The sequence below is a fragment of the Ahaetulla prasina genome, chromosome 4 (genome assembly GCF_028640845.1).
Source record: "Ahaetulla prasina isolate Xishuangbanna chromosome 4, ASM2864084v1, whole genome shotgun sequence".
Classification (NCBI taxonomy): Eukaryota; Metazoa; Chordata; class Lepidosauria; order Squamata; family Colubridae; genus Ahaetulla; species Ahaetulla prasina.
Window position 1 is genome coordinate 89885420 of NC_080542.1, and position 122329 is coordinate 90007748.

General features: G+C 41.1%; 1 protein-coding gene across 2 annotated transcripts; it reads left to right on the forward strand.

The window, feature by feature from the left end:
• Positions 1–20207: 20207 nt before the first annotated feature.
• Positions 20208–68607, forward strand: GASK1A (golgi associated kinase 1A). 2 transcript variants are annotated; one of them, XM_058180077.1, is made up of 6 exons: positions 20208–20857; positions 22024–22114; positions 42406–43857; positions 60565–60687; positions 61999–62102; positions 64977–68607. In XM_058180077.1, exons 1-6 carry the CDS (start codon positions 20793–20795, stop codon positions 65185–65187), a joined length of 2046 nt encoding a protein of 681 aa, XP_058036060.1. In that variant the 5' UTR covers positions 20208–20792; the 3' UTR covers positions 65188–68607. The 2 variants fall into 2 exon arrangements, with proteins under 2 accessions (XP_058036060.1, XP_058036061.1); XM_058180078.1 differs by lacking the exons at positions 20208–20857; positions 61999–62102 and having other exon boundaries at positions 21880–22114.
• Positions 68608–122329: the final 53722 nt, after the last annotated feature.

A 122329-nucleotide genomic window follows, 5' to 3' on the forward strand; every position in this document is an offset into this window, starting at 1 on the left:
AGCTCGGGCAGGGCTGCTGCCATGCCGCAAGGAGCCAGGTACGTGACAAACAAGCCCATCTGACATCTATGACCCCACCTCAAAAAGAGGGATTCACACCCGGCAATCTGAGGTACAGTGGTCTCCCTCGGCTCTAGACTCTCTCTAATCACAACCGCCACCCCTCCACCCCTACCCTGGGCCCTCAGCTGATGGAATGCTCAGAAACCCGGCGGGCACATTTGCACCAGGGGCACGCCCCCTTCTGCACCCAACCAGGTCTCTGTAACGCCCATAAAGTCCGCGGCACCCCCCTGGATAAGATCATAGATTAGGGGTGCCTTATTGGCCACGGACCGTGCGTTGCACAACATCAGCCAAAGGCCCGGGCTCTGAGGGTCTTGACCATCCGGGGAACGGGAAAAGTCTGAGGGCTCGGGGCGCGCGATCGCCTGCAAGCATCGAGCGCGCACCCCCTTAACACGATCCGAGCCCCCACTTCCGCCATATCTGCCCCTCCCCCATACCGTGCAAATAGAACCACCCTCAACCAGTGGAACACAAACTCCCCCCGTGACCCTCGGAAGTTATCTTGCGTAACTTCTCTTCTTATGTTCTTATAAAAACCTAGGTCAAAATTTGTTTTGTAAAATCAAAATCTATGAATAGTGCAAACATTCAAAGTATTATTTGGCATCGTATCTACTGCTTATGCAAGTTCTGGTTTCAGTGGCTTGTTATTATGGTATCTGTATTGAAATGAAGCCAATATTAGAGGTAGCTGACAAGAAAGGACATTTCATAATGGGATAGGAATGCCCTTCCTGGCATCCCCACATGAAATATAACACTCTAGTGATGATTCAAATCAAATATTCTTTTTTTTTTTTATTCAAAAAATTTTACAGAAAATTTCCCCCCCCTCACTTCACAACCCCCCTCTCCCCCGACTTCCCGGAACGAGCACATGGTAAACAAACATATGCTAAAAAAATTTTGTCCCAACTTAATTATACCCCTACAATCATCAGTTCCTAACTTCCCCCGAAAACAATCAAAAATAATACATCATAATCATTCAAAGGCAGTCTGATAACTCTTCATCTGATATCTACTTTGAATATAGTCAATCCATTTTTTCCATTCATTTAAGTATCTTTCTTGCGTATTGTCTTTCAAAAAGGCTGATATCTTTGCCATCTCAGCCAAATTGGCAACTTTCAATATCCATTCTTCCATTGTAGGTACTTCTTTTTTCTTCCAGTACTGTCCTATTAGTAATCTTGCTGCTGTTATTAGATTTAAAATAAATTTAGTCTCAATTACTGTACAGTCCGTAATAATTCCCAACAGAAAAAATTAAAAGGAACTTTATCTTCTTTTTCAAAACATTTTGTAAAATCCACCAAATTTTTATCCAAAAGGCCTTTATATCCTTACAAGTCCACCAAATATGAAAATATGTAGCATCATCACAATTACATCTCCAACATTTTGCTTGCATATCTGGCGGCATCCCGATTCAGTCAGCTGCAGCCGCAGCTGACTGTTGGAGGCGAGTTATTGGCTCCAAAGGATAGGGTGCGCAACTTAGGTGTCCTCCTGGATGAATGGCTGTCGTTTGAAGATCATTTGGCTGACGTCTCAGGAGGCCTTCCACCAGGTTCGCCTGGTTCGGCAGTTGCGCCCCTTCCTTGATCGGGATGCCTTGTGCACAGTCACTCATGCGCTCGTTACCTCTCGCTTGGATTATTGTAATGCTCTCTACATGGGGCTCCCCTTGAGGTGCACTCGGAGGCTTCAGTTAGTCCAGAATGCAGCTGCGCAGGTGATAGAGGGAGCTATGCGTAGCTCCCATGTAACACCGCTCCTGCGCAGACTGCACTGGCTACCTGTGGCCTTTTGGGTGCACTTTAAGGTTTTGGTTACGACCTTTAAAGCGCTCCATGGCTTAGGGCCTGGGTACTTACGGGACCGCCTGCTGTTACCACATGCCTCCCACCGAATCGTACGCTCTCACAGAGAGGGACTTCTCCGAGTGCCGTCCGCCAAGCAATGTCGGCTGGCGGCTCCCAGGGGAAGGTCCTTCTCTGTGGGGGCTCCCACACTCTGGAACGAGCTTCCCCCGGGTCTACGCCAAATACCTGACCTTCGGACCTTCCGTCGCGAACTGAAGACGTATCTTTTCATTCGCGTGGGGCTGGCTTGAATTTTATCAATTTTAAATTTTCTATTAATAAATTTAAATGGGGTTTTAGTTTATTACATATTTTAACTTTTTAGGCTAATTATAAAATAAGTTTTTTAATTCGTATTTTAAATTGTATATTGTATTACCTGTTTTTATTTTTGCCTGTACACCGCCCTGAGTCCTTCGGGAGAAGGGCGGTATAAAAATCAAATAAATAAATAAATAAATAAATAAATAAATAAATAAATAAATAAATAATAATAATAATAATAATAATAATAATAATAATAATAATAATATCTGGATACATACACGATAATTTCTTAGGATCTAAATGCCATCTATAAAACATTTTATAAAAATTTTCCCTCAAATTCTGTGCTTGCGTAAATTTAACATTTATAACCCAAATTTTTTCCCAAGTTTCCAATAATATTGGTTCCTGAAAATTTTGTGCCCACTTTATCATACAGTCCTTTACCAAGTCCCTTTCAGAATCTATTTCAAGTAACACATTATACAATCTCTCTATATGCTCCTGAGACTGATTTCTAATTTGCTTTACCAAATTTCCCTCGTTCTGCTCTATACCAATTTTCTGATCTTCCTTCCATCTAGCACGTAGTTGCTCATATTGAAACCAAGTATAATTTTTCCCTTCTTCTTTTAGTACGTGCAAAGATTTTAATTGCAAATTACCTCTTTCAGTATACAAAAGATCTTTATATGTAATCATTTCCTGATTTTGTTCTATATTTATATTCTCTATTGTATGTCTAGGACTTGCCCACATAGGAACCTTATAATTTAATTTATAAGAGTATTTTTTCCAAACACGCAGAAGAGCAGTTCTTAACACATGATTTTTAAAGGCCTTATCCAGTTTTTTGTCATAAATTAAATATGCATGCCATCCATATAGCAAGTCATAACCTTCTATATTCAAAATTCTTTCCTCCGTTAAATTAAACCAATCACTTATTGCAGAGAGAGCAGCTGCTTCATAGTATAATTTAAAATTGGGCATTTTTAAACCTCCCCTTTCCTGAGAATCTTGAATTATTTTCATTTTAACCCTCGCTTTTTTACCTTCCCATATAAATTTGTTAATTCCCATCTGCCATTCCTCAAGATTCTTATCTTTCTTAATTATTGGTATCATCTGAAAGAGGAATAAAAATCTAGGTAAAACATTCATTTTAATGGAGACGACTTCCGGTATCCAGCGGCAACGGACGTCTGGAAGGTTTCTCCTGCCTCCAGCGCCCGAATCCGGCCGCCGCCGAGGCCCTCAGGGGCCAGGTGTTCCGAAAAGGACACCTGTCAGACGGACGGCTCGCCAGGGTCTCCCAGCCGATATACAGGACTGTGGGGACCGATGCTGGCGCGTCCTAGGCTTGGCGGGGTTCGAGGCCACAGGCCGCGGCCATTATTTTGGTCGTCGCCTGGGCGCTGTGCCCGTGATACCGGGCATTGGATTTATAACTGCAGCAGCCTGGTGGTGAACAGGGCACGGAGAAGAATTGAGGAGGAGAAGGAAGGGAATATCGGTGGCGTGGTGGAGTGCTCCGGTGCGGGGGTTTTCTCTCCCTGCGGTTGGAAGGAGCACGAGTTATTCTGGAGAGGAGAACTTAAAATAAGAAGATTACCGGTTTTGTGGAGCTCTGGAGAAGAGGTCATGGAGAAATTTAGGAGGGAAGGTTTGAGGCCCCCCCTCCTTCTGGGGAACAGTGGTGGCGTCCAGCTTCCGCCTTCACTATGAGAATTTTGATGACATCACTTCCCTTCGGCTTCCTGGTTGACTAACTGTACTCTGGACTCGTTGCTCCTGTGAGTGCCCCCTGGTGGATCCGGAGGAAATTACAAGGATACTGTGCTTGCCTGAGGATTTTGAATACTTTTTTTCAAATGGCAAAGGTCAGAGACCAACTGCTGGAGAGATGGAGAGAATTCTGGAAAAGTTATCCAATATGGACAAGAAATTGGATGATTTGCAAAGAGGCCAAACGGAAATAAGAGCAGAAATTGTGATTATCCAAAAGGATTTAAAGGATACTCAACAAGTCTCAGCAGAAAACAAGCAGAAAGTGGAAGGTCTGGAGGGTGATATGCGGGCAGTGCAGAAAAGAGAGGAGACGACAGGCAATGCTGTGCTTGGACTACAGATGGATAAAATGTCTTATTTCCTTAGGTTTCAAAATTTGGAAGAAGTGGACCAAGAAGATTTGAGAGATGTTGTGACTAAATTGTTGGGAGAATTTCTTGGGAGAGGTGTTGATTTCATGAATTGGGATGTGGATCGAGTTTATAGAGTTAATTAGCAATATACCTTACGCATGCAGTTCCCAGAGAGGTTCATGTCAAATTTGTGAGAAGAGGCGAGAGATGAAATTCTTAGAAAACATAGGAGTGGGGCACTGATTTACAGGGGCAGGAGATAGCCATTCTGAGGCAGATTCCCAGACAGGTACGTGAAAAAGAAAGAAATATTATTTTTGTCAAGCAAATTGTACCAGAAGGAGTGGGCTTCAGATCGCTGATGCCAGACGGATTGATGATTTTCCGGGAGGGCATTACGAAAAAAATCAGTACAATTGTGGAGGCTACGGCCTATGTGGAGGAACACAAAGCCTTCCTGGAATCAGATGATCCAGGAATTGAAGAAGGGGAGGTTATAGATCATGGGGCTGAAGCGGCTGCCGCTGTTGCGGCCCTGGAGTTGGGTCAGGCTGAACCCAGAGTTCTGAGATCCAAAACTAGGAAGTGATAAAGATATTTGGGATTCTGTTGGTTTTCCTTATTCTCTTTTGTACGATATTCTGATTATTCTTGACTCTTCTTTATTACGTATTTAAAATTTGCAAACTTAGCTACTTCGTGTCACCTGCTTGCCTTATGGCTGTTGTATGTGTTAAAAAATTTGAGTAAAATTCTTATTTTAGATAAGAAAAATGAAAATTTACCATACCTGATATGTATTTGTATAAACCTTTTTTGACTAATAAAAACTTTTTGAATAACAAAAAAAACATTCATTTTAATAGCAGCTATTCTCCCCAGCAAAGATAATTGCAATTTTTTCCAAACAATCAACTCCTTCTGAACTTTTTGCCATAAAACCTCATAGTTATTCTTATACAATTTCACATTTGACGATGTAATATAGACCCCTAAGTATTTAACCTTCTTTACAATTTCAAATCCTGTTATTTCCTCTAGTTTTTCTTTCTGTTGTCTGGCCATATTTTTTATTATCACTTTTGTCTTTTTCTGATTTACCTTAAACCCTGAAACCTTCCCATATCGATCAATTATTTCCAACAAAGATATACTAGAATTTATAGGGTTTGTTAAAGTAATCACCAGGTCATCTGCAAAAGCTCTCACCTTATATTCATGTTGTCTAACTTTAATTCCCTCTATCTCCTTTACTTCTCGTATTTTATCCAATAATGGTTCTAGAGTTAGAATAAACAATAATGGTGATAAAGGACATCCCTGTCTTGTTCCTTTCGCAATCTTAAAAGGTTCTGTTAAGCTACCATTAATTATAATCTGTGCTGTTTGCTCTCCATAAATTGCCCTAATTATTCTTGTAAAACCATCTCCAAATTGCATCTTTTCTATTAATTTAAATAAAAAATCCCAATGCAATCGATCAAAAGCTTTCTCTGCATCGAGAAAAATAAATGCTGCTGGAATAAAATTTTTCTTTTCTAAATACTCCAATAAATTAACAATTTGCCTAACATTATTCCTCATCTGTCTCCCTTTGATAAATCCAGATTGATCATTTGAATTCTTAGCAGAATCAACATTCATCTATTAGCTATTATTTTAACAAAAATCTTATAATCATTATTTAAAAGTGAGATTGGCCTATAATTCCCAGGTTTAGAACAATCCTGTTCCTCTTTTGGTATCAATGAAATAAAAGAGGTTCTCCATGAGGGGGAAATTCCCCCTCCTAATTGTATCTGATTAAATAATTCCTTAAGTGGACCTAACATCTCATCCTGTAAATTCCTATAATAACTAACTGTAAGCCCATCCGTACCAGGAGTTTTCCCCATTTTTAATTGTTTAATTACCAGAATAATTTCTTCAGAAGTTATAGGCTGGTTCAGTTCATCCTTTTGTTCTAAAGTTAAATTTTTAACCTTATATTCCTTCAAATAATTATCAATATCCCTGTTCAATATATTATCTTTAAGATATAAATTTGTATAATATTCTAAAAAAGCTTTTTTAATTTTATCTTGTTGATATCTCTCTTTGCCTTTATATTCTATTTTTTCTATAGTACGTTGTTTTTGTCTTTTCCTTAAGGTGTATGCTAACCACCTACCAGGTCTATTTGTATTACAAAAAGTATTATGTTTGGCATATTGTATATTTGTTGCCACCTGATCCGCCATTATCATATTAAATTGATTCTGTAATAACTTTATTGCATCTTTAAGTTTTTGATCATGCGGGTTATGTATTAATAATTGTTGTTTCTTATAAATTTCCTCTTCTAATTGCTGCCAACCTGCCTTCCATTGAGGACCTGTATACTGCACGAATCAAGAAGAGGGCCGTGAAAATATTTACAGACCCCTCGCATCCTGGACATAAACTGTTTCAACTCCTACCCTCAAAACGACGCTATAGAGCACTGCACACCAGAACAACTAGACACAAGGACAGTTTTTCCCCGAAGGCCATCACTCTGCTAAACAAATAATTCCATCAACACTGTCAAACTATTTATTGAATCTGCACTACTATTAATCTTCTCATAGTTCCCATCACCAATCTCTTTCCATTTATGACTGTATGACTATAACTTGTTGCTGGCAATCCTTATGATTTATATTGATATACTGACCATCAATTGTGTTGTAAATGTTGTACCTTGATGAACGTATCTTTTCTTTTATGTACACTGAGAGCATCTGCACCAAGACAAATTCCTTGTGTGTCCAATCACACTTGGCCAATAAAAATTCTATTCTATTCTATTCTATTCTATTCTATTCTATTCTATTCTATTCTATTCTATTCTATTCTAGATACCTACGCTGTCTTTGTTGCTTATTTCTCTGTCTATTATTAATATATATTAATACACCTCTCATAAAAGCTTTACTGGCATCCCAAACCATTTCTATCGATGTTTCATTATTCAAATTATAATCAAAAAATTCTTTCATCTGCTTTTTACATTGATTTACATTATCCTGATATCTAAACAAATTTTCATTTAATCTCCAAGTTCTTCTATTCAAATCCCTATTCATCTTTGACAGGTAGTATTACTCAAATATGGCTCATGCTCTTTACAATTTTAAATGTCCCCATTACTTCCTTGAACATAAATTTTGCTTTGGCATAGAATACAATTTTAATTATATTTAATTATATATGCTTCAGTCTATCCCATGCTGCCTAGGCTGTAGCTTTCATTATGTCCTCATGGGCAATTCCTGAAGAATTATGCTCATCTACTGATAAGCCAAAGCCAAACTTGTATTCATCAGGCTTTTGTATAAATCTATTTTTATTTTTTTCCTTGTTCAATCTGGATTGATTATAGAAAAACATGTACAGCTGATATTGTATAAGACAACAACAACCATTCATCAAATAATATCTGGCCTTTTTTTTCTGTGTAAGATTTCTATCCTGCCTTTTTTATATATTTACTCAAGACAAGAATTATCCTGCATCTTATATTCTGCACAATAACACCTTGTGAGTTTGATTGAGAGAGAGTTTTACTAGCCCAAAGTCTCTCATTAACTCTCATGCCCAGGGGAGAATTAGATCTCACAATCTCCTGGAATTTCTAGGCCAGACCTTAATCACTACATCAAATTGGCTCTCATTTGTCTAGAAAACTTTACATTCTATATTATTATGAAGTTATTCTCCACTTGAATAGAATTGGAGTAATACTTTGATAGACAGATGATGAATGAATTTTATGACAAGTTGCAATAATTGTAATACAAGAATGTTCACAAAGTTTTCCTAAACAGAATGCAGTTTTCCCAACCTGGAAGGGCAACATAATTTTTATTTCTTTACAAATTAAATGAAATAAGTAATTTATAGACTACCTGACTTGTACAGTTACCAGATATCTGAATAGGCAAAGGAAGATACAGACAATTGAAAAGGAGAAAGGTTGGGGAGCAGATGAGGCACACTATTTAACTTTCTTGGCATCTGCAATCCAAATTACAGTGAAAAACTGCAAAAAAGAGAGGGGGGAAGGGGGGAGAGGGAGAGAGAATGAATCATACTTAGCCCTAAATCTTCAGCAGGTTCAGCAGATTCTGACCAGTTCTGGAGAACTGGTAGTAAAAATTCTGACTAGCCCTGACCGCATCTATTCTCTGCCTCCCAAATCCCAGCTGATCGGGAGAAAATGGGGATTTTGCAGTAACCTTCCCCTGAATTGGGGAAGGAATGGAGATTTTACAGTATCTTTCCCCTGCCACGCCTACCAAGCCACGCCCACCAAGTCACACCCACAGAACAGGTAGTAAAAAATGTTGAAACCCACCACTGCCCTAAATGTATATAAAATTACTTTTTTAGTAGTCTGGATCTGGTTTTTCACTCAGAGGAATGTGCTAGAGCCAGCTAGCTTAACTGATTAGTGTAAGATGTTGTCAATTTCAGGCAGAGGGATACTTGAGATCAGAGAAGGTGCTTGTAATGGGGGGGGAAAGCTGTTCAGGAATACTTTGTTATATATTCAAAAAGCTAGCAATATTGATTTTAATTCTGTCTGGTAGACAGAGGACATGTAGACATTTGACTTCCAATGCTTGACTCTCAACAGTTTTTGGTGGCTTACAATTAGTCAGAAAAAAAAGTTAAAAGTTGAATTAATGTTTCTCCTATTAATGGGATGTATGACACTACAGAAATGAGAATTATATTATTTATAGTTCAGAACAGAAATAGAATACACAAGGCTGGATCTGTTTTCTCCAAACTGAACAGTGGGACAATTTGCCTCCAGAACTTGTGGGTATTCCAATCCCCGAGGTTTTTAAGAAGAGACTTTTCTGAAATAACACACAAAATCATCTATAGCAATATCCTTCCTATAAAAGACTACTTCAGCTTCAATCGCAATATTACAAGAGCAAAAAATAGATTCAAGCTAAATGTCAACCGCTTCAAACTTGATTGCAGAAAATATGACTTCTGTAACAGAGTTGTTAATGCTTGGAACTCATTACCTGACTCCATAGTCTCTACTCAAAATCCCAAAATCTTCAACCAAAAACTGTCTACTATTGACCTCACCCCATTCCTAAAAGGACTATAAGGGGCGTACATAAGAACACAATAGTGCCTACCGTTCCTGTCCTATTGTTTCCTTCATTATATTAATATTATTGATGCATATTTTTACTTATATATTTTCTTCAATACATGTTGTTTTCTCTATGACAATTGTCTGTGTATACTGTTATGACAAAATTTAAAAAAAATGGTATAGGGTTTCCTGCTCGAGCAAGGGGTTGGACTAGAAGACATACCCCAAGGTACTTTCTAACTCTGTTATTCTGAGCTAAGAACCTAGCCATTTTAATGGCCCGAAAATTCTGACTAGAGAACTACCTGTGCCTTCAAGAGACCAAAACGAATGAATGGATCCCTTTAATTAAGATCCTGATTTAAGACATTTTCAGTCATCTTGTTGCAGTGGCTATGTGGCTTTATGCATGCATAAGCGGAGCGTTCAGGGGGGATCTAAAAGGCACGATGGCAGGGAGGAGAGTAATATTGCAAGCGCCTCCTCTTTTGCCCATGCCAGCGAGGGTGGAGCTTTTATTGTGAAAAGGACATCGACAATGAATAAACCTCCCCCTTACCCCTCCCCTGGAGGACTTGAGAACTAAGTTGGGCTGGCTGCTTTAGCCCGATGTCGCCAGACCTGTTTCTGGCTGCCATTAACGCGCGTCTAAGATCAGTCCGGGAGAAGCAAACGTTTCTCACTGCCGCCGTGCTGCGCCGTCTTAAACGCTTTAGCAACTGGTCCGCAGATATCTGGAGGGGAGGGAAATTTGGCCTCTTTTTGGATGGGTGGATGAGTGACAGGAAGCGTAAACTATTCGAGTTCTCTGGCGGGACGTTATATTGGCGAGAGTGCGTGTGGTTGCAGTACTTCAAAGATAAACGTAGAAACACCAACTACTTGAATGTCTGGTGTTCTGAGCGATCAAATTGCTATTGGAAAAGAGATCGAGTGGAGTGGTGATGAATGCAAGCGAAAAGGAAGGAGATTAAAGCCCTGTCCCGGAGTTTTACATAGGATATAAAACAGGACGTGGCAAAAAGGAATAGGCACTCCTGAACATGGTAAGCCATTGCCTTATTTTTATCAATATACTCCCAAAGATACTTCGTATCTTTGTTGCGAAGTAAGTCCGAGGGAGGTCAATGGAGAAAACTTAATTGTGCAGTGGATTACTGCCTACTTAAATGTATCCAGGTATTTAAGAATAATCTATCAGAAAATCTTTGCAGAGGAGAGGATGCATTGATTCCTTCTTACTGTCTATTTCTCTTGGCATTTCCTCTGATTACAGCCACAAACATCCCATCTATTTTTTGCATTTCAGAGATGCTACTTAGAAGCATGCTATACTTTTAAGTTTGTTAGGTTAGTTTTAAGAATGGGCCTGAAATAGCACAAAAGTTTTGCATCAGACCAGAACAAACCACCATTCTAGAGACTCTTCCAAACCATTTCAAGTGATCTACCATTTGGCGGAATTGATATCCAGAATAGTTTGGATGTTTTGAGATTTGGATGAAAGATAATCTGAACGGTATGAGTCAGGCTATGCCTAGCCTCATCACATCCATTAACCATGGTTTGTTAAATGTTGCAAGGACTGATTTAAGAACTAACATTTAGTACAGTATGTTGTCACTATGATTGGGTTTACACAACACACTGCTGTTGTACTGTTGGAAGAAAAATCCATCTGGTTCAGTTCCAAGCTGGGAAAGACACTGGAAACATGGAGGCTGATTGGAAAGATGGTTTATTGATGAGACGGAACCACCAACCACATGTGATTCTGGGCAGCTGACAAAATGGAGTTGAGAATGGGTGAGTTCTTTTGGACTTTGAGAATGGGAGAGTTCTTTTGGGCTTTTTATTTGAGCTTCCTGTTCCTGTGCAAGAACATGTCCTTTAATATTCTATTGGTTGTTGTCAGATTCCTATGGTATCATGTAGTGGTTATGTAGTGTTCATAGGCAAAAAAGGAAATGCAAATCCTAGGTGATTATCTGAGTTAATTTTGTCAAGCTTTTGTTTTTTGCCTATTTGAGTTTCACTCTTGACCCAGTCTTTCTGAATGGATTACTAAATCTGCATTTCTAACAGCTGGGCTCCTCAGTTTCTGCTTGGTGGCAGGGACACTGGTGCTGGTTTCTGCCTCCCTTAAGATTCTTTCCCCATTTTTTCTTTAGGGGAAATAGTTTATCCTGCCTTTTTAATATTTCCCAAAATATTTTATTCTTCTGGGGTGGGGTGAGGTGGGGTGAGGTGGGAGGCTTCCCAAAGTACATAGACTGTAACAAGTCACGTTATAATTTAATGCACCATCTTAAACCAGAATTGTTGATGAGCAGAGACATAACCGAGCAAAATTTGATACAGTTGCTTCTTTGTATTTTAAGAAAAGAGTAGATACATGGAGACTGAGGGTTTTGGGAGGATCATACATTTCTAATAAGACTGGGAGAAAGTTGAGTCTTGGACCTTGAAGAGCTGCTTATAATTGAACTATACCATTCTGTTCATCAACCATAAGAAGTTACAATGGTGCTGAACAGAGGGACCTATGACTGGTTCCCAAAGTTATGGCCATCATGGTGCCCTTATGGTCATATTTATTATTTATTTATTTATTTATAATTTAATTTCTATACCGCCTTTCTCCCGAAGGACTCAGGGCGGTTTACAGCCATATTAAAAACACCAAATGCAAATAACAATTCTAAAAACGAATTAAAACCAAATATTTAATGGCAGATCAACTAAAACGGTCAAAGACCGACATAAAACCCATTTAAAATTACACTTAAAATTATACTTAGGCTAGTCCCGCATGATGAAATAATAAAGTCTTCAGTTCACGTTTGAAGGTCCGGAGGTCGGGGAGTTGGTGTAACCCCGGAGGCAGCTCATTCCAAAGGGTCGGTGCTGCCACAGAGAAGGCCCTCCCCCTGGGGGCCGCCAACCGACATTGTTTGGTCGATGGCACGCTGAGGAGGCCCACTCTGTGTGAGCGCACAGGTCGTTGGGAGGCTATCGGTGGCAGAAGGCGATCTCGTAAATAACCCAGTCCTAAGCCATGGAGCGCTTTAAAGGTGGTAACCAACACCTTAAATTGCACCCGGAAGGCTACTGGTAGCCAGTGCAGCTTGCGCAGGAGAGGTGTTATATGGGAGCAATGCAGTGCTCCCTCTATCACCCGCGCAGCCGCATTCTGGACTAGCCGCATTCTGGACTAGCTTGATTTAGAACTGGTTACCAAGCTCCCTACAATCATATGATTTTTCCCCTTTGCACATACACACACATACAAATAGAACAGAACAGGACAGAATAGATAGAGGGTGATAGCGGGTGATAGCGGGTGATAGAGGGAGCTACTCGTGGCTCCCATATAACACCTCTCCTGCGCAAGCTGCACTGGTTGCCGGTGGCCTTCCGGGTGCAATTCAAGGTGTTGGTTACCACCTTTAAAGCGCTCCATGGCATAGGACCGGGCTATTTACAGGACTGCCTGCTGCCACTGATAGCCTCCCACCGACCTGTGCGTTCACACAGGGAGGGTCTCCTCAGGGTGCCGTCAGCCAAACAATGTCGGCTGGCGACCCCCAGGGGGAGAGCCTTCTCTGTGGGAGCACTTACCCTCTGGAATGAGCTTCCTCTGGGATTACGATTACTTCCCGACCTCCCGACCTTTCGCCATGAACTCAAGACTTTTCTGTTTCACCGCGCAGGGCTGGCCTAATACACTACGGTTTTTAATTGGGTTTTTATCATTTCTTATTATAGTTTTAAATGGGGTTGGCCAAATTGAATAAGATTTTTAAGATTTTTTAATTCTATTTATAAAATTGTTTTATGTTGGCTGTAAACCGCCCTGAGTCCTTCGGGAGAAGGTCGGTATAAAAATCAAATCAAATCAAATCAAATCAAATCAATCAATCAATCAATCAATAATAGAATAGAATCTGGAAGGGACCTTGGAGGTCTTCTAGGCCAGCCCCCTGCTCAAGTAGGAAAACCTATACTATTTCAGATAAGTAGCCACCTAATCTCTTCTTAAAACTTCCAATGCTGCAGCACCACGATTTCTGAAGGCAAGCTATTCCGCTGGTTAATTATCCTCATTGTTAGGAAGTTTCTCCTTAATTACAGGTTGCTTCTCTCTTTGGTTAGTTTCCAACCATTGTTTTTTGTCCTACCCTCTGGTGCTTTATAGAATAATTTGACCCCCTCTTCTTTGTAATAGCCCCTCAAATACTGCTATTATGTCACCCCTAATTCTTTTCTTTAGACTAGTCAAACTGAAATCCTGCAGCCATTCTTCATATGTTTTAGCCTCCAGGCCTTTGATCATTTTAGTTTTTTGTAACATAACATAACATCAGAGTTGGAAGGGACCTTGGAGGCCTTCTAGTCCAACCCCCTGCCCAGGCAGGAAACCCTACACCATCTCAGTCAGATGGTTATCCAACATTTTCTTAAAAATTTCCAGTGTTGGAGCATTCACAACTTCTGAAGGCAAGTCGTTCCACTTATTAATTGTTCTAACTGTCAGGAAATTTCTCCTTAGTTCTAAGTTGCTTCTTTCTTTGATCAGTTTCCACCCATTGCTTCTTGTTCTACCCTCAGGTGCTTTGGAGAACAGCCCGACTCCCTCTTCTTTGTGGCAGCCCCTGAGATATTGGAACACAGCTATCATGTCTCCCCTAGTCCTTCTTTTTGTTAAACTAGACGTGCCCAGTTCCTGCAACCGTTCTTCATATGTTTTATCCTCCAGTCCCCTAATCATCTTTGTTGCTCTTCTCTGCACTCTTTCTAGAGTCTCAATATCTTTTTTACATCGTGGCGACCAAAACTGGATGCAATATTCCAAGTGTGGCCTTACCAAGGCATTATAAAGTGGCACTAGCACTTCACGTGATCTTGATTCTATCCTCTGTTTATGCAGCCCAGAACTGTGTTGGCTTTTTTAACAGCTGCTGCACACTGCTGGCTCATATCTAGATGGTTATCCACTAGGACTCCAAGATCCCTCTCACAGGTACTACTATTGAGCAAGGTACCACATATACGGTACTGGTGCATTTTGTTTTTGGCCTAAATGTAGAACCTTACTTTTTCACTGTTGAATTTCATTTTGTTAGATAGCCCAATGTTCAAGTCTGTCAAGATCTTTCTGTAACTTGAGCCTATCTTCTGGAGTGTTGGCTATTCCTGCCAGCTTGGTGTCATCTGCAAATTTGATGAGTTCCCCATCTATCCCCTCGTCCAAGTCATTGATGAAGATGTTGAAGAGTACTGGGCCTAAAACAGAGCCTTGGGGTACTCCACTGCATACTTCCCTCCATGTGGATGTAGTTCCGTTGAGGACTACACGTTGAGTGCGGTTGGTCAGCCAGTTACGAATCCATCTGGTGGTGGTGCTGTCTAACCCAGATTTTTCTACTTTATCTAGTAGTAGGTTATGGTCTACTTTATCAAATGCTTTACTGAAGTCCAAGTAAATTATATCGACAGCATTCCTCTGGTCTACTAATTTTGTCATTTTGTCAAAGAATGCGATAAGATTAGTCTGGCATGATCTGTTTTTGACAAACCCTGTTTTTGATCTGTTTTGGCTTTTGGTTATTACTTTGTTTGCTTCTAGGTGTTCGGTGATTCGCTGCTTGATTATCTTTTCCAGAATCTTCCCCAGTATTGAGGTCAGACTGATAGGTCTGTAGTTTCCTGGATCTGTTTTTTTTCCCTTTTTTGAAGATGGGAACTACATCAGCTCTTTTCCAGTCCTCTGGCAGCTCCCCTGTGCTCCAGGATCTTTGAAAGATATAGTTCAGTGGTTCTGAGATCACGTCTGCCAGTTCCTTCAGAACCTTGGGGTGTAATCCATCCGGTCCTGGTGATTTGAACTCGTCTAGGGTAGACAGGTGTTCACTTACCATTTTCTTCCCTATTTTAACTTGTGTTTCTAATCTGTTTTTTGTAGTGCTGTTTTTGATAGGTTGGATTGTTTTTTCCTTTTGTGTAAAGACAGATGCAAAAAATGAGTTAAGTAGATCTGCTTTCTCCCTGTTGCTTGTCATCTTCTTGCCACTTTCTCCCAGCAATGGGCCAATTGTTTCCTTGACTTTTTTCTTGTTTTTAACATGTTGGAAGAAGCTTTTTGTTATTTTTACTTTTGTCGCTAGCCTTTGTTCATTGTGAGCCTTAGCTTTCCTCACTTCATCTTTACAGGCTCGGGCTGTTGCTGATATTCTGCCTTAGTTATTTGCCCCTCTTTCCACTTTTTATATTTGTCCTTTTTGTCTTTCAATTTGTCAGATAGTTCTTTATGCATCCATGCTGGTTTCTTTTGAGATCTACTATTTTTCTTCTTCATTGGTATTGTGTTAGACTGTGCTTTTATAATCTCACTTTTCAAAATTTCCCAAGCTTCTTGAGTTGTTTTCCCCCTGAGGATTCTCATCCATTGAATCCTTCTCAAGCTCTCTCTAAGTTTATTGAAATTAGCTCTCTTAAAGTCCAAGACTCTAGTTTGACTTTGTTCTACTACTTGTATTTGCTTAATGTCAAATTCCAATATTGCGTGGTCACTTGCCCCCAAGGTTCCTGTAGCTTCAACACCTTCTATCATTTCATCTCTGTTAGTGAGAATTACTAGAGAATTACTGTACTCATCTCTGTTAGTGAGAATTACTAGAGAATTACTGTACTTTTTCTAAGGTCTCAACATCTTTTTTGTAATATGGTGATCAAAATTGGTTGCAATATTCCAGGTATAGTTTTACTACCCTCATTCAAATGCACCTTGCATCTCCCCTTCTCTCCTTTATTCATTTATTCTCTCTCCCTCCCTCCTTCCCTTTCTCTCTCACACTTTATTCTCCACCCCTTCACTCACATGCATCACAGTATTTCCCCCAACTTGCGTGCAGCTTGCACCCAGTCTCCCAGAGTCTCCCCCATCCACCTGCAGCATCTTCATACTCTTTATCTGGTACTCCCTCTGCTTCCCTTTAATGACCTGTGCATCAGTAGGAGCCGCAGTGGTGCAGTGGTTAGAATGCAGTACTGCAGGCTACTTCTATAATTGCCAACTGCCTGCAGTTTGGCAGATCCAATCTCACCAGGCTCAAGGTTGACTCAGCCTTCCATCCTTTTGAGATCAGTAAAATGAGGACCCAGATTGTTGAGGGGCAATATGCTGACTGTAAAACTGCTTAGAGACTAGAAGGCTGTAAAGCACTGTGAAGCAGTATATAAGTCTAAGTGGTATTGCTATCTTGGAATTACAATAGCAACAAAGAAATTACCTAGTTCTCCATAGTGTGGCGATGGGAGGTGCCAGGCTGAGTTATTCTAGGCTCTAGCTCTATGGACTGATTTGAAACTTCTGAGGTTCCGCCTCCCTATTCCTCAGTTTTTTTCAACTCAGTCTCAGCTTATGGATGCATTTTTCTTAGCTCCAGAGTTTAAGAGCTGAGCTTGGAATATTCCCTGGATACCTTTATTTTATTTTAATTTTTCCTTTCTCCTATTTTTGTTTGTTATCTATGATACCTGATTTCCTTGCAGCTGGAGAGGGCTCTCCATGGCTATGGATTAGAGCTGGGTGGTCCATTTTGGTGCCTCCCACCCTCTCCAACCCCCACAGGTACTGGGACTGGTGTTTGGTGGGTGCTGCCTTGAGGGGCCTTGCTCCGGACATTGCAGCTGGCCTCTGTGGTGTTGAGGAACCTGGATTTAAGCCATGGGAGCTGCGCCAGCCTCTTAGAGCCTTGGCGCAGTTTTTCCCTGCTCCGTGGAACTAGCGCCAGTCAGCTGTAGAGTGGGCTTGCTCATTAGCTGCTGGCAGATTTTTGGAGGTTTATCGGCCATGCCAGCCTCTTGCAGCCTGGGCGGGGGCTGTTTTTCTGGGCCGATTTTGCTGGTGTTGAGGAGCAGATCTGTGGCAGAGCCGCTGGACCACTCTAGCCTTCTATAGCCTGGTGCGGTCCCCAAAGAGTTGGATTTCCTCTCACAGCCTGGTTTCCTGTGCTTTTCATTTGCGGCCTCAAGTCCAGGCAACTTTGCTCCTCCGGCATTGATCTATGGCCACAGGGCTGGTGGGGCTCTCTGTGGCAGCAGATGGGAGCCCTGGACATTTACCAGCCAATTTCTTTAAGCCTGTGGGTTCGCTTTGCAGGCTTAACTAGTATGGCTGGCAGGCCTGATTCTGAGGGCAATTAGGCTTCCATTGGTCAAAGTCAGCCATTTTGAGTTCCTGACACCTATTTTATCATCGTTTTCCAGTCGTTGTAGTCAGGCCAATATTGCCTTCCTTGCCTCAGTCACTTCCTTTCTGTATTTTTTTTCCCTTTCTTTCCTGGACCTGCCTTCCTTATACCTTTGGGCTTAGTAAGGGGTTGAACATGGAGGACACTGGCAGGCACGGATCCTTGTCAGCTGAGGGTTCGTGGTCACCTCAGCCTGACAAGGTTGGCAAAGCACCAACCAGGCCCAGAACAGCAAGCATAACAGCAGCTGCCAAGATTAGGGCCAAGGCCAGGGCTTGTAGAGGATCCTCTAAGGCAGAGGAAAGGACTCCCCAAGTGAGACAGAAGGCCCTGGACAAAGAATTTGCTAAAGCCTCAGCTGGGGCCTTTACTCAGAGCTCACATACTACGAACACAGCTGAACGCCAGAGGGTATCCCCATCTCCTGATTTGTCGGGGCAGCAGATTCAGTTGATTTCCCTTTCCGGCACTACCCAGCCCTGGTCTCCTGAGGCCTTGGGAGATCTGCAGGCTTGGCCTGGACCCTTGGGGTGATGCACAAGACTCCCAAAGTTATGTTTACCCCCATGCAGTGGGGACCCGCCAAGGGGAGTTGGGAGAACTAGAGGTGCCTCAATTTACGTGAAACTGGTTTGACCAGGCAATACAGACGGCCTTTGCTGGGGGCATGTGCCAACAGCAACAATTGGCATGCTTTCTCTTTCCACAGGCCCCAGGACTAGACACTTGGGGGCAACCAGCTGAGGGTTTTGGCTACCAGGACCCTAGTTCCCCAGACCCCTCCGAACTGAGTTTTGATTCTTAGTTGGAGGGTTTTCAGGTTGAGGGGGATTTCTCCAAGTTTGAACAAGATTCGTTGCCCAAGCCACCCTTTAAGGGTTTCTTGCTATCCTGAAATCACTGCTAGCCAAGGCATGGACTACTGCCTGTTTGAGACAGGACCCTAAAACGCCTGAGCCTACCATTGTTAGCGGAGAACAGGATTATTTCCTTTTCATGGAACGGGCAGTGGAGGCAGATACTATCCCTATTCCAGGGATGTTTCTGGAAATAATCCGTAGGCTTCCCTGACCTAATCCGTAGGCTTCCCTGACCTCAGCTTCTTGAGCCACTGGGAAGGAGAGCCTCCTTTTCGGGGTAGATACGGACCTGCTTAACTTAACTGAGGTTCCAAAGGTAGATTCACTGGTGGCTGCTTTAATTTCTTCCTCCATCCTACTGCTGGATGTGGAGGATGCCTTGAAGGTGGAGGAACTGAGGGAGGAGACTGCTCTTGGCTGGGCTCACCTGGCGGATTCTTGGGCTATCAGGGCGTCGACTGAAGCATCCTTCTTTATGAGGGCTTCCATCCATGGCTAAGGCAGCTGCAATCCCACTTAGCCCCTGAGGATGTTAGAGCTCATCAGGACTTCTCCAAGATTCTGGCAGCAGTGGAATACACCGCTGATGCCACCTTGGCTTCTGCCAAGTTCCCAGCATGGGCCATGGCATTGGCTGTAACCGCTTGACATATGATTTGGCTACATCACTGGCGCAGGGACGCTAAGAACAAGTGGAAGTTTGCCTCTGCCCCATTTGAGGGGGGAAACTTATTCGGCCCATGGCTGGACCCTTTACTGGTGAAGACCAGGAACAAGAGGAAGGTGCTTCCTTCACAAGGCAGATGGGCCAATTTTTGCCCGGCAACATACTATAGGCAGCCCTCCTTTTGGCAGGGGGGAGCTGAGGCAAGCTGCCCCTGACAGCAGTCGCCCTTCCAGCCCCAATCAGGGTACCAGGCAGATTGACTTACCTTTGGGGATAGGGGTAAGCAACCATAGTCTGGGAGGCCCTTCAGGGGCAACGGTGACGGGGGTGCTCACTGCATCTAGTGACAGCTGGCCTCAGGCACCTATTGGGGGCAGGTTGGGCCTCTTTGCAGACCACGGGGACAAGATAATCACCGAAGTCTGGGTCAGGGAGACGATAAGCTTCTGACGTGAGCTCAAGACTTTTTTATTCCACCGAGCAGGGTTGGCCTAAGATACTATTGTTTTAAGTGGGGTTTGATCATGTTTTTTTGAATAATTTTTAATAGGTACTAGCCAAATTGAATTAGATTTTTATATTGTCTTTTAATTCTGTTTATAAATATTGTTTTTATGTTGGCTGTAAACCACCCTGAGTCCTCCGGGAGAAGGGCGGTATAGAAATTTAATAAATACTAATACTAATAATACTAATAAGAGCAGGGCTTTCCCTTGAATTTCTTTCCACTCCTCTGAGGCTTTTCCTTTGCTGTCCAATTTCAGGAGACCGGTCAAACGGGGATTCATGGAAGCGGTTATTCAGCATTTGCTGGATATTCGGGCCATTCAGCTGGTTCTGCCAGGACAGCGGGGGCGAGGGTTCTACTCAATTTTGTTCATTATCCCAAAGGCCTTGGGGGGTGGGGGGTGGAGGACAATTCTAAATTTAAAGGGACTCAACAACTCATTGTGTACAGGAGGTTCAAAATGCACTCCCTATATTCCATCTTAGCGGAGATCAGGAAGGGGGATTTTTTGGCCTCTATAGATCTCACAGAGGCTTATCTCCATGTCCCTATTCCTCCAGACCATCAACAGTACCTGAGGTTTTGCTTGCCAGCTGCCACTTTCAATATATGGCCTTACTGTTCAGCCTGGCTTTTGTTTCCCAAATGTCTGGCGGCATACCTCAGGATGATCCCTATCAGGATCCAATGTTACCTGAACAATCTGTTCATCAGGCATCATCCCAGTGGCTAGTGGAACAGGATCTGGCCACGACAATCGATGCCCTGAGGGACCATGGATTTTCTGTGAATTTGAGAAATGCCACCTAGTGCCTTCTACAATGTTTGTTCCCCTGGGGGCCCTAATAGACACATGGGCGGGTCAAGTATTTCTATCACAGGAGCATCAGGAGAGAATCTGAGACCTGATTTACCTCATCCGGCCGGAGAAGAGGGTGTCGGTGGCTCGATTGTCTCAACTTCTCAGGAAAATGATCTGCCTGGCCATAGTACCATGGGTGAGGTTCCATGCCCAACCACTCCAGTGGTTCTTACTCCCATTTCAGAGGGCGGGCACCAGCTCCTCGGTTCAGGTGAGGGTGTCACTGTGAGTGCTCCTCTTTCTGTCTTGGTGGGTCTCGGGTGCCATCCGGAGGGGTTGTTTTTTCAGGGAGCCTTGCCGGGTGACTGTGACATCAGATGCTAACCTCTGGCTTGGGAGGCCATTGTGGGTCTCAGGTAGCCCAGGGATGGTGGACTCAGCTGGAGCTCAACCAGCAGATCAACTGGTTGGAGCTGCGGGATGCCTGTCTGACCCTTCAGACATTTCTGCCACAGATGAGGGGACGCCATGTTCTCCTCCTCACAGACAATACAACAATGAAGACCCATATCAACAGGCAAGGGGGGACTCGGTCACGATCTCTTATGCTGGAGGCAGAGGCCCTTTGCCAATGGCAGAGACTCATCATTTGTCCCTGACAGTAGACCACATAGCTGGGATGGCCAACGTCCAAGCTGACTGCCTGAGTCAAGCCACCATGGATCCATCCCAGCCTATTTGCAGACCTCACCGACTGGTTTGGCTGACTAGTGGTCGATCTCTTTGCACCTCCAACAAACATTCAACTTCAGTTCACATTCAACTTCTCCGGTTCCTGTCCCGGTTCCCGGCCCCAGGAGCGGAGGGGGTGGATGCTCTGGGAACTCCGTGGCCCAGGGGACTCTTATATGCATTCACTCCCCTACCCCTAATCCCAGCTGTCATCGGGAGGGTGTTGTTGGAGAAGGCAGAGGTACTGTTAGCGGCGCCTATTGGCCCAGGACCAATACTGTTAGTGGTGCCTATTGGCCTAGAGGTACTATTATTGGCTACCGTCAATCTGGTAGGCCTGTCTGTCATCAGACCCTGGAGGATTCCCTCAGACAGTCCCCCTCAGTATGGGGCCCATGCAACATCCCAACCCCCAGCAGCTCCAATTGGCCGTTGAGCGGTTGAGCGGAGGCTCCTAAGATGGGAGAAGCTTTCTACCAGGATCATCCAGATGATTCAGGCAGCAGACAGTTCCCACCTGTAGTGCTGGCAGGACTTTGATATATTCCAGCCTGGCACCTCCCATCACCACATTATGGAGAAGGGATATTGGTCCTACCGTAATACGTCCTTTCTCATAGTGTGGGATGGGAGGTACCAGCCCCACACTGTTCCTGTCTGGTCTGATTCCCAAAGAGCGGGAAGTTTCTTGTTTCTGTCTTTCAGATGGATTTTCATTCACTTCGTCTTCATTGTCAAAACTGAAGAACGTCACCTCTCACCTCCCATCCCACACTATGAGAAAGGACATATCAAGGTAGGACCAATGTCCCATTGCTGTCACACGACATTGCACTTTATGTCAACATTGCTTATTGTCCACAATCCTGGTTCCAATTGCCATCGTAACTCAAATATTAACTATTATCCTCCACATATCTTCACACAACAGTATGTCTCAGCCTTAGCAACTTTAAGATGTGTGTACTGGCTGGGGTATTCTAGGAGCCAAAATCCATACAACTTGAATTTGCTGAGTTTGAGAAAAACTAACTTATAACAAACAGCACCTGCAGCAAATCACAATTATACTAAAATATATCATGTAAACTGTTACAATCATGTACATGCTGTGTGCATCGGATTTTGTATCCCAAAACCTGATGCACACATGAAATTTTTATGTAGCCTTTGCACAATGGCACATCACAGAATAAGTCACTTACATCTTTCCTTTCCACTCTCTGGTGTACTAATGCCTATATCTCCCATAAGCTAGCATTACTGTTGACCAAGAATGCTGCATAGGCCAAAGTATCTTGAGGCTATGATATTGAATTATTTGATGTAATAAGGCAATCATAGTTGTAAAAAAACAAAAAAGTAAAGGCAAGATATAATAACAAATGCAATTTTCAGTCATTCTTTCACAGTGGTGCACAGTTTTTGCATACCAGATACACAGTGTAAACATAACTACTGCAAATATTCCAATGATTGATTAGTTTGAGAAGCATAAGAAAATGAATAGAACACCATTAAGGAACATTGAGGGCTTTCAATACGACATTGTTCATTTTTTCTATTCCAGTGATGGCTAGCCTTTTTTTCCTCAGGTGCTGAAAGCGCACGTGTGCGCTGTCGCATGCATGTGCATGCCCCCACCTATAATGCAATGGCCCTCCTGCGCGCCCTGCATTTGCACACGTGACTCCCTGTGCTCCCCTCACCGCCTTGTGCATGCACACACAACCCCACCTTTTGGCCCCACATCCCAAAACAGTACTGGGGGGGGAAGCCTTGTGTCCCAAAACAGCGCTGGGAGGAAGAAATATCCTTTCGTCCCAAAATAGCACTGGGAGAGGGAAAAATCCTCACCTCCCAAAACAGTGCTGGGAGGGGAAAAAACCCTCACATCCCAAAACACCACTGGGAGTGCGGGGGGGAATCTCGGGAGATCTGGGAAGGTACAGGCAGCAGAAAGTGAGGAGAAAGTTAGGCAACCCCCGTGCATGCACGTGCAATCCCCGTCCCACGCATTCATGCACAACCCCGTGCATGCACACGCGTCTCCTGAATGCAGGACAGAGACCCGAAAATTAGCTGGCTGGTAGTGGAGCTGAGCTGGGCGACGGCTCACGTGCCCACAGAGAGGGCTCCATGTGCCACCTGTAGTACGCGTGCCATAGGTTCGTCATCACAGGTCTATTCTGTCTATTGCCAAACTACTGGATTGTTTCTCACAATATTCTGCATGTTCTTCAGTATTTGAGCATTATTTTAATTTCTACAAAAGGTAAACAATAGTACAGTTTTTTATTGCCATTCAAATGTGCTGTGAGTACCATATTTCTTCGTTAATATGAATTTTGCCCATCTTGACTAGGAATTCTGTTGTAATAGCAATAGATTTATATACTGCTTTACAGTGCTTTACAGCCCTCTCTAAGGAATTTACAGAGTCAGCATATTGCTCCCAACAATCCAGGTCCTCATTTTACCCACCTCGGAATGAGGGATGGCTGAGTCAACCTTGAACCTAATGCGATTTGAACTGCCAAATTGCAGTCAGCTGGCAGTCAGGAGAAGTAGCCTACAGTACTGCAGTCTAACTATTGTGCCACCATAATCCCAGCATATTTGAGAGATACCAAGATGAAGGAATGATATTGCTTATTAAAAAGAAATTGAGCTACAATAGGTATGATTGTATGCTTCTACCATTTCTTCAACATACTTGCTGATAGTAATTCAAGATGTTTTCCAGAATCCTTACTAAAATATAGACAGGTAAAGCAAATATTTTCTTTCTCACTTTTTGGTCAGGGTCCTGCACCATTTTGCAGTAAGTTTTTTTAAAAACAAGTTTTATTAAAAAAAATTCCTTTCATCATACATATTTTAGGAACAGAGTGTTGACCAGGTCAAATCTTATATATCTTATACATAATCAAAATCATCATTATAATATATCTTAATCTTCCCATTTTTCCAATATTTATCTTTTTTCTGTAGCTTTTATCACAAATTTATCATTTTTCCCCATTTCTTCTTATTTTTAATTTCTGCCATATTATTTTCTTTCCATCATTTTTTATCATTTTTAATTTTATATTTAAATTACATCACTTTACGCCTTATGCTTCTTCTTAATTATAATTACTCAAGTTGTTTACATTCTTTCGTTATTTCCGGAAGTGTCTCTCTAATTCCTACTACCCAAACATTAACAATAAAATATTTATCTTAATTTACATTGTTATCCAAATTAATGATATTTTTAGATTACTTATTTTCACCTTTCCATCTGCTGTGGTTTATCACAAACATGTTCTAATCCTTCTTCTTTGCAAAAATAGTCACTTTCATAATTTCAATGTTATTCTCTTTACAATTAACATTTTAAATATTTGTTTTAATTTACATCGATATCAAAATTAATAATATTGTCAAATTGCTGATTTTCACATTTCTATCTATATTTTGCAGTAAGTTTTGTTTAATGTCTGCAGACATTCCTGGCAAAGATACTTAATAATCCATCTGATGCTGGATGCTAGCTAGACAGTAGGTTGAAAACAGTTTAGCAACTGATAATGCAGGGGAATTGTGAGAAGGGAGGAACGCTGAGCCAGTTTTTCTTTGAAAGAATTTTAGCCTTTCATCAAATCTGCAAAGTTGCACTTTTCAATACTAATGTAAACATGGAGTGTGCATATTAAGTTGAACCATAATGTTTCTGGTACTTCAAAGTGGTACTAATCCAGAACTGACAACCATTCAATTAATATTTCATAGTTGCTCAAGAATGGGTTATAGTACTAAAAATGGAACTAGGTATCCAATTTAGCCCACTGGATTATTTGGCATTTTCATTCTTTGTACTCCCACAGTACATGTGAGTAAAGTGTTTTGATGGGTTTTGTCTGCTTTTATTGTAGTTACTGAACCAACAGAAAATGTCATGGCTGGAAGAGGGGTATTACTGACTACCAAAGAGCATTTGTCTATATCTGTAGGATAGGGTTTTTCTTAATTTCTGTTGCTATAAACTATAGGTTAGTCTTTTGGATTGTTGCAGACTTGCAAGCTGGAGAACGTGTGATGTGCAATCATGTGAATAGCCATTAAAGAATTGGCTATTCACAAAATGGCTGCCATGTTGTATATGGGCAATCATTAACCAATCATTTACCCAAACACTAATCTCCCATTCCAAGCATGATCTTTACTAAGTAAGTAAAAATTTTGTGGGGACCAGAGGCAACTACTGGAGATTTTGATATACATTTATCTGGAACATCTTGTTGCTTCTTACAAAAATGGGTGCTAAAGTTAAGTAGGAAATATATCTTCCTTTATTTTTCCCTTTTCCTTCTTTCCTCTTTTATTTCTGCTTCAGCAGCAAAAAATTATGCTCTTCTTGCCTTAGGTTGTTGGCTACATTTTCAAATCACAACACTAAACCTACTTCTATTTTAAATCAATGTGTAAAAAAACCCCCAAAAGAGTGAAAGTTACAGTAGCCGAGATCCCAAGTTTGCACACTTACTCATCTGGCAGGATCTTGGTGGAAGCTTCCAGAAAGGACCCCTGTGCTGATTGGCAAAAATGCTACCTATTTTTAACCTCTTGGAGTATAATGGCAATAACAACAGAAATGTTGATGTGTAGAGCAAGCCTTACTAGGAACTTTGCCAGAGAAGACCACAGAGAAAACTAGCATGTTTATTTATTCTTGAGATTGTGGTCAGTATATACAGCAGCATTCTTTCAATCTACTGGCCTCCAGATGTTTTGAACCACAACTCCCTTAGCCACAAGACATTTAGAGGACTATAAAAGATGTTGCCTGAAACATCTGGAGACCATCTGTTTGAAGAAGATTGATCTATAGAAGGCTTTTAGAAGAACAAAGGGCTCTACTTTCATATCTGATATTGTCAGATATGTATACTTTATTCTCTTGTCTGCTCTTTTCCCTGTGGGAGTGGCAGAAGCAGGGTGTCAGATCCCTGATGTGATACTGCCATTCATATGGAGAAAGCGGGGAACATAAACTGGTGATGAAATCCAAAATTTTTCCCTACTGGTTCTGTGGGATTGGCCAGGTGATCATATGCCTGGGTGGGTATGGCTTGGTGGTCATGTGACTGGGTGGGCAGGTGTGGCTAACTCAATGTCACTCCCACCCAGTCACATGAACCTCCCCAGCCACACCTGCCCAGGTTTGTGACTCCTGGTGTTTTCTGTGGGAAATGGGTCATGTGAATGGGTGGGCCTGGCCAACTTGATTGGTCTCACCTTAGGAAATTTCTCCTTAGTCCAACTCACAATAAAATAGTACAATAAAATAGCATTGTTCCAATATTTAGAATAGAATAGAATAGAATAACAGAATTGGAAAGGACCTTGGAGGTCTTCTAGTCCAGGGGTGTCCAAACTACGGCCCGCAGGCCAACTGCAGCCCGCGGGTCAGTTTTTATTGGCCCGCAGCAAATTTTGAAAGTATAACTGAATATGGCCCTTTTCGGCCGCCTCCCGGTGCTTGCCCAGTGGTTCGCTGCGAGGCTCGCAGCTCCTCCCCATGGGCGGGGAATAATGAAGGGAGGGGGCGGAGGAGGCGGCGAGCGGGAAAGAAGCTGCTGGCCGTGCCCGACCCCAGCAGTTCTACCCTCGCCTTCCTCGGGCTGCCTGGTGAGGCTCCTCGCGCCTCCCCATGTCGGACACGCGTGGCGGCAGTGACAGCCATCAAGAAACAGGTGAGGAGGCGGCGAGCGGGAAAGAGGCTGCTGGCCGTGCCCGACCCCAGCAGTTCTACCCTCGCCTTCCTTGGGCCGCCTGGCGAGGCTCCTCGCACCTCCACCCCTTGGGCAGGGAATAACGAAGGGAGGGGGCGGAGGAGGCGGCGGTGAGCGAGAAAAAGGCTGCTGGCCGTGCCCGACCCCAGCAGTTCTACCCTCGCCTTCCTCGGGCCGCCTGGCGAGGCTCCTCGCGCCTCCACCCCTTGGGCAGGGAATAACAAAGGGAGTTTCAAGTTCATACGAAATACAAAACAAAGTTAAGATCAGGGTGTCCAAACCTGGTCTCTTTAGACTTGTGGACTTCAATTCCCAGAGTTCCTCAGCCAGCTTTGCTGGCTGAGGACTCTGGGAGTTGAAGTCCACAAGTCTTAAAGAGACCAAGTTTGACACCCTAACAAGATGAATGAATATGAAACATTTTCCCCCCTTAAATGAAGATGATATCCACATATTGTAAACTGCACACTTCCCTGCGCTATCTGAAATCAAGTCTGCTTTTCCAAAGGCAGACCTTTCTGCTAAAAAGGAGAAATATGTTTCTGTAATTACATCTCTTGTGACAGAATTCAACCAGCGTTTTCAAGATTTTTCTGTCATTGAAAAACAAATCAAGCTGTTCTCGACCCCCTTCCTGGTGGATGCAGAAGTGGAGGAGAGTCTGCAGTTAGAACTGATTGAAATGCAATGTGATGATTCTCTGAAGAGTCAACATCAGCTTCTCTCCCTCCCTGACCTCTATCAGAGTTTGGATCATCCAAGTTTCCTCTGATGAGACGCCATGCAAAAAGAATGATGAGCCTGTTCGGCTCAACATACATATGTGAACAAACATTTTCTCTGTTAAATCAGAACAAAAGCAGACTGAGATCCAGAATGACTGATAGCCATCTCTGTGAAGTCCTTCGTGTCTCAACCACCAAACTTTCGTATACTTAAGCCTAAACTGTGCATAGGGACTACCCAGACGGCTGAAAAAAGTGATTTCTGACAGGTTCTCACACTTTTGACCAGTCCTCACACTTATGACCGGTCATCATTTATGCCTGTTGCAGCATTTTGTGCATAAGGACTACTCAGAGGGCTGAAAAAGTTATTTTTGACCTGTCCTCACACTTTTGACTGGTCCTCACACCTACAACTATCTTTACATTTTGCACCCTATCTTGTAACCGTGGTGAAGAGAAGCAGTTGTGAAATGAGTGATATGGTTGTTAAAAATGCTGCAATGGGCATAAATGTGAGGATGGTCATAAGTGTGAGGACTGGTCAAAAATTAATTTTTTTAGCCCTCTGAGTAGTTTCTATGCCCATAGCCACATCCACTCAGTCACATGAGCAGTTAGCCACGCCCACCAGTCACATGACCACCAAGCCACACCCCAAAATAAGCCACGCCCACAGAACTGGTACGAAAAATTAGACCCCCGTTCAATGCTGTGGCCCGGGCCTTTGCTTATTTTTCTGTATTTGGCCCTCACCAAAAAAACTTTGGACACCCCTGTTCTAGTCCAACCCCCTGCTTACACAGGAAACCTTACACCACTTCAGACAAATGATTATCCAATCTCTTCTTAAAAACTTCCAGTACTGGAGCATTTACAGCTTCTGGAGGCAACAACTGATTGATTGTTCTGTCAGGAAATTTGAGGGGCTCCTACAAAAATGGGGGAGTCAATTTATTTTCCAAAGCACCAAAAGGCACAACAAGAAACAATGGATGGAAACTAACTACAGAGAGAAGCAACCGAGCACTAAGGAGAAATTTCCTAAGGGTGAGACCAATCAACCAATGGAATAACTTGCCTTCAGAATTGTGGGTGTTCCATCACTAGAGGCTTTCAGAAAGAGTGAGGGAAGTACACCTCAAAAGGACAGTGCCAGGAACCACTAAAACAATGCAGAAAACTTAAAACAGCCATTCCCCTTTAAAAAAAAAGTAAACCCCAAAGCAAAAACAGCAGCTGAGAGACAAACTAAGAGCAGCTGTTCAGGCTAATTGAAAGCCTGGGCATGCTGCCAAAAGCCATTAACCCTTCCAACTCTATTCTTTTTTTTAAATACTTTATTGAACTTTTATTACATTAAAAACATAAAAAAAATATCACTTAACAGCTATTTGTGGTGTTTTTCTTATAACAATACTCCGTGCATTATTTACAAAAATTAAATTGTGTGTATTTACATTCTTGTTTTATCTTTTGCATATATTTAACAATTAACTATTTTTAATCTGTCTCCATTCTATCCATTTATACCGCTGTTCCCATACATTATAAAATACCAATGCCTCTTTATCTTTTAAACTCAGCGTTAATTTGGCCATTTCTGCACAGTTCTTGACCTTTCGTATAACAAGTTTCTCTGTAGCTATACATGGCTGTTCCATCATTGAGCGAAAGCCATCCTGGCAGCAGTTAATATGTGTAGTACTAGGTATTTTATGCTCTTCACATATTTTTTTTAAGCTCCCCAATAGAAAGAGTTCTGGTTCTAAATCTATTTGTTCATTAGTAATTTCCTGTAGCCAATCTTTAATTTTAAGCCAATATTTACGGGACTCGAGACAGGACCACCACATATGGTAATATGTTCCCTCTTTCTTTTTACATTTCCAACATGTGGGGCTCATTTTAGGGTACATTTTCACTAATCTCGAGGGGGGTAGGTGCCACCTATATGTTGCTGATTTTGTTAGTTTACGGTTTCTGTTCCATATGTTCTCCCAGTCTGATAGATTTATATTATGTCCAATATTTTGACCCCATGCAATCATGCATTCTTTCACTACTTCTTCCTCCAATTCTACTTCCAGCAGATATTTATAAATTTGGGTAATATTTTTTTTGTCTGGCCCCAGTAGAATTTTAACTAATTGTTGTGGTTTGAGATATATTCCATAATCTTTTATATCTTGTTTGTATTGGTTTTGTATTGAAGATAAGCCCACCAGTCGACTCGTAGTCTTTATTGTTGTTGTATTGTTTTTAATTTTCCATGAATATCTAATAGGTCTTTGTATTTTAACATTTTATTCAAATCTAAATTATTTGGGTGAATCGTCGCTTCCATTGTGGATAGCCAAATTGGGATTTTTATATAATGTTTCTTTTTAATTTTAATCCAATTATTTATTAGCAAATCTCTAATCAGGTGTCTATGGAAGTGTTGTTGTTTCATGGGTCTTGTTTCCCACAGAAAGGCATGCCATCCTCTCTGTAAGTCATGACCTTCTATGGCTAATATTCTTTTATTCTTTAGATTGATCCAATCTTTTAACCAGACCAGTATTGCTGCACTATAATATAATTCCCAATTTGACAATCCAAAACCTCCTCTGCTCTTCATATCTTGTAGAAGTTTCATTTTTATTCTGGGTTTTCTCTCCTGCCACATAAATTTTGTTATTATTTTATTAAGATCATTAAAGAAGATCTTATCTAATTTAACTGGAATAGTCCGGAACAGGTATAGGAATCTTGGTAATATAGACATTTTTACAGCTGCTAGTCTTCCTAATAGTGACAGCTGCATCTTCATCCATAATTCTAAATCTTTTTTTGTTTCTTGTAATAATTTGTTGTAGTTATTCTCCTTTATTGCTTTGCAATCCACTGTCAACCATATCCCTAAATATTTGATTTTTCTTGTTTGGAGTCCAAGTTGTTTGGAGTCCAAGTGCTAATCCCCCTTTGGGATTAGCAAAATTAATGCTTCCCTTCACGTATCCAGCATTTTAGCTGATGTTACTACCTCGTTAAATAGATCAACCATTATTGGTCCTACTTGTTCTTATAGAATTCTGATGGAAAGCCATCTTGGCCCGGTGTTTTATTATTTTTCTGGGATCTAATTGTTTGGTTTAATTCCATCATAGTTATGTCTTTAGTCAGCATTTCTTTCAGTTTGTCTTTTATTTCTCGGGTTCTTTTTTCTCTTAGATAGTCCCTAATCTGATCCTCATTTATTCTTTCTTTCTTATAGAGATCTTCAAAATATTTATATGTAATCTCTTTTTTCCCCCTTTTCTATTGTATGTTGGTTTTCTCCATTTTCATCTTGTAATTGGTAAATGGTTCTTTTCTCTCTCTCTTTTTTGAGTTTATAAGTTAGCCATCTTCCTGATTTATTTGCTTGTTCTAAGTATACTTGTTTGGTTGCTTTCAAGTTCTGACCAGTTCTTCCTGCTCGACTAAATTGAGTTTATGTTTATGGAGAATTAATTGTTCTTATAGTTGGGAGTTTTGTGGATTATTCTTTAAGTTTTTGATTGTTTGAAATATATTATTTTGTTGGGCATATTTTTCTTTGTTCTTTTTTGCAACAAAGGATATTATAACTGCCCGTATCACAGCTTTCATAGTTTCCCATAGATTTTAGGCTGTTGTATATTGATTATTATTTTCTTTAAAATAAAAATTTAGTTCTTCCTTAATTTTCTTAATCAATTACTCATCTTTCAGTAATTGAGTATTTAGCATCCATCTTCTCCTTGGTTCCCCCCCCCCCTTTCCAACTAATTCTGAGCAGGTTATGGTCTGCCCACAAATTCGGTAAGATTTCTGCTTCTATCACTTCTGCTAGTTCTCCACTCATCCAGGCCATGTCAATGCGTGACCATGAGTTATGGGGGTTCTAATAGAAGGTGAATTGTCTCTTTTCTGGGTTTAGTGTTCTCCATATATCTATTAAGTTTAATTCCTTAGTCATTTCTACAAATACTTTGGGTAGTTCTCTTTTCCCCCCACTTTCTTATTATCCCCCATTGTAGTTTTTTGATAGTCTGTTATCACATTATAATCTCCTGCTTTTAATCTTGCACATAAAATCCCTTAACCTTAAAAAATTTTAATTACTTGAAATAAACGGCAAAAAGTAAAAATAAGATTTTGATTTTGCAAACAGACTAAGTGTCCAGATAAAATTAGAATATTGAAATTTTTACAATAAGATTTCTCAGTTAATTATGAAGTACAAACAGTTTCTTGTGGGGAATAGATCCTTGTAGAAATGACTCTGGAGACTGTTGATGATGATTGATGAATATTCTGAATATTCCGATTTATTGAACATTACACAAAGTTTATATAGCATTTATTAGTTCAGCTAACATATGTGTTACTTCATTATTGGCTAATGAATCTCCAAGGCACAACAATTGGTTAGTTATTACATCATTGGCTTTCAAGCGAATATGCATGTATGAAAGGAAGATAAAAGCAACAAATGTTCAGTTTATACTTTGTTTCAGATCCTATTTTGGTTTTTATAAGAGACAACATATTTTTAAAATTTCATGTTTTCAAAAACTGGACATTAGAAGGGACTAAAAGTTTTAGAAAGAAGAAGGATATACAGGCCTGCAAAATGGTTATGACAATAAAAAGGGAGACTTTTCAATCAGAAAAGATTAGTCAACAATATCAACAATGACTGTAATGACGTCTGCTTCTGTTAATAGGCTATATACAAAAGATGTTATTAAAGAAATGTCAGATGTAAACAAATTTTATCTGTCAAGATAGAGATGGTATTGTTGTCCCCAATTCGGCTCTGAGCCTGGTGCCAAGGCCAATGAATGATGTCAGACATGAGGTGCAGATTTTGATTGCTTTTTATTGGGGTACCCCAAGGAAAAGGGCCCTGGCCAAAATGCCAAGAGAGCCAAGAACAAAACATTAAGAAAGCTTTATACATTTTATACATCTAATAAACATTTTAGTGATAATTGTACAATTTGTTCTATTGTCTAGCTGTCCCTATTCCTAAGGCTTGGCTAATGAATGCCCCAGGAGTTATCTAATACACATTTTATTTGCGGCAGGCCATTTCTATTCCTAACATTTAGTTGAGGTCTGCAAATTGCCTCTTTGTTACTTTTATCAGCTTTCTAACTACCCAGAATAGTTACAAGCTTTACACATGCATATCTGACACAAGATAGTCCTTTATGGATTTATCTATACAGATAAAATGGCATATGAGATGAAGAGATAAATGTTTGTAAATTTAGAGAAGGCTACTAAATTTATTTATATTTGTGCTGAAGATTGGAATTTTTCTTTCTTCTGTTTTTATTTTTCCTTCCTTTTTGCTTGCATTTTTTACTCCTCTCTATTTTGTTAAAATTTAGTTTATATTAGATTTTATTATAATAAAAATTGTTAAGATCCATTTATCCATCCATCGATTCATCCAACCATTATGTGGTTATCAGCTAGATACAGCTGGTTGCCAAAGTATTGGCATACAATTAATAGTCCTGATGCATGCATAACATATTTTCATTCTTTTTTCAGAAAGGCTGAAGATTTTCCCAGACTTTTTCTGCATTTGCTTTTCTCTAGGCCTAGGCAAGGCCATGGGCCAATATTTTAGAAAACGCTTGAGCAATTTCTTTGCATTAAGAAGCAAATGGTGTTAATCTGAAAATCTCTCTTTTCAAATCTCAAACATAAAGATGAAAAAATCATTTTTTCGTCTTTATGTTTGAGAAAATAAATTATATTCAAAACATTTAGCATCAAGAAGCATCATTTGCATAAGACTGCTTTTTTAATGTAATATATATTGGCTTCCAGGATTAAAGCTTTGAAAAGATAAGTAGATACTGTGTCAGGGTTTTCCTGACAGTTTTTCCATGAATCACCTTGAAAGTAAATTCCTTGAGATTGGAGATTTTTGATGTGTAGATGAAGATCAGAGAGAGAGAGAAACACAGCCTTTTTCTCTCGGGATGAATCTGTAAAAAGGGTAGTTATGGAATATATTTTCCCTATGTTTAAAAATTAGATTCTGACTTCCTGTCTTGCTTATCAAGTGAACACATTTCTTTTAAAGACCATTGGAATATTCAAGCAAGGGATTTTTTTTGAATAACTTTAAGACTCAGGTTGCAGCATTAGTTAAATATACATTGAATATTACACACTCGTCATAAGTATATTGCATTGTATCATATCCTCCATTTCAAGAGTTATCTACATGTGTATCTGCCTGTATGCATGGAAGATGTTTCCAAAAACCAAAATGCTAAGGCACTTTTTGTTGCCCAAATAAAACCATGGAAAAGATCGTAATGAAAGGTCATATTCATTTGAAAGCATTTATAGAAAAGGCATGTTTACTTTGGAATTGCTCGTATAATTTTTAAAGGCTCAAATGGCTTCACCTCTAAAGAGACCAGCAGAAGAACAGACAAGGAAATTAAAGGCAGATTTTTGGCATGGTTCCTTTCATAACTTATATTGATTCTGTTTTCCACAAGGCAAGACTATGTTTGGAGCAGGAGTGCTGGATAGAATGAATTACAATAATAAAGTGGGGGGGGGACCTGGAGGAGAAAAAGGTGCAGATGGAGAAATGAAGACCCTGAAATTTATAGCTGAGAGAGGTAGAATTATTAGATACAGAGTGGGACATTTATATTGAATAAACTGAAAGGCAGCAGAAAAAAAGAGAGCTGTCAATTCTAAGTGCAAGCTTTACTGAAATTTCATCTACTTTATGGGTATGAACTATGAGAATGAATTTCAATAAGGTTGGAGTCAGCGCATTCTGCTTTCGCTAAGAAGCTTTAATTTTAATGCCAATTTCCAAAGACATTTGAAAAGGGTGTTTTCAGCTGCTTATTGTGGAATGCTCATTCAGTTATTAGAAATGCTTGGTTTCTCTAAGATTATTGAACATTTGGTCCTACTTGCAGCTATCATAGAAATATAGCTAAGTCCTAACAACCTTGTAACTAAAAATATCACCATCAATTGAGACTGCTAATTATTGCCAGTCCCTAGACTCAGTATATGGTGGCAGACTTACAGTGTTGGCAAACTAGATTTACAAATTCCTGTCTTCTTTAGCTTTCCATCATTTGATTCTCATCTGATTATAGAAATGAGATACCATTAAATTATCTCAATACAGCTAGGTATCATCCATCCAGCATTAATAATCAGCTTATTGAGGAACAGACTTAGTGACTTTTAGGACTGTCAAAGTTAGTTCTTCCTCTGATGATTCTGGGAAATTTTAACATCCCAAATAAATCTTCCTTTTTTAGAAATGTTACTATCTTTTGATTTATAACAGCTAGAAACTCCATCTATCCAAACAACATTCTTTATTTAATTGGACGAGGTATGCAGAACTCTTTTTTTGCCTGCCAATAGGTATATGAGTTTCATCTGCTCATTTTGGCTGTCTCACAGTTTTTCTAGCCTGCTTAATTCAGCAGTCGCAATCGTAAGGATATTTTCTAATGCATTCCACAGGATATATCTGTGCAATAGTCATGTGACTGAATTGCTGATCAATAATAGTTTGCAGAACTTGTCTTTGTGACTGGATCGACAGGATATATCTGTGCAATAGTCAGGTGACTGAATTGCTGAGGAAAGAAAAGAACAAGAGCTGAATATTGGAGTGATATCTTTTAAGAAAACTGAAACTGATAAATTTCTTTGTTAATATTATTCTTTGAGATAATCTTTTTCTTTTCATAGTATTTCCCAAAGGTATAGCTAAGCCAAATTTATAAGATGTTGTTTATTTGTAGGAATTGCTCCTACATCACACTACCAGCATAAATGTTAACAAATAAATGAAAATCAAATTATCTGTATGTTTGATTAAAGCTAATGAGTACATTTCAGAAAGCTGAAGAATTCTGTTTAATCTCGTCTATAAAATCAAAATAAAACACCAAGTAGTTTGGTGGAGCCTCCACCTTAATAAATTGTACATGGATTTGCAGTTACACTAATAAACTTTATAGAGTTTAGAAGGAGATGTCAAATGTGTGTATTTTTATGATAAAGATTTTAATAACTACATTGTCTTCTTTTAATATATTGTAAAATTTATTGAGGAATCTCTTATTGTCAAAGCTATCAATTTGCCTAGGCAGGGACAGCCACAAGGGAGGTTAGTTAAGATGATGGCCATAATGCATATAATCATTTATATGCATTGATCATGTAACACGTAAAAAAGGCCAGTTCATTTGTGTGGTTTCGGCTTTCATCTTGACCTTTTCACCCCTGCTTATTGGGCATATGGCCTAAATTCCATCATTATAAAAGTTTTCCCCAGCCAAGTTCCTCAGGGTATATTGGCTTCCAGTACATTACTTTTGCAGGTTGAGAAATGTAATCCTGACATAATTGTGGATGCTAGCTGGAGAAGCTAGCATGCTGGCTGAGGAGTTTTGAGAGCTGAAGTCCCCATGTCTTGGGTTTGCCAAGTTTGAAAAACACTGCACTAGACCATTGTACAAGAATGCAGAGTTGTTGCTGGATGTGTGTATGTTTTTAAAAACCACACAGCTGAGATTTAATAAGTAGAATCCACGGCAATCAGGTAATTCTTGTCATAAAAGGATTTATTTGTGGAAATCTTAACCTCTTTATAATAGTCCTTTTTGAAATCCAGTATATATCAACCACTCCAATAAAAGCATTGTGTATCTGCAAGGTGCTTTCACAATCTGTTGCAAGGCACTCGGCATGAGATTGCTTTTAAAGAAGTCTTAACTCAGCTCTGAAAATTAACTCTTAACTACATTTACATACTGTTGTTTTTAATCATTTAGTCAGGTCCGGCTCTTGGTGACTTTATAGGCAATTGCTCTCTATGCTATCCTGTTAAGCACAGCTTCTTTCAATTGTATGTTCAACTTTGCATCAGATTTGATGTTATCAAGCCATAAACCTGTATTCCACTCTTTTTTCTTGCCCACCATATTTTCTTGTACTACTTTCAATATTTAAATTCTAAGTATCTCAAAGGAAGACCCAGAATAGAAATTACCTTCTTTCTAAGCTTAGGATAGCCATTTGAATATAATTGTTAAGATGTACCTTTAGAAGTGCCTTTGAACTGTTCTCTCTGAAGAACATGCTCCTCGAGGTGAGAAACAGAGAAAGCTGGACTTTTGGAGGAGAAACTTGCAACCATTCATTCACAGACTGTTCGGGTTATGATTGTTGAAAAATCGATTTATGATTGATTTCTGAAGTTACAATCATTGCAGTACCCCCTCTCCGCACATGATCAAAATTTAGGTACTTGGCAGCATGGCTGCAGGGCAGTGAAAATGGCTAGGCTGGGGTAGTGTGGAACAGGAGTGAAATGCTATTTGTTTGGGCTGGTTTGCCCAAAACGGTAGTAAAAATGCTACTGGTTCACGTGAACCTGTAGTAAAAAAATGCTTTAAAAAAGTAATAATCAGCTGTGCCGCATGATGGTTGGAACGCCTTTTTTACTTTTTAAAGCATTTTTTTACTACCTATTGCCCGAACTAATATTTTTGTGTAAAGTGTGATAGTTAGTTTTTGAGCTCTCTGTGACTCTATGAGATTCCTGCTTGTTGCAGGGGACATTTTGTGTGAAGTCCAGCTGCTTTTGCATTGTATGTGAGTCAGTTGTGTAGCTTTTGTGTTATTTTTGTGTAAAGTTTTCCCGATCACATGACCACCAAGCTACGCCCACCCAGTCACATGACCACCAAGCTATGCCCACCCAGTCACATGACCACCAAGCCATGCCCACACAACTGGCTGGGAAAATTTCTGAATTTCACCACTGGTTTGGAGGGACTGCTGGAATGGCCTACAGCAAGTGATGTGATCCAGTGTATGGGAGTAGCCAGTACACAAGGGAATATGTGATAATAATAATAACAACAACAGATTTGGAAGGCCTTCTAGTCCAACCCCCTGCCCAGGCAGGAAACCCTACATCATCTCAGACAGGTGGTAATCCAACATTTTCTTAAAAATTTCCAGTGTTGGAGCATTCACAACTTCTGCAGGCAAGTCGTTCCACTTACCTAGTGGACAACCATTTAGATATGAGCCAGCAGTGTGCAGCAGCTGCTAAAAAAGCCAACATAGTTCTGGGCTGCATAAACAGAGGGATAGAATCAAGATCATGTGAAGTGTTAGTGCCACTTTATAATGCCTTGGTAAGGCCACACTTGGAATACTGCATTCAGTTTTGGTCGCTGCGATGTAAAAAAGATGCTGAGACTCTAGAAAGAGTGCAGAGAATAGCAACACAGATGATTAGGGGACTGGAAGCTAGAACATATGAAGAACGGTTGCAGGAACTGAATATGCCTAGTTTAATGAAAAGAAGGACTAGGGGAGACATGATAGCAGTGTTCCAATATCTCAGGGGTTGCCACAAAGAAGAGGGAGTCGGGCTGTTCTCCAAAGCACCTGAGGGTAGAACAAGAAGCAATGGGTGGAAACTGGTCAAGGAAAGAAGCAACTTAGAACTAAGGAGAAATTTCCTGACAATTAGAACAATTAATAATTGTTTCCTGTGAGAAGAGAATTGAAAAAATACAATTTACTTGGACTTCAGTAAGGCATTTGATAAAGTACACCAGTATAAAAACGAGGATTGGACAGCATCAGCACCAAATGGATTCATATTGGCTGACCAACTGCACTCAATCTGTAGTCCTCAATGGAACTGCATCAACATGGAAAATATGCAATGGGGTATCCCAAGGCTCTGTTATAGGCCCAACACTCTTCAACATCTTCTTCAATGATGAAGGGATAGATGGGAAACTCAAATTTTCAGATGACACCAAGCTGGCAGGTATAGCCAGCACTCCAAAAGATAGGCTTAAAATACAGAAGAATCTTGACAGATTTGAACATTGGGCACTGTCTAAAAAAATGAAATTCAGTGGTAAAAAAAAGTAAGGTTCTACATTTAGGCAAGAAAAACCAAATGCAAAGGTATAGCATAATTGGTACCTGGCTCAGTAATAGTAACTGTGAAAAAGATCTTGGGGTCCTAGTGAACAATCACTTAAATATGAGCCAGCAGTTTGCTGCAGCTGTCAAAAAAGCCAACACAGTTCTAGGCTGCATTAATGGAGGGATAGAATCAAGATCACGTGAAGTGTTAATATTGCTTTATAATGCCTTGGTAAGGTCACACTTGGAATATTGCATCCAGTTTGGTCATCATGATGTGAAAAAGATAGTGAAACTCTAGAAAGAGTACAGAGAAGAGCAATAAATATGTGATTAGGGACTGGAGGCTAAGACATATAAAGAACAATTGCTGGTGTTGGATATGTCTAGTATAACGAAAAGAAGAACTAGGGGTGACATGAGCCGCGGTGTGGCTCAGGCTGTAAGATAGCCTGTTATTAAACACAGCTGCCTGCAATTACTGCAGGTTCTAGTCCCACGAGGCCCAAGGTTGACTCAGCCTTCCATCCTTTATAAGGTAGGTAAAATGAGGACCCAGATTGTTGGGGGGGCAATAAGTTGACTTTGTATATAAATATACAAATAGAATGAGACTATTGCCTTACACAATGTAAGCCGCCCTGAGTCTTCGGAGAAGGGCGGGATATAAATGTAAAAAAAACACACACACAAAAAAAACACATGATAGTGTTGCAATATCTTAGGGGCTGCCAGAAAGAAGAGGGAGCTATTCTCCAAAGCACCTGAAGGCAGGACAAGAAGCATGGATGGAAACTAATCAAAGAGAGAAGCAACCTACAAGTAAGGAGAACTTTCCTGACAGCTAGAACAATTAATCAGTGGAACAACTTGCCTCCATTGAATGCTCCAATACTAGAAGTTTTAAAGAAGAGATTGGACAACCATTTGTCTGAAATGGTATAGGGTTTCCTGACTGAGCAGGGAGTTGGACTCCAAGGCCCCTTCCAAGTCTATATTCTAGAACAGAATTCTAGCATATCAGTCTAGTCTAGTCCAGACCAGTCCAGTCCAATCCAGTCTTACCTATACTAAAATCAAAGTTCTATGCCTGATTTCTAAGTAATCATGAAAAACGTATTTTCCATTTTGCAGTTTTTCTATTTGCTTAAGTGTTATTCAAGTGTTGATTAGTCAGTTATCCAAATATGATCATAGAATTTATAAACATTTCTATCTTTTTGTATTCTTCATCATATAGACATCCTAGGCTGTACTTATATATTATAGCCCTGTGATGGCAAACCTATGACATGCGTGCCACAGCTGGCATGCAAAGCCCTTTCTGCGAATGTGCGATCCGTCTCCTAGCTCGGCTCCACCGCATATGCGTGCATCTCTCACCAGCCATCTAATTTTTGGGGTGATGGGGCACATGCGGGAGATGCATGCACATGTGTGGGGTGTGTGGCACGGCCTCCCCACAGCTTGTTTTTGGGCGCAGGGGGCCCTACTAGGCCCAAAACAGGGGTCAGAAGGGTTGGCATGCATGCATGGGGGGTTGCGTGCACATGCACGGGAGGAGCAGGGGAGGTCATGCACACAAACGTAGGGGGCCCTGCATTGCATTATAAGTACCGGCATGCATGTGTGCTGTTGCCTGTGCACATGCACGCTTTTGGCACACGATGAGAAAAAAGTTCTGAAACAGTCATCACTGTTATAGCCCCTTTCTTCAACATGTGTCTCTTTATGAAGTCTGTGGAACCTCTAAAGGGTTAGATGAAAAAAAGCAAACTACGGTAAATGTGAATTCCACAAGACAAAAGTACTGTTCTTGGGGGGGGGGGAGGAATCTGGCCCCGGTGGAATTTCTGGATAGAATCACCCTGCCTCTGGAATTGCTGGGATGTAGTTTAGAGTTCTTCTAGATTTTCAGATGCCACATAAGAGAACTTGAGAAGGAGAAGTTTACTCCATCTTGGGCTGGTGTGCAAGTGGTGGTAGTCCTTGCATCGATTCCTGTATGCATCACCTCAAGGTAATACAATTGGAAAATTGTCTACTGGAGAAGTCTGTAGAGATTCTCAGTCATCCAGGTCATGATTGCCCCAAAGGTGCTTTTTCGGGAGGCAACTGGACTTTCTTGGTTTTTCTTTGAAGATGTTTTGCTTCTCATCTAAGAAGCGTCTTCAGCTCTGACAGGATAATGGGGAGTGGAAGGATTTAAAGTCCTTGCAGACAGCTGGTCATTTGCATCCTTTTAGAGGGTCATTGAAGGACTTGGAGGTTTATCTGTGTCTGTGACTCTCTAAAAGGATGCAAATGACCAGCTGTCTCCAAGGAGAATAAATCCTTCCACGTTAGCCCCTTAGCTGCTTTAGGAACTTTTTTCTACCAATACTCATCCCTTTTTGTTTCAGTCGCTGGGATGGGTACCTCAGCTGTCTTGGCTTTGATGGTCGGGGAGGGCTGCACTCTGGCTCCGATTGGGCTGCTGGGTCCTGGAAGTCCCTGGGTGAAGGCAAGTTCTGGCTCTTTCTGGGTCACCTAAAGCAGGCTCTCTTAGGATAGTCCACCCTTTGCCATGGTGGCCTGAATTTCTCTTCACGCACCGCAGGTGTTGGAGAGCAGCTGGAGAACCCGGGGCTCAGGAGTCCCAGTCATTTTGATTAGTTTTGAGAGAGTTGGCTTGCTGTCAGAGTTCTGACCGATGCCCTAATGAAATCATGAGCCTCATGCTGGGCTTCAAAGAAATCCAGTTATTTATTAGAAGCTTCATGTCGGCAGAGACCAAATAAAGCCAACTCTGACCTCACTTAATTTACATCGTGGCTCTGACTCTGTTTCCCCCCTCCCTCCAAGGTGTGTCATCAGTCACATTCTCCAAGGAAGCGATTTGCAGCTTGTAGAGATCACTTCCCTCCAGCCACTGTGGGTTTCCATGGAAACAACCTCAGCTTATCAGTTGGAATTGCTTTATTTTGACTGAGATACCAGCTCCTTAATGTAGCTGCAAAGTTTGTTTTCCCATCCCCCTGCCCAGGGGTGAAATCCAGCAGGTTCTGACAGGTTCTGGAGAACCGGTAGCAGAAATTTTGAGCAAATTCGGAGAACTGGTAGCTGAAATTTTGAGTACTTTGGAGAACCAGCAAATACCACCTTTGGCTGCCTCAGATTGGGGTGGGAATGGGGATTTTGCAGTATCCTTCCCCTGCCATGCCCACCAAGCCATGCCCACCAAGACACACTCACAGAACCAGTAGTAAAAAAAATGGATTTCACCACTGCCCTCACCCATGGCAACTGGAGAGCAGGCCAGGGATGCTTTGCGAGTTGACATTGTCTTTCTTATGTTTTATGGGCTGTGAACTGCATGGCATCCTGTGATGGAGCAATAGATAAATCTTTGCAATAAATACATTAATCAATGACAGCTGAATGTTGACATAGAACTGTGCGAAATGGCAAAGGCATTGCAGTTTTCTTCTCTGCCCACACTTTTTAAAAATTACATGTCATTGGATATTTCTGTGGGTTTGGTTTTACTCATGAGGAAAGCTTTGCATATTTATTTTCTCTGGAAAATAAGATCTCCCTTTCTTATTCCACAGGCCCATAGAATTTGGTGCAGAATAAGGCTGAAGAGATCTCTGGCTGGTTACTGCTTCTTGCTTGCATTATCTATGATCGCTTTTACAAGCTTCTGTCCTATATCCCTGAACAAGTACAAAGACCTGAATTTCCAGTACTTGCCTAGAGAGATGCTTCATGTGAAACCTGACATTTCTAAGCATCTGCAGACAAATGGCACTATCCCTCATGTACAACAGCAACAGCATTTCAGCCTAGGCAAATGGACTCATGCACAGGGAAGACAACCCCTTTCAAATTCCAGTCCAGTTTGCAAACAGAAAAGCTTGCTGCATAGGCAGGGTGAATTAAGTCATAAAGGTTTTAACAAAAGAAAAAAATTCCCTGCCCAAATTAAAAACCATAACATTGCAGCAGAAAACGACGTTGACCTTGGCAGAAGACTCCAACATGAAGAGTATCCTTACAGGTCTAATGGGGAAAAAAGCAGCTTTGATTGGACTTTGACTCTAAAGGATGTTGGAAGAGACCTGAGTTTACCACTGCACCCAAGCAAGAAGAAGGTGAATTGGAAAGGACAAAGGCAGTTAGCCCCCTTTCTACTTCCTTTACGAGATGGAAAGCCTGGAGCCTTTTTATTTCTTAAGGATACTCCTCTAAGCCAGCTCACTGTATCACAGGAACAATGTAAGCCAGATGTGCAGGCAGCTGCTGCCCACCAATCCCCAGATTTAATCAAAATTCTTATCTCAGACAAACAATCCTTCCAGATCACAATGAACACTCAGGAACAGAGGGATAATGCTCATTTCCATAATTTTCAGAGCTCTTACCCTTGGACTACAGATCCAGAGAAGCTGCAAAAATCAGAACAATGTAGAAACCTGTGGTACAATGGTCTTAGTTTGAAAGAGGGGAACAGGCTGAGGTTTGCCAAGGCAAACCTTCCATGGTTCACTCTGGATGATGTGGAGAAGATGAAGCTTTTGGCCAATGGTACAGTGATAAAGAAGGACCGAATTCTTGGCCATGGGCAAATAATTAGAGTTGCTCTGTCATATAATCAAAATGCCCTTTTTAATAACTCCCAAAGTTTGTGTTTGAATGGGCTATGTGGCTTAATCAAAAGGTCCACTGATCTCTATGAGGTTCTTGCATTCCATTTGGACAGAATTTTGGGGCTGCGCCGGAGCTTACCTGTAGTGGCTAGGAGATTTTGCAGCCACTTGCTACCTTACAAGTACACCAATGGTGCTACTAGGCCCATTGTATGGTGGGCACCAGATATACAGCACTTGAATGATTCTAATAATGATCAAAACTCCTTTACTATTAAATGGTTGAAGTACCAGGACTTGTTGCAACAGCGGTGTGGCATGGAAGATTCCAGAACATCACTTGGGAAAGCTCCTTGTTTGACTGTCCTACATTCTGAATGGGCTAAATTGGCACTCTTTGATTTTCTTCTGCAGGTAGACTGGTGGTAGATCAATATTTTAGATAGGGGCCAAGTTACAATACAATACAAAAGTTGCAATTTATGACAAAAGTGTCATCAAATCTGATTATATACAAAGGATACTCTATCAAGTTCACAATAGGAAGGGGTTCATACTAGTTTTCAATTCCAAATGGTAACTGATTATAATTTAATGAGTAATGGTTTAGACATAATACAATATATCAGGGTTTTGGGATACATTTTTGAGTTTATAATAATTTAAAGAGTATTAATAATTAACTGGTAAATTAATATGCAATGAATATGTGCTATAGTAATTTCAGGTATCCTAATAGTAGAATTCCATGTTTCAAATTTCAGAGTTTGGAAATAATCTTTCTGATTTTACATTCAGGGGTTATCTAATTGTGGAAATTTGTCGTTTGATAAGCAATCTGATGTGTCTTCACATTATTTGGTAGTTTTAATCAATGAAACACATGCTGGAGATCTATCAGTGACTAATTCCAATTTAGGACACAATAGAATCCCGAGTTCTTACATAACCTGCAGAAGACTGTTTCATACATTCCATATTAAAGCAGTAGAAACCTGGTTTCCAATCTCCTCCTTAGTTCACAGGATTATTAGGATGAGAGAAGTGTACTAAATAAGTAAATAAAAAAAACCCACACAGTAGTTTTGAAAACATTAGGAATGCCACCTTGTTTGCTTTCATGAATATGCATATGACAAATGTACTCCTTTTCTTGCAAAGTGCACCATTATTTGTGCTAAATTGTTATTAAATGGATAAATAGAAATTAGTTGGAAAGTATAAGGATAGCTTGTATTTTGGTAGAATTAGTAATAGAAATATTTTTATTCTGTGTTTTGATCACAATAATATTTAGGATGCCTTATAAAAGATCTTAAAAATACCAGAATACAAATATAAAATTCAAACAGCACACAGAACCAAATAGAAAAAAACTAAATAGAAGATTTTTTTTCTTTTATTAAAAATGCATTTTATCTGTCCTTGGCCCTCGGTTAAAATTTCTAAATCCAAATTTAATTTGTATAGTGTTGATTAATTTATCTTTAAAATAGAATTTTAGTTATCGCTTGTTACTAATTGTTATAATTTCTATTATGAATACAGAAAAACTGAATGCAAGCTAATACTTTTCTCACATGTTCACCCATCAATCCAATTGTTTGACAATGTAAGCTGTTTTTGAAACCTACAAATGCTTCAAGAACCATTTACACTCTGGCATAATGAATGACTTTCAGCATATTAAACATGAAATTTTGTCAAGTTGAAGATACCATCTTGACTTTTTTGACTCCTCTATGGATGTCCCTGATTAGATTGATGCTGGAGAATATTGCAAAAGCAACTTGCTTTAATCGAAGTAATTTTCAGAAGGCCAGTTTAACACAGGCCTATTAGCATCATTGTTACTTTTCTATGGGATCATTTTCTTGCATAGACTCAAGTATAAAGCATCAATATAAAGCAATACGGTCATAGGCAATAGCTGCAGTATCCATGGTCCCTTCTGTGATTAAAAGCTGGGAAAGTAGCAACTATAAAGATCTTTGTAATTCTATCTGCTTATGAGCTGAATCCTATATTGCATCATTTCCATGATCCTGAAAATGAATTACCTTATTTTTTAGTGTATAAGATGCACCTTTTTACCCCTAAAAAGAGGGTGAAAATTTGGATGCATCTTATATGCGAAATGTGACCCCGCCCACCCGCCGGCCCCCACCCTTTGGATATTTTTGGCAGGAGTGAAGTGCTACCGGATAGGTAGCAAAGACTGGGGCTGGTTCACCAATCAGGGTCAGGGGCCGGGGCCCATTCCCTGAGGCCCCAGTGCCGCCACCTGCTTGCCACCTGCCTCAACCGGGTCAGGGAATGCACCATTCCCCAACTCTGGCTTTTCCCTGGAGCCGCTGCCCGCTCTTCCATCGCATATCTTGATCTTGAGGCTGTCATCTGGGAGGAGTTTGACACTGTGGCTCCCGATGACATGGACAGGATACTGAGGAGGCTGAATACAACCACATGTTTATTGGTTCCGTGTCCTCCTGGCTGGTACTGGCCACACAGGAGGTTACACGAGGCTGGCTTCAGGGAATTGTTAATGCTTCTCTGAGAGAAGGTGTCTTCCCTACGACCTTGAAAGAGGCTGTGGTGAGACCCCTCCTCAAGAAGCCCTCCCTCGATCCAGCTGTTTTATCGAACTACCGTCCGGTCTCCAACCTTCGTTTTGTGGCGAAGGTTCTTGAGAGTGTGGTAGCGCATCAGCTTCCTGAATACCTGGATGAAACTGTCTATCTGGACCCATTCCAGTCCGGCTTCCGGCCTAGGTACAGCACTGAAACGGCTTTGGTCGCGTTGGTGGATGATCTCTGGAGGCCCCGGGACAGAGGTTGTTCTTCTGTCCTGGTCCTATTAGATCTTTCAGCAGCTTTTGATACCATCGACCATGGTATCTTGCTGCGGCGGCTGGAGGGGCTGGGAGTGGGAGGCACCGTTTTTCGGTGGTTCTCCTCCTTCCTCTCTGACCGGTCGCAGACGGTGTTGGCAGGGGGGCAAAGATCGACCGCGAGGTGCCTCTTATGTGGGGTGCCCCAGGGCTCGGTTCTCTCGCCTCTCCTGTTAAATATCTATATGAAGCCGCTGGGCGAGATCATCCGTGGTTTTGGGGTGCGGTGTCATCTGTACGCTGATGATACGCAGTTGTACATTTCCACCCCTAACCATCCCAGTGAAGCCATTGAGGTGATGTCCCGTTGTCTGGAGGCCGTGCGGGTCTGGATGGGGAAAAATAGGCTCCGACTCAACCCCGCCAAGACTGAGTGGCTGTGGATGCCGGCGTCCCGGTATAATCAGCTGAGGCCATCGCTGTCTGTGGGGGACGAGTCATTGGCCCCCACAGAGAAGGTCCGCAATCTGGGCATCCTTCTGGATGCACGATTGTTGTTAGAAGAGCATTTGACGGCCGTCACCAGGGGAGTTTTTTATCAGGTCCGCCTGATACGCCAGTTGTGTCCCTTCTTACACCGGGATTCCTTGTGCACAGTCACTCACATCCTCATCACTTCCCGTCTGGACTACTGCAATGCTCTCTACACGGGGCTTCCCTTGAAGAGCACCCAAAGACTTCAATTAGTTCAGAATGCGGCCGCGCGGGTGATAGAGGGAGCGACTCGTTGCTCCCATATAACACCTCTCCTGCACACGCTGCACTGGCTTCCGGTGGTCTTTCGGATGCAATTCAAGGTGTTAGTTACCACCTTTAAAGCGCTCCATGGCATAGGACCGGGTTACTAACGGGACCGCCTGCTGCTACCGGCGATCTCCCATCGACAAGTGGCTCCCATAGGGAGGTTCTCCTTGGGGTGCCATCGGCCAGTCAATATCAGTTGGCGACACCCAGGGGGAGGGCCTTCTCTCCCAGGGTGGGGGCACCAACCTTCTGGAACACGCTACCACCAGGTATCCCTGGTACCACCAACTCCCTGATCTTCGGACCTTGCGACGCAAGCTGAAAACATTTCTGTTTCACCGTGCAGGACTGGCCTAGTGGGGTTTTAATAAGGGGTTTTATTGGTTTTAAGTTCTTCAATCAACTCTAAATTTTCCTTTGTATTAATTGATTTTACTTTGACTGTAAAACGCCCTGAGTCCTTTGGGAAAAGGGCAGTATAGAAATCAAAACAACAACAACAACAACAACAACAACAACAACAACAACAACAACAACAATAATAATAATAATAATAATAATAATAATAATAATAATATACTTACCTTCCTCTAGCGGCTGGCTGCCAGGAAAGGCAAGCATCCAAAAGTTACTGGAGCCGCTCTCCTTGAATATGCCGCCATTGTTTATTTCATTCATTCATAGCGGCAGGTTGGGTGTGCACGTGTGCAGCTGTAGCATGGAACAAGGTGGCGATGGCAGTGGCATATTCAAGGAGAGTGGCTCCGGTAACTTTTGGACGCTTGCCTTTCCTGGCAGCCAGCTGCTGGAGGAAGGTAAGTATACGCGAAGGAAGAGCGGGCGGCTGCTCTGGGAAAAGGCCGGAGTCAGGGAATGGTGCATTCCCTGACCCCGTTGAGGCAGGTGGCAGTTTCAAGGCCTTGGGGAATGGGATGCCCTGTGCTCCAGCCCCTAACCGAAGGTGAAGGGCAAGCGGGCAGCGAGTTGGCGGCAACTCCGGGGAAAGGCTGGACTCAGGGAATAGTGCATTCCCCGACCCGGTTGAGGCGCTTTCCTCCCTGAATCCACTTGCCACCTGAAAATGCTTTCCTCCCTGGTTCCCCGAAGTGCTTTCCTTTGTATAGCATAGCAAGGTATAGGGGCGGGGTTAGGGTTGCAAAGGAAAGTACTTTGGGGAACCAGGGAGGAAAGCTTTTTGAGTGGCAGTGCCAGTCGCACAGCGTGCTTTTGGATTCGGGGAGGAAAGCGCTTTGCATAGCAGAGCAGGGAATGGAGGCGGGGGGTTGATCGGTCGTTTGAAGGGGAGGGGGAAGATGCACACTCTTACTGCATGGGCCATGGTCGGTGTGGAAGGAGGAAAGGCGGAGGAGCTGGGGATGCTGATGTTTTGGCTCTCTGCCCCCCTCCTCAGGCTGCCCCAGATAAGATCACCACCACCAAGCTGTTTTGAGGAGGTTGCAGATGGCTTTGTAGTACTTCATAAGCTGGCTCTTCCACCACAGCACCCGGCACCTCTCCACCATGCAGTCCTTGCAGAGGACTTTCACTGAGGAAAGAGCCAAAGTCGGCAGCGTCCAGGAAGGCACCCCTGCCCCCGTCAGCCTGGGTCCTCCCCCGTGTCTCTTCTAGAAGTCAGCCACGTCCTCCGAGACCTGCTTGATGGTGCAGATTTTATCTGGGTGCAGCTTCCCCCTCCCCTTCAAACGACTGATCAACCCACCCCCATTCCCTGCTACGCTGTGCAAAGCGCTTTCCTCCCCGAATCCAAAAAGTGCGGCTGGTGCTGCCACCTGAAAATGCTTTCCTCGCTGGTTCACCAAAGCATATTGGAGGGGCACTGGTTGCTGCCTGAAACACGGCTCTGCAAATTGCATCGGGCCAATGGGCAGAGGTAGAATTCTTTTTCTTTTGTTTTCCTCCCCCAAAATTAAGGTGCGTCTTATACTCCGGTGCGTCTTATACACCAAAAAATACGGCAGTACCAGATACAGAAAGCATATGTTAGAGGGTATTCTGATGACATCATGTTATTTTTCACTCTTTCTTCTGGGAAAGTGATAGTTCTTATATCAGATGTAAGCTTTTGATTTCTTATGCTATCCTGGAAAATGCTGTACTTGGCGGATTGTAGAAATTAAATAGGCAAGTTTCCTGTGTGCGGGCTCTCAAATGTTGCAGGTCATGATGCATGCTCTATGATAGAGATGCTTATAAGGACAGACACTGGTTTGCAGAGATTTATAGAGGCTTGTTCAAGCAGACAGCCTTATAAGAATTCTACTGAAACCAGCTCACATGTTTACTCCTAAAAGTTACTGAATAAATTATTATAATGTGTTCACAACAATATGAAATCACAGCTGCCAGTTCTTTAGCTGGTGTTGACCTTGATATGAATTGAGTTCTTCCCAAGAACTTAGAATGTTGTAATATATTGACATAGTATACTGTATGTGCAGTTTATTATTTTACTCATTGAGGAATAACACAGTTTAAGAAACCAAAGGAATTGCATCTCCTCCTCCTTCTCCCACTTTCCCTCAAAACTGGCTGCATTGATTGGAATCATCCTATAACTCCTCACACCCCACAGAAAGATATTGAGATCTGTGGCACAATAGTTAGACTGCGGTATTGCAGGAAAACTCTTCCCACAGCTTGGACTTTAATCCTGATGGGTTCAAGGTTGATTCAGCTTTCCATCATTCTGAGATTGATAAAATGAGGTCCCAGATTGTTGCAGGCAATATACTGACTCTGTAAACTGCCCAGAGAGTGCTGTAAAGTGCTATGGGGCAGTATATAATTCCAAATACTATTGCTATTGCTATATTGCTAATGTTTTTGTGCTATGAGTCACCAATAAAATTGCAATAGCGCTACACACAGCTCTTGGCATGGAGAAGGTTTTCAGGTGAAAAAAAAAAACTGTATGGGACTGTATGCCCTATAAATAGCTTTACTTAAAAAAATCCAGATATTTCAGCCTTTCATGTTAAATACAAAGTACAAAAGAAGCAGTTGGCTTTTGTGTTTGGCTCTTCAGCTTAATTACTTTGGTTTCCATGGTGTTTGATGCAGTACCTGTTCTTGTGAGAAGGGGAGACATGCCTCTGATTACTCAACCACCAAACCTCCACCAGGGGTTCATTTTTTGTGCAGTCATAAAAGACAAGAGCAGAAACTAGTTTAAAGCCTCTTATCTAAAATATCTCGGAAGCCTACAATACCTAGTTTCCACTTGAAATGATGCTATAAATGTGCTTATGCTTTTGCCTTTACACTATAGTTATTTCAGTAAATTAAAAATCTTTCTGTAAATAATAGGCAGTGTTAAAACAAAGTATCCATAGTGTTAGATCAGAAGATGGAAGAGATGGACACAGCTCTTTCAGCAACAATAGCTCTTTATTAGTAGACCAGTACAACCCAACAACTTGCTTGTCTGACAGAATGCCCTTTTATAGGGAACTGTCAGATGGCTTAACCAATGAGCTTTAAGTATTTTCCCATTGTTTTAGCGGACCTGAGTGAAACCTACAGCTCACTCCTTATTTGGTACATAATACCCCTCCTTCCTGGAATACATTAACTTAATTCAACATATGTACATAATTACAGACATAATCACAGAGGTAGGCGGGACTAGTGTGAGTCCTAGTTGACTGGCATGATTCAGTTTGGTCTGGGCGTCGACTTGAGTGGGTGCATTAGTTGCAGTCTCTGGTCCCGCCAATGGAACTGACTGGAACACGTTGCTGGGTGTGGTGGGAGCTGGAAGGCCGAACCCTTCCAGAAATCTGTGCTGGAGTCTTGGTTCGACAGGTGGGCTTTCATGCTGCACAATCAGGTTTGAGTTAGTATTAGACATTGGACATTAGTATTGGACATCTTAACATTTTAATACAGTCAGGGCCTGGCCACTTGTCGGTTTGAGCTTTTTCTGGTAGGCAAAGCAATGAGTTTGAAATTAGGCCATGGAGCTGGTCAAAGTGCTGACACCACAATAACCTGTCCTGTAGTTCGACTTTGTAGGTGCGAGGACCAGATATTTCCTTGACTGTACCAGGAATCGAAAGAGAACCCCCAGCATAATTGTGTGCATAGACCCTGTCCCCAATACTAAATTTCCGAATCTTCCCCATGGAATTGGGGGAAGTGTCAACAACATAATTTGGATGTAATCAGTCCAATTGTGATCGGATCTTCCGTCCCATGAACAGTTCCAAGGGGCTTCTGTTAGTTGCTGTTAGTTGCTGCACAAGGGGTAATGTGTTGAATTAGTAAAAAATTGTCAATTCAGGCCTGCCAATCCCCCGGTCACATTCTGGCAACGGGCCTCCATGAATCTCACTAATTGTTTGGCCTGCCCATTACTGGCCAGATGAAATGGGGCCACCAGGGCATGTCTGATGCCCAAGTCAGTCAAAAATACTTCAAAAGGGATGGCTGTCAATTGTGGGCCATTGTCCAAGACCAGCATGTTGAGAAGGCCATGCGTTGCGAACAGTTTCCTGAGTGCCTTAATTACAGTCTTGGTAGTGATAGAGGTCGTTAGAACTATTTCTAACCACTTAGAATAACCATCAACAACAATAAGAAATGTTTGCCCCTTTACTGGCCCCGTGAAGTCAATGTGCATCCTGGACCAAGGTGCCTGAGGGCCCCCCCATGTTTTAGCCGGGTCAGCGGGTTGGGATTCCTGGCATGAGGAGCAGGTGGTGACCCATTCCACAATGTTGTGGTCCATTTTAGACCACCAGATGTAGCTCCTGGCCAGGGCTTTCATTCTGACTATTCCAGGATGACCTGCATGCAAAACTTCTAGCACTTCCCGCTGTAATTTGGAGGGTATGACCACACTTTCCCCCCATAACAAACAACCCTTCAATACAAATAATTCATTTTGGTGTGAGAAGTAAGGCTGTGTCATCCCCATTATCAGGGTTCCAAGCCAGCCCCACCACACGTAGTTCAATATTTGCATGAGTTCAGTGTCCTTAGCAGGGTGCCGAGCAATCTCAGCCACAGTGATGGGCCCCGAAGCAATGTCCTCAAGCAGGAGGACCTGGTAGACAGTTGCTGGATCTTCCACTAACATAGGCAGGGGGCAGTGGTTTAGCGCATCAGCATGCCTAGTGACTTTCAGGGCAGTGGATCAGTTGGTAGCTGTATGCTGCCAGGAAACATGACCACTGCACCATCCGGGGGTGGCATGATGGTCAGAGTCAGGTGGTCGCCTGCCAACAAGCACAGCAGCGGCTTGTGGTCAGTAATGAGGGTAAAGTTTCTGCCATACAAATAGTTATGGAACCACTGGACTCCAACAACTGCAGCCAGTGCTTCTCTGTTCAGCTGGCTGTAGTTATGCTTGGCGGCAGACAATGTGCAGGAATAGAAGGTGACAGGAGCATCCCAGCCACTAAGTAGCTGGTGGCTGAGGACAGCCTCAACCCCGAAAGGCAAGGCATTGCAAGTCAAAACCAGGGGCAGTGAGTCACTGTAATGGACCAACACACTGTCTGATGTCAGCAAGTTCTTTACAGCAGCAAAAGCAGCTGCCTCAGCTAGGCCCCAGACCCAGGAAGCCTTTTTCCCAAGCAGCCTATGCAAAGGTTTGGCAACGGTGTCCTTTTGCGCTAAAAATATGCTATAGAAATTGAGCAATCCCAGAAAGGCTTGCAGCTCCCTTTTATTTTTGGGGATAGGGGCATCCCTAATGGCAGCAATTTTGATCTTGGTGGGGTGAATCCCTGAACTGTCGATCATGTACCCCAGGAATTCCATCTGCAGCACAACGATGTGACATTTCTCATGCTTAACTTTAAGACTCGCCTCCCTGAATTTGGTCAGGACAGCCCTGAGATGGGCAAAAAGGGTTGGCTTGTTGGTAGTGGACACCAGGACGTCATCAAAGTAGGGCACAACCCCAGGGATACCCTGTAATAGCCGTTCCATGATACTTTGGAACGACCCTGGTGCCACACTAACACCAAATTGCAAGCAGCGGCATTTAAATGCACCCCTGTGGGTGACAATTGTTTGCCCCTTGGCAGTGCTGTCATTGACCGGCAGTTGCTGGCACGCCTGCATGAGATTGAGTTTGACAAATGTGGTTCCTGTTCCCAATGAATGCAGTAAGTACTAAATGATGGGAACAGGATAGGTGCTCTGCTGCAGGGCCTTGTTGATGGTGCATTTATAGTCTGCGCAGATGTGGACTGAGCCATCAGCCTTGATCAGTATGACTATAGGGATTTCCCAATGGGTATGATCAACCAGCTCAAGGATTCCCTGGCCAATTAATTTGTCCAATTCCTTGTCAATGTTAGATTTAATTGCAAGGGGACTCTTCTGGGCTTAATTCTAATTGGTGCTATCTTGGGATCTAGGCTGAAGGAAATAGGCGTTCCTTTGTACTTGCCTAGACCGTTGCTGAATATGTCCTCAAACTCCTTGACAAGATCATCTGTGCCATCATCTGCGATGGTGTTGAAAATGGTTACTCTCATGCCCAGGGCCTCGAACCAGTCCAAGCCAAATAGGCTTGGGAATGCTCCCTCAACCACGATTATCTTTAAGGGGCCTGAAAACCCCCAAAATTGCACTTGAAATGTTCTGCTGCCGACAATGGGAATACAGTTTTCCTGGTAGTCTTTGAGTTGTAATGCTGGGGCTTCAAGTCTCTCTTCCTTATGCCCAGAACTGTGTTCTTCATTGTTTCCCATGAAACAATAGTCAATTTCCATCTCACACTCTATCCCCTCAATCAGCACTGTAGCGTGGATCTTTTGCACCGATGAGTTCGTCTGTCTTATGTTCATCTGGTACGTCTCTTTGACAGCAGCTAGAGATTTCTCCTTGTGCTTGGGTTTTCATGGCCTGAGTTTTCCTCTTATCGGGCATTGCTGTGGCAGCAGGTTGTTGTTTTTCTCTGAAAGCAGACAGCATGCTAGCATGGCAGACTCTAGCCAGATGCCCCTTACAGTTGCACCTCTGGCACACAGTGTCCTTGTATCTGCATACTGCCATGAGATGCGGCCCTCCACACTGAAGGGTTGCCTCCAATCTGCGTTGGGGTAGGCTCTTTTCTTTTCATCTTTGAGGCAGTAGATGTAATTCTTGTGTACCGATGACTCAGTCAGCTTGGCACTCTCCTGATGTACTGCGGCGGTTGGGCACGAAGCTGACATGTTTCCTGCTCTCTGTAGGGCCCCAGCTGATCTCTGTGAGTTCTCTGCTGCTCTGGCCTTGTCTAAGGCTGTTTGTAGAGTGAGGGCCAGCTTGGCTAACAAACACCGTTGTAGGTTAAAATCCCTCACTCCGCTTATTAGCTGTTCCAACAGCACATCCTCCAGCTCTCGGATCTCGCAATATGTGATGCAGGGGTGAAATGCTTCTGGTTTGGATCGGCTCACGCAATCCGGTAGCGATGGCAGCTGCTAGTTTGAGGACCGGTATCAAAAATCCCTGGCCCGCCCCCCGCCTCTGCTGAACCCCACCATGAGCAGAGGGTTTTTTTTACTTTTAAAAGGTTTTGCTTCAGCCAAAACATGCCTTTAAAAGAAAAAAAAAGCCTTTGAGGATCCCGCCCCTCAGCTGAGATCGGCAGAGCCTTTAAACTTAAAAAAAAAAATTAAGGCTCCTCTGACGATCTCACCTGAATTCCTTATCAGCAGAACCTTAAAAAACATATTTTCTGTAGAAAACATGTAGAAAACCTCCTTTTAAGAGATTCTAAGGCACTTACCTGATTACTGATGACCTCATGGCTTTTTTCCCAGCTGGAAAGCCCCAGTTTTGCTTTTAACACCAGACAAAACTAATCTAAACTTAGCTAATCTATTTCATCACTGAGTGATTAATGCTGTCTGGCTTTGCTTGCTGAGGAACTCTGGGAATTGAAATCCACAATAATAAAATAAAATTAAAATAAAATAAAATAGAATAAAATAAAATAGAATAAAATAAAATAATAAAATAAAATAAAATAAAATAAAATATTTGTGCAGCTTTCTGAGATTTGGTGTGTTTCTGTAGTGTTTCACTCTAACTACACAAACACACAAAACCTCAGAAAGCTGTATGTGGTATTTTGTGTGTGTGTGTGTGTGTGTCAGTTGTGTTGTGTGAAAGTTTGTTTTTGAGCTTTTTGTGGCTGTGTGAAGTGTGAAGTGCAGTGCTTTTACATTGTGTGTGAATTGTGTTGTGTTGTGTTGTGTGTATGTAAAATGTGAAAGTTTGTTTTTGAGCTTTTTTGTGGCTGTGTGAAGTGTGAAGTGCAGCTGCTTTTACACTGTGTGTGAGTCAGTTGTATTGCGTTGTGTTGTGTGGTGTGTGTGTAAAGTATGAAAGTTGGTTTTTGGTACCTCTTCTTGTTTTTTATACTTTGTTTATTATTTTTATTATTTATTGTTATTGGCCACGCCCACCCAGCCATCTGACCACCAAGCCACGCCCACCAATTAAGTCACACCCACAGAACCGGTAGGGAAAATTTTTAGATTTCATGCCTGATGTGATGGCTTTTCTGAGCGCTGCTACATAGTGGTCCACCAATTTGCCTTCTTCCTTCAGTCTGTGGTGGAATTTGTGCCGCCGTGCAAACTTGGACTGTATTGGGGCATAATGAGCCCATAGAGTGTTTTGAATCGTGACTGGTTCAACAAGTGCCTTGGCCATATCGAAAAAGTCCATACTGCAATAGCTTGGGGTTGTCGGACAGTCCCAGGAGGTCATTTACCTCCATAAAGCATTAAAAGCAATTCATATAGGAATCCCAATTGTCAGAGGCTGGGTTGAACGGAGCTGGCGGGGCGTACACAGTCATCCTGCTGGCAGATGATGATTCTGCAGAACAGTGAGCGATGCCAGTTGCGGTTCCTACTCCACTGGGACTCTGGTCTATTTGTCCTTATTCTTTCAATCCCACCCTTGTTGCCAGTGTTAGATCGGAAGATGGAAGAGAGTGACATAGCTCTTTCAGCAACAACAGCTCTTTATTAGTAGACCAGTACAACCCAACAACTTGCTTGTCTGACAGTGTGCCCTTTTATAGGGAGCTGTCAAGACAGCTTAACCAATGAACTTTAAGTATTTTCCCGCCATTTTGGTGGACCTGAGTGAAGCCTACAGCTCACTCATTTGGTACATAACACATAGAACATGGAAACGTTCTGGTTTTGGGGGTTTTTTGGCACCTTTTGTGCTTAAAATGGCTTTCAATCTCTTTATGCCTTTTTTGCTCTTCAGAAAGCAGTTGGGAAGTGAACAGAAATGTTGCTGGAAGAGAAATGAATAATCTTTCCCTCTAATGCAGGGGTGTCAAATGCGCGTCATCATGGCAGTGTCACGTGACAGATCAGAACTCTCCCCCCCTCCTTTGCTAAACCAGCCATGGGCATGGCCAGTCCAACCCACAAGTTTGACAGCCCTGCTCTAATGTTTCTTTATTCATGCCTCCCTTGCCTGAAATTCACCTAATATTTTCCTTACCTGATGCTCTCCAGAAATGCTGGGTTTATAATTCCATAATTCCCAACATATATGAAGGAAACCAGGTTGGGAAAGAATAATTTATAACATATGACTAGGAGATAGTTATGTATCTCCACATAATCTTTCATTTAATTCTGAATCTTGTTGAACTGGTTTAAAGTAAACATGCATGTGATAAGGCTAAGTAGCTACCCAAAATATATACAAAATTATTATTTTTAAATTCATGGCTGCAGGCTGTTGTTTCTTTTCATGCAAAATTTTGGCAGGTCACTGGGATTATAAATGTAATTCATAGAATAAGGAACACTAGAAGGCTATCATTGGGAGCACTGGAAGTTGGTTTGTGTGATACAGTCTGTTGGTTATTTATTACACATCACAGAGCAGAATACACAGAAGGAAAACCAATTCAAAACAGAAGTTAGAGCAGCCCTTAAAAAACCTAGAGGGACCAAACCATTACCATCTTCCCCTAGGACACAAACCAACTAAAGCCCTCCAATACATCTTAAATGAACCAAAACATTCAGAAGCCCAAGAAGAAGGAAAAAACGTCATCTATAACACAGAGTGCAAGTATTGTAACACCCAGTATGAGGGACAGACAGGCAGAAGATTAACAGTGTATCTATAAACCCACCTTTGCAGGCAGAAGACACAATGAAAATTCCTTAATTTCACAACACCAAGATAGAGTCAACCAGATAGATGAATTGGTTGTAAAGATAATTTGAATTTCATAGGGATTTCAGGGATCTTCCCATTCCCACTCTGAAAAGGAATCTGTGGAGGGGTGGGTGAGTAGCAGTAATTTCAGCGACAGCAATTGTGTAAAACTGGTCCTGGGATGTTTTTTGAAAGGTGTCAAAATTTTCCCTGGCAACTCCAGACAGTGAAAAAGCAGAGTGATAGTTGAACACCTGCCAACTCTCACACTTTCAGATATTCTATGAACAGATCATCTGTTCTAATGCTGAGAATATCTGCTCAGTTTTATTAAAGAAATAACTGAACTTTCTCCTGAGATGAAATTAGCCCAAGAAACTTTTATTGCATGAGTGGATTTTCATTAAACACATTTACAGAAGAAGAGAGCTATTATTCTTTGTGATGCCTAAATATATATGTAATTAGTGTTTAAAATCTTTCAGTCCAAGAGATTCCATTGAGGCAAGGATTCTGAAGGAGTGCTTTATGTTGAAAGTACGGATCTGTCCCAAAGCAGGTTCTACAGTAGGCTTTATTAGGTCTCTGAAAAGCATTCTTCAATAAATGTCTTCCTGTGCCATTGGACCCTGATGAAGCTAAGCAATGATGATATTATCCGGAGAAATAACACTTTGATTGGCAACCAATCTTTCTATTTTACAGAGTGTTCTGACAAAATGTTCTTAGGACACAATGGAAAATTAAGAAGAGCTCATCAGAACATGAAAAAGGCATTAAAGTCAGGCCCTGCTAGATGTTGGAGATCATATTATTTGAATGAAGTCATTATATGCTGTGTTGTGCAAATACATCTTTCATTCCCTTGAAATGATCATTCCTATAACTTTTCATTCGGTTTACCCAAGCTGCATGAACCTGTACAGCACTCCAGTTGGCATTATTTGCTTTTGCTAGTTAGAATATGTAAGCAGTGTCCCTTTTGTAAAGAGCAACCACAGCAAGGAAAGCTAAGAGTTAACACAATTTAGGAATCCTTGGTTGAACAAGCCAAAGTACTGTTAATATTGAAATGTGATTCAACAGCATGATGACTTGCTTTGGAGCTAAGTAAAAATTTAAAGCAGAGTATGGGCCTCTGGTGGCTCAACAGACTAATGCAGTCTGTTATTAATAGCAGCTGCTTGCAATTACTGCAGGTTCAAGTCCCACCAGGCCCAAGGTTGACTCAGCCTTCCATCCTTTATAAGGTAGGTAAAATGAGGACCCAGATTGTTGGGGGCAATAAGTTGACTTTGTATATAATATACAAATGGATGAAGACTATTGCTTGACATAGTGTAAGCCACCCTGAGTCTTCGGAGAAGGGCGGGATATAAATGTAAATTTAAAAAAAAAGAGTATGGGAGAGAGAGGGAGGAGAGACAGAGTTCATCATCATCTTGTTTTAGCCATATCAAAGATTATTTTTGGTGAATGTTATTTATTCAATGAATAGATGATAAAGAATTGTTTGTATTTTTTGATCTATAAGACACACTTCCTTCCCCCAAAAGTGGGTGGAAAAGTCTGTGTGTCTTATAGAGCAAATGTTGCCAAAGCATCACTCACCCACTTTCCCCCCTCCCCACTTTGGCCTCTGCCTCCCAGCAACTTGCCTCATTGCAGCAAACAGCAAACCGCCTGGTCAGCTTCAGCATAGCCTGATTTAGCACGAGCAGCTGATTGGTGGTTGAATCAGCCTCCCAGAATACCACCGATCAGCTGTTCCAGGCTGTGGGGATTGCCACTGCCCATCTCCGCTATCACAGTCCATTGCCATCGCCACCTATTGCCACCTCTGTGTGCCCCATTTTCAGCCTCCATGCCCCATTTTTGGTCCCCACGTGTCCTGTTTCAGTTCGTTCCAGGCAGCAGGGATAGGCGGTGGTGGTGGCAGCAGTCCCCACTGCCTGGAATGGGTCAAAAACAGTTTGCGCGGAGGCCAAAAATGGGGTGCATGGAGGCTGCAATAGGTGGCGATGGCAATGGATGGTGACAGCTATCCCCAAAGCCTGGAACAGCTGATCAGTGGTATTCTGGGAGGGCAATCCAAGCACCAATCAGCTGCTTGTACTAAATTAGGCTGTGCTGAAGCTGGCCAGGCTGTTTGCTGTTTGCTGCAAGGAAGCAAATAGTTGGGAGGCAGATTTTTTTTCTTGTTATCCTCCCCAAAAGCTAGGTGCATCTTATAGTCTGAAGTGTCTTGTAGTCTGAAAAGTACGGTACTTTGTGCACTTTATTTTGTGAACTGTCTGATGGATGTCAAAATGGTTTCTTTTAGATAGGTTCTCTCAGTGTGGAAAGCCTGTTTGTGGGAACAACTCATTATTGCATTCATCTGCTGAATCAAGAAGTTCTGACCTTCCCAGTATGAGAATGAACAATAGATGTGATTTAAAAAAAAGAGAGATAAAACACACTACAACAAGTGTATACTTAATATTGCAATATTAAGTACAGTCCAAGCAAACACAAGATTTAAACTATGTGAATGCAGTGCTGAATACTTCTTCATGGAATTCTTTAAATGGTTTTTCAAGGTATTGGACTCACTTTGCAGGTGTTTTTGGGGAGTTTGCATGTACAACAGTCTCACTTCTGCAGATCTCCATGACCAGCTATGAAGATAATGGAGATGCCAATAAGTAGGGCAGTCAAGCGAGGATGGATATCCCTCCAAAGCTCATCCTGTCTGGCTCTGAATTCAAACTGGTTACCCTTACAACTATTCAAAATTTCTATAGATAAATTTATGTAGAGAAAAGAGTAATATCATCATCAGAAAAAGACATACTGATGTTGTACACAGCAGCAAGGAAGAAAACTAGGAAATGTTTTAGGAAAGAAGGTTCCTAAAGAATATTTTCACACTTGTTGAAAAAAAAGAGTGCATATCTCTGCTTGTCAGTCAGGCAATCAGCCTTTTTTAGTAATGAGACCCATTGATGATAGAGGCTTATTCTTGTGTATATCCATGTACCATATTGGACTTTGTAATTCCTATACCCATTATGTTTCCATTCTTCCTTAACAGATGTAATTTAAAAACGATCAATCTAGACTAGAATTTAGGTTCAAATTTCAGCTAATGTGCATTCTACTAGATCATACTGTCTTTATGCTTACTTGATCACACAATGTCCAAGAAAGACTATCCTAGTATTGTCACTTATCAATTAGCAATTGATAGTAGTTGCCTTGTGTAAAATGCAAAATTCTTTAACTGATATGACTAAAATAAAACTCTGATCCCCCTCTACTTTCCATATTTTTCACAGGTCCATGATCGTTTGGATCGATACTGCTGTGGTTTCCAACCAGATTTCTCTGAGCCTTGTGTTCAGGAATTGCTCCACGAGAAATGCCGAAATCCTGCAGAACTGTTTTTGGTCCATATTTTGGTATGCCCAATTATTGTTGAAGCCAAGTGATTTACAGAATAGTCAACTTACAAATCTCTCTCTCTCTCTCTCTCTCTCTCTCTCTCTCTCTCTGTGTGTGTGTGTGTGTGTGTGTGTGTGTGACCAATCAGTTTTAAAAATTAGTAACCAACTTGAGTGCCCTCCTAAGGCACTGGGTGAGCAGTATACAAACACACACACACACACACACACACACACACACACAAGTGTTCATTACAGTAGCTACAATATAAAGTCGGGAGCTTGCCACATCATCTAAGAAATTAATAATCATTTATGCATGTGTATAACTAAGGTATAAACTGGGAAGTACCTAAGGTGTTCCTTCCCTAGGTATTAAAGACTTTCTATCTTGCCAGGGAAGGGGGGAAAACTTATTTTACAAGTTTGCTGCTTATGCTTATCCAATTCCTTAGGAAGGTTCTCAAGCTATTTATAGTTTTTTAAATCCATTCATCATTTAAATATAACCTCAGTGATTTAACTAGAATTTTCACAGAAGGACATCCTAGACTGAACTCAGAAGTGCCTTGTGAAGATTTCTGAGTCAGAAGCCCCAAATCAACACTGTTTTCAGAAAAGGCTCCCTCATTTTCTACAGTTATCTATTTTTCATGTTTCCTTCCCTTGGTCTGAGAAGACACAATTTATCTACTGTATGTCAATTTAGTGTCTGGTTCAGACGTACTGGTGTGTACAAAGGAAAATGTTTGACGGCCTGAAAGATTTTGGATCTGCAACTCTCTCCACGGAAAGATACCCAAACATCTTTCTTTCTGTCTCTTTTGGTACTGAACAAATCCTAGGATTCCTGCAGAGTTAGAATCATTAAGCATTGCATAATATTGAATAGCAAATTTAAAACATCAGGCTTTCTGGAGGATTAGGGTTCCTTAAAAAGTCTAGGCTATTGTGGTTGTCAAATCCACAACATTGTCAAATATTGGTTGTCCAACATCTATTTTAAATGAAAACCCAGAAGCTGGAAGCAATTTACTTTGAGACAACTCTTCTGTCAATTTAGCTTTGAAAATACAATCCAACTACACTCATGATTGGAAATCAATTTTTTTATAATTCTAATTTAATTTTGAATGTTGACTTACTATGTTGTAGGATTACTTTCTTTAATGTTCTTTTTCTTGCAATATTGTTGTAGAATAAGTTACCCTAAATATGATGAGCAGCAAGGCAAACACCCCAAACTTTCATCAAACATTGTATTAGTCCATTCACTTCATTATTCTGTTCTCAGTTAATTGCCAGGTTGACTTTTTTTCCTTCTTTCAGGTGCGGAGAAGCAAGCCTTCTCAGTTAGTATTTATTGACAATGCAGGAAGACCTTTCCACTCTGAAGCGAAACTTAATTTCAGACTTCTGCAAGGGATAGATGGGTAAGAGGGATGATAGAGTATGTGAGCTAACAGAAGGTCAGTTTGATGGGGTATGGATGCTAAATAACATTTCCAAAAAGAAGGGAATAGAATGATGATTTTAATCAATTTCCCTTTCTATTGTATTCTGTAATGTCCTGGAAATTACCTTTGATGGGGACCCTCAAACATAATGCATAAAGGGAGAGGAACTGGACAAAATCATTTGGATCTTTACTGCAGAGTGAATTTCCATTGGATTCTGATCTCTCTACTAGTACAATTTAAAACCTTTCATCTGTAGAAAAAATTGAATCTATGTAGATTGAAGACTAATCAATGAGGGAGAAAAGATAACTTACAAGCCTTTTTCTCCAAAGTTTTTTTTCATGTTGCTTTTTTGAGTCAAGCTTAACATGTATCAAATGTTCAGTTGTGTTTCATGTGTTTAGTATTTTTTAAATTACCATTTTGGGTTTCTTCTTGTCAGTTAGGTGAGAAGGTTCTTAAATCCAATCACATTGTCTGCTAAATTGTTCCAGGAGGAGACAAAATTTGGTTACAATGAAAACAATGATAGCACAATGATGCTGTTATTTATTTATTTATCATATTTAGAAACCACCCATCTTTTTCATAGAGCAATTCTGGATGGTATACAAATAGACATAAAAACATAAGAGATACACGTGAGTATTATTTGAGGACCTGTATACTGCACGAATCAAGAAGAGGGCCGTGAAAATATTTACAGACCCCTCGCATCCTGGACATAAACTGTTTCAACTCCTACCCTCAAAACGACGCTATAGAGCACTGCACAGCAGAACAACTAGACACAAGAACAGTTTTTTCCCGAAGGCCATCACTCTGCTAAACAAATAATTCCATCAACACTGTCAAACTATGTACTGAATCTGCACTACTATTAATCGTCTCATAGTTCCCATCACCAATCTCTTTCCACTTATGACTGTATGACTATAACTTGTTGCTGGCAATCCTTATGATTTATATTGATATATTGACCATCAATTGTGTTGTAAATGTTGTACCTTGATGAACGTATCTTTTCTTTTATGTACACTGAGAGCTATGCACCAAGACAAATTCCTTGTGTGTCCAATCACACTTGGCCAATAAAATTCTATTCTATTCTATTCTATTATAGTAAAAATAGTTAAAAGAATAAAAGACTTAAAGATTAGATTAGATTAGAATTAGATTAGAATTCTTTATTGGCCAAGAATGATTGGACACCCAAGGAATTTGTCTTGGTACATATATTCTCAATGTAAATAAAAGAAAAGATACTTTTGTCAAGAATCATAAGGTACAACACTTAGTAATAATCATAGGGAACAAATAAGCAGTCAAATCATATTAGGAAACAGTCAATATAAATCGTAAGGATATCAGCAACAAGATTATAGTCATACAGTCATAAGTGGGAGGAGGTGGGTGATAGGAATGATGAGAAGATTAATAGTAATACAGACTTAGTAACTAGTTTGACAGTGTTGAGGGAATTATTGTTTAGCAGAGTAATGGCATTTGGGAAAAAACTGTTCTTGTGTCTAGTTGTTCTGGTGTGCAGTGCTCTATAGCGTCGTTTTGAGGGTAGGAGTTGAAACAGTTTATGTCCAGGATGCAAGGGGTCTGTAAATATTTTCACAGCCCTCTTTTTGACTCGTGCAGTATACAGGTCCTCAATGGAAGGCAGGTTGGTAGAAACTGTTTTTTCTGCAGTTCTAATTATCCTCTGAAGTCTGTGTCTGTCTTGTTGAGTTGCAGAACCAAACCAGACAGTTATAGAGGTGTAGATGACAGATTCAGTAATTCCTCTGTAGAACTGTATCAGCAGCTCCTTCGGCAGTTTGAGCTTTCTGAGTTGGCGCAGAAAGAACATTCTTTGTTGTCCTTTTTTGATGACGTTTTTGATGTTAGATGTCCATTTTAGGTCTTGAGATATGGTAGAATGTAGAAATTTGAAGGTCTCTACTGTTGATTCTCTGTTGTCTAGTATTGTAAGAAGTGGTAGTATGGGAGGGGTTCTCTTAAAGTCCACCACCATTTCTATGGTTTTGAGTGTGTTCAGTTCCAGATTGTTCTGGTCGTATCACAAGGCTAGTTCAACTTCCCGTCTGTATGCAGATTCATCATTGTCTCGAATGAGACTGATGTGTCATCTGCAAACTTCAGTAGTTTAACAGATCGATCGTTTGAGATGTAGTCAGTGGTATATAGAGAAACGAGAAGTGGAGAGAGCACACAGCCTTGTGGGGCCCCTGTGCTAATTGTACAGGTATCTGATGTGATTTTGCTTAGCTTCACTTGCTGCTTTCTCCTGTCTGTTAGGAAGATTATGATCCACTTACAAGTATGTTCAGGTACCGCTAGCTGGTTTAGCTTAATTAGAAGAATGTCTGGAATGAAGATGTTGAATGCTGAACTAAAGTATATGAAGAGGACTCTTGCAAGATGTTGTAGAATGTAAATTGAAAATATGGGGAGAGAGCCCTTATGGAGGCGATGGCGGTGTGCTCTTCTATGGATCCTAAGTGAGTCAGTAATTGTTTACTGCAATTGTATATCTGTCTTCCAGGAATAAAACTTGTGTACAAAAAACACGTAAGATTACAGATTTAAGACACAAAATTTTCTGTGGCATATAGTTTTATGGACTACAACTCTTTAGATGAATTGAATTATAATCCTTGATAATTAATGAACGTTGTTAAGATTAAATATATTTTTAGTCAACACCCTTGAAATCATGTCCTTTGCAAGAAATATAAAAATGTTGTGAATCTACATGTTTATAAAGTAGAAGTGTTATTCTGTTAAGTTTCTAGGAGGTTAAAAAATCCCCTTCTATATTTATATTCTTTTCAGGTTTCCTCGGACAGCTATAACAATGCTACAGTCAGGATGCCTACAAACCCTGCTTTTACAATCCTTGCATGTAGATACAGAATTCTGGGAAAGTCAAGGTGGATATGAAGGTCTGAAGCATTGGCTTAATACCATTGACAGGAGAGGCCAGGCTCTGCTTCAATACATTAAAGAACATAATTTGACCATCACTGAAGATTCCTTGGATTAGCTTTTGATGACAAGTATTATACATCCATCTGCTTTAGGAAAGAGCACTGAACTCTGGAAAGACCCAGTGCCCTGGTGACAGGCAGGCACTCTAACTACCGAAGCTGTTATATATGAATTCAGAGAAATAAAATGTATGAAATAAAATTGTAATGGGTAGTATGGCTAGATAATCTTACACCAGAAGCAGAATGAAAATGTTGTAACTAATACAGCCTCAGATGGATATCCTTGTGAGGGATTTCCACAATACATTTCCATATAAAATGTCCGTCTATTTTCCTAATCAACGTTTGTTTTATCATGATGGCATTCCAAAACAAGATCATCTCAGCGAGGAAAAATTGTTAGAAAGAAAGTGTACAACTGTGGTGGGATTCAAATTTTTTTATCACCATTCTGTGGTAAAATGGCTTGGTGGGTGTGGCATGGCTTGGTGGGTGTGGGTTGGTGGGCATGGCAGGGGAAGGATACTGTAAAATCTCCATTCCCTTCCCACTCCAGGGGTAGGTTACTGCAAAATCCCCAGTTCCTCCCCATCAGCAGAGAATAGTCAGAGGTGGTATTTACCGGTTCTCCGTACTACTTAAAATTTCTGCTACCGGTTCTCCAGAACTGGACAGAACCTGCTGAATAGCACCCCTGGTGTACAAGGTATTCTTGTTAATGAGATAAATATGAGAACAGGTAAAAATTCTGACTTGACATGCATGATCCATAGTGCTTTAATGATATAGAACCAGCTTCCCTAATCTATTGGCCTCCAGGTTGCAGGGTGGAGATTCTGAGTTGTAATCCCAACATTATCTAGAATGTATCCTCTTGAGAGAGACTAAATTAGAAAGAAAAGATGGAATGGATCAGAGTTTGATTATTTTGTTCCAAATTGCCTCAAAATCCAGAAACTCCCATTTTCTAATTTCACAAAGAAAGTAGCTTAGTTAGAACTCAGCAAATTTCAAAAGGATTCAATTATCCTGGTTTGAGCTAGATAAAAATGCTAAATATTTCTAAAAAATGTGTTACCTGTCATCATATTGCTGGTGATGCTTCTTTAAAATGGATTTGATTGACTACAAGGACTGTAAAATGGATCAGCAACACAAACTCACCAGGTCTTTTCATAATCATTTATTGTTGAACCGTCTCCATTTGTAAGCATGTCTGGGATTCCCAAATATCTCAGCATCAGATAATTTTATATAGCAGCCTGGCATCTTCATTGCTTGTCCGTTCCAGCAACCCACAGCTTTGAAAAGCTCCATCTTAAAATTGTTTCTGCCTTTCTTCAGTCACAGTTGGTTGTCATGGAAATGCTTAAGGTGACTTGCCATGGAAGGCAGCCATCAGAAGCTAAAAAAATCCCTTTATGAAATAAATACCTTATTTTCATGTAAATAAGTTCTGCTTATGAGATGGGAGAAGGCGAGAAAAGCAAAGCTGACATTGTCTGAGATACAGAAAATAGGATTTTGTGATTTTTTTGGTGTTTTTAGTCTATTAAAAATCCAGGCTGCACCTCAGAACTCACTAGGCAAATGTCAGGTAAATAATTTCTCTCCCACAACTCTTCATATTCTTCATAGGCAAATCCGATGAGATACAGACAGTATTTATCTCTGAGAAACAAACAATCCAGAATCCATTTTTATATAGGTTTTCTATTAAAGCCTATTAAAATGAATGGAGCAGTTTTCCAATTTGCCTGATCACTTCACCATATCATACAAAATCCCACACAAAATGAGGTGGGTAAAATGCAGACAAGTTCAAAAAGTCAGTGCTTATTTGTAAGCTTAAAATGAAAACTTAATATTAAAAACAGTAATTGCAGTTAGAATTCATCTGTCACTAATGAATAGGCTAATATCAATTTGATCCCTACAAAATAATTTACTCCTACCAAGTTTTGAGAAGCAAAACTTGAGAGAAACATGCTAACTCAGAAATGAAAAGAAAGACATCTGTCTTTATTTTAGCGACTCACTATATCATCGTATTTTATTTTCAAATTTTATTGATTAGACTTGTATGCCTCCCATCTCTTCTTTAGGACCCGCATAGGACCGGGTTATTTACGGTTATTTACGGGACCGGGTTATTTACGGGACCACCTGCTGCTACCGGTGGCCTCCCATCGACCAGTGCGCTCCCATAGGGAGGGTCTCCTCAGGGTGCCGTCGGCAAGACAATGTCGGCTGGCGACCCCCAGGGGGAGGGTCTTCTCTTTGGGGGCTCCAACCCTCTGGAACAAGCTACCACCAGGGATCCGCCAACTCCCTGATCTCCGGATCTTTCGATGCGAGCTGAAAACATTTCTGTTCCATCGCGCAGGACTGGCCTAATAGTTTTTAAATGGGGTTTTATTGGATTTTTATAGTTCCTAGCCAAATTTGAATTTTTGACTTTTAAATTTGTTTTTAATTTTTGTATCTGTTGTTTTATTTTGGCTGTAAACCGCCCTGAGTCCTTTGGGAGAAGGGCGGTATAGAAATTAAAATAATAAATAAATAAATAAATAAATTTTGGGTGGCTTGCAAACATTAAAAGCAGGTAAACATTTAAATAACAACAACAACAACAACAACAATAATAATAATACATCTTAAGAAGGCACTTGGTTGACACTTAGGATGTAGGTATCAGCAAGCCATATCAACCATTAGCACCAGTCAATGGTATTTGTGATGCATTTTTGAATGTTCAGTTGACTGAGTTTCATGTTTAGTGAATAAAATAAATAATAATAATAATATAAAATAACCTGTCAAAGTGACCTGCCAAGAAGAATAGGGGCAGAGGGCTATTGCAAATCCATCAAACTGTAGAAGAAAAATGAAGTTTGAATGAGTATGTGAACCAAAGTACAGAAAAATTGCTGCAGGCTGTGAAAATGGAGAACATTATAAAAACAACAGAAACAGAAGCAGAATATAAGGAAAAACAGAAGCAGAATATAAGGAAAAACAGCTGGATGACAGATTAAATGGGTGGAAAACCAAAGCTTTGCATGGACAACACAAAGAAAATATGATAATAACTTGACATGGGCATGGTTTAAGAGAGGAACTTTCAAGAAAGAAACAGAAGGTTTAATACTTGCTGCTCAAGAACAAGCACTACAAACTAATGCCATGAAAATGAAGATACAAAAAACCACTGACAATCCAAACTGTCAACTTGCAATGACGAAGTTGAAACTGTTTTATACTTAGTATGTGAGTGCAGCAAAATCACGCAAACTGATTACAAAGCTAGATATGATCGAGTAAATTAATCCACTGGTCATTATGTAAAAAATACGCCCTATCTGTATCCAAAAAGTCATGGGACCATAAAGTGGAAAAAGTTGTTGAAACTGATATTGTGAAGATCTTGTGAGACTTTTGAATAAAGACAGATTGTTATTTGAAACACAACACGCCAGATATCATGGTTGTCAAGGATCGAAGTGTACAATATATTGATATCATTGTACCAGGAGATCCCAGAGTTGAAGAAAAAGAACTGGAAAAAATCATGAAATAATGCGACCTGGCCATTGAAACTACACCAGTGATGGGTTGCTACCGGTTCACACCAGATCGGGTGAACCAGTAGCAGTGGCAGTGGCAGGAGGCTCTGCCCACCTGCCCAGACACTTCTGTGCATGTGCAAAAGCACTGCATGCACATACATGTGTGCGCATGAGCAAACCAGTAGCAATGGGATTTGGAACCTGCCCCTGAACTACATGATTATGGATGAAATATGTAACAGTGATACCCATTATCATCGGAGCACTTGGTACCATGTCCAAGAATTTTACAAAACATATCAAGAAATTGCAGCTTCCTACAATAACATCAGTAGAACTGCAAAAAACTGTGCTACTCGGAACATTGTATATTCTAAGAAGATACTTGGTTGATACCTAGGACGCTGGCAGCAACCTGTATCAACCATTAGGACCAGTCAATGGTATTTATGATATATTTTTAAATGGTCAATTGACTGAGTTTCATATTTAATAAATAATTTTTATAACAATGATGATGATGATGATGATGATGGAAGAAATGTCCATCTGGGTTCAGTTCCAAGTGGGAAGAAAGACACTGGATACATGGAGGCTGCTTGGAAGGGTGGTGAAGCAGAACCACCAAGTATGTGTGATTCTGGGTAGAAGACCACATGGAGTAGAGAGTACGATATATTTAAACCCTCTCTTAGGCCTTCAAGAAATGTATCCTCTTTGTTGTCAGACTCCCAGGGGGCTATGCGGAGGTCCATCTAACCCTGGCAAATCCCCCATGCTCTCCAGACTCTTGGTAGACCAGAGCGTTTCCCTGGTTAGGAAATGCACAAAGGAGTAAGATCCAGCTGTGATTGGGAGAAGGGCCCTCTCAGGCACACTCCCAAAGGCATACACACATTTCCCATGCTTTTCTGCATGGGAAGTTAATTTAAAATTTAGAGGTACTCATCTTCTTTCCAAGCTGCTTTTGAGCTCAACACTCAAAACCCCTTTAACCTCTTTGTTTCAAATAGCCAAGATCCAGGAAAATTCACCTGCAGACTCAATGGATCTGCTGCCAGCAAGGGAGTCTTATCTGGGCCAGGTCCATTGGTCAGGTTATCTTGGAGTCCCATCTTTTGGTGTCAAATTGTTGGAAGAAATATCCATCTGGGTTCAGTTCCAAGCGGGAGGAAAGATACTGGAAACATGGAGGCTGCTGGGAAGGATGGTTTAATGGTGAAACAGAACCACCAAGCACATGTGATTCTGGGTAGAAGACCACATGGAGTGGAGAGTGAGATATATTTCTACCCTCTCTTGGACCTTGCAAGAAATGTATCCTATTAGTTGTCAGACTCCCAGGGGGCCATGTGGGGGTCCAGCTAACCTTGTGGGCTGTCTGTGTCCCAGGCTAGGTCGAATCTTGCTGAATGATGATATAATGAAGAGGGTTGTGTTCTGAAAGAGTGTTGGGCAATTCCTATTATGGCTTAATGGCTTTGTCCTGGTTTGGATCTTGAGTGAGGGCTAATCCTATCACCCTAGAGGTGAAGGCCTTTTATTTTATTTATTTATTTTATTTTATTGGATTTTTATACCGCCCTATCTCCCGAAGGACTCAGGGCGGTTTACAGCCAGATAAAAATAAACAAGAATAAATACAAGATAAAAACAGTATTTAAAAAACGTATTAAATTGGCCCAAATTAAAATATAATTAAAACAGTAAAAACCCCATTTAAAACTGAAATCCTACGCCAGTCCTGCACAAATAAATAGATATGTCTTTAGCTCGCGGTGAAAGGTTCGAAGGTCCGGAAGTTGGCGGAGTCCTGGGGGAAGCTCATTCCAGAGGGTGGGAGCCCCCACAGAGAAGGCCCTTCCCCTGGGTGTCGCCAGCCAACATTGCTTGGCGGACGGCACCCTGAGAAGTCCCTCTCTGTGAAGAACGCATGGGTCGGTGGGAGGCAATCAGTGGCAGTAGATGGTCTCGTAAATAACCCGGCCCTATGCCATGGAGCACTTTAAAGTGCACCCGAAAGACCACAGGTAGCCAGTGCAGTCTGCGCAGGAGTGGTGTCACATGGGAGCCACGAGCAGCTCCCTCTATCACCCGCGCAGCTGCATTCTGGACCAACTGGAGCCTCCGGGTGCTCTTCAAGGGGAGCCCCATGTAAAGAGCATTGCAGTAATCCAAGCAAGAGGTAACAAGAGCATGAGTGACCGTGCATAGGGCATCCCGGTCAAGGAAGGGGCGCAACTGGCGAATCAGGCGAACCTGATAAAAAGCTCTCCTGGAGACGGCCGTCAAGTGATCTTCAAAAGACAGCCGCCCGTCCAGAAGAACGCCAAGTTGCGCACCCTTTTCATTGGGGCCAGTGACTCGCCCCCAAAGTCAGCCGTGGCTGCAGCTGACTGTACCGGGGTGCCGGCATCCACAGCCACTCCATCTTGGAGGGATTGAGCTTGAGCCTGTTTCTCCCCATCCAGACCCGTAAGGCTTCCAGACACCGGGACAGTACTTCGATAGCTTCGTTGGGGTGGCCTGGGGTGGAGAAGTACAGCTGCGTGTCATCAGCGTACAGTTGGTATCTCACCCCCAAACCACTGATGATCTCACCCAGTGGCTTCATATAGATGTTGAACAGGAGAGGTGAGAGAATCGACCCCTGCGGCACCCCACAAGTGAGGCGTCTCGGAGTCTATCTCTGTCCCCCTGCCAAAACTGTCTGCGACCAGTCAGAGATATAGGAGGAGAACCACCGATAAACGGTGCCTCCCACTCCCAAACTCTCCAACCAGTGCAGCAGGATACCATGGTCGATGGTATCAAAAGCTGCTGAGAGGTCTAATAGGACCAAGGCAGAGGAATAACCCCTATCCCTGGCCCTCCAGAGATCATCCACCAACGTGACCAAAGCCGTCTCCGTACTGTATCCGGGCCGAAAGCTGGACTGGAACGGGTCTAGATAGACAGTTTCATCCAGGTATTGGGGTAATTGACATGCCACCACACTCTCTACAACCTTTACCACAAAGTGAAGGTTGGAGACCGGACGATAATTTCCTAAAACAGCTGGGTCCAGGGAAGGCTTCTTGAGGAGGGGTCTCACCACCGCCTCTTTCAAGGCAGCAGGGACAACCCCTTCCATCAAAGAAGCATTGATAATCCCCCAGAGCCAGCCTCGTGTCACCTCCTGCGTGGCCAGTACCAGCCAGGAGGGGCACGGGTCCAGTAAACATGTGGTGGCATTCAACCTCCCCAACAATCTGTCCATGTCCTGTCTTGTAGATAGGATGGCCCAGTCTTTCTGGGGCTATTAACAAAGGTGGGGGCTGCTTTCCAAGAGCATGTTTCTCCTTTTCTCATCCAGGGAGATATAATATTCTGCCTTTTAAATATTCCTAGAAATATTCTAGACCAGGATGCCTTATGCACGGTCACTCACGCCCTCGTCACTTCTCGCCTGGACTACTGCAATGCTCTCTACATGGGGCTCCCCTTGAGGTGCACCTGGAGACTTCAGTTGGTTCAGAATGCAGCCGCGCGGGTGATAGAACACCGATCCTGCGCAGGCTGCACTGGCTACCTGTGGTTTTCCGAGTGCACTTCAAGGTGCTGGTTACCACCTTTAAAGCGCTCCATGGCATAGGACCGGGATATCTTCGGGACCGCCTTCTGTTACCACATGCCTCCCACCGGCTGGTACGCTCCCATAGAGAGGGTCTTCTCAGAGTGCCATCAGCCAAACAGTGTAGGCTGGCGACCCCCAGGGGGAGAGCCTTCTCTGTGGGGGCACCTACCCTTTGGAATGAGCTTCCCCCAGGACTTCGACAACTTCCTGACCTCCGGACCTTTCGCCGCGAGCTGAAGACGTATCTATTCTTCCAAGCAGGACTGGCTTAAATAGGGTTTTTAAATATGGATTTTATTGGGGTTTATTTTATATTTTATATTGTATTTTAAATTTTAGGCCATATTGAATAAGTTTTTTAAAGAGTGTTTTTATTGTAATATATTGTATTATTTTATCTGCCTGTTCACCGCCCTGAGTCCTTCGGGAGAAGGGTGGTATAAAAATTTAATAATAATAATAATAATAATAATAATAATAATAATAATAATAATAATAATAATAACAACAACAACAACAACAACAACAACAACAACAACAACAATAATAATAATAATAATTATTATTATTGTTATTATTATTATTATTATTATTATTATTTCATTATTCTAGAAGAGGGGTGGGTGCTATCTTTCTACAATAATAATTTGAAAATAACAAAATTGGTAATGGCTAAGAGCAGGAAAATTGGAGAAAGAATCAGAGTGGCTAATTCTAGCTGCACAAGACAATCCTTAAGAACAAATGCATACATTTGTTTATATCCCAGGGGCATATAAAGAGATTGTATAATGTGTTGATAGAAATAGATTCTGAAAGAGATTTAATAAAGGATTGTATGATAAAATGGGCACAGAATATTCAGGAACCAATAATGTTGGAAACATGGGAAAAAATTTGGGTTAGAAATGTTAAATTTACGCAAGCGCAGAATTTAAGGGAAAATTTTTATAAGATGTTTTATAGATGGCATTTAGATCCTAAGAAATTATCATGTATGTATCCAGATATGCAAGCGAAATGTTGGAGATGTAATTGTGATGATGCTACATATTTTCATGTATGGTGGACTTGTAAGAAAATTAAGTCTTTCTGGATAAGAATTTGGTGGATTATGCAGAATGTTCTGAAGAAGAAGATAAAGTTCCTACCACAATTTTTCCTTTTGGGAATAACAACAGACTGTACAGTGATTGAGACTAAATTGATTTTGAACTTAATAACAGCAGCAAGACTGTTGATTGGACAATATTGGAAGAAAAAAGAATTACCCACAATAGAAGAATGGATATTGAAAGTTTCCAATTTGGCTGAGATGGCTAAAATCTCAGCCTTCTTGAAAGACAGTACTCAAGAAAAATATCTAAATGAATGGAAGAATTGGATTGATTATATTCAAAATAGATATCAGATTAAGAAATTTCAGATTGCCTTTGAATGAAGGACGTTGTTTTGATTTTAATGGAAGAAGTCAGGTTATGTGAGAGAAGGATTATAATTGTGTTAGATTTTAAAAATTTAATGTATGACTGTTTGTTTATTGAACTATACCTTGTGTTTGCTCCGGGAAGTCGGGGGAGGGGTTTTGGAAGGAGGGGGAAAGGAGGGGGAGGGGGGACGGGATGGGAAAAATTTAATTGTTGTTGTAAAACCTTTTCAATAAAAAAAAAAAGAACAAATGCATACAAATCCAGAATTGAGAAAACAGCAACAGACAACAAGTGCTGCTTCTGCAAAGAAGCTGAGGAAATAGTGGAACAACTGGAACACCATCAGCATTGACAAAATCACCTCCAAAAGGCAGCTTTATTTGGAACACCTTATATCCTGTGATGATACCTTTAATACATCAAACATCAATATTTGCATATCCCTGGTCCTTGGGATGGACTCAATAGGTGGATAAAAGTGCCAAATCCAACCTGAATATCTAGCTGACTGTGATAAACTATAATAATAATCTTGCACAACGGGAAGTTCCCAAAAGCTTGTGTGCTCCCTGAGAGTTTCAGTACTCTCTTTTTATTAAAAGTATTACTTGCTGATAGATTACATAAGAGATCTGTTGGAAAGAGCCAACATCATTTTTATTTGCTTTAATGTATATACAGCCATTTCCAATTTAACCCTTCAAGAGGTTCTTTAAGTTCAAATGACTTCAGGCAAAAGGAATAATAAATGAACTCTGTACATTTATGCTTGCCCCTTCAGTGCTCATTCAAGTGGCATTTAAATTATGGGATTTAGAAAGAAATATTAGCTCTTCATTAAAGGGCCCTTTATGAGTCAAGTCATAAATAAACAAACAAATCATAAACAAAATACAAGCTGGATGGATACGATCTACCAGATGACCCTCACTTTCAAAGACCTTGGAGTACTCATCTCAAATGATCTACAGTAAGTGCCAGAACTCACTGTAACAGCATTGCTAAAAAAACATTAAGAGCTGTTAAACTAATCTTGCCTAGCTTCTTCTCCAGTAATATTGAACTGCAAACTAGGGCATACAAGACCAATTCTTTGCCAGACCAATTCTTGAATACAGCTCATCTGTCTGGAACCCACACTGCATATTGGACATTAATACAATCGAATGAGTCCAGAGATATTTCACAAGAAGAGTCCTCCACTCTCTGCTAGCAACAAAATACCTTATGCCACCAGACTCAAAATTTGGGGCTTAGACAACTTAGAACTTTGCCATCTTCGGTCTGACCTAAGCATAGTAGATACAATCATCTGCTACGATGTCCTACCAGCCAATAAATACTTCAGCTTCAACCAAAACAATACAAGAGCACACAATAGATACAAACTCATGGTAAACCAATCCAAATTAGACTGCAGAAAATACGACTTCAGTAACAGAGTTGTCAACGCCTGGAATGCACTACCTCTGTGGTTTCTTCCCCAAATCCCCAAAACTTTAACCTTAGACTGTCTACTCTAGACCTCACCCCATTCCTAAGAGATCTGTAAAGGGCGTGCATAAGCGCACCAGCATGCCTACCATCCCTGTCCTAATGTTTTCTTTTATTCTTATCCTTTACATGTATTTAAATTATGTTTAAACTTGTATCTGTCATAAAATACATGTTTGATAAAAATAAATAATTAAATAAATATGCATTGGAGGTTAAAGGATGATTCATTGGCTGTTTCCCCCTATTATTAACTTAAATGGGAAATCTACTAGAATTTATCATCACTCTATATCACATTACTGAGAGATGAATTTCCTAATTAACTGTGTGGATATTAATATTGTCCTGAGCATCCTTTGAAAAGATTTTTAAAAGGCAAGGTAAAAAGGGCTATAAGAATTCATAGCAGTTCATAACTCCCAATTCCTCATGCATGTGATTCTAGCAATGCTGTTCCAATTAAACGATGATCCTCAAACTTACCAAAAGCATTTTTTAAAATTCTGAGGAGAAAAAACTCACATCAACACCCCTGCCCTCAAACCTCAAATGCCAAATTGGCATATGATATATCTCACCTGATTTCTCATTAAGCCATTTTGAAGTAAAGATAATTTCTGTCTAGTTCCAATGCTTGGAATCTAAATAATATACAATTCTTCCACCAAATGCATGAATTTTGAAAGTGCCAATGTTACAACTGGATATGCCTACTGCTGTTTCCATTTTATGTGTACTTGTGTGAGGCAGAGGTTTTTTTAAAAAATCACCATTGTAAGCAAAGGACCCCTCCCCCTCCCTAAATCAAACCAAGGGCTCAGTAGCAAATAGTGAATGAGAAGCAAGAGAGAAGAAAGCAATCTCTGGTGGAAACATCATGACTATTGCTTGGACATTGCACTCTATTGAGAAAGATGAAAAGGAGGGACAGAGGAAATATTAACAGAATAGACAGAGATAGTAGGGAAATTTTTCAAGCTATCCCCCAACATTGATTTAACTGCTATGATGTCATGGAATATTTTGGAAGAAAATTCTCATTCAGGACAGAAGGTAAGTAGAGAGGTATTTCAACTACTGGGAAGATTGCAAAAAAAATTGGGAACTGGATATCCAATATGTTCTTGCTCCCATATTGTTTCTGGCATTGTTATAGAGAAAACACATAAAAGACTATCTACTATATGTTCTTATGAATTGCCAATAGTTAATATACAATAATATCTCAAAATACACATGCATGTTTCAACCATCGAAGAAATACAGGGACATAAAAGTTACATTTATTGACAACAGTGCAGTCATTTAGGATTATATTAATAACAATAAAGCTTTCCATGCATTTTCCAGAGCTTCTTTTTATAGTTACAGTAATAATAACTGATACTAATAGCACGTCTGGTTTTCCGGAGGTAATGTTATGTATTTATATTGTTTGGTAGCTGAGTCTCAAAAGACTCTCATAAATATGTTATCTCATAGTAACAGTAAACCTAATGATGAAAGGGATATAAATTAGTATAATGTTCCATTTACAACCAACAAAGAAAGAGAAAGTTCCTACTGTGATGGATTATTAGTATGAAGACCACCTGAGGAAGAGCTTTTGAGTTCTTGGCTTTCAAATGATTAGGCAAATAGTTCATCCAAAAAAAACAGAACAAGAAACAAACAAACCTGTCAGGAAGTGAAGCTGATTAATTATCAGCTAACTCAAGATCACTGATTTTTTAGTTGTTGAAATGAGCAACTGGGGACAAGTTTTTCTCAGACAGTTCAACATCTGGTCATGCATATAATCAAATGGAGTTGGGGATACAAATGTCACTAAGTTTTTCAATTATTTAGTTACTAAATGAAATCACATCATCCATACAAATATAGAGCCTTGGAAAATTATTACAAAAACCAATACCTCTCCCTTTTAGCCCAACTAAACAAGGTTGTTGCTGTGGGGATAAGATAAAGGGAGTGAAGGTTTAAAGTATTTGGATCCAAAGTATCTTCCACACTTTGGAAATGAAACTACACAACTTAATAAATCACATTTAAGTTGCTTTGAACTCTTGGAGGAAAAGAAAGATATAAATAAATTAGTAGTCATTTATTTATTCATTAGATTTATGTCTACCTCTCAGTTCAAGGCAGCATACTGAACATTCTTTTATATATTTTTTCACAATAAGAAATATTTTTCTTATCAACTTGACCACTCAGGGTTTTAATTTAATTTAAAAAGTAATATGCCGATATCAATCTAGCAATCTGGTCTGAAACCACTTGCATTGCAGATAACTTTCCTCTAGTATGTGCTATTTTTTCTATTTACAGGTGTGACAGTAATAATCCTCCATACCATGTAACACATGATTCATACATTAAGTGTATGTTGTTGTCATAGGAAGAAAGCCATATTTGTTCGGAGTACAAAAAATCAGTAGTCTGATGGAAACTTTTCTCACTAGCATGTTTTTATCAAAAGGCATCAGCTTGTTGTGTAGTGTAGTTCTACATCTGCACAGACCTACTGTAATTATACAATCTGCTGTAATTCTATACCATGGCTGTCAAACTCCCAGCCCATGGGCCGGATTCCTCATATGCTGGCCACACTCACACCTAGTTTAGCAAAGGGGGAAAAAGTCCAGATATGTCACGTGACACCACTGTGATTATGTGAGTTTGACACCCTACTCTATACCATTCTCCTTTTGAGATATCTCTTTGGCTATTGTGGGAATCCGCACTAGGCTAAGTCCAGGTGTGATTTGATCCAGATTGCTTCTTCATTTTCAAGTGGCTTAGTTCACACAACAGCCTAAATTTGATTTTGCCATGAATCTATTTGCTGAGTTTTCATAATATATTAAATACTAAAATAAATGAGCACAACAAACCACAAGCCAGCCTATCCAAGACTAAAACTGATCTTAGAATATAGTCAGCACATATTTAATGTATGATAGAAACACATTCATGATATGCTAGCAATGTTAGTCATTTATTGAAATATTTGGGGAAAAATTAAGTCCAATATTTATTTTCATTTTGTCACAACAGTATACACAAACATTGTCATAAGTAAAAAAAACATATCACGAAGAATATATATATATATATATAAGTAAAGAATATGCATCAGATATATTAATTTGATATAATGAAGGGAACAATAGGACAGGAACGGTAGGCACTTTTGTGCTCTTATGCACGTCCCTTATAGTCCTCTTAGGAATGGGGTGAGGTCAATAGTAGACAGTTTTTGGTTGAAGATTTTGGGATTTTGAGTAGAGACTATGGAGTTAGGTAATGAGTTCCAAGCATTAACAACTCTGTTACAGAAGTCATATTTTCTGCAATCAAGTTTGAAGCAGTTGACATTAAGCTTGAATCTATTTTTTGCTCTTGTAATATTGCGATTGAAGCTGAAGTAGTCTTTTACAGGAAGGATATTGCAATAGAAGATTTTGTGTGTTAAACACAGGTCATGTTGAAGTTGACGGAGTTGTAAGTTTTCTAATCCCAGGATTTCAAGCCTGGTGGTATAAGGTATTTTGTTGTTTTTGGAGAAGCGAAGAACTCTTCTAGTAAAATATTTCTGGACACGTTCTATTGTATTTATGTCAGAGATGTGGTATGGGTTCCAGATGGATGAGCTGTATTCAAGAATAGGTCTGGCAAATGTTTTGTATGGTCTAGTTAGTAACGTAGAGTTTTTGGAAAAGAAGCTGCGTAAAATTAGGTTTACGACTTTTAGAGCCTTTTTTGCTATGTAGTTGCAGTGGGCTTTGGCATTAAGGTCATTTGATATGAGAACTCCAAGATCTTTGACAGGGTGGGGGTCGTCAGTAAGGTAATGTCCATCAAGTATGTACTTAGTGTTTGGGTTCTTTTTTCCAATATGTAAGACTGAGCATTTGCTGGTTGAGATTTGGAGTTGCCAAGTTTTAGACCAATCGGAAACTAAGTCGAGGTCTTCTTGAAGGGTAGAAGTATTGTTAGTGGTATTAAGTAGTTTGACATCGTCAACAAGAGAACACAATAACTTGAGATGAGGTCACAGAGATCATTTATGTATAGTATGAAGAGCGCTGGACCACGAACACTACCTTGGGGAACGCCACTTTTGACAGGAACAGGATTTGATATAGCGTTGCCAATTTTGACCACTTGTTGTCTGTTTGACAGGAAGGCGTTTATCCAATTGTGAAGAGGTCCCAAAATGCCATAGGATTTTAGTTTGAGGAGTAGTTTATCATGTACTAATGAATCAAAAGCTTTGCAGAAGTCTATGTAGATTGCATCTATTGCTTTTCCTTGATCAAGGTTGGTTTTTGCAGTGGAGAAGTTGTAAGTTACAAGACAATTTTTTTCTGAAACCAAATTGTTTATTAGAGAGAAGATTGTTTGTTTCATGGTGGAGTGTAATGGATTGGTTTATGATAGATTCCATTACTTTGCATGAGACACAACATAGAGAGATAGGTCTGTAATTTTCAATTAGGCGTGGATCTCATTTTTTGAAGATAGAGATGACTGTGGCTAGAGATCAGAGTTTTGGAAGGGAACTAGTTTTGAAGGCTTTATTTATGATTATGCTTAGGGGTTCAGCTATATTAATTGAAATTTTTTTTAAAAAGTATGCACATAGTCCATCTGGTCCAATAGATAATAGATTTAAGCCAGCTAAGGCACCAGATTAGAAATCACTATGCTTTCTACTACTGCCTCAGCCAGAAAATCAGCTGGCTGACTTTGGGCCACTTCCTCTCTCAGACCTAGGAAGATGCTGGCAAGTGCTTCCAAAAATATTGCCAAAAAACTTGCAGGGACTAGTCCAGACCAAGAATCAAGGCTAATTTCAAAGGCAGACACCTATACCCAGTATTAAACTGGATATCCCTGGAGTGACCTCAGCCTATGAACTCTTTTCCCATCAAATGCCCATCCAGCTTTACGTGGCTTTATATGGCTATATTGAGAGACCCTACTGGTTTGAATATCAGACTTCAACCTGAATAGATAAAAATATTTGCTGTGAGAAAGGCTGATTTAACTCTTTCTCTAGCTCAAGTGATAGTCATTATAGAGCTCAAAAACACTAAAATGAGAAAAAAATTCAAGAACATCTAGAAAACAAACCTTAGGAAAGACTCTAAAAATAAAGATAAGGAATAGAAACCTTGTGTTTGTAAGGGAAGAAAACATGAGCAAAATATGTCCCACTTACATTCTCATACTGTTATGAAAATGGGGAAAAATCCTTCCATTTGTGTACTTTCTGTACATATCTAAGAACAATCTGGATTTTAGATTTCATGTCCTTTAAAGCCCTATCATATATTTACAAATAACAAATAACAACAACAGAGTTGGAAGGGACCTTGGAGGCCTTCTAGTCCAACCCCCTGCCCAGGCAGGAAACCCTACACCATCTCAGACAGATGGTTATCCACATTTTCTTAAAAATTTCCAGTGTTGGAGCATTCACAACTTCTGCAGGCAAGTCGTTCCACTTATTAATTGTTCTGTCAGGAAATTTCTCCTTAGTTCTAAGTTGTTTCTTTCCTTGATCCGTTTCCACCCATTGCTTCTTGTTCTACCCTCAGGTGCTTTGGAGAACAGCCTGACTCCCTCTTCTTTGTGGCAACCCCTGAAATATTGGAATAGTGCTATCATGTCTCCCCTAAACTAGATATACCCAGTTCCTGCAACTGTTCTTCAAATGTTCTAGCCTCCAGTCCCCTAATAATCTTTGTTGCTCTTCTCTGCACTCTTTCTAGAGTCTCAGCATCAGTTTTACACCGTGGCGACCAAAACTGAATGCAATATTCCAAGTGTGGCCTTACCAAGGCATCATAAAGTGGTATTAACACTTCATGTGATCTTGATTCTATCCCTCTGTTTATGCAGCCCAGAACTGTGTTGGCTTTTTTGGCAGCTGCTGCACACTGCTGCCTCATATCTAAATGGTTATCCACTAGAACTCCAAGATCCCTCTCACAGTTACTACTATTGAGCAAGGTACCACATATACGGTACCTGTGCATTTTGTTTCTTGGCCTAAATGTAGAACCTTACTTTTGTCACTTTTGAATTTCATTTTGTTAGTTAGCGCCCAATGTTCAAGTCTGTCAAGAATCCTTCTGTAATTTGAGCCTATCTTCTGGAGTGTTGGCTATTCCTGCCAGCTTGGTGTCATCTGCAAATTTGATGAGTTCCCCATCTATCCCCTCGTCCAAGTCATTGATGAAGATGTTGAAGAGTACTGGGCCTAAAACAGAGCCTTGGGGTACTCCACTGCATACTTCCCTCCATGTGGATGTAGTTCCATTGAGAACTACACGTTGAGTGCGGTTGGTCAGCCAGATACGAATCCATCTGGTGGTGATGCTGTCTAACCCACATTTTTCTACTTTATCTAGTAGTAGGTTATGGTCTACTTTATCAAATGCTTTGCTGAAGTCCAAGTAAAAAGATTTTGTCAAAATTTGAAAAAATTGTCAAAAGAGAAATAGTATCATCTCCTAAAAGCAATTGAATATAGTGAAACTGCAGTGGATCAATGAACCACTCACTCTTCAGACATTTTATATTTCATCCCATTTAATTTTATTATCCCTATATTTATATTCTCTTCTTCAAGATCTAAACCATCACAAAGCTTCTCAATATCACCAAGGCAATATAAATCCAATAAAAACAAACCCATCACCTGAAAAAAAATCCATGAGCAGAGTTTATGTGAATAAACTGCAGCCACAAAAGGACTGAGAGCTGTTTGAATAGATATTTGTATACATAGTTACGTGTCATGAAATGCTCTTCTGCGCTAGCATCCAAAATGCGCTCTGGTATTGCCACCTACTTTGTCTTGTAAGGTGTCTTGCGTGAAAGAGCTATGGTTTTATATGTCTTTTAAAATATATACTTTGTCAACTTAATAATCATACCTACTACTTTTATTTTTTCCACAACAACAGCCCTGTGAAGTGGGTTGAGGTGAGAGAGAGTGACTGGCTCAGTCACCTAGTTGGCTTCATGTCTAAGGAAGGACTAGGAACACACAGTTTTTGGGTTTTGGGGCCAGCATCTTAATCATGACACCAAACTAGTTATCAGATGTGTTCACTTAATTCAGGAATGCTGAGGAACCCTAACTTTAGGATTTCATGTATCAGATTGAAGCAGAATAATATCAATCTGGAGGAGAGCTACTGGGAAGGCATAGTTTCGAGCAGTGGTCCCCAATCTTTCCAGCTTGGTGGCCCAGCATTGATGGGGGGGGAGGATGGGATGGTTCCATGCAAGTGGCAGGCATGAGCACACACAGCTCCATTTGTGGGCATGTGCGCCTGCTGCTTCTGTAGGCTGGTTCCAAATAACCATGGCCTGGTAGTGGGCTGCGGCTCAGGGACTGGAGCCTCTGGTTACAGAGATAAAATGTTGTAGGGTACCCTTGACAAGTATTTGGAAGCTACAATTGGTACAGAATGCAGCAGCGTGGACAGTTCTGGAGGCCTTCTGCGTGGCACAGGTAACACCACTGTTGCGTAAGCTGCACTGGTTGTTGGTCTGATTCCATGTCCGATTCAAGGTGTTGATTATTATTTTTAAAGCACTTTATGGCATGGGTACAGGGTATCTGAGCAGCCTCCTCAATCCAATGGGATTGGCTTGCCCTGTTTGTTCAGAAAAAGAGGCCTATTTTGGATCCCATATGTGAAAGAATTTTGGCTAGTGGGTCCAAGAAAACAGTCTTTTCTGTTCTTTTCTCTGGCCTTCCTTTGGGATATTCTTTTCCTGGAGGTTGTGTCAGCCCCCATTCTCCTGGCCTTCTGAAAGAGCCTTAAATCTGGTTCTTCTGGCTGGACTGGAGCCCCAATAAGGTGCTCTATGCTGGGAATGGTGGGATAGAGAAAAGATCCCCATCATTATGTTGCCTGTGCTCTCAGTTTTTACACTTTATTTAAACTTTCTAAATTTTAATCATTATTTTAAAAGATAATCTTATCATTCCACCCAGAATAGCTGGAATAGTGAAATGGATGGCATATTATATATTAAATAAATAAAATAATGACTGAATGAATGAATGAATGAATGAGTGAATGTAGTTTGGATCAAGTCCACAGATTTGATCTGAGGAGTCAGAATATCCTCATTTGATCCAGAGAGTCAACTCTCCCGCTTCAGAAATTAGAGCCCTAGCATTTGTTATAAACTCTTGAGGAACAGTTGGCTTAATCTAGCCAATGTTTAAATCCATGTTTCTCTTTAAAGGTTAGCAGCACAATATATAGCCTTTCTATTCAGGCAATGATAAATTGTTCTCTCAAAAGTGTCCACAGGAATACACATTCATTTTTTTTTTACACAATCAAACACAGTGAATGATGTACTGTGGATATGTTTAAAGAAAACTGTCTCCCAAGAATTACATATACAACTATTATAAAGTGTGGAATAGATTCTATATGTGGCTAGAAAATAGAAATCAAAATAAGAAATAAACTTGTGAATTGAACTTTGATTAACTGAAAACCAAAAATATTGAATATTGGCAAGGGTAAAATACTGATTTTGTAAATAAATAGGATGCAAATATAAATAAAAATTTTGGTTACAAGAGTTGTTAAGATGGTTATATAAGACTAAAGAATTATATAGAAGAATTAAATTTAAAAGCAAAGATGATATATGTATGTATGTATGTATGTATGTATGTATGTATGTTTTCTTTCAAAGACAAAACTGAATTAGAAAATCAAGGAGTATATGAAATCCCATGCACCATCTGCAGCACCACATACATCGGACAAACCAACAGAAGAATAAGTGCACACATTGAAGAACATAAGAACTCAGTCAGAAAAGAGGAACCAACTTCTTCCCTGGTCCAACACTTTAAAGCCACAGGACACAAAATTGACTTTAAAAATACCAGAACTATTGCCAAAACTGAACACTTTAACAACAGAATAATCAGAGAAGCCATCGAGATAGAAAAACAGCATGAATAAATGAGATGATACCTCCCGCCTACCAGCCATTTGAAAACCTGCCCTTATTGACAAACGAGTCCCTAACATGAAGAATGATGCAAGACCCACACTCACGAGTGCCACACCGCATGTCACCACCACACATTCGTGCAGAAAGCAGACTCAAACCCACACCGATGATGAAGCACGACCACAGCTGTATCATTAGCCATTTCAAACCCCTCCAATCCATACATGCAGCAGACTGACACCCATCATGAAGATGTAGCACGACCATGAACACGAAGCCAAACAACAGCAATGCAGCTCACCAACTCAAATCCCCCTGCAACTCAGACTAACCTGAGCACAACCAAGCCCCCCCCAAACAGAACACACCCCCATCCAATCAAAGCACAGCCAAACCCCCCAACCAATCAGAACACCCTTCCACACAATCAGAACATGGTCAAGCTCCCAACCAATCAGTTCAAACCCCCCACTAGCAGTTAAAAGGAAGAAACAGCTGCGATCACACATTGCTCCCAGAAGCACGAAGCTGAAGCCTGAAGATGACGAATGAGACTTCGTCAAAACGTTGCCAAGACATTTCCAATTTTACACGGGAGAAAACCCAAACAACCAAAGACCTACATACAAACACCCGTGAAAACCTCAGAAAACATATATATATATATATATTTATATTTGTTTTCTGAGGTTTTCGCGGGTGTTTGTATGTAGGTCTTTGGTTATTTGGGTTTTTTCCCACGTAAAATTGGAAGTGTCTTGGCGACGTTTCGACGAAGTCTCATTCGTCATCTTCAGGCTTCAGCTTCGTGCTTCTGGGAGCAATGTGTGATTGCAGCTGTTTCTTCATCTCTGAATTTGTTCCAGTATTTATCTTTGTCATATTGAGAAATTTCGGCTGAAGATGTACAGGACATTAGCCGTAGCGCTTTGGTGTTTTCTGCAAGCAGAGGGCAGGCATCCAGAGATCACCCTTCGTAGCAGCAGCAGTAGCAGCAGTAGCAGCAACAATGGCAATTTTTTGGACAATGACAAATGGCTGAGCACCGTTTCTCAATATGACAAAGATAAATTTTGGAACAAATTCAGAGATGAAGAAACAGCTGCAATCACACATTGCTCCCAGAAGCACGAAGCTGAAGCCTGAAGATGATGAATGAGACTTCGTCGAAACGTCGCCAAGACACTTCCAATTTTACACGGGAGAAAACCCAAATAACCAAAGACCTACATACACATATACATACACACTGTCGATGTAGAAAGTTGTAAAAATATTATATAATGTTATTACTTATGGTTTTTTGTTTTTTTGTTTCTTTTTTTCATTTTTGTCTTTTTCTGTTAAGTCTTTGGTTTTAAAAGTGTAAAATATTCAATAAAATTATTTTTTAAAAAAAGAAAAAAAGAATTACAAATGGAAGGCAAATTTTAGAGAAAGCAATGAGAAAGAACATTGTACTTACGTGAATGTTCGTTCTGGGTGTGCTGCGTGAGAGTCCAAGCAGTGGATTTAATCTTGTCTGATTGGCCAAAGACTGAGTTAAAATTTGCATAGATACGCCCCCTTCCCCCTTGGAGCTCCATTTTATTAACGAGGTCTGGATCAGAAGATGATGAAGCCTGTAATGATAAAGAAGAAAATTGCTCCCAGACCCCGGACCCTCCCTCATGGATGTGAGAAAAGGGAGGGTTTGGACTCTCACGCAGCACACCCAGAACGAACATTCATGTAAGTACAATGTTCTTTCTCTGTTACACTGCTTAGAAAGTCCAAGCAGTGGGATATACCTAAGCTAAGTAATCCCAGGGCGGGAGATGGAAGTGTCCAGGGTCCATTCAGCTGGAAAAACCTGCTGTAGCACTCTCCACCCAAAGGCAGCCTTGGCAGAAGCAAATTTGTCAATCCAGTAATTGTGGATGAATAGTGAGGGTGAAGTCCAGGTAGCTGCCCTACAGATTTCAAGTATAGAGGCTGAGTGGCCCATGCTGCCGATGTGGCTGCGCTTCTCGTCGAGTGGGCCATGATGTGAGACGGCCGAGGCCTGGCCCGCTGATCATAGGCCATAGATTCGCAGGCTTTGAGCCAGCGGCTCATGGTGGAAGGGGACACTTTAGTGGCCAAGTAACTACGCTGGAAGGAGATGAATAATGACTCAGTTCAATGTAAGGAAGCTGTCCAACTGATGTATTTGCGCAGAACCCTGCAGACATCTAAGGAATGCCATTGTCTTTCCTGGTGGTGTTTGGGTCGTAGACAAAATCAGGGAAAATAACGCCCTATGGAACCAGGAGTTGATTTTTTGGGATGAACATGGGCACCACTCTGTTGGCGGAGCACCACTCTGTTGGGATAAAAGGTACACAGATCCTTGCAGATAGATAGAGCCGCTAATTCTGAAACTCTTCTGTCGGACGTGATAGCCACCAGAAAGGTGACATTAAAGGTCAACAGCTTAAGGCTGACAGTATCCATGGGCTCAACCAGGGGAGCGGAAAGAATCTATAGAATGAAAGAAAGATCCCAAGACGGATATCTGTGCATTGGCAGAGGACGTAGATTGGCTGCGCCTTTCAGAAAACTAAGTACCCTTGGGTGACTAGCAAGGGATTCGCTTCTAACACCAGGTAGAACAGTGCTGCAATTTGTCTGCGAAGCATGTTGACCCCTAATCCAGTGTCCAGTCCATCCTACAGAAATTGTAGGATATGCGGAATGTCCGCCGAAGTAGGAGTAATCTCCTGTGGGAGACACCAGTGGCAAAATGCAGACCATGTGGCATCATATATGCAAGACGTAGATGGACAGCGAGACACTTAGATGGTGGTGATTACACTTCCGGAGAAATAGTCCCTCTGTAGGCATTCCCATTCAAATACCATACAGCCAATTGGAGCCATTGCGGCTCTGGGGGTACGATGGCCCCCTGACCCAGGGAAATCCTGTCTGAAGGAATCCTCCATGGTGGAGAGATGGACAGATTCACTAGGTCTGCGAACCAGGACTGACAGGGCCAGTGAGGTGCCACAAGAAGTATCTCCACGCCCATCTGCAGGACCTTCCTGATGACCCTGGGTATGAGTGGGGTCGGAGGGAAGGCGTATAATAGTCCCCGAGGCCACGGACATCTGACGGCATTGGCGCCTTCAACTCCTGGAGTCTGGAACCGGTGTAGAACCATGAAAGATGTGCATTGGATGGACTTCCAAACTGATTCATTACTGGAAGACCAAATCTGTCCACTATCTGACAAGAGAGGTGTGGGTGGAGCTGCCATTCTGCATGGTCAATGGTGTTCTGCTCAACCAATCTGCTTTGATGTTTGTTACCTTGGATATGTGACTCGCTTGCAGCGACAAGAGGTGTTTCTCTGCCCACAGTCCCACAGCTTTGGCCTCCCTCATCAGCGCCCTGCAGCGCGTTCCACCCTGACGGTTCACATGCACCTTGGAGATGATGTTGTCTGTCAGCACTAACATGTGGTGGGCTGACAGTTGGTGTTCGAAGTGGTGTAACGCCAGATAGATCACTCACAGCTCCAGCCAATTTATGTCATTGCGCAGATCCCAGGGAGACCAATGACCCTGCGTGCCTTGGGATTGAAAATGTGAGCCCCAGCCGAAGAGGCTGGCATCCGTGGTTAGGATCAGGTGGGACTATTCCTGGAAGGAGCTTCCCTTCTCCATGGCTGGAGATACCCACCAATCCAGTGATCTGCGCACCTTGGGAAGTATCAGGATTCAGGAGGTGGCATTGCTGAGGCCAGCCCTCTGGCTGGGTAGGAAAAGCCACTGAAAGGGATGGGAGTGAAGTCTCACCCAAGGCACAATCACTAGACAGGATATCATTTTGCTGAGCAGCTGAGATAGGAGCACCAAGGGAGCTCTTGGATGGAACCTGACCTGTCTGACTATGGCCCGGATGCTGGACAGACACTCCTTGGAAAGAAAGATAAAGCATGACTTGGTGTCGATTCATGCTCCCAGATGGACCAGTGAGGTGGAGGGAGTAAGGTGGCTCTTCTCCCAATTCATGATGAACCCATGGTTTTGAAGGGTTCAAATCGTGATTTGGAGTCCAGAAGCACTTAAAGATGGAATGATGACATGATCAATATGACATGCAGATAGCACAACAGGCGGATGGGCTGTACCCACAAATGGGCGGCTACCACATCAAGAAGTTTTATGAATGTCCTCGGGGTGGAGGACAGTCTGAAGGGGAGAGCCCGGTACTGAAAGTGGCCCTGCACATAACAAAACCAGAGGAATCTCCTGTGCGAAGGTCTGATGGGCATGTGGAGATAGGCCTCCCGCAGATCAATCAATGGCAGCAGATCTCCCTGCCGCACACAGCCCAGAATAATGTGCAGGGAGTACATCTTGAATCGCCTGTATTTTATGTGCATGTTGAGCTTCTTCAAACTGGGGATGGCTCTGCTGCCTCCAGACTTCTTTTGTACCAGATAAAGGATCGAATAGAAGCTGAACCCCTGATAGTGGAGGGGTACCGGTTCTATGGCCTAGCTAACAGGTGCTGGATTTTGGCTTCCATCAGAGACCTTTTGGTGGCTGCTCTGTGCACTGTGCACTGGATGAAATGTTAGGGAGGTCAGAAGAGAACTCTAAGCTAAAACCGAGGGAAATGGTTTGTAAGGCCCAGGCGTTGGTGGTTGATCTTTGCCAGGTGGAAAGAAATTGGGAGAGTTGAGCGCTGATGGGGCCTTCCTTGGGGCAGTCACTTGGACGGCAGTAGGGGCAGTAGCCAGTCCCGCGAAAGGGCTTCTGGACTGTGACTGCCGAAAGCGATCCCGAAAGGGCTGTCTGTCATAAGGTCAATCCGTGGATGGATTGAATGACCAGCTGTAGTTCAGAATTTGATATCCCTGGGACGGAGGCCGAAAGGACTGCTGGTGGAAAGAAAAGGTAGACTACCTGTCTGACCTCCTGTATGCCTGTGGGAGAACCTTTTTTTTGTCTTTACATTCCACTAGAACAGGATCTAAGGCATCCCCAAAGAGGGAGCCTCCCTTAAAAGGTGCTGCCGCCATTTGCCAATTGGATTTCATGTCTGCTTGCAGGGCCTTAACCACAAAAGGTGACAGAATGTAACATATGACACTAGGGCTCTAGAAGCAAATTTAGCGGATGATAGTGTGGTGTCCGCAGAATATTCGGCAGCAGCAATCTATTGATGTCCTGATTTAGGCGTATATCGTCTGGTGGCACCCGCAACTGCATCTGACGAAACCAGATGAGTGAAGTCCTGGCAAAGAAAGACACCACCATGGCCGATCGGGTGAGGCAGCCTGACGGGTCTTGCATGCTGCAAGCTCAACCCTGTGGTCTTCCGCCCTTAACCCTTCCATGGAATCAGATGGAAGGATATTATAGGAAGCCAGGTTGTCCAGTGGGGCGTCCATGGTGAGCAGCTTCAAGAGGTCTTCAAATTCCTGTTTGACCTGAACATCTTCTGATCCATGCAACTGGGGGCTGCAATAGATCCTGGCTGGCTCCATTAGTGTTGGATAATGTCCCTGAAGAGCTGTGGTGACGGAATTGCCTCTTGTTCAGTAACAGTTTCGGTAAATAAGAGAACAGGAGGATAAGGAGGATCTGCAGAAGCTTCCTGTTAACCAATAAGTGCTCCCATGTTGGCAGTAGTCTTCGCCTTGTACAATAGTGAATGAAAAAGATCATGAGGGAACAGATCCGTAGTAGGGGGTTTGTCATAAATGACCCATTCATCATCTGAGAGATTGTAGTCAATCATCTCCTCATCAAAGGTATATGATCTGTCAGAGTATTGCGAGGATGAATGTGAACGAGTCTCAGACCTGTCATCCCTGTCCACCTGGTGTGAAGGTGGAACGGACTGTGAGGGGTGCGGAGCTGCTTGCGGTGGGCCCATGATGCCCCGTTGAGTGAGAGTAGCGTCTATGCTCTTAGCAATAGTCTTCACAATCAATGCAGACATCTCCTGAGAGAGGGAACACTGCCCGCTGCAATAGGTATATACGAAACCGAGGCATGGGAAGATCTACGTGAAAGTAGAGATCCAGTTTCAGGAGCCTGTGCCAAGGCCTGGTGTTCCAGTGAAGCATTGGGAGACCAGCCCTGCTGTTGTGGTAGTGGCTTTTGGATACTAAGTCCTGCCCTGACAGAATCAGCAGATACCCCACTTCCTTGAGTGGTGGCAGAGCGCTCGGTCTGTGATGCCCTTTTCTAGGCAAAGGTGAATTGTTTTTCCAAAGCGCACTTCTCTGATGCTGCCAAGGAAGAGGCCAGTGCAGATGACTGCAGCCTAACATGTGCTCTCCTTGAAGTAGATCTGTCAGATCTGTGCAAGCTTGCAGATGCACAAGAAGATGCTCGAGATGGTGAATGACGGTGTGAGGCCATCATGCACTCCACGATCAAGGCAAGGCTCGAGAAGGAGATTGAATCATCAGGACCCAATAAAGTAAGATACACGCAGATGCCAACACCACGACTCTGAAGCATGAACAAGGAGAGGTACCTTATGCAAAATATTGTGGATTGAAAAACGGTCTCAAAAGCCTAGTAAGGCTGTTTTGGATGGAAGAAGCAAGGAATCCGGCACCACAGATCCTGTCCTACAATAAAATGCACAGAAACCGACACCACAGTTCTTAATGCTCCCTCAGGGCAAATAGATGCCGAGCCGACACCACAGCTCATTATGCGATTCAGAGCCTCTGACATTGCCAGTAATCAGTGGGGAGGAAAAAGAAGGCAGGAGGCCGGTATCACAGCCTAAATGCACTGATGTTGCTTGCCATATTAAGCGTGGGATTGGTATGAGGCGCAGAACCGACACACAGTTCTAAAGCACCAAAAGGCAGGCTCCTACTTTGCATAGGACCGACACCACGACCCCTTCACGCACCCCAGCTATCTGTCCAATAATGTGTACAAATCAAAATGGTGGCTGTCTCAATTGTCACAGAAATGGTACCAAAAAACTCCAACTGGCAAATTAATCTCACTCCCAAAGGCATTGGACTAACACCATGGCCCATCGCACACCAGCAGCTAGATGAAAAGAGGCAAATTAAATTGTAGATCGCTGGGTCAACGCCACAAACCCCTGGCGCACGCTGAAGCTAGCTGGGTGAAAATGGCGCTGGGCAAACACAACAGCCCTTTGCGCCTCAGCTGAATGACAAAAAGCTGATTTTAGTACTTTGCCTGCAAACGGAGGAGCTTTGCAGAATTAAAATGGTGCTGGGCCAACATCATGGCCCCTTGTGCTACAAACAAAAGCCGAACAAGGTGACAGCCAGCCAAATTCAAAGACACTGAGGTGTTAATCTTAAATGGGGCAGCCAATGAAAAGCGCGCCAATTAGAGCCAACACCATGGCTCGCAGCTTGCGAAGCCGATTGCAGTAACTCATTGATCCTGTTTTGAAAGATCCATCCTGCTAGCTGGCTGCTGGCGTTCCTTAAGCGTCTCTTGAAGCCCCTCGGCTCAGCTGAGAGTGCAAGGGTGAAAAGTGCCCCGAAGCTGCAGAATCAGATAAAAAGAACACTCAGATGACAGAGTTTCCAATTTGGTATAATAAATGTTGAAATATCCGGTTAGAAAGTCCAACCAGTGAGCTAAGAAAAGATTAAGTCTCTCTTGGCGGACTGAGTTAATAAATTGGGGCTCCAAGGGGAAAGGAGGCGTATCTATGCAAATTTTAACTCAGCCTCTGGCCAATCAGATGAGATTGGCCAGAGATCTATTACAACGTCCTTCCTGTCGAAGACTACTTCAGCTTCAATTGCAACAATACACGAGCACACAATAGATTTAAGGTTAATGTTAACCGCTCCAATCTTGATTGAAGAAAATATGACTTCAAGTAGCAGAGTTGTTAATGCTTGGAATAAACTACCTGACTCTGTGGTCTCTTCCCAAAATTCCCAAAGCTTCAACCAAAAACTGTCTACTATTTTTTTTTTACAAAATTTTTTATTTTCCATAATAGTTCCCACAGTTTAACCAGTGTACAATACAATCACTTATACAACAATCGATCCTATACTCAAATTATGCTCAATCTGGGCTGCTCGACCGCCACTCCCTCCCTTAATCCTTTCTACCCTTCTCATCCTTTCAACTTTCCCCACCATCCTTCTCCTCACTTTTCTACTTCCCCTCCTCTTCCCCACTTCTCACTACCATCCTTTCTAACCCTCTATCTTCTCCTCCTTCTTCTCCTCCTATCCTTTCTTCTCCCTCCCTTCTTTCCTACCTACCTACCTACCTACTTTCTTCCTTCTTTACTCCTCTTTCCTTACCCTTTCCCTTCGGTAGTGGTTACCGAGCAGCCATGACTTTACACCATTCCAACTTGTTTAATTCTACCATTATTTTATTTTTATTTTATTTATTTTATTTCTGTACAATGGCAGTCAATCAATTTATAATCTTCCCTTCCCCTCCCCATTTCCCCTCCCCGAGACTTCCCAGAACAGAATACAGGGTATTGTAACTAACAAACATAATCTAGTCTAAAATATAACATAAAACATATTCCATTTCACACCATTACACCATCACACTATCAATTCCCTTCTTTTTTAAACTCTAATACATGTCAATTCCTAACTTCACTCAAAAACTAATTGATATTTTTTAATCTGATACCTATTTTGAATATAATCAATCCACTTTCTCCATTCCAAAATATATTTTTCTTGTGTATAATCTTTCAAATAGGCAGAAATTTTTGCCATTTCTGCTAAATTTGATACTTTACTAATCCATTCTCCAATTGTAGGTAAGTCTTCTTTCTTCCAATATTGTGCAATCAATAGTCTTGCAGCAGTTATTAAATTCAAAATCAGTTTTGTCTCTATAACAGTGCAATCTGGAATTATTCCTAATAAAAAGAACTGTGGAACAAACTTGATCTTCTTTTTCAAAATGTTCTGCATAATCCACCATATTTTAATCCAAAAGGCTTTAACTTTTTTGCAAGTCCACCATATATGATAATAGGTAGCATCCTCACAATCACATCTCCAACATTTTGCTTTCACATTTGGATACATACATGACAGTTTTTTAGGATCTAAATGCCATCTATAAAACATTTTATAAAAATTTTCTCTTAAATTTTGTGCTTGCGTGAATTTAACATTCCTCACCCAAATTTTTCCCCATGTTTCTAACATTATAGGTTGTTGAAAATTTTGTGCCCATTTTACCATACAATCTTTAACCAACTCCATTTCTGAATCAATTTCAACCAATACATTATATAATCTCTTTATATGCTGTTGACCTTGATCTTTTATTTGTTTTACCAAATTATCATCACTTTGCCTTATACCAATTTTCTGATCTATTTTCCATCTAGATTGCAATTGTCCATACTGGAACCATGTATAATTTCTCCCTTCATCCCTCAATTTCTCCCTAGATTTTAACTGTAATTCCCCTTTTTCCATAGTCAAAAGCTCTTTGTAAGTGATAACCTCCATTTTTTGTAATATATTTATATTCTCTATCATATGTCTGGGGATAGTCCATATTGGTATCTTTCCATCTAACTTATATTGATATTTTTTCCAAACCCTCAACAAAGCACTTCTGACCATATTATTCTTAAATGTCTTATCAATTTTCTTGTCATATATTACATATGCATGCCATCCATATAACAAACCATAACCTTCTATATTCAAAATCCTTTCCTCTGTTAAATTAATCCAATCAGAAATTAAAGCTAAAACAACTGCATCATAGTACAATTTCAAGTTAGGCATTTTTAAACCCCCTCTTTCCCTAACGTCTTGCATTATTTTTAACTTTATTCTCGGTTTTTTACCCTTCCATACAAAATTATTAATCCCTTTTTGCCATTCTTGTAAATTTGCATCTTTCTTCAATATTGGAATCATTTGAAACAAAAATAGAAATCTAGGCAAAACATTCATTTTTATAGCTGCCACTCTTCCCAACAATGATAATTGTAACTTCTTCCATTCTCCATTTCTTTAATTACTTTTCCCCACAATACCTCATAATTATTTTTATATAATTTTACATTCGATGCTGTAATATATACTCCTAGGTATTTAACCTTTTTAACTACTTCATATCCAGTTATTCTTTCTAATTCTTCCCTCTGATGTGTATTCATATTTTTAATTATCATTTTTGTCTTCTGTTGATTCACTTTAAACCCAGATACCTTACTATACTGATCAATTGTCTCCTTTAGATATACAGCTGAATGTATTGGTTGAGATAAAGAAACAACCAGATCATCTGCAAACGCTCTTAATTTATAATCTTGATTTTTAATTCTAATTCCTTTTATTCGATCTAAACCACGTATATTACTCAATAATATTTCCAAAGTTAGAATGAATAATAATGGTGACAAGGGACATCCTTGTCTAGTCCCTTTCTCAATCTTGAAAGATTCTGTTAATCCACCATTTACTATTATTTGAGCTGTTTGCTTTTGATATATAGCCTTAATTGCTTGAATAAAATAATCCCCAAATTGCATTTTTTCTATTACTTTAAACAAAAACTGCCAATCCAATCTATCAAAAGCTTTTTCCGCATCCAAAAAGAGGAACGCTGCTGAGACCTGGCTGTTTCTTTCCAAATATTCAAGTAAATTTACAATTTGTCTCATATTATATCTCATCTGTCTCCCCTTAATAAATCCTGTTTCTTTCCAAATATTCAAGTAAATTTACAATTTGTCTCATATTATATCTCATCTGTCTCCCCTTAATAAATCCTGTTTGATCATTATGAATTAATTGAGTCATCAGTGGCATCAATCTATTCGCTAATATCTTAGCAAATATCTTATAATCAGTATTTAAAAGCAATATTGGCCTATAATTCTCTGGTTTAACACCATCTCGATCTTCTTTAGGTATTAAAGGAAATTTCCTTTCGTTAAATCCAATTAATATAGTTATTACGTACTCATACTTATATATATGCTTATATATTGTATAGTTATTACATGCTTATGCTTACATATACTGTGTGACAAAAATAAAATAAAATAAAATAAAATGAAGATTAAACCCACTGCTTGGACTCTCTAAACAGCGCACCAGAGAATTGCACTTCCAAATATATATAAACCAGGGGTGGGTTCTAATTTTTTTGCTACCAGTTCTGTGGGTGTGGCTTATTTTGTGGGTGTGGCTTGACGGTCATGTGATAATGGGTGTGGCTTGACGGTCATATGACTGAGTAGGCATGGCCAACTCAATGTCAAGGGGTACCTCGCCTGGCCCCTCCCTCCCAGCCATTCCTTGTCACACCCAGCCTCAACATATCTATAGTTCTGCAAAAATATTGTTCACCTTTTTTCAACTTTTTCAATTATCTACATATCCCTACATACCCCTGGAGATCAGGGGTCTCCAAACGTGGCCATTTTAAGACTTGTGGACCAACTCCCAGAATTCCTCAGCCAGCTTTCTGTCTTAAAGTCTTAAAGTGGCCAAGGTTAGAAACCTCTGCTATAGATGCACTTTCATGGACCACTGAAAGAAGGAAATGGCTCACATGCTTTGCCCAAGAGTGTGATAGGCAACAGTCTTTTAAGGGGCTGCTAAAAAGAAGGAGGGGGAGAAGTATTTTCCAAAGCACCAGAAGGCAAAACAAGAAGCAATGGATGGAAACTCAACAAAGAGAGAAGCAACCTAAAACTAAGGACAAACTTCCTGACAGTGTGAACCTATATAGGTTTCAGTCATAATTTCACATATAAAATAGCCATTCATGTAATACAACCTGCATGTTGTTCAAAACAATCATTAGTATTATGGCTGATGTTTGACAGCAAGCCTAAAATCCCCATTTCCTCCCCATTCCAGGGGAAGGTTACTTTAAAATCCCCAGTTCCTCCCCACCCCACTAATCTGTTCTGGGAAGGAATCAAACTCCCCCTCTCTTCATTTCCTAAATAAAATATCCCAGATAATTAAGGAATAATCAAGCTGCTAGCAAGGAACCTGCCTGGAATTCCACATTCCTGCCAGCTTCATAAAGAAAACTTTATAAGCAGAAAACAGCTACCAGTGCTTATAGATCATAAGAGCACAAATGTACCTACGATTCCTGTCCTATTGTTTCCTTTCATTATATCCAATTAATATAGTTATGACATACTCATATATATGCAGATATATATATATATATGCAGATATATATATATATATATATATATATATATATATATATATATATATATATATATATATATATATATATTTGTTTTCTGAGGTTTTCGCGGGTGTTTGTATGTAGATCTTTGGTTATTCGGGTTTTCTCCCGCGTAAAATTTCTCACTCGTCATCCTCAGGCCTCAGCTTCGTGCTTCTGGGAGCAATGTGTGATCGCAGCTGTTTCTTCCTTTTAACTGCTAGTGGGGGTTTGAATTGATTGGGTGGGAGCTTGGCTGTGCTCTGATTGGCTGGGGGTGTGTCCTGTGTTGGTGGGGGCTTGCTTGTGCTCAGTTTAGTCTGTGTTGCAGGGGGATTTGAGCTGGTGAGCTGCATAGCTGTTGTTTGGCTTTGTGGTCGTGCTACATCTTCATAGTGGGTGTCAGTCTGCTGCATGTATGGATTGGAGGGGTTTGAAATGGCTAATGTTGCAGCTGCGGTCTGGCTTCTGGTCCTTGGTCGTGCTTCATGATCAGTGTGGGTTTGGGTCTGCTTTCTGGGTGGATGTGCGGTGGTGACATCTTGTGTGGACCTTGTGAGTGTGGGTCTGGTGTCATTCCTCGTGTTAGGGACTCGTTTGTCGATTTTACGCGGGAGAAAACCCGAATAACCAAAGATCTACATATATATATGTAGAAGCACGAAGCTGAAGCCTGAAGATGACGAATGAGACTTCGTCGAAACGTCGCCAAGACACTTCCAATTTTACACGGGAGAAAACCCGAACAACCAAAGATCTATATCTATATCTATATATCTATATCTATATCTATATCTATATCTATATATATATATATATCTCATAGAAAGTGGAAGCCGGAAGTTCAGTTCCATTTACAAGCAGGCAGAAAACTCATTCGAGACTGGATATTTCACAATGGAAATCGCCCAAACCTTTTTAGAAACACAAAGCCCATGTTGCACAAACCCCGAAACTTCAAAAACTTTGAACCATATAACAATTTCTCCACTTATCCAATTTGTTGTTCAACTGACTCAGAAAGGAGCTTCCAGCTCTGTCAATTTAAAATGGTGTCTTCTCCACCCCTTCTTCTTTGCCAAGCGATCTCCTGGCTGAGAAGCGAGCTGATCAGTTGGGAGGCTTCTTGGCTTCTCAATTTAAAGGGACAGTGTCTTTTTTCTTCTTCTCTTCTTCGACAAGTGAGTCTTGATTTTTTTCTTCTAGCCGATCAGCTGGGAGTCGGGAGGCAGCAAGAGATTGGGGGCGGGGCCAGGCAGAATTTTTACTACCAGTTCTCTGAACTACTCAAAATGTTTACTACCGGTTCTTGCGAACTGGGGAGAACCGGTAGCAACCCACTACTGATATAAACGAAGGTGGCCTTTGGCTGTTAAAACCCCCCCAAATTTATAATAAGATAATATGCATCTTAAAGCTTTTGCAATAACATCCTCCCTCTTACTCTCTTTTTCAAGTCAAAATGTTACAAATGTAGAATGTTACAAAAGTAGAATGGAGAGCTCCTATTCCAGCCCAGAGGTTGAAATTAATTAAAGGCTTATTATTCCAATAATAAATAAATCCATTATTCTCTATCAGAGGTAGAGAACCTGTGGGCCTCAGCATCTTTTACCTTTGACTATGTCAGCTTGAAACTTGTAAGGATACTCAGGAGACTGGAGACTAAACCTTAAAGAGAGACCAAAAAACAAGCAGCTTCTTCTAGGCAGCTTTTTAGATTTCCAACCTAGTCAGCAACCTATTCCTCTACTTAAAATAAATATTTTGTCACATTGTGTTTGTCACATTTTCAGAACTCTTGTAATGGGTTATATTGCATTCAAAGCAGATTTCTTAAGCTTGTCTGCAAAACTTATTTGTTCACATAAAATCTTAATTATTTCTCTCCCCACTTCTTTTATGACACCTTTATATTTCAGCTAAACATTAATCTGACAGCCTGGAATCTTTCTGTCCCTGAATATTTACTTTGTTTTTTTTATTACTAGCTTAACATTGGAATAGCATAGAGCCTTTCAAGATTCATCAGTATTCGCTTTCTTCATTTTAATATATGAAAAGCTTAAATAACTCAGGCTAATGATATGCTATTCTGCTGATATTGTGATTTTTTTTTTAACCCGCTCAATAGTAATAGTCAGCTCCTCACCTTATTCTGTCCTCTTTTTAATATTCATTTATGCCTTTAAAAAGATTCTGATAATTTGCATTATACCCATTTAAATATTTATTTGTACATAAATTTTCTCTCAGAATATAAATTTGTTTGTTGGTGCATAGTGGTTGGTGAATAAGTACATTCTAATCTGCATTTGAAGCTAACAGATATGAATCAGATTATGTCATATTACCCCTCCCCAAGTTTGCATATCCTCAGGTTCCCTATGGTGTTTTCATTTTGTGTTGTAATAACAATTTACTCACAATCCATCATTCCTAATAAATATGATCAATTGTTTTTTATTGATCGGTAACTTCCCAGAACTATGGGCTGAATCTGAAAGAAAAAAAAATTATACAGATTTGGCTTGAAGAACAATTGTTTTAATGCAATACTTGCCTCTTCAAACATGGAACAAACATGATTAAGTGCCATTTAATTCTTTGTCTGCCTATACTATAGAAGCAATCAGACTTGCTCCCTCAATTTTCTTTATTATATTGTTTTCCAGAAACCAGAAAGTCAACTTGCCTCTTGAAAAAGCATCTTTGGGTATAATCAGAAAAGCCATCCATACCACCATATTTTTTGCCCAATTGCACTCAACTATTCTATATATTGCTGTTCCATGATACAGTTCAGAGGATAATACAAAAAAAAAAAAAAGGAAATCTCAAGAATTTTAAACCTTAACATTATACAGAAAATTGCTTAATATTGTTATTCGTCGTAAGCCTTTTTGAATTCACTGGACTTACTTCTCAAAATTGTTTTTAGTTTGCAGCTTTGCTTTTCTAAGCCCTTTGTTTATTCATATATTATTTTTTCTCCCAAAGCAGTATATTTAGATACTTTATTGAAAGCAGTATATTTATTTTTTCTTTGTTGAATTAGAAGGACATTGGATGGGATGGTAAGAGAAAGACAATCATTAATTTTGCATGAACTTTCTATTTCCAACCTTTCAGAATTAGCAAACTTGAGTCAGGTCAAATTTTAATGAATCGTGTGGAATAAAGTCTTCCTCTAAACTTTTCAAACTTTCTGCTCCCAGTTACTTATTTTTGAAAGCTATGAAGGTGAAGACAAAAAAAAGAACCTTTGAACTAAACCTGGCCGCAGCCATCTTTCTGTTCCTCAGTTGCCACACAGAGTGGGAAGGAGGGAAGGAGTTTGGAATGCATTACTAGAAACAACAAAGAGCTTTCTCATGGGAACCAAGGTCATCTCTACTGACAACAGATAAGGCTGGAGAAGGAGTGCCTGAAAAGCCCACCAATTAGCCCAATTGGCAAATGTGATCTGTGACAATTGGGATTGGGGTTATTTCCTAGTTTAATTATACTGAAACCGCAGGAAAGATTTAGATTTGGTTTTCCATTGAAGCTGTGCTAATATGATGTACTAATTAAAGAAGACCTTTGAGAAAGAGCCAAGTCTCAGAGTTCTGATTTGCTTGGGTTCATTAATTGGACCCTTGACATTAAACCAATTCTCATAAACCTAACCAGGGGTACTGATCCCCAACTGCCCTCCTGACAACACTAGAGGGGTGAGAAAGACTCGGGGAAGATTGGTGATGGAGAAGACAAGAGAAGCGACTGCTAACCCTAGGACTGTCCCGGCTGGGGTCACTCCACAGGCAAGTCACTCTAGGGAAGCAGTCCTCCCATTGGCAGCCAGGCCAAAGGTTCTTGTAGAAAGGACCAAGAAGCCAGTGATGGAGGAGGAAGCTCTAGCCTCTGAGAACCTTTACCAAGCAGAAGTGAGTGCCGGGCACAAGTGGATGCCAAAGGCTGCTGAAGTGGAATTTCCTCTGAGGTCTCTGCGGTCACCGGCTGCTCTCATCCCAAGATGGAAAGTGAAGAAGGCCACCGAGTGGAACAAACACAGAGAATGGAAGTACCTGACCACCCTTCACAGCCCATCAGTAAAGTGGCTGAGTGAGAGGTTTGACCACAGGAAGATCCAAGAAGTGGAACCAATAGGCCAAATTGGGTCATCTGGGGTGACAGTAGCTTGGCCAGCTCAGCTGCCCAACTCCGGCAGCAAGAGTGGCCAGCCCGCCTCCCCAACCAGCTGGGGCAGTGAGTCCAACCCAAAGGCATAGCCCACCAAGACAGCAGCCAGCAGCAGGTCTGGCGGCGCAACCTCAGCTTTCTCTTGGATGGCACGGGTACCAACTGGGGCTCAGGTGGTTCCCCAGCCCGTGGACACCCTCTTCTCTTCCACCACTGGCAGACCGGGGTGAAATGCTCCTGGTTCGGACCAGATCGCCTGATTCAGTAGCGATGGCGGCTGGTAGTTCGGAGAACCAGTAGCAAAAATTCCTGGCTACGCCCCCTGCCCCAGCGGAGCCGCACCATCATCAGAGGGTTTTTTTTACTTTTAAAAGCATTTTTTCTTCAGCTGAAAAAAATGCTTTAAAAAGTAAAAAAAAAAGCCTTTGATGATCATGCAGCTCAGCTGGGATCATCAGAACCCTTTAAAAGTTTTTTTAACAACCTCTTCAGTTGAAGAGGTTGTAAAAAAAAAGCTTTTAAAAGGCTCCTCTGGTGATCCCAGCTGAGTTGCCTGATCATCACAGGCTTTTAAAATCATTTTTTACAAGCTCTTACAACAGCCCCCACCCATGCCCATCCAATTGCCCTGTCCCCACTTACCTAATTGCTGCTACTTTTGGGCTTGCAAAGCCTTGCTTTGCTTCAGCTGCTGCAATCAGTTGCATCAGCTAGCAACTCAGTCTGCCTGCCTGCAGTCCATCTGCTCAGTGCGTAACTCAATCTGCCTGCTTCCATTTGGGTAAGTAAATGGGGGAGGGGAGCTTTAAAAAATAGTTAATTGGATTTTTTTAAGGAGTTTTTTTTAAAGAGAGCAATTTAAAGTTAAGGAACTTTTAAATTTAGCTGCCTTTATCTAAAACAGGGATCTCCAACCTTAGTAACTTTAAAGTTTGTGGACTTCAACTCCCAGAGTTCCTCAGCCAGGAAAACTGGCTGAGGAACTCTGGGAGTTGAAGTCCACAAACCTTAAAGTTACTAAGGTTGGAGACCCTGATCTAAAAAATATAAATAAAATAAAATAATAAAATATTTGTGCAGCTTTCTGAGATTTGGTGTGTTTCTGTAGTATTTCACTCTAACTACACAAACAGACAAAATCTCACAAAGCATTTTGTGTGTGTGTGTGTGAGAGAGAGAGAGTCAGTTGTGTTGTGTTGTGTGTGTGTAAAGTGTGAAAGTTGGTTTTTGAACTTTTTGTGGCTGTGTGAGGTTCCTGCTTGTTGCAGGGGCCATTTTGGGTGAAGTGCAGCTGCTATTACATTGTGTGTGAGTCAGTTGTGTTGTGTTGTGTGTGTGTAAAGTGTGAAAGTTGATTTTTGGTATCTCTTATTGTTTTGTATACTTTATTATTTTTATTATTTATTGTTATTGGCCACACCCACTCAGTCATCTGACCATCAAGCCACACCCACCAATTAAGCCATGCCCACAGAACCCGTAGGGAAAATTTTTAGATTTCACCCCTGTGGCAGACCCATGAAGCCACATTGACAGAGACCTGAGATATTAGCATTCTTCCTCAACCCACCTGGACTGCTACATCTCAACCTACCCATTGGACATGGTGATAGTGATTGTCATGACCACCAATCTAGAGGGGGAAACTGTGGAGTGATTGACGAAACTCCACAATGAAGACATGCCAGAACTGGGTAACATCAAAGCCTTAATGGGGAAGCTGAGAGCAAGATTCAAGGATTGAATCTTCCCAAGCCTTTCAAGCAGAGGCTGAAATCCAATACCTAAATTAGAGGGGCCGACCAGCAAAGGAATATGTGCAGGAATTCCACAGAGTGGCTGCCAAACTGAGAGAGTGGCCCAAATGACTGCTGGTCTACTATTTTTTTTTTAAAAAAATAAATTTTTATTTCTTATAAACATGTCTTAAATGTACAGTCTCTTATCCATTGTTGATCATACATATTCTCTTTTAACTTTCATATTAGTTCATTCTTCATCCTAAAAAATTTGAGTATACTCGGGATCTTCTACCATTTCATCTCCCTTATTTTACAACAACCTTACTTCTCCTTCTCCACTCTTTCCCTTCCCTCCCTTCTTCTATCCTCTTCTACTTTCTTCTTTCCTCCTCTCCTTCCCCTTGTCTCCTTCCCCTTCCTTTCCCCCACTCCTCCCTTCTTCCTCCCTTTCCAATCTTCTCTCCTGTTCTTATTTCCCTTCCCTTTCTTCCTCTCCTTTCCCCTTTCTTCTGTTCCTCTCTCTCCTTCCTCTCTTTTCCCCTCCTATCTATCCCTCTACACCTATTTCCATTCTCTCTCCATTGTTGTATTCATTTTCAATTTAATATTTTCCTAAATGGTATCCGAGCTACCCCAATTTTCTATTTGTAAACACTTTCTTTTCACTTTCTTTTCTATTTTACTAATTTCACACCAGGTGAAATCTACTTACCTTCTTTACCAGTTTGGAAGTGCATGTGCCGCATGCATGCTTGCTTTGTTCACATGTGCGCACATATGTCACATGTGCATGCAGACCTGCACATCAGGGGTGAAATCTAAATTTTTTTGCTACCAGTTCTGTGGACGTGGCTTGGTGGGCATGGCTTGGTGGGGAGGTCATGTGACTGGGTGGGCATGGCTATGGAACCATGTGACAGGGGGATCAAAAGACACACAGGATGTCACCACCACACTTCCACCCAGAAAGCAGACCCAAACCCACACTGATCAGGAAGCATGACCAAGGACCAGAAGCCAGACTGCAGCTGCAACATTAGCCATTTCAAACCCCTCCAATCCATACATGCAGCAGACTGACACCCACTACGAAGATGTAGCACGACCACGACCACGACCACAACCTTCACATAGGAGAGAAAGTTTACCTCTCTACCAAATACCTGAAACTAAAGCTGCCATGTAGAAAACTGGGTCCTAGATTTATAGGACCTTTTCCCATTGTAAAAATTAATTCAGTCACAGTAGAGCTGAAACTCCCACAGCTATTGGGGAAAATACACTCAATTTTCCATAGCAGTCTACTGAAGCTGGTAATAGGCTCAGAGCTAAGGCCAGTAGCTCAGGAAGCCCCATGTCCCATCACAATGCAGGGATATCCATCATGAAATAAAAAGAATTCTGGATTCTAGACTGTACAAGGGGACGTTACAGTAATTGGTACAGTGGAAAAGCTACCCTCTTTCAGAAGTCACTTGGATGAAGAGTCAAAATGTAAGAGCAGACAGGCTTGTCATAAAATTCCATGAGAAAAATCCCCAGAAGCCAAAAAGAGCTGAGTGATGGAAGGGGTGACTAAAAGAAAATTAACCTATCTGCCTTTGGTGTTTTCTGGATACTCCTCACAAACTCTCGGCTAGCTCAGCCACAGTTGTATCAGATGCTATGAGAAGAAATAACTTGGTTTTCCTTCGTGGCTTCGTTTACTGGGTCTGCTACAAACCAGGTCTCAGTAATAGTCGAGGTCTCTCTCTACAAAAATCAGCACTGAGAGCTTCTGCCTCTCAGCCCCCTTTAAACATCCCTGCTCATGCCCCACCCCATGGCTGAACTGCTCCATTGATTGGACGCCCAGCCGCTCTCTCCCTCCTTGCTTGACAGCCTCAGCTGCCATGTCATCTGCCAAATCCCGGAACTAAAGCAGCTCTTTATGATGCCCAGCCCTCATCTCCCTCTAACCCAGCCGCCAGTGTAATGATCCCCTCCCCATGCTTCCCAAATGCAGATCCCTGCACCCCTTGAACAATAATTCATCCTTTTAGATCTTTGATTAGGGGATGCTCCCATGAGCCAGATCCCTGTAGCATCATGTGTCAAGCTGGATCTGGGCTCGACAGGTGGCCCCTCTACCAGGAGCTCACCTCCAATACATAAACAGAATGTTAATCATTTTCAGTGGGCCCTGGTTTATGTGGATATTGTTTGTAGAACCTCCTTAACAGCTTAGGAGCATCAATATTATGTTCCTCCACCCAGGATGAGTCTTCATAGGGATACCCCTATCACCTGACAAGATATTTTAGCTTTCCCTTTGTCACCTTTGAATCAAGAATCTTAGCTATTTCGTACCAGTCCCCGGTTACCAGTCCAGGTGGTTTCATAGGTTCCCCCTCCACCACAAGTTTAAGTAAATTGCTGTGGAACACTGGATGTATTTTTCCTAAGAGTGGAGGGAGTTTCAGCATAACAGTCACAGGGTTGATAACTTTGATTATCGTAAATGGTCCTAGATATTTAGGCCCTAATTTCTTGCACGGCAGTTTTAATTTAATATATTTGGTGAACAAATATGCACTATCTCCTACCTGGAAAAACTTGGTTTCCCTCCTTCTCTTATCTGCTTGTGTTTTGTATTCTGTTGCAGCTTTTTGTAACGCTTGTTTTACATTAGGCCAGATATCTCAGATTTTTTTGGCCCATCCACTAAACGATGTTTGATCACACCCTTGGGGTTCTAATTCTGGTGTAGCATTAAATTCCTTCCCTGTCACTATTTGAAAAGGGGTGAATCACCCCCCCACCCTTCTCCAGTTTCCACTTTCTTCTCTTCTATCATCATTTTCCTCTCCTTTGGATGTACCACTCTGGCTTCACTGTCCTCCACCACCACTGTCTCAACCACCTCCTCCTCCCCTCCACACACCTCAGGTTCAGCCTCAGGTTCAGAAGTGCCTTCAGACATGGTACTCACACTGACTGGAACAAACAGCTTCTTTGAAAAGAGGGGAGCGCTGACTTTCTCTCGGCTAGCTCAGGCACAGTTGTATCAGACACTGTGAGAAGAAACAAGCCAACTTGGTTTTCTTTTCCAACAGTGGCTTTGTTTATTGGGTCTGCTACGAACTCAATAATAGTCAAGGTTTCTCTGTACAGAGTCAGTGCTGAGAGCTTCTGCCTCCCAGACCCTGTTAAACATCCCATGCTGCTCATGTCCCGCCCCATGGTTGAACTGCTCAGTTGATTGGGTGCCCGGCCGTTCTCTGCCTCCTCATCTGACAACCTCAGCTGCCACATCATCTGCCAAATCCTGGAACTAAAGCAGCTCTTTGTGAGGCCCAGCCCTCATATCCCTCTATCCTGACTGCCAGTGTCATAATCCCCTCCCCATGCTTCCCAAATGCAGATACCTGCACCCCTCAAACAAGTCCTCAATAATTCATCCTTTTGGATCTTTGATTAGGGGCTGCTCGCATGATCCAGATCCCTGTAGCGTCATGTGTCGAACTGGAGCTAGGTTCGACACAAACTGCGGGGCGGGGAGCCAACTTTGAACTGAATCTGGCTGCTGTCATCTCTCTGTTCCTCAGTTGCCACACAGTGGGGGAAGAGGAGAAGAAAGTTGGAATGCATTACTAGACACAATAAGCTTTCTCATGAGAACTATCAGTTCTCTTCCCAAACTTTGGTCACTAGCCACAGTCATCCCTATCTTCAAAAAAGGAGACCCCAGCTTAGTCGAAAACTACAGACCGATCTCCCTTTGCTGTGTCACCTGCAAAGTCATGGAATCTATCATCAACCAATCCATTACCTCATACTTAGAAACAAACAACCTACTCTCCAACAAACAATTTGGTTTCAGAAAAAAATTATCATGTAACTTACAACTTCTGCACTGCAAAAACATATGGACTTCAAATCTTGATCAAGGCAAATCAATAGATGCAATCTACATAGACTTCTGCAAAGCTTTTGACTCAGTAGTACACGATAAACTTCTCCTAAAACTAATATCCTATGGCATCTCAGGACCCCTCCACAAATGGATATCTGCTTTTCTGTCTAACAGACAACAAGTGGTCAAAATTGGCAATGCTCTATCAAATCCTGTTCCTGTCAAGAGTGGCGTTCCTCAAGGCAGCGTTCTTGGACCAACACTCTTTATACTATACATTAATGATCTTTGTGACCATATCTCAAGTAATTGTGTTCTCTTTGCTGATGATGTCAAACTATTTAACATCACAGACAATACTTCTATCATTCAAAACGACCTTGATCATCTAACCGCTTGGTCTAAAAATTGGCAGCTCCAAATTTCAACCAGCAAATGCTCAGTCTTACATATAGGAAAAAAGAACCCAAAAACTAAGTACATACTAGATGGACATTACCTTACAGATGACCCCCATCCCGTTAAAGACTTGGAGTTTTCATGTCAAATGATCTAAGTGCCAAAGCCCACTGCAATTACATAGCAAAAAAAGCTCTAAGAGTTGTAAACCTAATCTTGCGTAGTTTCTTTTCCAAAAACACCACACTATTAACCAGAGCATATAAAACATTTGCTAGACCAATTCTAGAATACAGCTCACCTGTTTGGAACCCTCACCACATCTCTGACATCAATACAATTGAACGTGTCCAGAAATATTTTACAAGAAGAGTTCTCCATTCCTCTGAAAACAATAGAATACCCTATCCCACCAGACTTGAAATCCTAGGCTTAGAAAACTTGGAACTCCGTCGCCTTCGACAAGACCTAAGCTTAACTCACAGAATCATCTATTGTAATGTCCTTCCTGTTAAAGACTACTTCAGCTTTAATTGCAATAATACTAGAGCAACTAATAGATTTAAACTTAATGTCAACCGCTTTAATCTAGATTGCAGAAAATATGACTTCTGTAACAGAATCATCAGTGCTTGGAACACTTTACCTGACTCTGTGGTCTCTTCCCATAATCCTAAAAGCTTTATCCAAAAACTTTCTACTATTGACCTCACCCCATTCCTAAGAGGACCATAAGGGGCGTGCATAAGCGCACAAACGTGCCTACCGTTACTGTCCTATTGTTTTTCTTTTCTTCTTTCTATATATATGCTTATACCTCCTTATAGTTACCCATATATGTTTATATATTATATAATCTTTTGTATGATTCCTACATATATTGTTGTGACAAAATAAATAAAATAAAAATAAAAATAGAACCAAGGTCATTTCTACTGGCAACAGTTAAGGTTGGGGAAGGAATATCTGAAGAGCCCACCAATTAACCCAACTGGGGATGGGATTATTTTATGGTTTAATTATACTGAAACTGCAGGAAAGATTTAGAATTGGTTTTCCATTGAAGCTGTGCCGATATGATGTACTTATTAAAGAAGACCTTTGAGAAAGAGCCAAGTCTCAGAGTTCTGATTTGCTCATTAGTTAGAGCCTTGACATACAATCTTTTTTAAATGCCTCCACTGGATTTTCAGAATGGAGTTGGAACAAATAAAAAGGTTTTGATCAGGGGTGAAATGCTCCTGGTTCGCACCGGCTCTCCCGATTAGGTAGCGATGACAGCTGCTGGTTCGGAGGACCGGTAGCAAAAATCACTGGCCCCGCCCCCTGCCTCTGCTAAACTGCACCATCAGCAGAGGGGTTTTTTTTTTACTTTTAAAAGTTTTTCTTCAGCCAAAAACATATCTTTAAAAGTTAAAAAAAAAACCCTCTGATGATCGCGGGGCTGAGCAGGGATCATCAGAACACTTTAAATGTTTTTTTTAAAAAAACTCTTCAGCTGAAGGGGGAAAAAAGGAAAAGGAGGGGGCTTTAAAAGGCTTCTCTGGCTATCCCAGCTAAGTTCCTCATCACCAGAACCTTAAAAAACATGTTTTCTACATGTTAAAACAATTATTTTAAGAGGTTCTGGGCTGCTATGAGGGAACTTCAGCTGAGATTGTCAGAGGAGCTGACTTTAAAACTTTTTTTCCTCTGGCAATCCCAGAAGAGTTTCCTGATCCTAGCAGGCTTTTAAACTCACTTTTTAACAGCCCCCACTTACAAGAGCCCCACCCATGCCCACCCAATGCCCCCTCCTCACTACCTATAATTACTGCTCTTTCAGGCTGGCAACGCTATGCTTTCTTCAACTACTGAAGGAAAAAAAAAGCTAGCTTTGATTCCTGCTTTGTTGGCTGAGGAACTCTGGGATTTGAAGTCCACAATAAAATAAAATAAAATAAAATAAAATAAAATAAAATAAAATAAAATATTTGTGCAGCTTTCTGAGATTTTGTGTGTTCCTGTAGTGTTTCACTCTAACTACACAAACACACAAAATCTCACAAAGCTGTATGTGGCATTGTGTGTGTGTGAGTCACTTGTGTTGTGTTGTGTGTGTGTAAAATGTGAAAGTGTGAGGTTCCTGCTTGTTGCAGGGGCCATTTTGGGTGAAGTGCACCCGCTTTTACATTGTGTGTGTCAGTTCAGTTGTGTTGTGTGTGTGTAAAGTGTGAAAGTTGGTTTTTTTCACCTCTTATTGTTTTGTATACTTCGTTAATTATTTTTATTATTTATTGTTATTGGCCACGCCCACCCAGTGATCTAACCACCAAGCCATGCCCACAAATTAAGCCATGCCCACAGAACTGGTAGGGAAAATTTTTAGATTTTACCCCTGGTTTTGATGCGTAAATCTTGGGCATACTGGGAAATGTAATGCACTACATCAAGCTGCTCAATTTATACAAAATAAAATTACAGCATAGTGCTGAAAGCTGGGAAAAGGTAAAAATATGAAGCAACATTATAGAAGGGAAGATGCAGAAAATGAATTGCATTTCCTGCTACACCAAGCAACCAGCCCCAAATAGTCAGAAAGGGGGAAGAGGCTTAGCGTAGGAACAGCATTTCTCAACCTTGACAATTTTAAGATGTGTGGACCTCAATTTCAGAATTCTCCAAAATTCCTCAGACACTGGTTGGAGAAGTTTGGGAGTTGAAATCCACTATACATATTACAATTGCCAAGGTTAAGAAATAATGGAATAATGTAGAGGGAATAGATAGCAATAGCCCTTGACTACTATACTGCTACATAGTGCTTTACAGCCCTCTCTAAGTGATTTATAGAGTCAGCATATTGCCGTCAACAATCTGGGTCCTCATTTTACTGACCTCAGAAGGATGGAAGGCTGAGTCAACCCTGAACCAGTCAGGATCGAACTCCTGGTGGCAGGCAGAGTTAGCCTTCAATATTGCATTCTAACCACTGCACCTGGATTCTCAAATGCCAGGGACTTGGCAGAGAGTCATTCATATATTCATTTATTTATTTATCACATTTTTTAAATTGCCCATTTTCCTCACAGAGTAAAAAATATTAAAATAAAAACAGTATATGATATTTACAATTTAAAACAGCAAGAATAGATTATAAATTAATAATTGTTAATTAAAAGACAGAGGGAGGGCTTTCACGGTGCTAACAGTCCTCATGGTCTCCACCTTTCAGAAGACTTTTTAATTTATATTGTGTAAAAGAGAATGAGCTGTGAGGCTCAGAGTTATTTGAACTTTCTATTATTTTACTAGAAAATGATCACATTTTCTTAGAAAAAATAAAGCACAAACCTAAAAGAGAGGCAAATACGAAAGAGGCTTATGAGAATACTTTAATTATTTATGTTTATAACATTGCTTTACAAAGGAAAATTCAAGAGCAAAACCCAGAAAATATATAATTAAATGAAATAAATGTCAAGGACAGATTTCTGAAATAAATTTCAGAATAAATTTCTTTTATAATAAAGAATGTATAGTCAGTCTGTATTAAACTTGTGTCTGCATTCTATTCCATAATGATATAGGTAAAGTTCTAGAAAGTTTACAGCCAGAAGAGGGACATTTTTCCTATTTGATATCCAAAAATGGGAAAAAAAGAACAATACCCTTTAGCATGCGTGTCCCACTAGTAAGATATTTGCAATAGGCTCGATTAAAATAAGAGCTGAAAAGAATCTGCTTGGGGTGTCTCTGAAAGAAATGTGGGTTGTGGAAAAAGATAATGTAGCCTTTGCCCCCATTTATTGCAAAAAGGTGTTTGCTGAGAAGTGCTCTGCTTTGAGCTTTGAAAGAAAATACATGGCATAGATCAAACAATAGCATCAATATAATATGGACAAAACCCTCAAAATTATTTTTAGTTAAGACAAAAATTAAATTGCCATTATAGATAGTGTAGGCATTGATTATTAACAACTTTGCTTGTTCTTTGATTGAAAGCAGCAGATGGCTCTTCAGTTTAAAGTTACAATTCCAAGTTTTATGCTGGCATATTTCTATTTGTGTTCTGCACACTGCTTTGAGAAATGGAATATTACCGTTGCCAACATGGGCATTTGAAATGGTGTCTCCATTCCTGAGCTATCTCATCAAAAACAAAAAACAAAGAAGCCCTGAGATAAACATATATTATAGCTTGAATTTTAACCAATAATTCCCATTTAAAGTATTATAGAAATCAGATTGGAATTTTTTATTTTTGTTCTAGCAGCTTCTGACACCTTATAAATTAATTTTCCTTATTTAGCTCACCATCTGTGTGCTGAGCTAGAAACTTTGCTTTAGGAGCCATTGTGGTTTAAAGATTTAGCTTGTGCAATTGATGAGACTAACACTTCAGATTGAGGATTGAGTAGCAGTCTTTGTCTCAAGGAAAAATTGGAGGTATTGAGAAAAGTTATAGTTTTATCTCCTTGCAAACTGTAGTCAATATGCAATGAACAGCTTGATACTACACTGATCCTGATTGGGTTGACCCTGGCTTCCTACATCAATTTTCACTCTTGTTATGAGGGTATCAATGATCAACTAAGACAGTGAAGGGGTTCTTCCCAGAACATTTCTGAACTCTGGCTGGCTTTGTAGGGTAAAGCCTATTTTTAAGCTATACTGTTCTATACCTGTTGCTTAGTTATTGCCTAACTTGGTCAATATAGTTGAGGTGGTACAAGGATGGAGCCAGATCAGCTTGGAATGGGAAGAAGAGTACCAGACGACAATTTTAGGCACTGGTAGTCTAAGCAACAGTACACACTTTTGAGCCATACAGGCTAACCACGATTTATGAAAATCAGGATAAGGTTTCTTTGAGTCAGTCTCAACTCTTGGTGGTTTCCTCAAGAAAGTCCATGTAGTTTTAATATAATTTGCCAATGCCAACATTTGCAATATTTGGTTGGCTTCCAAGTTTAGCTTACAATGCCAAACTTCCAAATATCATCCAGGTTCAATCCAGCTTGTTTTCTTAGCCTAGAAAAGGAGATCCAAGACACATTTAGGGTATTAATAGATAGTTGGCAGAGAGGAATTAAGATAAATAATGCAGAATAATTGCCTTGCATTTTTCCTCTTTATTTTGAAAAGAGAGAACTTACTTTTACCTCTGTCAAAGTAGAAGTCTGGTAGAATGCGGTCAGTGACTAATGAGTTTGTGGATGTTGTGACTTTTATTGTACAATAATCTCACCGGTTGTCTGTACCTCTGGGAAGGAATGATGGTCACTCAATCAAAATGGTGATTGCAATCTTGGGATTGAAACCCTACCCCTTTTGTACATCAAGACACATCCATAAGGATGGGGCTTTCAACAATCATCTCAAACTTTTGGGGTTTCTTCTTCCTCCTTAGCAGTGCTGGCATCTTCCCTGACTTTCAATTAAATCCTAAGGAAGCCATTGTCAGACAATACAGTTTATTTTTTTCAGGTGCAGCAGTATGAACAATATGTCAGAATAGGGCTCTGCACATTTGGAAAGTAATTCAGAAGTGCTTTAGACCTCACACAAACTCAAGACTTCCCTGTTACTGAAGCAGTTTAGTTTTTTTGCAGTTGCAGTTTTCCACTAAGCTGCCCTCCAAATGGAGGACATCTTCAGACATTATTACCCTTTAAATTGAGGACTATAACATATAACATTCTGATGCCACAGAATTTTCTTCTATGTGATTGTATGCATTTGTATACAGTTTTTTGGCTCGGACTTCTTGAAGTGGAAATGTAAGGTGAATTCTATATTGGTTATTATTGTAATTGGTATGAGTATGTGTGTGCATTTAACTCCTTTTATTTCTTTTCTCGTTATTTTCATGGTAAATTTTATAAATATATATTGCCTTTGTTCATATAATGCAAAGAGTTTTTAATGATAGTGATGCAAGAATTTGGCTGGGCTAGGATTCTTTTCCAGTTACAGCTAGATACAGTGACAGCCACGTTTGTGAATAAAGACTTACAAAATCAATTCTTACTTAAATTTACTTCTGTGTGATATCTAATCTGCCTCAAGGTCAATAATTCAAGACAAATCAATTTCATCTGCTCTAAAGAAATCTCTGCTTAGTACTGAAATGGTGGTATTTTTCTTCTGCAATGTATTGCTTCCTGATGATCTTGAAATTATGATTTATGAACTGTTTCTGGTTTAAGTAAGTGACAGAATGAGAAACAAATTCTGTTTAGTATCTGCAAAGTTGACAACATGGTCCTAAGGGTACATTACTTCAACAAATCCTTAAAAGTGTATATTTCTGTTAATTTTTTTCCCTTTTTCCACTAAAGCTATAGAGCAGTGATGGCAAACCTTCTTGGCACCTAGTGCCCAAACCAGAATGCGTGCATGCACGTGTGCATGCACTCTGGAATGCCGGAAACCCGAAGACCAGCTGGTCGGTGAGCGTGCGTGCACTGGAAACCCGAAGACCAGCTGGTCGGTGAGCGTGCGTGCACTGGAAACCCAAAGACCAGCTGGTCGGTGAGCGTGCGTGCACTGGAAACCAGAAGAGCAGCTGGTCGGTGAGCGTGCGTGCACTGGAAACCAGAAGAGCAGCTGGTCGGTGAGCGTGCGTGCACTGGAAACCAGAAGACCAGCTGGTCGGTGACCGTGCGTGCACTGGAAACCAGAAGAGCAGCTGGTTGGTGAGCGTGCGTGCACTGGAAACCCGAAGACCAGCTGGTCGGTGAGCGTGCGTGCACTGGAAACCCGAAGACCAGCTGGTCGGTGAGTGTGCGTGCACTGGAAACCCAAAGACCAGCTGGTCGGTGAGCGTGCGTGCACTGGAAACCAGAAGAGCAGCTGGTCGGTGAGCGTGCGTGCACTGGAAACCCAAAGACCAGCTGGTCGGTGAGCGTGCGTGCACTGGAAACCAGAAGAGCAGCTGGTCGGTGAGCGTGCGTGCACTGGAAACCAGAAGAGCAGCTGGTCGGTGAGCATGCGTGCACTGGAAACCAGAAGAGCAGCTGGTCGGTGAGCATGCGTGCACTGGAAACCAGAAGACCAGCTGGTCGGTGAGCGTGCGTGCACTGGAAACCAGAAGAGCAGCTGGTCGGTGAGCATGCGTGCACTGGAAACCAGAAGAGCAGCTGGTCGGTGAGCGTGCATGCACTGGAAACCCGAAGACCAGCTGGTCGGTGACCGTGCGTGCACTGGAAACCAGAAGAGCAGCTGGTTGGTGAGCGTGCGTGCACTGGAAACCAGAAGAGCAGCTGGTCGGTGAGCGTGCGTGCACTGGAAACCAGAAGAGCAGCTGGTCGGTGAGCGTGCGTGCACTGGAAACCAGAAGAGCAGCTGGTCGGTGAGCATGCGTGCACTGGAAACCAGAAGAGCAGCTGGTCGGTGAGCGTGCATGCACTGGAAACCCGAAGACCAGCTGGTCGGTGAGCGTGCGTGCACTGGAAACCAGAAGAGCAGCTGGTTGGTGAGCGTGCGTGCACTGGAAACCCGAAGACCAGCTGGTCGGTGAGCGTGCATGCACTGGAAACCAGAAGAGCAGCTGGTGACACCGTGTGTGCCCACAGAGAGGGCTCTGTGTGCCACCTCTGGCATGCATGCCATTGCTTTGCCATCACAGCTATAGAGGCATGAAAACTAAATAATTAAATCCTATTGATAAATACATCTCCTGTCCCTGGAGATAAAAATTACTACCCCAAACAAATATCAGATATGCGGAAACATGAAGCTAAAGGTTTGACCGGTGAAAAATATTTCTGGTATTCACTCTACTGCCTGACTCTAGTTGAGATTAATTGTCTGGCTGTGGTCCTCAGTGTACCAATGAAATTGAATTCAAAATTAATCAAGCAGAAGAAAGATAGGGATTTTAAAGAAATGCCACCTTGGAGTCTCCTCCTTATTCTCAATTACTCCCATTTCTTCAGGATTTTGCTTTTGAATAGCTTCCCTGCCTTGAGGGGGCCATGTATAAATGTATCAAATATAATAGCTTAAAAATGGGAGGGAGAAAATGCCCTGAAAGTTCATCAGGATTGAAATCTATTAAATTGCAATTTGTAAAACTCATTGAAGAAAGATAAATTTGTAAAACCAGATTTTAGTAAACCTCTAGTAAATTTGAAGAAAACTGAATAGCTATACTTCTAATATTTCTCTTTGTTCTCTTTTGAAAAAGTTAGTCATTTTTTACAATTTTCAAATACAATGGCCTAATTTACTGGGGATAATCTAGGAGGCCAGATCATTAGTTTATGATAGCTAAAAAGTCAGAAAATTTGATAGCATAAACAAATTGTATTAAAAGGCATATGTTTTTGTGAGCTACAGCTCTCTTCATCAAATGCATAGAGTGATGTAAGTTTTAAATTGAGATAAATTAAAGAGAAAGAGGAAAATAGATTAGTTATTTGCAAATGCAAGTTACTGTACATGAGAGACAGATCACAAGTATTTTATCAATTAACAATTGTAACATATCAAATCGTACATGGGTTTAACAATTCTGTGCAACTGATGAGTGATCTATACTTTACAAAAATGTATGTCTTTTAATAAAATCTGTTTAGTCGGAAAATTCCCAATTGTCGCCCTTACTAAAAATGGGTATTGACTGTAACTATGTTTTTACAGCAGATGGCAGCACCAAGCCAACCCTAACTAAACCTGGATAAGATGAACAGGGTAGCTGTTGTAGTTTTATTATTACTATATAGGTTTGATACTTTGATAAGAGATCCACAGAAAAATTGAGGACTGTATGTTACACCGTGAAGTAGAAAAAACATATTGGAAAAAGACAATGCTTAACTACTAGGTGATACAAGGTTATGAAGTAATCAATATTTAAGCTCCACTCAAGGAATATATATATATATGTATATATATATATGTTTTTGTGATTCAAGCTGAAGAAAGTTCAACAACCTACAGCTGAAGGAATTCAGCATAAGAACATTTTTCTCAATGGTGGTCTGGGAAGAAAGAACAAAAAGCAGTATTTATGGAGCAGAAATTAGTATGACAGAAGAGTTCTGAAATAGCGTTCTTGGGAAAATGAAAATAAACTCTGATATGTTAATCCTTAAGAAAAGAATCTTAAACCCCTTGTTGGACAATTTTTCTTTTTAGGATCAATTAAAATGTCTAAAAAAAACCTCATGGTCATCCAAAAAAAGCAAAGCATATTCTGTATTTTGTCAGATTTTTACATATGAAATGTAGCAGGAAATATTAGCTCAAGCTCTAGAAAGGGCTTTCTAAGAGCCTTTCTGGTCATTCTTGAATCAGAAAATTAAACTTGTACAAAATGTGTTGCCCTCATTGTCAGTTCCTGTCCTTCTATTGCTTTTTGCAGCCATTTAACTTCTCTTCAAGATGACAAAGATTAACAATGTTATATGCCAGTGATGGTGAACCTTTTAGAGAGTGAGTGCCCAAACTGCAACCCAAAATCCACTTATTTATCACAAAGTGCCAATATGGCAATTTAACCTGAAAACTGAGGTTTTACTATCTAAAATGTGAACAAGGCAGAGTTCAGCTAATTGTTCTAAGAAAAATGTGATAATGCACTTTTATGCTCCTTCATTTTTTTCGTGCTTTTGAAATATTACATTTAACAATGATAAAAAAGAAAAACTTTTGTAATATCATTTCTTTCCCTCCCTCCCCTTCTTTCTCTTTCTCTTTCCCTTTCTTTCCCTCCTTTTTATTTCTCTTTCCCTCCCTCCCTTCCTTTTCTTCACTTTCTTTTTCTCTTTTCCCACTTTCTCTTTCCCCCTTTCCCTTTCCCCCCTTTTCCTTCCCTCCCCCTCTCTGCCTCTGTTTGTCTCTCTCTCTTCCCGCCATTCTCCCTTTCTCTCTCTCTTTCCCTCCCCCTTTCTCTGCCTTTGTTTCTGTCTCTCTCCCACCCTCTCTCTCTTTCTTTCCCTCCCCCCTCTCTCCCCCTCTCCCCTGGAGGGGAAGGAACCCTTGAACTGATGCTGGGCGGTGGGAATCTGATGTCCGTAGGCCAATGAGCCCAGGAGCAGTGCACTAAATCTCAGCTGGCCGACTGTTCTGTCCCCCCCACCTCACCTAAGAAAACACAAGCGCCGAAGGATGTCTGCCAGCAATTTATTTACAAGTTGGCCTGGTTTCCTTTGGCAGAGGAAAGTTCTGGCAGCTGCTCTCCAAGTGCCAGCCAAGTTTCTTATCAAGTGTCAGTGTGTTTACAGTCTGTTGCTGGAGCAATCAGGAGTCTAAACAATGGTCAAGAGTTACTCACGAAAATCCAAGCCTTTAAATCCAAAAACTGTCTGAAGCTCACACGATGCAGTTCACACTTAGTAGCTTTTGTCCATCGCAAGGGCCCGATGGCAACCCCACCCTCTTTTATCCCATGGGGTGTGGCTCAATGACTCAAAACTCTCTGGGCCTGCCACACTTCTTCCTCTGCTGCGCATGCCTCTCTTTCTGACGCTGTCTAGGGTCAATCCAGGACTGATCCTCCTCATCCTCTATCTGTGGGGGCTCTGACATGCCTTCTTCCTGGCTTTCCGCTGGCACTTGAGGTGTTGCCAGGAAGGAGGGACCTGGAAAGGGAGGCCTTGTCGGCTCCTCTCCCTCACACTCTCCGAGTCATCCTCCTCCATGAGGACAGGCTCGGGGCCCGGAGTCACAACACCGACAGGGAATCCCAACAGAGGCAGCTCTGCAGGAAAAGCAACTGATATCCAGGAGGCCAGAATGAGCCAAGATGACACAAGGTTGCATTGTGACTCCATGTCATAATGAGCTTCAGGATGAAGGGACCCCGTCTCCCCCATTGTGAACTGTGCAAGTGAAAAAGTTCACTCAATCAATTCCAACTTTGCGAGATTTTTTTCTTTTGCGAGAAGTTGGAAATTATTGAAAATTTTTTAGTCCCTCAAACTTTTGTTTCCCTGCAAACAACGGTGAGAAACACAATGGAGAAACATAACGGAGCTGGGCTAGGGTGACAGTGCACATGCCCACAGAGAGGGCTCTACATGCCACTTCTGGCATGCATACCATAGGTTGCTTTGAGGCTGTCCTGAGAATTAGGTTAGGTTAATTAGGGGATGGTGGGAGATGCTACTATTATATCAACAGATGGAAAGATGACTTAAATATGTCTTACTCTGGGGCTCAGACAAAGTGAGGGTGATGACATGAGGCTGCAACAGACTAAAAGGTTTGCCACCATTTGTTTGTAATGTAGTTAGATTGTTGGTTTGGGGGAGGCTCTAATTTATTTATTTATTTATTTATTTATTATTCACATTTTTATACCGCCCTTCTCCGAAGACTCAGGGTGGTGTACAGCAATGTTGAGGTAAACATGAAAACCTATCTTTAGCAATTCTACCCTTGTTTTTGAGCTGGATTTATTAGTAAGTCATCCCTTCTGAATTTTGGCAGCAGAGATACAATTGTACAACCAGCTCATTATATCTCTTTCCACATAAAAACAGAGATTTTGATATGTTTTTGCTAGATAGCTGCCATTTTAAACTTCTTGAATCTTTGATCTCACTTTGTTCTAATCCAAATCGACCATATATACTTTGCTACTAGGACATCCAAATAAAGGTTTAATCTTTTTAAAGTGTTCTTTGAGTCCCAATACTTAATATCCTGTCTAACTATACATCACTGAATATTATAGGTTTTATGGAGAGAGCAGAAGTAATTATAACAGAAGATTAACAAGATGACAACAAAAAAGATTAATCTGGTGTCAAATCTACCAATCTGCAATTTCTCCTAACACAATCCCAACATACATTATTAAAAGGGTGAAAAAGTCTGGTATCATGTTAATAGGCTAATTAGAAATATCTGGGACTATGAAAAAGGTAGAATTCAAGCAAAGTGTCATTTCACTTTGGCATCTTATGGTATATATAAATTCATGCAGTTACCAGTGGCCTCTTGTTACTTAGGATTCTAATATGAAACTTTGGAAAGTACATTGAGCTTCCATACAGCACGGGAGAATCCATGTCTCTGAAAGTATTTGAGTATGTCTACAAGTGCAGATATATAAGGAAGTCCACAAAACTGCAGCTTTCCACAATGATAGAAAGGTGACATGTGATGATATTATAAAGTAAATCCAACCCTCATGTTCCTGCATCTTGGTTCTAACATAAGGACTTAATTACAGAGTTTGAATCGCAATGTCAAGATCCTATTCAGTTACTTGACTTGCTTTCCATTAAACTCGTCACATTAAATTCATTTAGTGGATAAGCAGAAGTCACTAACTACCCAGTAGTTAGGATTTAAAATCATAGGTGTACTGATCATGAACCAATTCCCCGAAAAATACTTCTAATACTAAAATATTCTAGAAGAAGGCAGAGGAACAACTGCAACCAGCCATCTGTGGCAAAATTCACCATCCCATCCAGCATGTACAACTATGAAGCAGCTGCTCTCTCTGCAATAAGTGATTGGTTTAATCTAACGGAGGAAAGAATCTTGAATATAGAAGGTTATGACTTGCTATATAGATGGCATGCATATTTAATTTATGACAAAAAAGTGGATAAGGCTTTTAAAAATCATGTGTTAAGAATTGCTCTCTTGCATGTTTGGAAAAAATACGCTTATAAACTGAATTATAATGTGGGCGAGCCCCAGGCATACAATAGAGAATATAAATATAGAACAGAATCAGGAAATGATTATATATAAAGATCTTTTGTATACTGAAAGAGGTAATTTGCAATTAAAATTTCTGCACGTATTAAAAGAAGGGAAAAATTATACTTGGTTTCAGCTAGTTCCGTCGCTGACTGTGGGGGGCGAGTCACTGGCCCCCAGGGAGTTGGTTCGCAGCTTAGGCGTTCTCCTGGATGCACGGCTGTCGTTGGAAGAACACTTGACGGCCGTTGCCAGGGGAGCTTTTTATCAGGTTCGCCTGATCCGCCAACTGCGTCCCTTCCTGGACCGGGATTCGTTATGCACGGTCACTCATGCCCTCGTTACCTCCCGCCTGGATTACTGCAATGCTCTCTACATGGGGCTCCCCTTGAAGGGCACCGGGAGACTTCAACTGGTACAGAATGCGGCTGCGCGGGGGATAGAGGGAGCGTCTCAGAGCTTCCATATAACACCTCTCCTACGCAAGCTGCACTGGTTGCCGGTGGTCTTCCGCATGCAATTCAAGGTGTTGGTGATCACCTTGAAAGCGCTCCATGGCATAGGACCAGGTTACTTATGGGACCACCTACTGCCACCAATAGCCTCCCTTCGACCTGTGCGCTCCCACAGTGGGGGTCTCCTCGGGGTGCCGTCAGCTAAACAATGTCGGCTGGTGGCCCCCAGGGGAAGAGCCTTCTCTGTTGGAGCACCTACCCTATGGAACGAACTGCCTCTGGGGCTACGCCTTCTTCCCGACCTCCGGGCCTTTAAGCGTGAGCTCAAGACTTTTTTGTTTCAACGAGCAGGGTTGGCCTAAGAGTAATTTTTAATTGAGTGGTTTTATTTCTTGTTATTTTAATATTCGGCCTTATGGTTTCAGATTTTTAAATTTCAAATATTGTGTTTTAATTTTTGTATATGTCTTTTTAACTTGGCTGTAACTTGGCTGAGTCTTCGGAGAAGGGCGGTATAGAAATGTAAATAATAATAATAATAATAATAATAATAATAATAATAATAATAATAATAATAATAATAATAATATGGGCAACTACGTGCTAAATGGAAGGAAGATCAGAAAATTGGTATAGTGCAGAATGAGGAAAATTTGGTAAAGCAAATTAGAAATCAGTCTCAGGAGCATATAAAGAGATTGTATAATGTGTTACTTGAAATAGATTCTGAAAGGGCTTTGGTGAAGGACTGTATGATAAAGTGGGCACAAAATTTTCAACAGCCAATATTATTGGAAACTTGGGAAAAAATTTAGAAATGTTAAATTTATGCAGGCACAGAATTTAAGGGAAAATTTTTATAAAATGTTTTATAGATGGCATTTAGATCCTAAGAAATTGTCGTGTTTGTATCCAGATATGCAAGCAAAATGTTGGAGATGTAACTGTGATGATGCTATATATTTTCATATTTGGTGGACTTGCAAGAATATTAAGGCTTTTTGGATAAGAATTTGGTGGATTTTACAAAATGTTTTGAAAAAGAAGATAAAGTTCCTGCCGCAATTTTTTTTACTGGGAATTATCACGGACTGTACAGTAATTGAGACTAAATTGATTTTAAATCTAATAACAGTGGCAAGATTACTGATAGGACAGTACTGGAAGAAAAAAGAATTACCTACAATAGAAGAATGGATATTGAAAGTTGCCAATTTGGCTGAGATGGCAAAAATCTCAGCCTTTTTGAAAGACAATACGCAAGAAAGATACTTAAATGAATGGAAAAAATTGATTGACTATATTAAAAACAGATATCAGATGAAGAGATATCAGACTGTCTTTGAATGATTAGGATGTATTATTTCTGATTGCATTGGGGGAGGTTAGGATTTGATGAGAAATGTAGGAGTATAATTGAGTTAGGAAGAAAATTTTTTAGTATATGTTTGTTTTATTTTTAACTATACCTTGTGTTTGTTCCGGGAAGTCAGGGGGTTGAAGGGAGGGGGAAGGGGGGGTAAGTGGGGAGGGGGGAAAGGGGGGGAAAGCTTTTTTTGGTAAAACTTTTTCAATAAAAAAAAAGATTAGCTGCATTCGGGTATTGTTGAATAGGGTAGACACCCATTGCAGCACACTGATGGCTAAAGAGAAGGATTGGTCACATCTCTATCAGATCTGTATGCTCAATGTGTCGTGTCCCACTCCTCCGCTGACGGCTGGGTCAGGGAAATCCGAATTAGGCTTGCCTCTGCAGCTCTGCCCAAAGTCCTAGCAAAGTCCTCAGAGCAGGCAGGACACCAGTAAGTGACTTCAGCAAGATAAGTTCGACTTTGCCTGACTCAGAGACTGCCAGAAAGCAGATCCTTTATATAGGTCATGGGGTGTGGCTCCATGACTCAGCACTCATTAAGGCCTGCCCCTCCCTTCCTTCTGTTGCCTCTGCCTATCCAATCTTCTGATGCGAGGGTCACTCCAATCAGCTGTTGGAAGTAAACTTTCCTGCTGTGGAGGAGGGGGAGGGGTCTAGCTGCTCCGTTTGCCTGGGCATGGAGCCAGGGCTGGGGCCGGGGGATGCTCCCTCCTCTGCAGCCTGCTTGGGCATGGAGCCAGGGCTGGGACCGGGAGATGCCCCCTCCTCTGCAGCTTGTCTGGGCATGGAGCCAGGACTGGGGCTGGGAGGCATACATTCCTCCGTGTTCGGGAGCAGATAAGCAGACCCCGGCTGCGGTGAGAGCGGACAAGACACAACACAATGCTTATTCTACAGACTTTATCTGACAGTGTATCACACTTAGGGCCCGACAGTCCATTGAGGGTACAAGTGGACCATCTGTGTGGAGGGTGCTCCCATATGTATGGGGGGTATCCAAAACTGCCGCACACATTCTTTCAGTGCATAGGGTCAAAGTGGCACACAAACTGAATCAAACTCTGAGAATGAGAGTGATGCGCCCAAAAGAAATATTACCCAAAGAGGAAGCATCCTTGGTGGTTTACCATATTAACTGCAGTAACTGTGCAAGCAACAACGTAGGG

Excerpts from the sequence above, each read along its gene's own strand:
- GASK1A (XM_058180077.1), top strand. The coding sequence starts at position 20,793 with ATGCCCAACCACTCCAGTGGTTCTTACTCCCATTTCAGAGGGCGGGCA. Across the intron at positions 20,858-22,023 it reads GCACCAGCTCCTCGGTTCAG|ATGGATTTTCATTCACTTCG; the intron begins GTGAGGGTGTCA and ends TCTGTCTTTCAG. Across the intron at positions 62,103-64,976 it reads CTTCTGCAAGGGATAGATGG|GTTTCCTCGGACAGCTATAA; the intron begins GTAAGAGGGATG and ends TATTCTTTTCAG.